Source organism: Odocoileus virginianus, chromosome 31 (genome assembly GCF_023699985.2).
Source record: "Odocoileus virginianus isolate 20LAN1187 ecotype Illinois chromosome 31, Ovbor_1.2, whole genome shotgun sequence".
Classification (NCBI taxonomy): Eukaryota; Metazoa; Chordata; class Mammalia; order Artiodactyla; family Cervidae; genus Odocoileus; species Odocoileus virginianus.
In genome coordinates, this window is record NC_069704.1 from 25308648 (window position 1) to 25428490 (window position 119843).

Here is a 119843-nt window from a genome sequence, read left to right on the forward strand (position 1 = left end):
TCTTTTTTATTATAGTCATTCTAGTGAGCGTGTAAAGGTATCTCATAGTTGTAATTTGCATTCCTCTGATGACGAATCAGACCAAATGTTTTCATGAGTTCAGATATTTGAATGTGTCTCTTGAATGTCTAGTCTTTCACCATTCTAAAATACTTTTTCATTTCTTATTTTGGAGTTGTGCTCTTTACATTCTTTATGGATACATATCTTTTCTTATATATGACTGGCAAATATTTTCTCACAGTCCGTGGCTTATCTTAAAGTCTTTCAAGCTGTCTTCTGAAGAGCAAATTAAACAAAAAAATTAATGAAGCTTAATTTACCTTTTTCTTTTATGGCTTATACTTTTGGTATTATATCTATGTTTGCCTAACCAAAGATTTGAAAGATTCCCTTCTGTGCTTTCTCTTAGAAGTTTTGTAGTTTTATCTTTATATTTAGGCCTATGGTCCATTTTTCCTAACCTGACTAAAAGTCCCACTTTTCATGAGCTGGAGTCTCCTATAGACAACAAAAAGGGAGTAGTCGTGTGTGGCTTCTTCCTCCCCTGGGGGTAAGCGCTGAGTGGGAATCTGCTCCAAAAGCTTTCCATGCTGCTCACCTAGTCACTGCCTTTCTAAACAGAGGACCACTGACAGAGCATTTCAGAACCCTCTCACTGTCTCTAAAACAGCAATTTGCATCCTGCTTTAGATTTGAGATATTGTTTCTTTTTCACTTGTTTTATATAATTTTTTTGTTTCTAATAGATATATATTTTTTTTTTTTGGTGTGTATTACTGGATTGTGGTCACTCTACAGCTTTAATTTAGACTTGTTTTTGGTTCATGTTGATGTGTTTCAAGGATTGAAATTAAATAATATGTGCTGCTCCATCATTTTTTTCCAGGAACTTCTAATCATTTTTTTAAAGAAGCAATAAAAATCTAGATATTGCAATCATCTTGACTTTGAAAGGTTACAATCTTAACCTGCTTATAAAAAGAACAGGTCTTGTATTTTTGTAGTCATAAGGGGCCAAGGCTTAAATCAGTATGAACCAATGGAACTTCTGATACTATATATTGAAGAAAGGCATTAAGGAATTAAAACACCCCCATAACACACATACACAATCACACACACAGACTACCACTCTAGGTCTGCAGAATTTAAAATTAAGAGACCATTCTGTTGAATATATTATATATGCAAATAGACTGATTATCAGGAATATAGGTTTATTTAATTAAAAAACAAAACAGAACAGATTCATCCCCAAGAGTACTGTTATCTTTTAAAGCAGCAGCAATCACAAGGCATATATGTACAAAATACCTCAAGCAAAATAGAAACTAAACATTAAAAAATATATGTTATCTAGAAAGATGTTGAGAACCATTTGTTAATATGAACATATACTATAAAAATGATATTTTCAATATAATTTTATTCCTTTCCCTTTAACAAGAGATGGAATAATAATGTAATATCTATGCACTATCTTGTGGCACATATCACAAACATTTATATCACCCAACTTGGTCTGCCAAAGAAAAAAACAGATAGCTAAAGCACGGATTAAAGATTTTACTTTCAGTGCTTTCACATCTTTTTTAGATATCTGGATTCATTAAGCTGAAAAGAAATAAAGGTCTCATTTTCTTTAGCTTAGAAAAAGCCCATGGTTATATGTCCCTAGGCAAACCCACTATACAAAAAAGAATACATTCAAGATATTCTAAAATATCAAGGACATGATTTCTATTTTGGGATAATCACAGTAACTCTCTTCAGAAAACAGATTAGAAGTCAACACAGAATAAATATAGAGGTCAATTATACTAAAATAAAATAGTATTTGATGTAAATTATTGCTCACTTAGGAAGTACAATGACTGTTCTCTGGTTAGGGATGCTAAGATTCAATGTTAGAAATGGTGCAACATCAGCATTTAGTGTATATAAAAATTCTTGGATTCAAATATATTATAATGAAAAGTTTATAATAATCACACAAAAGTGTTCCTTTATATATTAGCCACCACTGAGCTTCACATGACAAAGACTGAAAAAAATGTGGTTGGATTAGCTCTTCAGTACATTTTGTATCACATATGCTGAAGTGCCTCTAAGCTTTACCGGTGTAGACAATTTTGTCTAACTACTTAGACAAATAGTACTAAATATCACAATTTAAGTATCAGTTAGATGCTATCATTAGTTTTTCCTTTAAAAAAAAATTAGATTTTGGGTTTTTGGATGTTTTCCCTTAAAGAGTCACCAGCATCCATCTCGTAGTCACACAACACGTTGACATCCACACCGTCTAGAGACACCTTATCGGGTAACTGCAAGGCACCCTCTGCTCGCTCGGCCAGGATTCTGAGGCCTGAGTGTTGCGTGTTGAGTGGACACCAGGCCCCAGACTAAAGCAGCACAGTCTGGGCCACCTCGCTGATCGTGGACGCAGCTTTCTCCAGCTCCTCTTCTGTTTGTTCCACTGTGACCACAACCCTAATGCTGAGAAACCATAAAGGACACAAAAGACAGTCAAATCAGAGTCTACACAAAGGGTCAGTGGCCATCTGTTTTTGTGCATAAAGCTCTTCTACTGGAACAGGGCCTACTGTCCACAGCCACTTTCTCCCTGCCCTGGAAGGGCTGAGCTGTTGCAGGGACCCTGCGTCCTGCAAACGACAAGTACTGACTGCCACTTACAGGAGTGGCTGTTCCTCCTGGACTGCTAGTGATCTGGTCAAGGTAACCTTGCAGTGGGGCCCTGCTAGGGCCGACAGGAAACTCTATCTACTACTGTAGGTTCAAAGCAGGACGTCAACATTTCTCAAATTAATGAGTCTGCGGTTGTTCACAATTTTTATTCAGTAAGTCATAGAGAGTTCTACAATATTTTGATGCAAGGCAAAGGTTTTCAAGTTTTCAAGAAACTAAAGATAAGAAACATCAGCCTGATAGCTCAATGCTACCCCTGTGCCTCTTACCCCGCTCTGATATCTGCATCAGCCATTGGACACATATGTGCTGAGGTGGGCTGGGCTTGGAGTCCTGAGGGCACAAAATTAGGGTGGCCCCTGATCTCATGAAACACAGGCTCACAACTCGGGATGGTGTCATTGGAACAGAGAGGGTGGGATTTTCAGGGTGCTTTCCATTTGCTGCCGGAACAGTTTTCCACAATCCAGCCTGTGCTCCATGTCTGCACGGTGCTCTGACTCCATGTGCTCTTCTGGGTCTTTCCCAGCCTCCCCCAGGCTCCCTCTCCATGGTTCCTCTCAAACCTGTGCTGTGGGCTCCCCTGATGCACCTGTAGCTCTCCATAACCCTGCATTCCCTGCTGGAAGGCCTCATGCGCACCTCAGCTTGTCTGATACACTCAATTTTCCTGGTTTGACTTAAGCATCACCTGCTCTTGGAAGCCTGAGTCCCTCCCAGGCTAGAATTAACCACAGCCTCCTCCTCTGTGACCTGTGTCATAACCTCGAACACTCAATATTCTGTCCAACCTCCTTGGACTACCCTGGAAAGACTTAAGGGCAGAATAAGGATGTTTTGTTCAATGAACACTGATTTTATTTATTTTTTAAAATTAATTAATTTATTTTAATTGGAGGCTAATTACTTCACAATATTGTAGTGATTTTGCCATACACTGACATGAATCAGCCATGGGTGTACATGTGTTCCCCATCCTGAACCTCCCTCCCACCTCCCTATCCATTCAATGAAGACTGATTTTAAATCATGAGTCAAGGTACTCTCCATGGAGGGCTGCTCAAACCTCTCGATTTTCCCCACTGATGCTTTGTTTTTCCTTGGGAGTTTAATAAATGTTTGTCAGATTAAGTATCACACACAGTGCTTGGGCCAGAGGTGAGATGAAACCACCAACCAGACTGTGCCCTTCCCTGCAGGACTGTCCTTGTGGCAGAAACAGCTGCCACAGCATGGCGGCAGGTTGTCGCCGATGGGAACCTGGGCTGTCCCAGTTCCATCTTGGGATCACAGACGTTTCATTCACTAGGGTTCTGAGGGATTTTCAGTTAAAATAGGGAAACATCTAGTTTAAGAACAACAGGTGATACACTATTTTTTAATGATACATATTCTTCCTTATCCAATGATAATCTTTCAGAAAATTTCAAAACATAATATATTTCAAAACAGCTTGAAGTAGTAAACAAAATGATGCCTCAGGTCATATTTTAAAGTCTACTAACCTCGGAGGAGGGAGGTACTTTTCTTCTTTCTCCAAGTAGCGTGCCTGAGTTAACGCGATGCCTCTGTCCATGCACTGCATGAAAAAGGAATATACCTGTGACCTGAACTGCAGATGTGCATGGGTGCAAACTTGCTTCAGTCATGTCTGTGCGACCCTACAGATTGTAGCCCGCCAGGCTTCTCTGTCCACGGGATTCTCCAGACAAGAACCCTGAAGTGGGCTGCTGTGCCCTCCTCCAGGGGATCTTCTCTACTTAGGGATCCAAACCACATCTCTTGCCTCCTGCAGTGACAAGTGGGTTCTTTATCACTAACGCCACCTGGAAAGCCCAGACTGCAGACACTGGTCATTAAAACAGGAAGGTACACTGAAATGCCACCCTCAATAGAAGTTTTCATTCATTTTTCCAATTATAACTACCAGAAGACAAAATAACTACAAAGTCATCCTGAGGAACACCGTCTTACAGCTTCCTGCGATGACAGAGGTGTTTATCTGCACGTCCACGGCCAGCCAGGCACGTGCCTTTCAGCCACTGTGAGACACGCTAGTGCAAGTGTGGCACTCAGCTCTGAGTCTGACTTAATTCAAACAGCCATAGGTAACTAGGGATTACCGTTTTAAGGAAAGCAGACTTAGGACACGGGGAAACAGGACCAGCAAAGCCCTATAGGCTAACCAAGAGCTGGATTTAATAACGCCAGCAGAATCACTTCAGAAAGAAATTGCTCACAGGGAAATGGCAACCCATTCCAGTATTCTTGCTTGGAGAATACCATGGACAGAAGAGCCTGGTGGGCCACAGTCCACGGGGTCACAAAGAGTCGGACACACCTGAGCAACTAACACTTTCGAATGCTAGCAACACCTTTGATTCCCATGTGGTACACTTGGGCACGGTGCTACCAGGCACAGAAAAGTCTGGTAGCACCCATTTTTTGGACAGTTTTCCCATACATTAGCTATCTGTCAACAATTTTAAAAAATTAACTAATGCTATCAAAATAAGGAAAGCATAAAGTCAGACAAGGGTAATGATTTATAACTGTTTCTCTTTGGGGTGATGAAATGTTTTGGAATCAGATACTGTTTCCTGCACAACCCTGTGAAGATACTAAAAACCACTCAACAGGATATTTTAAAGGGTGACTTTTACAGGTGAATTGCATTTAAACAACAAAACCCAATCAGAGCAAGAGGTGCTATAAAGGAGAGAACAATCACAGCCAGCCTGTGGCAGCTATCAGCCTGAAGAGGAGCCACTCTATAAGCTGTGAAGGCAGGTTTTCCTCTGCGAGGACAAGATGGAAAACAACAGCAGGCAGTGACGTTTGCTAACTCTACATTCAGGAAGTGTACTTGGAAGAGTTAACTCCTTCTGCAAACATCTGGACCAGTTCTGCTTCCTGGTTAGTTAAGAAACATTATAAACCATAGCTCAGTTTGTAAAAAACAGTGTTTTGTCAAACAACTCAACAAAAACTTGGCAGAACCTCCTCTCAGTTCTACAAAGCTTAAAAAAGGGCTACGGTGTCATAATTCTCTTTTCTCTTTCAAATACGGAAAAGAAAAGGCAAAAAGGAACAAAGGCTTTTAAGACGGAAGCTGTGATGATGCAAAAACACTGTAAGAATTGCCTCTTCCTTCTTACAAATGCAGCTTTCACAGAGTACTCTGTTCCCTCCTCCAGAGCACCTGTTCTCTCCTCATTCGACTCTCAAGATGATTTCCCATAGACAGCCAGTATCGGTCGGGCCCACAGATACTACTTAGGGATCTGTGAACTGTCCACATGCTCACTTTTTCTGTTTGTTATGAAGATAAGCTACGTTAAGTAGAGTATGGAGTCAACTGATTCATGTGCCCTCTTCTGAGTCTCCCTCTGGAACAAAGTAGCAGTAAGACTAGCTGTTCCCACGAATGAGAAGAGGACAGAGGTGAGTCTGATCAGAACGGACACTCTGGCCCCTGGACAAGGCCCACATCCCATGACACAAAGTGTGTGTGGAGAAACATTACTATTACCCTGACGCCTGGCAGCATAGACTCAGGGCAGGAGGCTCAGGAAGGAACTGTCAGGACAAGCAGGACAAGGAAGCAGAGTGAGTCTGTTTTCATTCGCAAATACGTATGTATTCACCTAGTGACTGGATACTCACTTGATTTACTATTTCCTGCAGCAGTTTAACATCTCTTTCTCGACACCCAGTGGTCTCTTCCAGTTGCAGGTGCAATGCTGGAGAAATAGACTCCCCCACTACTTTTAGTCCAGGAATGCTGAAAGGGAAACACACACAGAAGCATAAATCCCCTTCCAAGCTCAGGTTGTGCTTATGCTTGTGCTGAGTTGCTCAGTCAAGTTCGACTCTTTGTGACCGCATGAACAGGTGATATACTACCAGGCTCCTCTGCCCGCCAGGCTCCTCTGCCATGGGGATTCTCCAGGCAAGAGTACTGGAGTGGGTTGCCATGTCCTCCTCAAGCTCAGGCTCCTCACATGTCAATAATCTAATGAACTCTGCATTAATGAATGTAACAGAAACTTGGAACTTTCATGGGAAACATCACGTGATGGGATTCTAGATCCGACAAAGCAAGGTAAAAATCATGCTCCGGGCAGTGCTTCCCAGTCTAGGACACCCTGCAGCGCGGTTGGGAAGACGGTTCCCTGTCTGGAGGGTCCCCCTGGGTTCACATTTCACAGAGAACACATACATCATCTCCAGCCTCCCACCAGGTGGTCTACATGCCTCACCCAGCTTGGCTGGGACCGCCCCCACCTCAGTGGGACACTCACAGGTCCCACTCGGGTCGTGGGCCTTGGTCTTGCAGCTTCCTCTCCTCATCGATTCTTCCCCGTTCTACTGCTAGTACCAGACACGCCTGGTCCTGGTCCACTGTCACTTCCCTGAGGGCCTCCCTCATCACCCACTTTAGGAAAGCACCTTCATTTTCTATTTTTTTTTTTTTCATGGACAACTTATAATAATTGATAATGTTGCTTTCTTATTTTCTACATCTTTAGTTCATAAATTACAGGAATGACTTCTGACATTGAAATTTTATATTTTGACCACCAGCAATGTTCAGGTTGTAAAGCTGCCTTCTTGTGTGCATGTTTTACTTGAATTACAATTATTTTCTTCTTTCTTAGGATTAACAGCACAGAAATCTGCTCTTTCTCAAGGAGAAAAAGACATTTCTTTAGGGGCGAAAGTCTGTATTTTCAAATGATTATTACAGATGTTATGAGAACTGCAGGCCATATTACTTAGTCAGGAATGGTATGATTTTTGAACTATCTCGAGGGACAGAAACTGTAATACACGCTATTTGAAACTGGGCTAAACATTTCAGATTGCTTTCATTGGAAAGATGTGCTTTGCTTTACTTGGAAAGATGTGCTTTGCCCTTAGACTAAAATGAACACAAAAAGCAGCTGGCAGCATACCCAACTCCTCAAATGTTTCAGGACTCACCACCTTTTCCTGAATGACTACCTGTGCCAAACAGCACCTGAGGCGGGGAGGCTGAGATCACCTGCCTTTCAAGCCACCCTTGAACATCATTGATTTATGTCTACTTTCTTTACGTGTAATACATCATGCTAGGATCTCTCAATAAACCAGGCTGCAGATTTGAATGGAACCTTAGACTCTAGGACTTCTAGAATACTGGGAAACCTTATAGATCAGTTGTTTTACTAATTACTAAGCAATATACTTTCAAAACCCATTTCCTAGGTGAATTTTGAATGTGTTAAACCTTATACAAAGAAGTATCAATTATTTTAGGTCATATACTTTCAAACAGAACTGAAAATATTACTTTTCAAATAGCATCTCCTATGAATAAAATGGCCTGGGTTTTCCTTGTTAACAACAAGGCACCTAAAAGCCCAATCAAGGTTATTATTTGATCAAATGGGCTCATTTCACATGTTGGGTGGAGCAAGCTGGTGGGAGAGGAATGAAACAAAATGCCCTCTTTCTGGCTGCCTGGATACTGATGCATTAAAGTTTAACTAAAACCAATGGATAGAGTTATAACTCGAGTTTAGAAACTTAGACTTTGTGTTTCAGAGCCTATTATACTTAAAAAATCTTTTTGGAGACCTTATTATCTACCATATTTTTTTACCAAATGGAAATCCTACACCCTGATGTTAAGTCCCAGGGACAGAACAATCAACAATTCAGACACAGTCTATCATGTGCTTATTGTGGGGAGAGCACTGGGCATGAATAACTATCTGTCAGAATTTAAGGACTTCAAGATTCCAGCAAGGACTCAAACTAGCAGAGACCGTTGACTTTCTCTACCAAATGCAGCCTCAGAGACGAGAGACGCAAATCTGTGATTAGAAGAGATTAAAAAAATTACTTAGAACTGAATGTTGGAAATACTGACTTTGAAAATGTTTATCTTTAAGATATTTACTGGAAAATAATAAAACCAATAAGCTAAATGTAAAAAGCTAAAAAAAGAATAAAATAAAAATTCAATGAAACAAGGAAGGTAGAAAAATAAGGGAAAAAAAGATCAATCAAAGAAAATAAAATCAAACTTAAAAAATGTGCTGGGCAAAAATCCTGGGAAAATATCATAAAACAAAAAATGACAGAAACAGAAAATAAAAGGAAAAAATAATACACACACAGGAAAGATAATCATAGACTACATGCCCAAACCAAAGGCCCCAACTCCAGAGAGCCTGACAGAAGAGTCTTGCTCAACTCTGAAGAAATAAATCATCAAGCCTGGTCTTATACAGTAGCTCCATAATACAAGACAGTAGAAAAACTGTCGATCATTTCAGGCTACCACAACACTGATTCCTAGGTTACATAAGGCTGTTGGAACCAAAGATTGTAGGCCCATTTAAATCACAAATATGGATGTAAAAATTCAAAATTTTAACAGTGAAGAAAAATATAATATAATCAAGTAGGGGTTTACTCAGGAATACAAGGATGTATTAACATCAAAAAATACAGTCATCCCTGTTAGTAACAGGCACATGCTGGGTAACGTGCAGGAGCAGAGGTGGGTTTCAGTAGCTCCAAGTGTGCATGAGAGGTGAGGGTGTGGAGAAGACTAAACAGTGGGGAAAAGGCTGACCACAAAGAGAGCAGAGCCACGGGCTAGTCACCAGAAGAGACTGTGGGGTCCTGGGAAGGAAAAGTTTAAGACAAGACGGGGCAGAGCTAATCAAATGACTCAGAAAATGGGAGAGACTGCAGAGAAAAGAGCGGAGACAATCAAAGGCACTCGGTTTTAAGAAAGAAGAGCTATGCTGAATGGATGAACACTTCTCTGGCTATAACACGAGAGAAGACTGGTTTGGATACCGGCACGTGTACAAGTTTGTGAGGGAAAATGAAGGAGTTCCCAAGTGAAAGCATGAGACAAGGCTGTCAGCTAAAAGTGGGTGGAGTGAGACAGAGGGTGAGGGATTTTAGAGAGAAGTGGGAAAGAGCTGGGAAAATGGAGGATTGGACTTAAACATATCAACACTGCTAGACAGAATAAAGGGCATCTGAGGCATGTGTTTATGAACTGGCAGTGACTCCAAGGTGCTGGGCTGAGCAGGTTTATTAATATTTCATAAACCAATGTAACTGGAAATAATAACAATATCTCTCTACCATAAATCATGCAAGAACTTTAGCTATGATCATAAAGTCAGATCCAGACTTTAATTATTTCTGCCCCTATATTATCTGGAACATCTGTGATCTGCTTATTTATCAACTGTCTTTTTCTTTTAGAAAAGCTTCTAGATTCCATATCTGGGAATAGGGATAGGACTTCCATGACTGAGAAGGCAGGTTTCACCTTGGAAAGGCAAAAAGAAATACCACAAGCAAGATGAGATAATTTTCTATAAGAGCCTGAGGATGTCACCAGCCTCAATTTTTCCGTCCTCAATTCTCAAGGAATTTTAAAGAACTACTCTTGTATAGTTAATATAAACAAAAACAAACAGAATACACATAAGGTTCACTTCATTTTCACTAGTTTAAGTAATTTAAAATAAAACAGTAATTTTCTAAAAAGTAACATGGACAGTATGAACCCACCATCATCTAATTATGTCCTTCTATCCCTACAGATGTGCAGAGATTCTCCAATGTTTATCAGTTATTTTGGAGGGTCATTTGTTCTGTTATTTGTTATTTTTCATCTTTATCTTTTGTACTGCTGTAATTATTTTACTAACGAGCTTGTTATCATTTTTAGAAAAACAAAGCTATGATTCTTTAAAACAATGGCAAAATGGATGTTCTGGATTCACACAAAGAGAAATTTGAATAAACTGTGTTTTTGGTTTCTTGGTTGCAATTTAGTCAAACTGATCCAGCCTATTAAATGCACTCAAAACCAAAGAGGTGACATTCAAAAATTTTCATGAGTTGTTTGAATGTGGTGAAGATAAACTTTGAGTTGGTTGAAAAGATATAAAACTCACCCTTGTAAAGCTTTATGAATTCGTTTGCACTTTTCCTTCAACACAGCAAAAATACCTGAATGAAACAAATACATTTGGTAGTACATTTGGAAAATTTGCTATTACTAATCTAAAAATGTTTTTAAAGACCCAGTTCATCAATTTATTTTAATTAATTAATTTTACTTTTGGCCATGCTGTGTGGCATGCAGGATATTAATTCCCCAACCAGGGATCGAAATCATGCCCCTGCAGTGACAGCACAGAGTCTTAACCACTGGACACCAAGGAAGTCCCCAGTTCATCAATTTCAATCGCTGCAAATCCTTCTGCCTACTAATGACACAGACAGCCGGTAACTTCTCTGAAGGTCCCCAACTTTCATCTCTGGCACATCTAGATGGCACCTTCTCACCCCACTTTCAGCAAAATCTGGGAGGTTTTCAACAACAAAACAATGGCTCTTTTCTTACCAAGGTTCTATAAATTATCTGGCTAAGAATAAAAGGGTACAAATCTGATTTCTGGACCCTAAAGAATTTGGGAAAACACAGATACTGTGTTAATGTTTATGATCTCTTTCTTGATACTTTTGCTTTCTTTTAAGGAAATTTCACAAGCTGAAATATCTGAGGAGATGAGAGTGGTGGGCTATCTGACAAGCAAGTATATGAATATGCACAGAGAAACATTCACTTTTCTGATTCTCTGAATTAAAAAATCAACGCTGAAACTTTAGAAATTTAGAAAATTTAAACTTTACAAAACCCAGGCCTGCTCTTGCATTTGTGCTTTATCCCTTAGTGAGGTGTTATCACAACCTAGAATCACATTTTAAATTGAGTCACCTGCCCATTAAGCAAGCTTTAGTGGTTGGTAAACCAGTTGGACTTTGGTACCAACTATGGTTCAAAGGCTGAAGGGGAAAACCAGACAATAGCTATAAAATTATATGTATCAAAAATTAGCATACTTCAGCAAATTTCTCAAATAAATAAGTAAGTAAGTAAATAACCTAAACAGTGACTGGCTCAGAGGTAACCCTCCTGTTTCCGGCATCTTTGCCCACCAAAGGAGCCAGCTCTGCTGTGGCTCTGGCTTTATCTCCAGAAACGAGAGACGTTCTATACCAAAACCCTGGGGCAGGGACAACTTCTTCACCACCATTCTTCCCATAGGTTGCCAGATAATCTAATTCTGAGCCAAAGCTTTGTCTAGGAAATAATTCCCTCCAACCAATTTCTCAAAAAAGCAAACCAGGAGCATGGCTAACATAACCTGTGCTATCTTTGATTTCCTGGGATTAAAGGTTATACCTGGATTCTCTTCCATGATGTTGAGAGCCTCAATCGCAGCAGCAGCTAACAGGGGAGGTAAGGAAGCTGAAAAGCAGTATCCCTGGCCAGAAAGTCGCTGAAAAGAAACAAGTTACAAAGCATACATTTGGTGGGGGGTGGGGGAGACAGAGAGGCTAAAAACTCTAAAGGCACTGAGTCTCCGTACCACCTACCAAATAGTGTGTACAACAGCTACGGTGGTACAACCCAGGCATGTGCAGACGTTATCATGCAACAAAAACAAAACTTTTTAAAAAGGGAAACAATTTCTAAATGTAAATATTTTGAGTGATTCTTTAAGAAATCTATCTCTAAATAAAAACTGTACGATAAACTAAGAATGAAATTTTGTAAAAACAGTTACATGTCTGGGTGATTCAAATGGAGCAGAAAGTTTCAGTTTTTGCTCTTTGTTTTTAAAAAGAACCCACCTGATGGTCAATCACGAAAGACCTGCCGCAGCAGAAACCCCCAATAGAAGCAAGTGAATTCTCCATGTTGGCACTGATAAGATCAATATCATCAATCTGCCAGAAAAGAGGGACAGTGGGAGTTACTTCTCAATTTAAAGAAAAGGAAAAAAAAAAAAAGGCCAATTCAAGCTTAGAGACAAAATTTCAGCAGTGATGATGTCAACATCTGGATTCAAACTACCTCTGTGAAAATAAAGGATAAGTCATACAAAATCAATTGTTAAAAGGACTTGTTGCTTCACAACCCAACTCTGAAAGTGTCTCATTTTATATATGCTTTTCTGCCATTTTGTCATGCACTGACAATTTACTCAGAGGATAAAAGATGAAATCTAAAGCTGTTTGATACTAAACGTATTCAGAGGCACAAGAAAAAATCAGTCCTTGCTAAAACAGTGGTCTCAGCTGGCCTTCTCCATAGAAGGTGCTCGACAGAAACAAAGAGGAATCTTTTGAGCATTTTTGCAATGTGTACTACATTCATCTTTTCCACCTTTCCTAAAACGAAATCAATGTATTCAAACAGGAAGACAACAGGTTCTTTGAATAAATGAACCAATTTGGGCATGGATAAACCTAATGTGCCCAGTGGACTCCTGAATACCCACCACCTGTTCAACTGCTCAGCACTCCTTGGGTCCTCATGTTCTGCTCCAGCCCCCAGCACCAAGTCCATCCTGTGTACGACAGCCATTCAGTAACTACTCACTGGTGGTCCTAACAACTGGTCAGATCACATATGGTGCTATTCTAAGTGTTCCACAGATCCAACAAGGAAACCTGCGCCCTCTTATTCTTCTTTATCCTTTCCTTATGTAAAATTTCAAACATATATGAAAGTATACAGAATTACCACCAGATTCCATAATTATCAACTTATGGACAAACCTGTTCTATGAACAGCCCCCTACTGCCCTCTTCATTTCTTTGGAGCAAATTTCGGACTTGTTTTCATCCATAAATATTTCAGTGAGCTTTTCTCAAAGATATGCACTCTTTCAGAAACATTATCAAATTAAAAAATGAAAAATTTCTTAATGTCAAACATTGAGGATTCAAGTATCTCTGTTTCACAGACCTTGTTCTCCATAGTATTTGTATGAATCAGGATCCAAATAAAGTCCATACATGCTGTCCTTTTACTCACACTCTTATAAACAGTATCTCTGAGACAATTGCTAAAGCAGTCAGAAAACCACAACAGTGAAGTTAGATGGTGCTTTCATCTTCTTTAAAACCTTCATGTCTTAAAAGCTGCTCTGGTCTAAATTTTACTTGAATGACATTTCCATTTTTCTTAAATTCTTTAGGGCATTTAGTTGCCAAATGTCAGTCTGTCTCTGAGGAACATGCTTCAGTCAACTTTCTGTGGTATTCATTCTGCTTTACATTTTTCTCTAGTTCTGTATAGGTAGAGGGATGCAAATATAATTGAAGGTGATTTTATGTTTCATAAGTTCAACTTTTTAACACAAGTTGTGAAAATTTTTATACACAAGATTTGGAGAAAAGCTTCTTTAACTGGACCACACAGTGGAGGGCAAGGACAGGCCATGGCAGTGGCGAGTGAAGACACGCTACAGCAGCGGTGAGCGAGGACAGATTACACAGCGGTGGGCAAGGGCAGGCTATGCAGTGGTGAGTGGTGACAGGTTGTGTAGATGGGCCCACGCTGCTTCTCCTTCCTGAAGATCTAGGTGCTCACACCACCAAGGGTGGGGCTACATGAAGCTTATTTTCCTTCAGCAAAAGAAAAACATGACATACTCCAGTTGTCTGGGACCTTGTGGGGCTTTTCTGTGAATCCCATGTTGGTAGTGTTTCTGATATTGTACATATAAAAACCATCCCCATACATACATATTACACAGAATATACAATTTTAAATATTAGAAAGGACATCTTTTCACTGCTATAATAAATATTTTCTAAGGACAACTTGAGGAATTCTTATTGATTTTAAGGAAAAAAGAAGGTAAATTTAACTGTTTCTAGAGAAGAGATACTGAAGGCTGGGATCAAATGCCACCTTGTAAACAGAACACCATTCTGGGATTAGCCACTCTGAGTTCACAGATTTCAAGGGAAGATGGGGCCTCTGGCGTGGCTGAGCTGTCCTCCACGGACCCAGTGAAAAAGTGCTGCACGTGCACGCTGATGAGGAGCGCTGTCTTCTATCCATGAAACCTGCCCAGCAGGATGGAACTGCATGGTTACTATGTGAGGGAATGTTCCAAAAAAGGAGAGCTTACATTGATTCCAAAGTGTTCCGTGACTCCTCGGCCATGCTCCCCCAGGACTCCAAATGAAAGGCTTTCCTCCAGAAAGATTCTTGCTTTATATTTATATTTTAACTTAACCTATGTGGTAAATAAACACAACTTTAAAATACTGATGATTAGCAGTGCACAGAACATATGGGTAAGAACAAAATTAAACCTAAAATAAAAAGGAAAGGAAAAAAACATACAGTTGATCCTCAGTACTGGTGCATTCATATTTGTGAAACTGCCAACTAGCTAAAACTTGTGACCCCAAATTAATACTTAAGGCACACTTGCAGAGTGGTGAAAACTGTGAGTCACCTGGAACACACTTTCCAGCCGAGCAAACAGGCTTCAGCTCATACGGTGAATAAGTGTCCTCTTCACGTCCTGTTAACTACCACATTTTTCACATTTTGTGCTTTTTGTTGGTGATTTTATTTAAAATGGACCCCGAGCACAGTGCTGAAGTCTTATCTAGTGTTCCTAAGTGCAAGAAGGCTATGATGTGCCTTATGAAAAAAAAAATGTGTCTTACATAAGCATCATTCAGGCCAGAGTTATAGTACTACTGGCCATGAGTTCAATGTGAATAGATCAACAATATATATTAAATAAGGTATCTTTTAACACAAACACATATAAAACAAGGTTATGTACTGAGCCATGGATGAAAACACTGTGATGAGAGGTCTGCAGAAAACTAACTTTGTATTTGTCCTAGGAGCAAAAGTTTAGTATTCGATAACTCGGTATTAGCAGCAAAGTAAACACACCCACAGGCTTCCCTGGTGGCTCAGAGAGTAAAGAATCTGCCTGTGACGCAGGAGACCCGGGTTTGATTCCTGGGTTGGGAAGATTCCCTGGAAAAGGCAATGGCAACCCACTCCAGTATTCTTGCCTAGAGTATTCCACAGACAGAGAAGCCCGGCTAGCTACAGTTCATGAGGTTGCAAATGACTGATAGACTAACACACACACGCGCTTCATAGATCAGAACTGCCATGAATAATGAAAATAACGAAATTTGGATGCTCTAAAATGATTCAATTTAACTCAAATAATACAGACAGCACAATGCCAATTTTTAAAAAAGGAACTGTTTAGACCTTATAAGTACAGACATGTAATATATCTGTCAAATATTGGTCTAATTATGCATTAAAACTTCTAGGGAAATGTTGTATACATTCTTCCCTCAGAGGCACTGTGCTTCAATTTAGATTCATTTTTTTTAATGCAGAAAAAGTTTTCATTAGTATGGTTTTTTAATCTTTTTTTTTTCTTCCCCTTTGCTTTCTGGCTTGTAGGAAAGTCCTTTCCCATCAAAGGTTTAGATGCATATTTATCTATATGTTCGTCTAATTATTTCATAAATTTTTGGGTGTATACATTGGGAAATGCACAAGTGTACAGTTTTTTTTTCTCTTTCTGATGTCTAATTGATTTACCCCTTTACAATATGTATGTGATCATTTTTACAGTTGAATTAAAATATAGTGATTATCAACCACTAGATTTTTATATATGTGACATGAGAAGTTGGGTCATAAATCCTTCCATGACTCAAGTAATCTTCCCTTGTGCCACAATCATACTTTTAATAATCAAATGTTAATTACTAAGATTTTTCCCACTGAGACTATAGAATTAATGCACAAAAATATATAAGACTCTCATATCATGAGTCTCTGATAATTTATTTTTTAACCATAATCATGCTAATCAATATCAAGTTGGGAAGGTATCCCCACAATGAATGAACCAATTGGGGGAGAATTACATTTTTTCAACACTGACTCTGTCCTATCCATTAATATGAGATATTATCAAATGAAATAGTTTCTAAAAACTATGTTTTAGAAAATGTTTAATAATATTATTATAGTACTGGTACACAAACAGACAAGTGTAACAAAACAGGAATCCCTTTGTCAAACCCTAATTTGTATCCTGTAATTTTACATACTCAATACTTACTGTTCCTACACTTTATATTTTTTCCATTGGCTGTATATCTGCCCATGAATACTGCTTTGTTAATATATTTCTGTAATATATGGTTCTAGTATTCTGTGGCCCACTCTTTCTCCCACATTATCCTATCAGTCTTTGACACAAAAGGAAGGAGAGAATAAGAAATCATCTCTTTTATTAACATTTAGGATGTATCTAGATTTCCTCAATAAATAGGGAAAAATTTAAAAATAAGATATGAAACTCTTAATTTTAAATCCTTATTCAATTGATGGACTCACAGATTCAGACTTTAATGGTCAAATGCAACAGTAGTTTACTACAGGAAAATCAGTGTAACATACTATACTAATAGATTGAAGGAAAATTACATGATTAACTTAACTGATGCAGAAAAAGCACCTGATAAAACCCAAATCCCGTATGAGAAAAGCGCTCAACAAATTAGAAAAAGGAGGAACTTCCTCAACTTGATTAAGGGCATTTATGGAAAACCCACAGCTAAAATCTACTCAATGGTGATGGCCTGAAAGCTTCCCCTTAAAGATTAGGAATGAGACAAGGATACACACTTCTGCCACTTAGAGTCAACACTGTACTGGAAGTTCTAGCCAGAGCATTAAGGCAAGAAAAGGAAGACAACCAGATTTGAAAGGAAGAAATAAAACTATCTCTGTCCACAGATGACATAATCTTAAATACAGAATGAGATCTGCAAAAATATTATTTCAGCTAATAAATAAGTTCAGCAAAAGCTGTACAAGACCAATACACAAGAGTCAGTAGTATTTCTGTAAGTAGCAATGAACAATTCAAAAAGGAAATTAAGAAAATAATCCCATCGATAACAGCATCAAAAAGAATAAAATACTTAGGGATACATTTAACCAAAGAGAGATAAGACCTTACAATAAAAACCACAAACAGTAATGAAAGAAATTGAAGAAAATAAAAATAAATGGAAACACATTCCTTGTTCATCAATGAAAAGACTTACTATCATTAAGATCTTAATACTTCCCAGAGCAATCTAAATATTCAATACAACACCTATAAAAAAATCTCAATGGCATTTTTTTACAGAAATGGAAAAGTTGATTTTAACATTTAAATGGAATCTCAAGGTACCCCAAATAACCAAAAGAATTTTGAAAAAGAACAAAAATGGAGAACTCACATGTCTTGATTTCAAAGCTTACCATAAATCTACATGTATTAAGCAATTAAGCATGGTGCTCACATAAGGCTAGATAGACAAATGGAACAGAACTGAGAGTCCAGAAAGGAACCTATATATTTATAGTCAGATGATTTTGAACAAGGGTGCCAAGACCATTCAATGGGAAAATAATAGTTTCTTCAACAAATGGTAGAGGGACAAACAGATAATCACATCCAAAAGAATGAAGTTGAACCCCTCTCTCACAGAATATACAAAGACAAGTAAGAACAGAAAGTTAGATATATTGGACTATGCCAGAATTAAAGACCTTTGTGCATTATAGGCCACCATCAAAGAAACAGAAAGACAATCTACAGAATGAGAGAAAATATTTGCAAATTACATTATCTGATAAGGGTTTAGTATCCAGAATACACAAACAACTTAACAAAAAAGACAAACCAATTGAAAACTCGGCAAAAGACTTCTATAGACATTTCTCCAAAGATCAACAAGTAGCCGACACAAGAAAAGAGGCTCAACATCATTAATCATTTAAGAAGCGATCCTGAGGGATCCTCTGGAGTGACAGAAATGTTCTATATCATGACTGCGGTGCTGGTGATACAGTAGTGTACACCTGTCAGAACACATCAAATCATACATTTGAAATAAGTGTATTTTATTACATATCCATTACACTTCAATAAAGTTGATTTTAAAAAACTCAGTCGTGATTACTCTTTAAAGGTCATGGTTGGCATTTATGTTAATCTACTTCCCTAATATGATCAGAATGTGCTTATGATACGTATTAAGCAAAGCAGTGTAGACATTATACATTAAAAGTGGTCATAAACAAAAGGTATAACTGCCAACTAGTCTGAATTCTCAAATAATTAATAAACATAGCTGCTCACCAATTCTGGAAGAGGGCAAACAGTTCCAGTATTCATATACAATCCTTCAACTATAATGAAACGTCGAGTTACACGAGCCTTGCGAGGATTCTTTAAAAGAAAAAAAAAAACGGACATTTTAAACTTTAGTAACTCCAAATACAAAAATTTGTTAGATGCTTTTTAGCACTTTCACCCTACAAGATTTATTCACCAAGATAAATAAACTGACTAAATTAATTTCAAGCTTTTTTGAGATCCTGTTACTATGAGATGAGAAACAGTGCTTTCTTCTCCCAGGTATGTTTTCAGGTCACATAGCCAATGAGGAGGCCTCACCCACAAATACAGACTGTTTAGAATCTGAGAATATTAAACAAAAATACCACCCTCCAAGCCCAGCATGACTGGAAAGGAACCCAAGGGAATCTTCTGGGGGAGAAGTGGATGTTTTATGTCATGATAGCAGGGTCAGGACACCTGGGCTACATGGGTATAACCACTGGTCAAAATTGGATCACTAGGATTTATGTATTTCAGTGTCTGTAAATTTTACCTAAAATAAGAACTATAATGATGATGACAATCATCATCATCTTCAGAGATGGGGTGGGGAGTCAGGTGAAGGTTCAGATGACACAAGAATGACAGAATTTTGAAAACAGAGCTGAGAGAAGGGCACAGGGGGCTTCACTATACTACTATTTCCTCTAAATGTGCCAGATCTTTTAATAATAAAAAGCTAAAAAACGGACAAACCTTGATCTCCCTTGTCAACCAAAAAACAAATGAAACCTCTACCTTCCTTATTCCTCAAAATTGAGTCAAGTAAAACTGACTATGGCTTCATCCAGTGATGTTCAAAGGTGGTGTAGTGGAGGGACTTTTTCAAATAACACATGCCTTTCCACACCCCACTGACATCAAGTCACTAATAAACCACTCCCACTGCTGAATCTGTTGATGTTTCAGGTATGCTGCACTGAAGGAAATGGCAACCCACTCCAGTGTTCTTGCCTGGAGAATCCCAGGGATGGGGGAGCCTGGTGGGCTGCCGTCTATGGGGTCACATAGAGTCAGACTCGACTGAAGCGACTTAGCAGCAGCACTGAAAAAATTTCATAGACAGAGTTTGCCATCACCTTTCTACTCAAAGGCTTCTTGCTTCCAAGCTTCTAATGAACAACTAGAAATTCAAATATCAGAGCTGTTCTTTAAGGTATATTGTAGAACCCACAGCTGTAATGTTCAAAAAAGTGTCTACTGAAGTACGCAAAAGTTTATATCATTCATTGAGTTTTCTTGGTCATCTTCACTCCGCCATTAACTCAAACATGAAGTCTGTGGGTCTCCTGGGAGGTCACAGGTGAGGACATGGGGGCATCCTGCTTCTCCTTGCCTTTTAAGAATGAAGTATCTTTCTTATGATCTTAAAATAATCAATGAAGGAATATTTTATTCCTGTAATATTCTTGGGAAATGGAAAAGTACAAAAAAGAATTTAACAAATGAGTTCATCACACCACACACTGATTAACTTACCTTGTTTAAGTCAGGATTTTGCTCCAATAGTCTTAGGATGTGAGTTTTAAAAATATTATTTGTGAACATTTTTACACTATTTAATACTATTTAAACCATGATTTTAATGGAGATTTACTATTTCACCTTATAGATACACCACAGATACTTAATTATTCCCACAGTGTTGGATTTACTTTGTTTCCCTCATTTGGTTTTTCCAGTTCACATTGTGAATATCGGTTGATCTTTGACACCATTTCTGATTATCTTACCTTCTAAAGACAGAACTCCAGAGGATACAGGTATTTAAGAATCCTGGAATATATGCGCCCATTTATCCTCTAGAAACGCTGTAACAACTGAAACTCTCATCAGAGCTATAGGAGAACTCTTTGTATCATCACACACATCAATGTGGCACTGATTATTACCATAAAAGTTTTCCCTAACTGGACAGGCAAAAACTTTCACCCTTATTTCTTTAATTGTTAGTGAGGTCAGACTGTTTTTTATTTGCTTAGTTGTTTGTATTTCTGTGAACTGCTGTTTTTAATCTACCTTTTTTTTTCCTTAAAGAAGGATTAATATGGGATAAGAGAACTCTAAAAGTAATGAAAAAAATGTATGAACCCCAATAGTTGGGAAATTTTTGACAAAAAAAGTTTGATCCAAATCCAGACTAAACTGCAATACTTTAACTCACTTTCAAAGTAAAAACAAGCATCTAAGTAGGAAATATATAAAAATTTAAATATGAAAATAAAACTTAAAAAGATTTCTAAAAATCAAAATGTAATTTAGAAAGCTTACTCTTGGCAGGAAAATATGGTATAAATTAACTAGTAAAAAGGTAAAAACTATAAAATGGAAATAAATTTGAAGATACTTCCTGGTTATTCATTTTTTGAAAGTTCCACAGATTGTAAATCTTATAAAATACATATACACAAAACTTGAATATGTTGTCTTCCAAATTTGTACAATGTTAACTTGGCAAAATAACTCTAGAGCAGACCAGTTCATCAGTCATACTTTCTATGGCGGTGTTCTTCAATACGGTAGCATTCTATTACTGAATCAGAATAAAGGGGAACAATGTTCCCTAACATCTATAGAGTTTTCTAAATTGTGTAATTATAAAACACAGCTTATAACACATCTATCACAGAATAGCAGAGTCTACGCATATTCATCACAAGAATGTGTATGATCATGTAGTGCTGCTCCTAGGCTATCAACTAAACAAAGACAACTGAATCCAAAAGAAATAAAACAAGTATCTAGAAAAATGGGAATTAACACAAAATTAAGAATGTGATGAGCATCTTTATCAGTTACTCTAGCAATGGATGAGTTGCAGCGGAAAAGTCCACTTGAAAGTGGTGTTTCAGACCAAGGATCTTGTGACCGGGTTACTAGTACATCTACATACAGTGGTTCCTTCTGCAGAACCACAAACCAGAACTACCTTTTCCATCCCTGTTGTCAGGGCCATAAATGCTAATTCTAACAGTGATGCTTTGAACACAGTTCCTCTATTTCTCCCTTTATCAGAACGACAAGGAGCAAGCTCCACTCCCCCAACTCCCTCCCTGCCTGAAGGAGCTAGGCAGGTGCTTGAGAACTGTAAACAGGCTGCAGGAGGGAAGGAAACCATGCTGGAGGCAGTTGCTTCCCATAGGAAGCAGTCACTCAGAGCTCTGGGATGAGGCTGGGGTCAGAAGAGTCTCACATAAATTCATAAATCAAGATACGCTGCGACTGTTTTTTCCATTGAACTGATACATGATTTATTCTGATATGAATAAGCCTATTTTAAATTCACTAGGTATACCCTGTTAACACAATAATGAATTCTGGTGTTATTTCCATAGAGTTGAGAATATATATCCCTCCATCTCCAAAAGTGCATGCAGTTTTTCTTTTTCTCTTTTTAGAAAGCTGCCTAGATACCCTTCTTCCAAATTTGCCACATATAATGATGACAATGATGAGGCAATTACTATCAGACTTGGCTTTCTAACCTGAGGTACATTTAATAAGCAAGAACACCCTTATTTAATACCCAAATGTGATCCACAGGCAAGTTTTCATGACAAATTACCATTTCATTTATAATTTAGCTGGTTAGAAAGCACTAAAGAACTGTATAATTTTCTTCAAAAGAATCATACCTTTTGATCTTCTATCTCTTGTTCTTTTAGTAGTCGCTCCAGGTCATCCATATCATTATGGTTAAATAGCTTAATGTCACTACGTGATGCCTGTAATCCCTTCTGAATAGCAAAGCAGGCAGCTTTATCTCTGCAAGAAAGACAGATCCACCAGACTGGGGTTTAAAGGGTCTTGTCAACATTCTCAGAAAAGGAATGCTTGCTTTTCCAAGTTGACCAACATCCACTTGTTAAACTGAACAGGGTAAATAGATAAAATATGTTTGAACATTAATACATCATTGTTGCACTTCACTCTGCACGTCTTTCCACCTAACTACCATACTGATTCTGTTCCAAGAAGCACACTCTTGCCATATTTTGACCTTTGAAAAATCAGCATGCATCTTACTGTATGGATGGCATATTAATTTATTCACAGTAATTTTGTCATTCTGAAAACTAAATGAAACACTGATGTATCTTATCATCAATAACATCTCTGATTTGACTGGCCATTACTCCATGAAAATGAATACTGGACTGTCGACTCTACATAACCCAGAGGAGAATGCTGAGTCATGTAGATTAAACTTCAGTACGATCTCCAAAACTGAGTTATTTGTGGTGAAAGGGTGGAATGTATTTTTTAAATTAAGTGTATCATTTAAAAGCTCAAACAAGACTTCTACTTCTGGGGAGAAAGGCATTATTAATTTTTCCTATTTTTCTCACTGGGTAAAACCAAAAATCCTGGACATTGTGCATAAAACAAATATTAGAAAATACTGAAAAATAAGAAAAAGCAGACAAGCAAGGGATGTAAGAAATGACACGAAACAAGTTCCTGGATTTTCCTGATTTGGAACTGATGCAGCAGGCAAACTGGAAATACCAACACACATAGACAAAAAAGGTCTGACAAAAGTCTGCTCTCTGTTGCCAAAAGGACAGGAAAGAGGGCAGCTCAGCAAATGATAACGTCTCTGTGTGTGTTTTTAGTCACTCAGTTATGTCCGACTCTTTGCAACCCCGTGAACTGCAGCCCGCCAAGCTCCTCTGCCTGTAGGGATTCTTCAGGCAAGAATACTGGAGTAGGTTGCCATGCCCTCCTCCAGGGGATCTTCCCAAACCAGGAATCGAACCCAGGTCACCTACACTGCAGGTGGATTCTTTACCTTCTAAGCCACCAGGGAGGCCCAGTAATGTCTCTATTGCAGCCAAATCAAGAACAACCTGGGCCTGTCCCCTCCACATCAGCAAAGGCTCAGGGGGGACCTAGACTCTAGCCCTTGCAAGGCCATAACAAGGCTCCCCAACATCCTCAAGGGAGTTGTCAGAGAAGACAACCAGGACGTGTATGTATCCCTACTGGACAGTAACGAGTGGCTCCCACTGTGAAGACCATGTGGAGAGACCCAACTTCCCACCCTCCTGCCTGAGAGGCTCTCTCCCCTCTGTGCTTAGGGTGTGTCAAGGGCGGCTCAGAGAGGAGGAGGACTCTAGTCAACAACCAGCAGAAATGAAAATAACCCATGTCAGTGTCAACGGAGGCCTGGTGGAGACCCAGTAATGAGGCAGCAGTGCCCCCTGCTCCTGTTGAAAGACTGTCAGAGAAACAATTAGAACATTTAAATAAAGCATAATATGAAACTGTTCAGGTTTTACCTGTCACACCAAGAACCAAAAAACATCAAATGGGAAAAAAAAGTCAACTAATGTAGGTACTGAGATGACAAAGCTGCCAGGATTATCTGCCAATGACTTCAGAGCAGTCACAAGGAAAATGCTTCAATGAGTAAATACCAACATGCTTGAAACAAATGAAGAAACAGGAAGTCTCATCAGAGAGAGGCAAGAAATAAAGAATCCTGTGGAGATGTTAGAATTGAAAAACAAAATAGTCAAGAGAAAAAGCATAGTGGATGAGCTCAAAATCAGAGAGCTAAAAAGAACAGTAGAAATCAAGTCAATGTAGATAGCAAAGAGAAAACAGACTAGAAAGAAAAGAACAGTGTCTCAGGGACCTGTGAGACTACAATAAAATATGCAACATTCAAATCTGTGGAGTTCCAAAGAAGAGAACCAAATAAGTACTTAAATAAATAATAGCTAAAAAAATCTCAACGTTGGCAAGAGGCTTAAACCAACAGATTAAAGAAGCTGAGTGAAATTCTTGCAGGTGAAACCAAACATATAAATGCCAATACAATTTTAGTCAAATTTCTGAAAACTAGTGACAAAGAAAAAATTCTTAAAAACAGCACGCAAAAAATGACATCTTACATATGAGGAAAAAAATTTGAATAACAGTACATTTCTCATCATAAACCATGAACACGAGAAAAAAGTGTCACAATGTATTTCAAATGCTTAAAGAAAAGACGCAACCAAGAATCCAAAACTAGCAAAAATATTCTTTAGTAATGAAGAGAAGATGATATTCTCAGTTGAAAAAAACTATGAAAATTTTTCTCAAGAGGACCTTCCGTAAATGAATGGCTAAGGAAAGCTCTCCGCACAGAAATAATAAATAAATAAAATAAAAGAATTGTACATTCTGATGAAGGAAGAAAGGACAAAGTAAAAAGTATGAACAAACACAGTAGGCTTTTCTTCTCATGAGTTTTCAAAATTATTTTTGGATGGTTAAAGTAAAAATTATAACACTATCTGTGGTTCTCAAGGTGTATACGAGAAATACTTAAAACAACCGTATTATAAAAAAAAGATATAAGTGATTGTATTATATAAACAAGATAAATAAAAATGGAACTCCCAAGGACATTCAATTAACCCTGAGGAAGGCAGGAAAAAGTAAGAAATGAAAAATAAAAATTGGCAGATCTAAGCTCTCAGATAGTTAGATAGCATTACCAATTCAATGGACATTAATCTGAGCAAACTCCATGAGACAGGGAAGGACACGGAAGCTAGGCATGCTGCAGTCCATGGGGCTGCAGAGTTGACACAACTTAGCAATCAAACAACAAGTTGTCATATACCAATGATTACATTAAGTGTAAATGGCTTAAATATACAATTTAAAGACAGAGACTGGCAGAGAGGATTAAACATACTGCCTATAAGAGAAATTGCCTTCAGATGTAATGAGATAGGTAGGTAGTAAGGGAATATGTATGTATGTTATGTACAATAATACAGGCAGTGAACGTATCTATTACATACAATAAATCTACCACACAAACATTCAAAAGGGAAAGCAGAGTGCCTGTGTTATTAACTGATAAAGATGACTCTGGAACAAAAAAAATTATCAGAGACAGAGAAAGGTATTCAGTTTAGTTCAGTTGCTTAGTCGTGTCCAATTCTCTGTGACCCCATGGACTGCAGCACACCAGGCCTCCCTCTCTATCATCAACTCCCAGAGTTTACTCAAATTCATGTTTACTGAGTCGGTGATGCCATCCAACCATTTCATCCTCTGTCCTCCCCTTCTCCTCCTGCCTTCAATCTTTCCCAGCATCAGGGTCTTAGCATCAGTTCTTCCAATGAACACCCAGGACTGATCTCCTTTAGGATGCACTGGTTGGATCTCCTTACAGTCCAAAGGACTCTCAAGAGTCTTCTCCAACACCACAGTTCAAAAGCATCAATTCTTCAGTGCTAGCTTTCTTTATAGTCCAACTCTCACATCAATACATGACCACTGAAAAAACCATAGCTTTGACTAGACGGACCTGTGTTGACAAAGCAATGTCTCTGCTTTCTAATATGCTGTCTAGGTTGGTCATAACTTTTCTTCCAAGGAGTGTCTTTTAATTTCATGGCTGCAGTCACCATCTGCAGTGAAATTTTGGAACCCCCCAAAATAAAGTCTGTCACTGTTTCTACTGTCTCCCCAACTATTTGTCATGAGGTGATGGGACCGGATGCCATGATCTTAGTTTTCTGAATGCTGAGTTTTAAACCAACTTTTCACTCTCCTCTTTCACTTTCATAAAGAGGCTCTTTAGTTCTTCACTGTCTGCCATAAGGGTGGTGTCATCTGTATATCTGAGGTTATTGATATTTCTCCTGGCAATCTTGATTCCAGCTTGGGCTTCCTCCAGCCCAGCATTTCTCATGATGTACTCTGCCTATAAGTTAAATAAGTAGGGTGACAATATACAGCCTTGACATACACCTTTCCCTATTTGGAACCAGTTTGTTGTTCCATGTCCAGTTCTAACTAACTGTTGAGCCATTATATAATAATAAAAAGGATTAATTAGTCAAGAAAACTTTTCCTAAATATGTACCAAATAACAGAGCTTACAAAAGGTTAAGAAACAAAAACTGATAAAAGTGAAAGAAGAAATAGACAAACCATAGCAACAGTTTGATAGAACTGTAGTAGTAGTAGTCTGATAGAACTTCCAAACAGAAAATCAGCAAGGATACAGAAGAACTCAATAACACCAATCAGGAAGATTTAATTGTCATTTACAGAACACTCCATTCAGCAGAATATTGTTTTCCTATTTAATGACAAAGCTTTCCTGGGAACTCAGATGGTAAAGAATCCACCTGTGATGCAGAAGACCTGGGTTCAATCCCTGGGTTGGAAAGATCCCCTGGAAGAGAGCGTGGCAACCCACTCCAGTATTCTTGCCTGGAGAACCCACATGGACAGAGGAGACTGGCAGGCTACAGTTCACGGGGTTCCAAAGAGTCAGACACGACTGAGCAGCTAAGCATAGCACAGCACATTTAATGATGACGGTCAAAAGTAATTTTCCTCAAAAGTTAAGTAAAATTTCATATGGAAATTATTTTTGTTTCACTGAAACTATGATATGTAGAAATACATCTTAAGAAGTTGACATGTAAAACTACCACTCTCTCTCTGAGTGGACTGTAAGATAGAAGTGGCAAATAAATGTTCTGTGGTTTCTTTTGGTTTTAATTTGCATATCATTGACTTTTAACAAATAATGATCAGTGTAACATTTGATCACTGCATACTATCATATGAAAAACCAAAATGCATAAGGAAGGAAATTAATCATGTGTCCTATCATGGAGTGATGTGTTCTCACTGTTGTCCTCATACAGGCTTTTCTATTTGCCAGAACATTCTTTTTTAAAGTGACTATGGAGCATATTCCAAGAGAGACCACATCACAGGCCACAAAAATAACAAATTTACACTTTCCAAAGGTTTGGAAACTAAACAACACAATAACCTATGGGTCAAAGAGAGTATTAAGGAAAATAAAATACAAGGAACTACATGAAAATGAAAATAAACACATCAAATTCATGGAACACAACTATAGCAGTGATGAGGTAAATTCATAACACTAACACATTAGGATGTGAATTAGATGTGACTGGTGATAGAAGCAAGGTCTGATGCTATAAAGAGCAATATTGCATAGGAACCTGGAATATTAGGTCCATGAATCAAGGCAAATTGGAAGTGGTTAAACAGGAGATGGCAAGAATGAATGTTGACATTCTAGGAATCAGCGAACTAAAATGGACTGGAATGTGTGAATTTAACTCAGATGACCATTATATCTACTACTGTGGGCAGGAATCCCTTAGAAGAAATGGAGTAGCCATCACGGTCACAAGAGTCTGAAACGTAGTACTTGGATGCAATCTCAAAAATGACAGAATGATCTTTGTTTGTTTCCAAGGCAAACCATTCAATATCACAGTAATCTAAGCCTATACCCCAACCAGTAACGCTGAAGAAGCTGAAGTTGAACAGTTCTATGAAGACCTACAAGACCTTTTAGAACTAACACCCAAAAAAGATGTCATTTTCATTATAGGGGACTGGAATGCAAAAGTAGGAAGTCAAGAAACACCTGGAGTAACAGGCAAATTTGGCCTTGGAGTACAGAATGAAGCAGGGCAAAGGCTAATAGAGTTCTGCCAAAAGAACGCACTGGTCCTAGCAAACACCCTCTTCCAACAACACAAAAGAAGACTCTACACATGGACATCACCAGATGGTCAACACTGAAATCAGATTGATTATATTCTTTGCACCCAAAGATGGAGAAGCTCTATACAGTCAGTAAAGACAAGACTGGGAGCTGACTGTGGCTCAGATCATGAACTCCTTACTGCCAAATTCAGACTTAAAGTGAAGAAAGTAGGGAAAACCACTAGAGCATTCATGTATGACCTAAATCAAATCCCTTATGACCACACAGTGGAAGTGAGAAATAGATTTAAGGGACTAGATCTGATAGAGTGCCTGATGAACTATGAACAGAGGTTCGTGACATTGTACAGGAGACAGGGATCAAGACCATCCCTATGGAGAAGAAATGCAAAAAGGCAAAATGGTTGTCTGAGGAGGCCTTACAGACAGCTGAGAAAAGAAGAGAAGCGAAAAGCAAAGGAGAAAAGCAAAGATACTCTTATTTGAATGCAGAGTTCCGAAGACTAGCAAAGAGATAAGAAAGCCTTCCTCAGTGATCAATGCAGAGAAACAGAGGAAAACAACAGAACGGGAAAGACTAGAGATCTCTTCAAGAAAATCAGAGATACCAAGGGACCATTTCATGCAAAGATGGGTTCGATAAAGGACAGAAATGGTATGGACCTAACAGAAGCAGAAGATATTAAGAAGAGGTGGCAATAATACACAGAAGAACTGTACAAAAAAGATCTTCACGACCCAGATAATCATGATGGTGTGATCACTCACCTAGAGCCAGATATCCTGGAATGTGAAGTCAAGTGGGCCTTAGGAAGCATCACTACGAACAAAGCTAGTGGAGGTGATGGAATTCCAGTTGAGCTATTTCAAATCCTGAAAGATGATGCTGTGAAAGTGCTGCACTCAACATGCCAGATAATTCGGAAAACTCAGCAGTGGCCACAGGACTAGAAAAGGTCAGTTTTCATTCCAATCCCAAAGAAAAACAATCCCAAAGAATGCTCAAACTACCGCATAATTGCACTCATCTCATATGCTGGTAAAGTAATGCTCAAAATTCTCCAAGCCAAGCTTCAGCAATACATGAACCGTGAACTTCCAGATGTTCAAGCTGGTTTTAGAAAAGGCAGAGGAACCAGAGATCAAAGTGCCAACATCCGCGAGATCATTGAAAAAGGAATAGAGTTCCAAAAGAACATCTATTCCTGCTTTACTGACTATGTCAAAGCCTTTGACTGTGTGGATCACAATAAACCATGGAAAATTCTGAAGTAGACGGGCATACCAGACCACCTGACCTGCCTCTTGAGAAACTTGTATGCAGGTCAGGAAGCAACAGTTAGAACTGGACATGGAACAACAGACTGGTTCCAATTAGGGAAAGGAGTATGCCAAGGCTGTATATTGTCACTCTGCTTATTTAACTTATAGGCAGAGTACATCATGAGAAATGCTGGGCTGGATGAAGCACAAGCTGGAATCAAGATTGCCAGGAGAAATATCAATAACGTCAGATATGCAGATGACACCACCCTTATGGCAGTCAGTGAAGAGGAACTAAAAAGCCTCTTGATGAAAGTGAAAGAGGAGAGTGAAAAAATTGGCTTAAAGCTCAACATTCAGAAAACTAAGATCATGGCATCTGGTCCCATCACTTCATGGGAAATAGATGGGGAAACAGTGGAAACGGTGACAGACTTTATTTTTGGGGACTTCAGAGTCACTGCAGAGAGTGATTGCAGCCATGAAATTAAGAAACGCTTACTCCTTGGAAGGAAAGTTATGACCAACCTAGATAGCATATTAAAAAGCAGAGACATTACTTTGCCAACAAAGGTCCGTCTAGTCAAGGCTATGGTTTTTCCAGTGGTCATGTATTGATATGAGAGTTGGACTGTGAAGAAAGCTGAGCCCTGAAGAATTGATGCTTTTGAACTGTGGTGTTGGAGAAGACTCTTGAGAGTCCCTTGGACTGCAAGGAGATCTAACCAGTCCACTCTTAAGGAGATCAGTCCTGGGTGTTCATTGAAAGGACTGATGCTGAAGCTGAAACTCCAATACTTTGGCCACCTCATGCGAAGAGTTTACTTATTGGAAAAGACCCTGATGCTGGGAGGGATTGGGGGCAGGAGGAGAAGGGGACGACAGAGGATGAGATGGCTGGATGGCATCACCGACTCGGTGGACATGAGTCTGAGTAAATTCCGGGAGTTGGTCAAGGACAGGGAGGCCTGGTGTGCTGCGATTCATGGGGCCGCAAAGAGTTGGACACGACTCAGCGACTGAACTGAACTGAACACATTAGAAAAAAAGAAAAGCCTCAAATTAGTAATTGCAGTTCTCTCCTCAAGAACCTAGAAAGAACAAGATAAACTGAAAATGAGGAGATAAGAAATACAACAGCAATCAGCAGAAATGAAAACAAAAATACACTGTACCAAAAATCTATGAAACAGAGTTGATTTTTAAAAAAAAAAAAAAAAAGATCAATAGAATTAACAAATCTCTAGCAAAAATGACAAAAAAGAGAATAGACAGAAATACCAATCAGGAAGGAAATGGGCTTCTAGACATTCAAAGGACAATAAAGGAATACCACATTAGAAGGTAATAAAGGAATACCACAAAGTATGCTATACATACAAATTTGATTATTCAGAAGAAATGGACCAATTACTTGAAAAACACTAACTACTTCATCTTACTTAATTTTTAAATAGCCTTATAAGTACTAAGGAAATCAAATTCATAATTAAAATACCTCTAAAACAAAACAAAACAAAAACAAAAAAACTCCAGGCTCAGCTGTTTTTACTGGAGAATTCTAACAAATGCTTACAGAATTTCTCCAGAAAATACTAGAAGAGGAGAGAACACTTTCAAATTGACCTCATAAAGTATTATTCTGATGCCAAGACTGCTGCTGCTGCTGCTAAGTCGCTTCAGTCATGTCTGACTCTGTGAGACCCCATAGACAGCAGCCCACCAAGTTCCTCCATCCCTGGGATTCTCCAGGCAAGAACACTAGAGTGGGTTGCCATTTCCTTCTCCAATGCATGCATGCATGCTAAGTTGCTTCAGTCGTGTCTGACTCTGTGCAACCCCATAGATAGCAGCCCACCAGGCTGTTCACAGGATTCTCCAGGCAAGAATACTGGAGTAGGCTGCCGTTTCCTTCTCCAACGCCAAGACTAACAAAGTCTAAAAATAGTTAAGTATGGCTAGTCATCAGGGAAATATAAACTAAAAGCACAATGTGATATCTTTATACACCTACAGAATGGCTAAAACAAAAAATAGTGACAATACCAAATGCTTCTGAGGATGCTGGAGAAACTAGATCGCTTATATACTGTTGACAGAAATGTGAAATAATACAGCCAATCTGAAAAGTTTGGCAATTTCTTAAAAAGTGAAATGTGTGACACTGCATGACCAGCAACTGTACTCTTTCGTCTATATTGCAAATAAAAACTTAAGCTCACAGAGAAACCTGTACATGAATATTTATTGCATCTTTACTTGTAATAGCCCCAAACTAAAAACAACTCTGATGTCCTTAAGAAGTGAATGATTCAACAAACTTTGGTGTATCCATACCATGGAATGTGGCTCAGCAATCAAAAGGAACTCCTGTTTTACACAATAATTGTGGAGAATCTCTGGAAAATTCATTCAAAATGAAAAAGGCAATCCTCAAATATTACCTACTATGTGATTACATATAGTAGGTGACCAGCAATTTAGCACAGCAATCTTGAAATGATGAAACTACAGAGACAGAAGAGAGTAGTGGCTGCCAGGGGCTCAAGAGAAAGCAGGGTGGAAGGGACCCAGCAGTGACACCGCCAGGGGCTATCTTGCCTTTACCAGCATCTACATTCCAGTGTGAAACTGTATTACAGTTCTGCAAGAGGTGACCTTTGGGGAAGACTAGGTAAAAGGTCCAGAAAATCTCTACATTTCTTACAGGTGTATGTAAAGCCACAATATATCAACATAAAGCATTTCATTAGAAAAGGGTACATAAAGTAACAAAGATAAAGTAACAAGGAAAGACTTAAGTATATCAACAGCCATTGCTCTGAGATCTGTAGGCAAAGCATTATCACGGTTTACTACAGAAGAAAGAAAATAAAACCTCGGGCATATTGCCTATGCCTAGTGAAATTATCAAAAACAATTCATTAAACCATTTACTAAATATCATTTTTACCTCCAGTGTTCCTACCTAGATTTCAGGTGGAATCTTTAAAATTATGTACAAGGAAATAATTAAGTTGGCTAATGATGTACTACAAATTTAAGTTCTAAGACACCAGGCATAAGACTTGAAAGTGAATTTAGACTAGGTTTCCCAACTAAATCAAAAGGACAATATAGTATTTATTATCTGACAATGGAAGCATACAAGTTCAACTGTTTAACTGTAAGCTTTTTCTGAACTTTAAACTCAAAACGGAATTTATGGGGTGGTACTTGTACAAAGCAATACTGGATGACACTGTAGTTGTAACTATGCTTTATTAAAAATCTAGCCCCTAACTGGGGACTTTCTTAACTCACAAGGACACAATGCTGTCAGGAGCTGCATAGGGAAGGCAGAGGGCTGGCCCCTTCCTGCAGAAGTTTGACCTTCTCAACGTCAAAAAAAAAAAAAAAAAATCAATATTTTAGGTAGATGATCTCTAACAGAGGCATTCTCTAGAAAGGCCAACATTATTTCCAAAGGAATTTTGATGAGAAATGTAGGTAAAGGTTACTTACACAAACACAATGTCCCCTCTCTTAGAGTAAGCAGGAATAGCACTAGCTATAGTGGCAAATCCATATGAGTATATTATGGCTTCTTCTGTCTTCATAAATTTTGCCAGGCGGTCTTCTAAATCCAAGTGCACATCTAGATCAAGAGTAAAAAGTTAAACGGTTAAAAGGTCTTTTAATTCTTTCTCTTTGACTAAAGAAGAAATAACATAGGCAGTTTAGTTATTAATAGTCACCTTGTGGTCAAATGTAATTGTTTTTAGTTGTAAGTTACACAATATCTACTAAGATAATTCCAGGCCCAAACTATTTCTATATTCTGTGAACTGAGTCAGCTACTCATTTGTCCATAAATGTATGACTGAGATGGCTCTGACTCTTGGTTTTGCTTTCGTATCACTCTAGCAGTAAGAATTCAAGTCCCTGTCACTTTGCCTGCTTTAACTTCTCTCAATCAACAATGCTGAGGTGTTATCAATGTACAATGGTAATTTATTAATGCCTTTTTGCATATTAGCAGAAGTGACCAAACCAGGCATTAAGACAACTGTCAACCAGCTTTTAAAAGGAAAAGAATGAAAAAAGCAAAGTAGTTAAAAAGAACTCCATACACTCTGCACTGACAGGGAGACTTTCTCAACTATGGAGGTCACTCTGCTGACAGTTTGTGTCAGCATTTACTGGTGGCACCTTCCATCACACTGTAGGACTGAATTTCTGTCTGAATTTTCTTTTTAAGAGCACTGGTGAATTCAAATGTAGAGTACAAAGAGAAATATGGTCCTTTTACGGAAGCAGCTTAGGAAGAATGTTGGTATAATCATAGAGATAAATTGTATTAAACTGTTTTTTTTCTTCTCTCTTACATCATGGTTCCATATAGCCTTTCACCTTCCCAGGCCCTCGGATGAAAAGACCAGCGATATCTGGAATAAACAGTATACTGACTGGCTTTGAACTGGAAAACTTTTTAAGGTGTCTTGAAGCATTACCCAAGAGCGGAAAAATTTTTTCAACTTCCTTTAGCTCTTTTAACTACAGCAGGACCCAAGCCTGGAGAACCAGATCAGCGTTTTACCCACGCCCTGTGCAAGAAGAACTCAGAAGCGCATACAGGGAACATGCAGACAGGCCCCTCTAGCCTTGTAGTTTCAAGAGGAAGAGGCGGCGCTCAGAGGAGTAAAGGCAGGCTTTCAGACAGAGCCGGGGCACCTCCACTGAGGGAACTCGGAGTGTGGGCAGTGGCAGAGGACCTAGATGTTCTCAAGCAAGGGCTGGTGAAGAAGGCTGACAGCCCAGCAGAACCCTCCCTTCAGCCTAGATGGTGAGGACCTGTAGGTGGGAGCATTGCACACCAAGAGATCCCTTCAGCATCAGCCTTCCCTGCGGTATGCTCCCCCCACCAGAGGCATTCCTAGTGAGAAAGTGGAGAGGGAAAAGACCTGAAGGACTGAGAGATACAAAAGAAACAACTTAATCCAGCTAAACAAAGCTAGACTCTGAGTGGATTAAATATTTCCACAGTAAGGGACAGGGACCTAGTTAATTATAAAGCTTCCATCACCTTCCAGGTAGGGGTAAGTTCAGCAATAGGAATAAACAACTTTTTAGAACATTTGACTAAAGTGTGTAAACTCTGTAAACCCACTTACTGATATATCAGAGGCAAGTTGATGCCTTTTAATTAATGAGACAAAATTGAGAATTATAAAAGATACAACTTCACAAAGGACTACATTTTTAAAAGGAGATGAGGGCTAACAATCTCAGTTAATTCAGTTGTAGTAAGTATCACATAAAGATACTCTGATAAGCAATGGGTCAGGGAGAAACACAGGGCTCCTGCCACTTGACAAAGTGAGACAGCTAAGAGAGGCATCTGGCAGTTCTCAATGGAGAACTCTGAGTCTACAGGGCAGACAAAAGACTAAGCTGTGCCTTCGGTCTCCTGGTCTGAAGCATTTGGGTCCCTTCTACACTCAGAACTGCAACACCTCCATAGTGACTTCTGACTAAAGGCAGAGGTCCCTCAATCATGAACTAAAGGCTGCAGGGGTGGGAGGCAGTAGTTGAGCAAGAGAGAAGACAACATAGAGGGTCCAAACTAAATCCCAATTTGATGGCAAGAGAGGTACAGTGAGGAATTAGAAAATTTAGCAGCAGTATCCGAAAAATAAAATAAATCAAAGTCTACTTCATTCGTAGGCTTCTTAAAGGATGATAGAGAATTGTGAAACTGAACTATTTATCCCATTCTAATCAAGCAATGATAAAAAAAAAAAATCTACTTAAAAAAAAAAATCTAGGCATGCTTCTGCCCATTTATAAGTTTAAAAGTATACCAATATAGCCTGAAAGTGAAAGTCACTCAGTAGATTCCGACTGTCTGCAACCCCATGGACTATACAGTCCATGGAATTCTCCAGGCCAGAATACTGGAGTGGGTAGCTTTTCCCTTCTCCAGGAGATCTTTCTAACCCACAGACAGAACCCAGGTCTCCTGCACTGCAGGCAGATTCTTTACCAGCTGAGTCACAGGGGAAGCCCAAGAATACTGGAGTGAGTAGCCTATCCCTTCTCCAGCCTATCCCTTCTTCCTGACGCATGAATTGAACCAGGGTCTCCTGCATTGCAGGTGGATTCTTTACCAACTGAGTTATCAGGGAAGCACTCCTATATAGCCTACTACATAAAAAATACATGAAATATCACTTGATTTCCATTACCAAATAGTTATTTTTATAGAACTGATACTTTAAATACATCAATATTAAATAAACATGAGATTTCACAATAACAAGGTCTAGAAGGATGCATCCTGGTTGATTGAAATGGTACCAAAGGAGTGCTTAGCTTTTCAAGCATCAAACCTGTGATAGCAACAACACCAAGTCTAAAGGCTTGATTTTGCTCCTGCCTGCCCACCCTTCTATAAGGTATGTTGCCAGGGAAAAGTTTCAGGCAGAAATCTGACAAGAACAAGGAAAGCAGAAAAGTACCAGACAACCAGTTTCCTCCATGCAGCTGAGCACAGGCATGTCTCAGGTGTGTCTTTCTTTTCTTCTGTGTTAGTGCCCTCTGAGCACCTTCCCTACAGGAAGACCCCCACCACTCCACTGCCTCCCGTTTCTGATCAGATGAGAGGGCACGCCCCATGTAGGAGGACTCCTTCAAATTACAATGCTGCCTCTAAACTGGGAATTAGCTATGGCAAATCTCAACAATTTAGCTAGCATAAATACTACCCAAGTCACAGTGAAATGCTTTCATTATCTCTATTTCAAAAAGAAAAAACATGCTGTGGATACAGACAAACTTTCTGCCAACCACAAAAAGGGATTTAAAATCATTCTGTAGATCTAGATCATTCTCTTCACTGATTAGCAATAAAACAAATAAAAATAAATAAAATAAACACATCTTGGCTCTGCTTTAGGGGTTTAGAGTTAGCAACTCAGTTGATAAAAAAATTATGTTAATACTCTCATCACACATACTCATAACCATTTTTATCTCATTACCACGAAGTGGTAAGAAGAATCTCTCTACAATAAGTCAGTGGTTTACTGGTTCTTGTCTAGTCCCGGAAGCTTAAATAAGACAGGCCTTTTCTCCTCCTAACTAAAAACACCGGGCTTTAGCTGATGACAGCCTTGCAAAGCAGGTTTTGTGACAGGTGAACAAGGATAACTGTGTAACTTCTTTTTATGTATGATACTACTCTGCAATGAAGAAATTCTCAACAAAAGGGCGGGGGAGGCAGCAACAGAAAAAACCGTCAGGGCATGTTCTTGGACTCTGGATGTCTATCTTCTGTGTGTATGATCCATTTCAACAATTAAGATTCATAGATTTGCATGCAGCATTCTTTAATTCACTGCTACGAACCAATATGGCAGGCAAGAGGCTGTGGCAGGAGGTGACCAGCACCTCCTTGTCTTCTCAGCACTTGCTGCCCTTTGTGGCACCTGCTCCCTCACCAGAACGTAACAGATGGGAGGCAAGGCTAGGGCAGGATGCCCCGCACCAAGCACAGAGCCTGACCATGGTGGTCATCACAGGGGCTCAGATCTGGGGTCCCTCACTGCCAGCTGTGAACCCCAGACAGGCCTAAAACTATTCTGTCCCTCTCAGGTCCTTCCTCTGTCAAATGGCAACAGGTGTACCTACCTGAAAGGATTGTTAGGAGAACTGCAAGAGTTAATGCTCATGAACACTCAGAATAATGCCTGGCATGGGAAAAGCAGTATGCTGTGTGTTTGTCCAACTAAATTAATATTTGTAGAAAAAAAGAAAATGCTTTCTTCTTTTAAAAGGAAATATCAGATATGTTACCTTTTAATGAAGCTATCCAAATTCTGGATATCCAAATATAAGGACTATCTTATATTAAAGCCACTTGGTTCAATTTCCTATTTATCAGAATTAAAGGAGGTATTATGGCCAAATTTGTTGTTTAGAGGAAACACCATAGAATTGCCAACTTTAAAACAATTTAAAAACAACCTACTATATTTTATCTTATATCTCCATATTTTTATGTTACATATTTTAAATACCTGAGACTCAGACAATTTTTCTTAAAAGTACAAATATCACATATATACTCATTAGAACACAAAAACAGTGCTGAATGTTTTTCAGAATGCTTTCACATGCAGTATTTTTTCACAAACAGTATCTTATGTGATTCTTACCAAAATGTTCTAAGTTGCACAAAGATCATTCCCTGCCTACACTGAGAAAACTACAATCCCATGACTGGTAGAAGGAAGTAGCAGATCTAGGAATTTTATGACCAAGTGCTTTTCCTACTAAAACATGCAGTCAGGATCCTACAACAGGGAAAAAATATTTTCAAAATAAACAAACAGTTCTTTACTATTGGCTCTAAAACACAATTAAATGTCACTATCTCTCAACATAAAACCCTGCCTGTAACTGTCTTTTGATTTAGTTTGAGACCACAGAGCCAAGTATGCAAGGCAGATCCCAGGCCTGAGGAATAAACAAATAAATGAGATCTGAATGCATACAAACAAAATAAAAAGGTTCAGTAAGAGCAATTATCAAAGGCACTGGGACCTCATCAGCCTTAGAGAAAAGGAAGGCTCCACAATTTGATAAAACCATTTGACTGATTCTAAAATACACATTAAAACAGTACGATGAGAAGGTGGAAAAACCTCTGATTCACATGTTCCTTTACTATGTAAGACAACTTGCTGGGCCTTTAGGAGGCAAGAGAACATTTAGTCTAAGAAACTAGAAGAATTTTAACTCAATTCTCAATTTTCTTTTTTCTGTGTTAATCATCTAGTATCACCTAACTTTACTATCAAACAATAAGCGGAAAATGTTTTAATAAGGACATTTACTTTTCCACTAAGTGATTCTCATTCATTATTTGAAATGTTGAGAGCTAAAACAGGCAACATTTGCTTCACTGAAAATAGATACCTGAGTGATCCTTCCGAGAAAAAGGCAAGATTAAAAGCAACCTTTTGCTGGGCCAGGGAAAGAGACCCTAGTCTCACAAATGCACAAGCTACTAAAATGAAAGGAAAGGGGTCTTCACTTCTGCTTTAATGCTCAGTGCAAAGGGTTAATGCACCCTAAATACTTAGAATAATTTAACTGTAGACAGTATTTTAGAGATTTAAAATACAGCTTTAGCAGATCTCAAGTAGCTTCCCTAAACTTACCTACACTGAAATTTCAAGGTAATGTAATATAATTACAATAATTTAAGTGATTGGTTCCAGAATAAGGAAAAACAGAAAATATCCTATTGAAAAACCAAAAAGTAAAAATACATGCAATATACATATAAAGAAAGGGGAAAAGATGATAAGCAAGCATGGGTAACTGCTGAAAAGGAACAAAGCAAGTTAACAGGAAGGACGATATACTCAGAAAACATCACATGTTACTCCAGGCTGTAGGTTTGGTGTCTTATTACAAAACCATCACACGGCAAACTAACCTTCAATCTTTGTGCCAATACCACAGTCTGACTGGACCTTGAACTACAACAGGACAAGAACAATGTGTGTGAGTGGGTATGTGCTGTCATTTAGACATGTCCAGCCCTTTGAGACCCCACGGACTGTAGCCCACCGAGCTCCTCTGTCCATGAGATATTCCAGGCAAGAATACTGGAATGGGTTGCCATTCCCAACTCCACGGGATCTTCCTGACCCAGGATCGAACCCACGTCTCTTGCATCGCCTGCACTGGCAGGCAGATTCTTTACCACTATGCCCAAGAAAGACACAGTGACAAATAAAGTAGTTCACAGAAGAGCTGATAACACAACTATGTGTTTATTACATTCAGACATGTGAGAGATTAAATTTAAAACATACTTGAACAGCATACTACATATATAGGGTATGCTATCATTTTTGTAAAACTGGGGTGAAAAAGTATGGAAGTGGTTTGCATACACTGAAAAAAAGTCTCTGGAAGAATTAACAAGAAACTACTGACAGCAGCTGTCTTTTCTGGGAGGCAGAATGACAGTGGGTAGAAGACTTCACTATCTTCTTAAACCTTTTTGAGATTTATATCATGGACTGAATTATTCAATCAAGAAAGTTAATTTAGGGTTTTATGAAAAGTGAAATAAGTCAGGCAGAGAAAGACAAACACCATATGATCTCACTTATATGTGGACGCGAAAAAACAAAACAAACAAACCATAATGAAAACAGACTCATAAAGAAGAAATATGTGGCTGCCAAAGGGAAAGGGGATGAGGAATGGGGAGAATTAGGTACAGGGGATTAAGAGGTACAAACGTCCCGTTATAAAATAAATAAGCAACAGGGATGTAATATACAGCATAGGGTATGTGGCCAATGATATTGTAATAATTTTGGGGACAGATGGTTGCTAGACTTATCATGGTGATCACTGCATAATGTATGCAAACATCAAATCACTATACACTTGAAACTAACATAATATTTTTTGTCAACTATACTGCATTTTAAAAATTAATCTAAAAATCATTAAAGACCTCCCCCCCCACACACACACACAAATCTGGAAGCCACAGCATCCTATTATGCATATTTCAGGTGATTCAAATGAAAAACTGACTGGGCGATTACAACAACATACTTCCACAGTTCTGGGAAAACTGGTCTTAAAGATTTGAAACTTTTTTTTCACTAAATTTTACAATAAATCTCTTATTGGTCTTCTCAGATAACTCTCAAACAAGAGTCAAGGCCACACGAGCAAATAAAATCTGCTAGAAAGAGAGGCTTTTAAGAAAGCAAATTCTTTACCCCAGCAAGCAGATCATGGAAAGAAAGGCTTGTTCATCAGATTACAACAAATAAACCTATAAAAACAAAAAGTGCCTTTTCTAGTTTTCTAATTCTTATCAAGGAAATAATACCCTACCAATAAAATGCAGGCAAACAACTCATGTTTGCATTAGGTTAGGAGAAAGAGGGAGGCTCTGATCTAAGCTCTTTAAAGTCTTTGATCTTCCCATTACAATTGCAAATCAGAAAACTTGTTTTCTAGTTTTAGGGTTGAAATTAATTAGCAGTGTGACCATGAGGAAGTCACTTAACCTCTCTGAGCTTTCTAGTTCTCTTCTGAATAGCTGGGATTCAAGAATACAAGATTTTAAAGATCCTGTCCAGCTGCAGGATTCTTGGACACCAACTCCCATCATCTGTTTCCAATACAAATAATTCAACCACCAAACTAGCTAAGGGATACAGAAAGGTGCTCCCTTAAATAAAAACATCTTAACTGTAGAAGTGGAAAAAAAAAAAACAAACACAGACCAAGAAATGAAAATGAGCAGAGAAGACAAAAGAGACTTCCTTCCCTGGTCCCTTTTCCCACCCTCTGACATTTCATAAACCAGAATGTTGTTTCCAGTAGTATACTCACTTGAACAATTATATAACATTTCTGAAACTTTCAGAAGCAAAGAACAATATACATTTAACAAAAGCCACCAGAAAATTCCAAGGTCTTCTTTGATGACTCTGATTTAGGGAGTTCACTGTGTTTGAAATCACACTCATCCTAACACATAGTTAATCCATCCCCAGGTCATCCACACATAAGAAAATCAATGATCCTTCATGTTCATTCCAGAAAGAAAAGGGCTATACAGTTGACCACTGCCCCCCTTACCCCCAATCTGTTCTCACCTTGCTCCTGGCATGTGGTGGCTGCCCAGCCAGGGCAACTTCCCAGTCCCTCTGCTGGAGACACGATCCGGGTTATGTTTTCACCAATGGAATGTGAGCAGAATGATAAGCAATACCACCTGCCCACCCAAATGGGCACAGCAGCCCTGCACTCCTGCCCCCCCATACTCATCATTTGGCTACAGCCACGCAGACAAGGAAGGTGCCCTTATTAGGCCAACAGCAACAATACAGGGAAGATCTGGGTTCCTGCACGACTATAAAGAGCAGAGCCATGCAAACCAGATGCTCCCTGTTACAAATGTCATGCATGGCAGACAGTCTCCTCACACCACTGTCTCTTGGGACAAATGCAACAAGAGCTCAGTCTTCGTCCTACTGAGACAGTGCGCTTTTGGTACCCATGGCCCTTTGACACAAGGGACAGTCAGCCTGAGATCAACACGTCTCCCATCAATGCTTTCAAACACAAAATCTTTTAGAAAGTTCACCTGCTTATTACCACAACTAAGGACACCTTTTCCAAGGAGTTTTGAAATCAGATTGGATCTTAATTGTTGAAAGCAGTAGTCTAAAAAATATGACAGAAAACATACCAAATGTGCCATAAAATCCTCTAGGTCCACAAGTTCCCACACCATACTTCTTTAGAGATGCCAAAGCTGCTGCCTTCGTGGAAAAAAATATATATATTGTAATAATTTAGCTTTAAGAATTCAAAAATGAAATTTCCTGTTTTTTAACCCACATAGCTCCCCAGTCACCTGGCTTTTCCTCCTTTATAAGGACTAAGACAATTCTGACAGGATATAAAGAAAGGAGGGATGGAAAGATTTAGGCATATGACTAAGGACATGGAAAAGTTGTATTAGTTTGATCATTAAAACCTGGTTGTTAGTTGCTCAGTTGTGTCCGACTCTTCGAGACCCCATGGACTGTAGACTACCAGGCTCCTCGGTCCATAGGATTTTCCAGGCAAGCGTACTGGAGTGGGTTGCCATTTCCTTCTCCAGGGGATCTGCCCAACCTAGGGATGGAACCCAGGTCTCCTGCATTGTAGGCAGACACTTTACCATCTGAAAACCTGGTTAACTCAATGCATTTGCACTTTTTGGCATTTTGGGCCTAAGTTTTACCTCAAAGTTCATGGACATGAACTTGTGCAAACTTCGGGAGATGGTGAGGGGCAGGGAGGCCTGGCATGCTACAGTCCAAGGGGTTGAAAAGAGTCGGACATAACTGGGCGACTGAACAACTTTCCTCAAAAAATGTTTACTAGCCCAAAATCCCAAAAGGAGATGAGGCAATTTCTTGGACACATCTCCAACTATTACCGGGTTTGGTTCATATAGTTCTCTGGCTGTCATCTAACACTAAACCACATGAGGACACTCCTGCCTTCCTTTGTTACAGCTCTGTCAAGAAAGAATAATGATAAGCAGTTACATAGTCCTTTTAGATAATCTGCATTTGTCTCTTATTTTATGCCCAGTTGCTTAAGTCAGTTATGTTATCTGTCCACTTCAGCATATGTGCTACCTACCTTGAGCCTAGGATTATCCAACAATCCAAGAAAATTGAATGAAGCAAAGTTTATACATTCTTTTCCATTCACCACAATGTTATGGCTTGGAGGGCTGGGGAAAGAGACAAGAGTGGTATACTTCAGCAGTCATTCCTGTTGCAGGACACACATTATTATACTTCTCGGAGAGGGAAGGGGACAGACACACAAGTGTTGTCATTCTACTCTATTTGCATACTCCTCTCTTTTTTTTCTTAAAAAGTAAAATTAGAAAATGGTATATTAAAAATCAGATACTTGGTCATTAATTCTACTCTTAATAGGCCCCTCTATACTACTTAAATAAAAAAAAGGTGAGCTAGAATTTCAAGATTTTGGATAGACGAATGGCAAACCGTTGCTTGGTTTTGAAACACACTCAAGTTGCTAAATAAAGTACCTCAGGAAAATATAGAAACATCAAGATCAAAGGCATGAAGAGGCAGAGCGAGTCACAATCTTACAGACAAGCAGTTTAAAAATACATGTTATCTACAGGAAGCCACCACAAGAATAAGTGAGGTAGGGCCCCCATTTCTAAAGTTAATGCTGAAATGCTATTTAAAAGGAATTCCCCACCCCTCCACAAAGGGGTAAAATAAGAGTGCCCAGTTGCATACAGCATGGATCTGAGTTCAGCTGAACAGGAGATGGGCTCTTACTCAGACAACCTATTGTCCTCTGCTGAAAAGTACTTGAGCTACAAGTCATACTTTAAAAATAAGGGCCAAACTATGGGACATGAGCTATTAAAGGGTGTGATTAATGGATCACAGCCAGCCTATTTCACCTAAAGGAAATCATAATATAAAGAATAGAACGGAACAGAAACACACCACACAGGGCCAGGGAAAGGACAGTGGCACAGAACTGATTCTGTTTCACAAACTCACTGCTCTGTCACTGGGCTGTTCTGTAAAATGTACTGAGGCCAGAAAAGATTAGGGAACACCATTCTCACCAGTATGTCTTAACAGAACTGGTTTTTTATGAGAAAAATAATGAAAAATGCTGGGAAACCAGGGAAGGAAAAGAGTGACTACTAGGAGTAAATTAACAAAAGCAGATGAACTCATACAAGACTCAGTGAAAAGAACAGTTGCAGAGTCAGTCAGGCAGATTCTGTCTGCATTGTGGCTACTGACAGCTTCAGAAACTCAGGGTTGTTACTTGGCCTCCATGAGCCTCAGTTTCTTCATCTATAAAGTGGGGTAAGAACCTATGGCTCAACCTGTCATTATAAAAAGTGCTCACTAACTATTTTCTTCTTTCTTATCTATGGCTTCAAGGGCTTTCTCTCTTTCAAATCATCCACTATGATTCTAAATCCACTATGTCACTTATTTTCCCAATTCCCAGGACTTCTTTAGTTTCACAAAACTGAAGTTCATAAAATTTCCTGATGTGGTGGAGCTGGCACCCACAAAAACATGAAAAAACAAAATATCCATGTAGACAAAGGCTGCACACAAAATCTCAAACATTCCAGAATGGAAGGCAGAATCAGTAATACGAAAGGACCCACTCACTGATCTTAAGAGAGCCTCCCAGAGAGGCAGAAGGCAAATGGGACTTAAATGGGGACAGATACTGGCAGCAGTCATTTGTGGGAGACCATCACGTATGGCAACACTGGTGCTGACAAGTGCCACTTTGGAATTCTCATTCTAGCTTATGAGCGCTGAAACTGAGCTCTATCAGTCAGTCAGCACTAGTATGGGAAACGCCAGGCCAAGGGGCCCAATGGGCAGAGACCCAGTCCCCCCTACTAGCAGGCAGGCTGTCACAGGACCCCGTGAGCTGCAGGAACCCCAAGACTAACCCTGCCCACCAACACTAGGTAAACACTAGCTTTGCGGCTCCTGGCCTTCAGTCAGCTACTTTGTAACCTGGGCCCACCCACAGTGGGCCGGCCCCAGGACTGGGACTCCACTAGCCATGCAGCCAGTTGTGCAGGATCTGGACCTGCCCATCAGGGGCCAACAACTTCTTCACAACTTCTGTGGCAACCAACTAGACCAAGAACCAGCCATGGCTACCAAGTATACACAGCAATCAGCCCACTGAAACAGACTCACTTAGCACACACAGGGCATGCTCAGAACATGTAGCTCTGGTGACCAGATGGAAGTATGCTGTTGCAAGTTTAAAGCAATACAAGAGTATCTCAAGAAACAAAAAATCCCTCAAATAAATGACAACTTTACACTTAAAGGAGCTAGAAGAAGAACAAGCAAACTCTGAAGTTAGTAGAAGGAATAAAATGTCACACACATAAAATCACAGAAATTTCACACAAAAAGGACATTACAGACCATTATCATTGGTGAACATAGATGCAAAAATCCTCAACAAAATATCAGCAAGCTGAATTAAACAATACAATAAAAGGATCATACACCATGATCAAGTGAAATATATCCCAAGGATGCAAGGATGGTTCAATATCCAAAAATCTATCAACATGATCTATCATATTAACAAACTGAAGAATAAAAATCATGAGCATCTCAACAAGGAGACAGTTTTGACAAAATTAAACATCCATTTATGATAAAAACTCTCAAAAAAGTGAGTACAGAGGGAACATACCTCAACATAATAAAGTTCACAAAGAGCAATCCCACAGCTAATATACTCAACTGTGAAAAACTGAGACCATTTCCTCTAAGATTAGGAACAAGACAGGATGAGCAAGGGATCTAAATAGATATTTTTCCAAAGAAAATATACAGATGGCTAACAGGCACAAAAGATACTCAACATCACTAATCATCAGGAAAATACAAAATGACGATGAAACACCACCTCACACCTGTCAGAACAGTTATCATCAAAAAGACAAATAACAAATGTTGGCAAGGATGTGAAGAAAAAGGAACCCTCATGCACTAATTGTGGGAATGTAAACTGGTGCAGCCACTATGGAAGACAGCGTGGAAACACTTCAAAAATTAAAAATGGAGCTATCATACAATATAGCAATTCTAACCCTGGGTATTTATCTAAAGAAAATAAAAACACTCATTAGCAAATATTTTTTCATGCTTATGTTTATTTCAGCATTATTTACAATAGCCCAGATATGAAAGCAATCTGAGTGCCCATCAATATGGATAAAGAACATGTAAGATATGTGTGTGTAAGTGCGTGTGTGCGCATGCGCGCACACACACACACACGAAGGAGTATTACTCAGCCAAAAAAAAAAAAGAACAAAATCTTGCCACTTGTGAGAACATGAATAGATCTACAGGGTATTATGCTGAGTGGAGTAAGTCAGAGAAAGAGAAATATGTATGATTTCACTTACATGTGGAATGTGAAAAACAAAACAAATGAACAAACATAACAAAACAGAAGCAGTCACAGAGAAGCAGAGTCACAGTCTGAGGGAAGGGAAGGTAGGTGAATGAGAAAAAATGGGTGAGGAAGAACAGGTACAAATTTTCAATTATAAAATAAATGAGTCATGGATATGAAATGTATAGTGTGGGGAATATAGTTAATGATTATTGTAGTATCTTTGTATGGTGATAAATGGCAATTAGATTCATCATTGTGATCATTCTGAAATGTATACAAATATAAAATCACCATGTTGTGTACCAGGAACTAACACAGTATTTTAAGTCAATCATACTTCCAAAAGAAACAAACTCATAGGAAAAGAGATCAGATTTGTGGTTATCAGAGGCAGGTTAGGGAGAGGGGGTACTGGATTGAGGTGATCAAAAGGTACAAACTCCCAGTTATAAGATAATGAAGTACTGGGGATGTAACAGGCTTCCCTGGTGGCTCAGATCATAAAGAACCTGCCTGTAATGCATGTACAGCATGACAAATATAGTTAACACTGCTGTTAAATTATATATGAAAATTGTTGAGAGGCAAACAAGTTTTACTCTTGTAAAGAAGGAAAAAAAATTACTATTTAATTTTGAATCTGTATGAGATGATTTTCACTAAACTTAATGTGGTAATCAGTTCATGATCTATGTAAGTCAAATCATTATGCTGTACACCTTAAACTTATACAGTGCTATATGTCAAGTATATCTTAATAAAACTAAAAAAAATTATTTTCTAATTTTTAAAAGATACTTTATTGCTAACAAATGACAACCATCATCTGACAACACAAGGTTGCCACAAACTTTTAATTTGTAAAAAATGCAGTACCTATGGGAATGCAATGGAATTCCCAGGTGGTAGAGTGGTAAAGAATCCACCTGCCAATGCAGGGGACACATGAGACGTGGGTTTGATCCCTGGGTTGGGAAGATCCCCTGGAGTAGGAAATGGCAACCTGCTCCAATATTCTTGCCTGGAAAATTCCATGGACAGAGGAGCCTGGTAGGCTACAGTCCATGGGGTCGCAAAGAGTTGGACATGACTGAGCGCGAGCGCACACACACACACACGAGTACAACAAAGCAAAGTGCAATAAAATGAGGTATGCCTATATATAAATACCTGCAAACAACAGCAGCTGCACCCACTACTAAGTTACACATATTTTGTTCTCAATGGGAAAAAATAAAATTGAATAACCACATACAAAGGTGAATTCCAGGCATTTTAAACGCCTAAAGAGTACTCTGAAAAAGATAACAGAAGAAAATTTAGAAAGTCTGTGTGGCTTGGAATAAGAAATGATTTCTAGAGCAAGTCTCCAAACACACAAACCATGAGGCTAAAATGGATGGATACGACCAAGTCAAAACTAAGAATTTTGGTTCAGTGAAGATACCACAGACAAAACTAACAGATGGGTGATAGAAATTTGTTTTATTTCATGAATCCAAGATGGCATCGACTGTATTTTATCTACCACTAAGGAAGAAAGACATGGCCAATTAAAATGTAATGATAGTTTTCTTATTATATGTGTTTCAGGTTATATTTAATGAAAAAGGCATTCCTGACACAGATTTTTGTCATTCTACTTTCACACCTATGTATGGAAAAATATAAACAAGATGAATCAGTTAAGACATTCCTAACTTTTAGTCAGCAGTTCTGACTGACTGCTCCCTGCTACATCATGGATATCACAGGTATTCACATTCCCTGCTAACCAGAGTATCCTGGTATTGCTTAGAAGGATGCTCCACTATCATCTCTGAGATTACCTGAGAAGTCAGTATCACCCATTCTCTAAATTTCATGCTGGAACTTTCCTAATTGGACTAAACTCCTAATTTAATCTTTCCTCAATTGAATCATGTGTTTCTAGAAAGTAAGCTCTCATTATCCAAAGGCAGCAGGAATTTGATAAAGGAATGCTCAAAGCCGTAATCCCAACAGCCTCTGTTGAGGAATGTTAGCATTTCTCCATCAGGTGACTTATATGACTTATGGCCACATAACTCAACTGAGGTGTTGGAAGTGAGTACAGCCATGACCAAGCTCATCAGTGCGTAAGAAATGATACCACCCCAACTGCCCCCAGGTAAGAATGACTCTCAGCAGCTGTAAGATTCATATCCATTTCAGAGATCTTAAAATAGAAAGAAAGTTTCTTAGAATCATTGTAATAAATCACTACTCAAGAACTGACCAAGAATTAAAATCTACACAATACTAGGGATTTCTGATAATTGAAAGGCAGGCTGGGAATTAGGTAGAAAAAGAAGTAGAAGACACCAGTAGGCATTTTACAGAAGGGAAAAATTCCAACAGCTAATAAGTAGATAAAATTGTACTTAATGGTTCAAATAATCAGAGAAATGCAAAATAAAACAATGCTGTCCAGGAATTGGGTACTGGTATACGCCTGTCTCATTTCCCTCTGGGACTTTCCTACATCATGATTCTCCTGCTGGGCCCACACCCCTAGAGAGATATCCACAACAGGATATCAATCAGGTTTAATCACCACACTGTTTGTGGCAGTGGGGAGTCGAGGCAGCTGAGGTATACATCACAAGGAAAATGGCTAAGTAAAACATGGTGTCCATATACCACGAATAATACCCAGCAGTCAGAAGAAATGATGAGAAGTACACTTAGCAATTCCACCTCTCTATGCTGCTTCGTATTTCTTTACACCACTCAACACCAGCTAATGCTATATTTATTTCATTTTTGGTCTGCCTGGTCTAAGAGAACTAAGATTTTGATTTACTGCACATGTTCAGCATATTCCTTGAACACAGCAGGAACTTAAAACATTTGTCAAAAAATTGTGCTGAGTAAAAAACTTGTTTAAAAAAATTCAGAATGGAGTCTAGAGCACAAAATTAAAAACACACATTCATAAAACATTAAGATTAGATAGTTTCAAGAATATATACATGCTGAAAATAAAAAAATACATGAGTTTAACATGTATAAATAAAATATTTATTTTATTTATAAAATAAATGACATAAAATAATGAAAGTAAAATACAAGCATTACAGTGGGATACATTACTGGCAGAGAACAGATGCAGGTGCTGGGGATAATGGAAACAGAAAAAAGTAAATGAGAATGCTGTCTTACATGAGTGCTGATGAGAGCAGTGCTGAAGAGAGGGTCAGTATCTGTGTCCGAAAGAAAGGCCCAAAATGAAGAAAATAAAACAGACTGAACTAAACCAGAGGACAAACCTTTAGCAAATTTGAGTGAGAAAGGAGACACAACTGACTGCAATGCAGACACAAACTCCACAGATGTCCTGTTCTACACATCTGTATATAATGCTGTATATACATACAAATAGCATATATATTACTTTACATATAATATGAAGAGGACGTCCCTATAGCTCAGATGATAAAGAATCTGCCTGCAATGCAGGAGACCTGGGTTTGACCCCTGGGTCAGGAAGATCCCCTGGAGAAGGAAATGACAATCCACTCCAGCATTCTTGCCTGGAGAATCCCATGGACAGAGGAGCCTGGCGGGCTACAGTCCATGGGATAACAAAGAGTTGGACTCAACTAAGTGACTAACACACACATATATAAATATATTTTACATATAACTGAGAAAATTGTATAAACTACTTCATGCAAAAGCATTTGAAAACACAAGAAATGAGCAATTACTAAACAATAACCAAAACTTACTCATAAAAGACATAGAAACAGCTTTACAAACTCGCTGAAGACATTAAATTCATGATTAAAAATCTATGCTCAACAGAACAAACAACAAATATGTATTACTGCCAAGAAAATTACAAGACTATTAAATTTCTGATACCAAACCTGGGCCAGCAGAGTAGGGGAAAAGAAAAGACTAAACTCACTTTCCAATACTGATATTAAAAGTACCAAATATTATTAGCAAAAAAAAACCCCAAAAACCCAACAATTAATAAAAATTAACCAAATAGTCATGCTTAAATAGGGTTTATCACTAAGTTGTATGAGTTTTCTAATATATATTTTGGATACTAGCCCCTTAACAAATATATGACTTGAAAATATTTTCTCCCATTTTGCAGGGTTTTGTATTATTTCTCTGATAGTGGACTTTGAAGCAGAAATGTTTTTAATTTTAATGAAGTGCAGTTGATCTATTTTTCCTTTGGCTGCTTGTGCTTTTTGGGTCATATCTAAAAATCTTTGCCCAACCCAAGATTACAAAGAATTACTCTTTTGTTTTCTTTCTTCTACTAAGAATTTATGATTTTTCCCCTTAAATTTAGGCCTGTGATTAATTTTGAGCTAATTTTTACCCATGTTTTGAGTTTGAGGTCTGTCATCATTCTTTTACATATGTCTATCCAGTTGTCCCATCACCATTCATTAAAAGAGACTATTCTTTCCGTACTGAATTGTCTTGGCACTTTGTTGAAAATCAGTGGACCATTAGTTTAAGGTTGTCCACCCATTTTTAAGAATAAGACACTGAAATGCTAACCGGAAAGAAAAAGGTCAAAGTGTTAGTTGCTCAGTCATGACCAACTCTTTGTAATCCCATGGACTTTAGCCTGCCAGGCACCTCTGTCCATGGAATTCTTCAGGCAAGAATAGTGGAGTGGGTAGCCATTCCCTTCTCCAAGGGCTCTTTCTGACCCAGGGATTGAACCCAAGTCTCTCTCCTTACAGGCAGATTCTTTACAATCCGAGCCACAGGGAAGCTAGTTGGAAGCACTGTGTAAACAGGCCTGGCTTCTTGACTCACAGTGGGCTTCACTCTATAATAATCAGACATGAGTTCATCTGTGGAAACCCTAAGCTCAACATTTTCTGTTTTTTCTCTTGACTTCGAGTTTCACCAAAGAGAACTCCCTTGGTCTTTGGTATATATGAGGTATAAATCTGGTTTCCAACTTTCTCTAAGGGCCGAGTTGGAGGAAATGGGATCAGCAACCTACTATTCATTATAAACATTTTACATGCATTCTGTTTTCAGAAGGGCACCCATTCCCTAACACATCTTTCAGCCTTTTCATTTATATTTAGCCTTTCCAGAGAGTACATCTCCATCTTTCTGCAAGTCTACCAAGCTAAAATCTGAGTGACCATTGCAAGCATGGTTGCTTGCAATTTTCTCAAGAAATTTTATGTATATGCTTAATTAATGTAAAAAATCAATCAGTACAATTTAAAACATAATGGATTAGGGAAGAAGAGTCACAATCACCTCAACAGATTTAATAAAATTTAATACTCTGATTTTAAAACAAAAAGTTCTCTTAGCAAATCAGGATGAGAAAGGAAGGCCTGTAACATCATACAGGTTATCCCTTAAAATTTATCAGGAACAGGACACAGAAGTCTTTGTTACCACTCTTATTCAACACTGCATGGAAAGTATCCTAGCCAGTGCAATAACACAGAAACAAGAAGAAAATGATGCTCTTCATGACAGAAATGAAAACTCTTTGGTACCTAGAAATAAAGCTATTAGAAGATATGCAACATCAATTTCCTGGCTGTGATACTGTACTACAGTTAAGCAAGATGTTACCACTTGGGGACATGATGAAGGGTATATGGAATCTATCTGTGTTATTTCTTATGACTTCATGTGAATCTATCATGTTTCAAAATAAAAAGTAGGAAAAGTTAAGCAAAATCTTTATGAAGAACGTTATCCAAATTTTCTCAGAAACAGGAAAGACCTAAATATACAAGTTATACATAAGATATATGGTGGAGATTCAGTATTAGCAATATGCCAATTCTCTCCAAATTAATTCACAAATTAAATGCATTACTAGTCAAAAATTCAAATTCATTTTCTGGTCAAATCTGATCAGCTAAACCTAAACTCTTAGTGAAGAGTCAAAAAACAGCCTAGATTATTCTGAAGAATAAGAAGGTTAAGGACCCATGCTAGTCAAGACCTATTATTAACCTAGTGGTATAAATGAAGTTCTGGCGTAAGAAGAACAAGTAACACTGTGGACGGAGGCTTGTAACACTGTACAGGAGGCACTGTCCAAAACTATCACAAAGAAAAAGAAATGCAAGAAGGCAAAGTGGTTGTCTGAGAAGGCTTCACAAATAGGTAATGAAAGATTAGCAAAAGGCAAGGGAGAAAGGAAAAGATATGCCCAACTGAAGGCAGAGTTCCAGAAAACAGCATGGAGAGATAAGGCCTTCTTAAATGAAAAACGCAAAGCAACAGAGGAAAACAGTAGAACGGGAAAGGCTAGAGATCTCTTCAAGAAAACTGAAGATATCAAGGAAACATTTCATGAAAAGATGGGCAGGATAAAGGACAGAAACGGTAAGGACCTAACATTAGCAGAAGAGATTAAGAAGAGGTAGCAAGAATATACAGAAGAACTACACAAAAAGGTCTTGACCCAGATAACCATGATGGTGTGGGTGTGGTCACTCACCGAGAACTAGACATCCTGGAGTGTAAAGTCAAGAGGGCCTTAGGAAGCATTACTACAAAGTTAGTGGAAATGATAGAATTCCAGCTGAACTATTTCAAATCCTAAAAGATCATGCTGTTAAAATGTTTCATTCATATGTCAGCAAATCTGGAAAACTCAGCAGTGGCCACAAGATGGGAAAAGGTCTGTTTTCATTCCAATCCCAAAAAAGGGCAATACCAAAGAATGTTCAAACTACCCTACCACTGAGCTCATTTCACATGCTAGCATGGTTATGCTCAAAATCCTTCAAGCTAGGCTTCAGCAGTACATGAACCTAGATACATACATAAGCTGGATTTAGAAAAGGCAAAGGAACCAGATTACCTTTGGTAATGGAATCACATTACCAATATCTGTTGGATCACAGAGAAAGCAAAAGAGTTCTAGGAAAAAAAAAACATCTGCTTGACTATGCTAAAGCCTTTGACTGTGTAGATCACAAAAAACTGTGGAAAATTCTTAAACAGATGACAGTACCAGACCACCACACCTGTCTCCTGAGAAACCTGTATGCAAGTCAAGAAGCAACAATTAGAACCAGACATGAACAATGGATTGGTTCAAAACTGGGAGAGGAATACAACAAGGCTGTATACTGTCACCCTGCCTATTTAACTTATATGTGGAATACATCATGCAAAATGCCAGGCTGGTTGAATCACAAGCAGAAATCAAGATTGCTGGGAGAAATACCAACATCTTCAAATATACAGATGATACCACTCTAATGGCAGAAAGCAAAGAGGAACTAAAGAGCCTCTTGATGAGGGTGAAAGAGGAGAATCAAAAAGCCGGCTTGAAACTCAACATTCAAAAACTAAGATCATGGAATCTGGTCCCATCACTTCATGGCAAACAGAAGGGTAAGAAGTGGAAGCACTGACAAATTTTGTTTTTCTGGGCTGCAAAATCACTGCGGACAGTGTATTCAGCTATGAAGTTAAAAGACGCTTGCCCCTTGAAGGAAAAGCTATGAGGAACCTAGACAGTGTATAAAAAGCAGAGACATAACTTTGCCAACAAAGGTCTGCACAGTCAAAGCTATGGTTTTTCCAGTAGTTGTGTATGGATCTGGAGTTGGACCATAAAGAAAGTTGAGCTCCCCAGAATTGATGCTTTTGAATTGTGGTGCTGGGTAAGACTCTTGAGAGTCTCTTGAACTGCAAGGAGACCAAACCAGTCAATCCTAAAGGAAATCAACCCTGAATATTCATTGGAAGGACTTATGCTGAAGCTGAAGCTCCAATACTTTGCCACCTGATTCGAAAAGCCAGCTCATTGGAAAAGACCCTGATGCTGGGAGAGACAGAAGGCAAAAAGAGAAAGGGGGCGGCAGAGGAGGAGGTGGTTAGACAGCATCACTGACTCAGTGGACATGAATTTAAGCAAACTCAGGGAGACAGTGAAGTACAGGGAAACCTGGCGTTCTGCAGTCCGCGGGGGGGGGCGGGGGGGGGGCGCAAAGAGCTGGATGTGACTTAGCAACTGTCAACAAAAACAAGGTCCTGGCACAGGGAGAATAAATACACCAGAAGAATAGAAATAAAGCCAGAAATAGATCCTATATAAGAGAACTTAACATATGAAGGCTTCCCTTGTAGCTCAGATGGTAACAAATCTACTTGCAATGCAGGAGACCCAGGTTCAATCCCTGGGTCAGAAAGATTCCCTGGAGAAGGATATGACAAAGGAGTTGGACACGACTGAGTGATGAACATGACATATGAAAGTAGGGAAATTTCCAATCAGTAGGTTAAAAAATGGATTATTCAACCAATTATGTTGGGACAAGTGACTGTCATACAGAAAACAGGTAAATTAGACATTTGTGATAGGAAGGATTTTATGATCATAACATTAATGATTGATAAGTTTGATTTAAGAACAAGTAAAACTTTCACAAGACCAAAGAAATTCACCAAAGTGAAGAATGCAAGCCTCTCTCCTATCAGACCAGAAGTAAAAGGAAAGCCTCAGGAAGATGTGCTCCTGACTGAGGATGTGCTCGGTGGTGTCTGACTCTTTGCAATCTAACGGACTGTAGCCTTCCATGCTCCTCTGTCCATGGGATTTCCCCAGCAAGAACACTGGAGTAGACTGCCATTTCCTTCTCCAGGGGATCTTCCAGACCCAGAGATTGAACCCACATGTCCTCCATCAGCTGCATTGGCAGGCAGATTCTTTACCACTAAGCCACCTGAGAAGCTCTCTCAAGAGAATATGCTGCATCATATTTCTAAAACGAATACTGAAAACTTTCACGGCAACAGGCAAACTGTTGTAAAAGTATAAATATGAGCAAAGGAACATCCACCAACTTCAAGATAGTAAATAGGAGTAAAACCACGTATCTGGAGGGATGTATTAAAACCATGTATCTGGAGGGCTGACTATAATTTAGATGTAGGTTTCTGACTGCATGGAGGGTCAGCACCCCTAACTCCCATAGTTTTCAAGGATCAACTGTATTTCTAATGCTCTATTTCTTTTAAAAAACAGATTTGAAGTAAACACAGCAAAATGCTAATACCTATTACTTCTTGCTGGATACTATGTGTCTAATATTTTCTCTATACTGAAACAGAAGAACTAAAAATAAACACAGATAAAACACTGGAAGCCAGAAGGGACCAGAGTGAGTTGAAGTTTCGTAATTCATACTGTAAGAGTCAAAAGGGACTGTCCATATTAATCAACCAAGAAACAGTGGTGCAAGCACACCATTACTATCTAGTTATGAAGGTCTGCAACAAATCTAAAATCAGAAACAAACCAGGTGGGGAAAAAGGAGAAATGTTGTTTTTCATTTCACTGTCTCACCATCTGAAATATTATGTCTGTATTACTTTGAAAAAATAGATATTTTGTTTGAAAGAGACAAACTCTGAAACCCAAACTGGAGACTGTTAAAGAGCATTTCCGATCTCCAGAAATTTCTGAAAGTCTTATTTCAGTTAAAAAGGGAATACTATATAAACCAACATATACTTTGCTGAATTTACTTTCAGGAAACCAAACACCAGCCCTCGACTAGCAAAACCAATTTACCCTGAAACAATGTTGTAGTTGAGAGCAGGATGGTCCTTTGAGACAGGAGGAACAAGAGGCTCTGGTTGCCACTCTTCAATCAATTCTTCTTTTTCCTACAAGAGAAAAGCTGTTAAAGTACAGCGCAGTGCTCCTTACTGGACAGCTTAACTCTAGCAGTATCTAAACTGTTTGTTGTAATGATGCCATCGTAATGAACATGCTGCTAGAAAGAGGTCCAGACGCTGTGGCTGGAAGTGACACTAAATCACTACTGAGTTTTGGACACTTAACCCCTCACCTTTTTCCTCAACTCAGGCTAAAGGCTCTTTTCCCATGAAACTTCCCAGGTGATGGAAAATTTTTTTTTAATTTTATTTTTTGTTCAGAATTTTTCACTGTAGGAAGTATAACTGCTACTGATGATAAAACAAAAAGTCTACAACACAAAGAGAAGAAGCACGACTGCAGGTTAAGTGAGCTCAGCCTCTTGCAAAATATTATAGACAGCCACACCTTAGGTTCTTATAGGCATGATAGTCATAGGAAGGGATCAACTAGACCACAAAGCACTGTTTCTACAAGCCACTGGCAAGGATTCAGAAGAAACTGAAATATACCAAAAGACTCTCTAATAATAATTATTATAAAATAGTTGTTTGGAAATTTCTCACAGAAAGCCACTTTATTCCTTTTACCTGTTATTTCTTGCATTACAGGTATTTTGATTATTTTTAGTTTCTTATCCTTTCTTGAACTAGAAAAGGAAGTGTAATTTTGAAAATGTACTCTGGATGTACTCAATGAGATGAGGCACACCTGATGAACATGATAGACACAGCAATTCTAGCCTTAGATAAGCCCACTCTTAATATTTCTATTTCCACACTTCTGTTAAATGCTTCCGTGTATGTTTCTCCTAATAGGCAACTCTAGGGCATGGCCAGGAGCATATTCTCTTAAAGCTCAGGGACTCAAAAATGCTAGCTGAACAAATCAACTGCATGGGAGAACAGTAGCCTGAACAAGCCTGGAGCACGTGTGATACACACAGTCCACTCGCTACCATGGAGACAGATTTCAGAATCAATTCAAGATTGCCTGGTATTCAAGAGACTGCACATCTGTAAAACTGAGAAGGGCATTTCTTCTTTGCTGCCATTAAGTTAAGCTTTAGAAATGCTCACACAGTTGTTTTTTTTCCTTCCACAGCTTTTAGGGTAAGATGTCAGTGATTACTGAATCTTGCTCTAGGTAAGTTTCGCTTTTAGAGGGTTATCCTAAAATTATGTTTAGGCAATATTCTTTCAAAATGCACATCTGTGTGGACTGATATGCTTAAACTTAAATTAAGACTATTAGGAATGATCAACCCCTTAAACAGCTGGGCTAGAAATCTGTTCCATGGCCACATAATTATTCACATGGAGTTCCTAAATACCAAGGGAAAAAAAGTAGACAGGATTTCTGGACTGGATAACTCAAGGAAACACTTGCCACACTGCTGTAATTCCATCCCACTTGCACCTTCTGGTGAATGCTCCAGCCAGCAAAGAAAAGAGCAGTGCCCATCTTTGTGCTACACTTAATGCTGCCTTGTGAACTTCTGAACTGAAGTTTTAGGCACTTCTGTGGGAAAACATCTCTAACTGTACCTGTCTCTAAGTATTCTGGCGTACTGCTATAGAGGCTGGACAGGGAAACAATCAAAGTCACAGAAACCATGCTGCAGTCAAAACTGCTCTTCCTTTTTCATACCTGGGGCACAGTTACTCAGTGTTCCTATCTGCAGGAGGAGGCAGGGGATTCCACAAACCCCTGGTCCTCCATATTAACAGTCCCCAGGGGGCATCACTGAAAGTCTTTTTGACACTTCTTCCCAAGGTCTGCCCAACTTGGGCTTGAGCTGGGTCCTTTACCATACAGAACACATCAAAATTCGATTTGGGGTGGCAAGGTGGAGAGTGGTGGAATGGAGAGGATTCTCTCCGATTCTGAATCTCCTTTATGAAGACCACAGGGAAAACTTTCATTCAGGCTTCAGAAACAGTGCTGCTTTTCCCAAGCAACTCATGTAACCTTATAGGTGGACACTGGCAATTCAGCAGTAGCCCATGTTTCCCTTCCAGCGTCTAGTACGTTTCCAGACTGCTGTTTACTCCTAGCAAACTATAAAGGCCTGTAACATGGTATACTTCTTTGTGTACTTACTTTATCCCTGGATTCCCTGTAATTCGTTTACCCTGATAGTTCATTCTCGTTTTCCTTACATTCCAGAAAACATTTTAACATATATAATTGAGCCACCACGAGTTCTTTTTGAAAGATGTAGCAACTATAATCATACACCAAATAATAAAAATAGGAATTTAACTTCTCACCTTGAGTGTAAGATCAGATCGTTCTTGTAATTTGTAAGTTTTAGAGAAAAGAAGTCTGATTATCCAGAGTATTAAAATTCCTTCTAAAATAAGATGATAAGCAGGAGCCTAGGAGTGAGTAAAAAACAAAAGTAAAACAAAAACAAGAAATAAACAAATATTTCCAAACCTGCATATATAATTTAATGTGCCTGCACATACTACTACCCATGACCCTTACAAAACCTATTTACTACTTCTTAAGATTTACTTCCAAAGCTCACTTTATTTCTGCTCATTCCATTTCCCATTTCTAACAGAAGGCAATTTCTCCTAACATGAAAAATCTCTAAAACTGCACCTTTAAACCATCTTCAGGAATAAAAATTAGTTTTTAAAATAAAATCTGACACAGAATTTCAATAATTAAACAATATTAACTATCAGATCCTTCAGATAATTTGTATTTTTACTGGTACGAAATGACTGTAACAAACATTTTGCAGCATCACAAGCCTTCTATCACCTTCGCATACCCGGATGAACTGAGAATTATTTGGAAACCAGTTTCCACAATTTTCAAAGAATTTTGCACATCTTATGACATTTTCTGTATCCCTGATAAGCCTCTTTAAATTCTCCTTGGAACATGGCAGAAAGACTTTACTAATGCTTAAAGAAATAGCATGTCTCTTTTCTACCATAGCTCCCCAAAAGTATGTAGTGTTTTCCATGTCAACAGGCAAAAATTTACCTTAATGAAATTATCCATGTCAGGTCTTTTCAACTGTACATTTCCAGGATAAAGGCCAAGCTAGCTGACTTTTAGGTTTTATACAACTAAACACACCAAGTGCATGTAGAAGATTCCAGATATCAACTGAATCCCCATCAGTCAGTTATGGAGTGCTGTATTCCAATAGGTTGTCATTGAAAAGCCATTTAAAAGAGGTATTTAGAAATGTAAATACAAACTACTGTAAAGCATTAGACAGAAAGTGATGATTCACAGTAGTTCAAAAAATTCTGAGGTGGTGACAGGGAACCTGCTGACAAATGCATATATAAACTTTCAGATCACTGCACAGGTACCTTTAAAACTGCATACATGTTATCTATGCACCAGTACACAACAAGACTTTAAATTCTACATCCAAGGTACACAGAAATTAGAAGCAAAACCAGAAATCTAAGATTATTTTTAAAATTTGCTGATCCCTCCTGAATATAATTCATTTAAGAATAAGGGCTCTACTAAAAAAAAAAAAAAACAAAACAAAACCCTTTTGGTTTTATCAATAATTGGATCATAGCTGACAAACAAATATCCAAGTCACCAGTTAAACATTCCACTCCGCAAAGACATCATCCTAAGAAAAGCTGAAATGTCTAGTAAATTAATAAAAATTATAAATGCAAGTTCTTTTCTTCACTAGGAAAAACATCCAGGAGGACTTCTCTCAAGTCTCACTCATGGTCAGTACTAAGGTATGAGAAGTTACATAATCAAAGGGCAGTCTTCAGAAAGGCAGCAACAATATACAGTAGAAGTTATTCATTTCTGAAACACAAATCTTAAATTTTAGTGGTTCTTCTTAGTCACTGACAGCTCAATTGGTAAAGAATCCGCCTGCAATGCAGGAGACCCCAGTTGGATTCCTGGGTTGGGAAGATCCGCTGGAGAAGGGATAGGCTACCCACTCCGGAATCCTTGGGCTTCCCTTGTGGCTCAGCAGGTAAAGAATCCACCTACAATGCAGGAGACCTCGGTTTGATCCCTGGATTGGGAAGATTCCCTGGAGAAGGGAAAGGCTACCCACTCCAACATTCTGGCCTGGAGAAGTCCAGGGAGTCTAGAAGAGTGGGACAAGACTGAGTGACTTTCACTTTCACAGTCACTATGATTAACCTATGGTTGGACATCTCCTAAGCCATACTGTCTCTCTTAACTGTTTTTTGTTTTCATGTCCAAAAAGTCCTGATGGGTCCTGACGCATCTTTCATCATCACCGCTGCCAGTACGTGCAATATTAAGTTTTAAGAAAATTATCGAAAGAAAACTGAGATTCACTTTACATGAATGTGAGTTCTATAAGCACAGCGAGTTTTACCGGTTCGCTCACTGCACTACTTCTAGTATTTACATCTGTGCTGTCCAACACTGTAGTCGCTAGCACCATTCAACTATTTAAATACATATCTAAATTAAATGAAATATTCAGTCCTTCAGCTGTACTAGCCACTTTTCAAGTGCTTAATAGCCACATGTGTTTAGTGGCTACTGAACAGCTCAGAGAACAAGCAGAAAGTTCTACTGTACAGTGCTGGGAAACTCACTAAATGTCGAATGAACATTCTACAAGAACGACATTTAAATTTTATATTATCTTACTACCTGAAATGGCTGGCCTTTCAAAAAACATCCCTTAACTAGTCTTTCTTCAGAGATTTACTAAAGTAGTTGTATCTCTGCAAGACAGAAAATGGGACGTATGCGGAAGAACGACTATTTCATATTCCTAAATCATTCGGCTTCCCTTCCAACACTTCATTCGGCTATCTCCCAACAAAAACAAACTCCTACTTATTATTTTTTCCCCTATTACCTGCTCCACAGTTCCAAGGACCCCTCCAGACTGAGATTTTCCATTTTACTTTCATCTCTCCCGTTTTAGCAGCTCTGGCTTTTGATTAGCCTCTCTCCTGTATCCGGACAGGACCTGGAGAGGGCTCTCCGCTCGATGGAGAGCAAATCGAGACCCCCAGCTCGGCTCCCACCCGCGCCTCGCAACATTCCGCCGCCCGGAAATGTGTGCCTGTGAGCCCTTCCAGGGAGCGACGCGGAGGGTCCGGGCGTGACTGGGCCAGGCCCGCCTAGGCCTCAGAACAAAAATCCACACAAAAGGTCCCACTTCCCCAGGGTTGGGTGTGGTCGTGAGCCCCTGAAGTCGCCAAGCTTACCTCGTAGAGAGCCTGTACCATCTCCACCAGTACCCACTGCTCCGCGGCCGTCGCCATAGTTAGCGGCCGGGACTCCCTTCCGGAAGGCTCTTCAGAAACTGCGCGGCGCGGCCCAGTGACGTCTAGGTGCCCGGGAGGCGGGGCTGCCGGGAGTTGGCACCGCCTTCTCGCGCCTGCGTTTTGGGTGGCTGGCAGCTGCGTTGTCCGAGGGAGGATTACCCTGGTGTGGTGAATGTTGACCTTAGGATCTCTCAAGGGTGTGGGGAGTGGTGAGAATCGGCAGGCTGGTCTCCGCATCATGTGTTCACAGCCAGGCCATTAACTGCTGGACCCTGTGCTGGGCTCTTGGGATGGAGGGGTTGTAATAGATGACCCTCACGCTTGGCAGGCAGTTGGGTTCAGGGAGTTATTATGCAATCGCAAACATATTCTTTACTTTTAAATTATGTAAGTAATGCAAGAATGCATTATAATTAAAAAAAAAAAAAAAAAACAAGACAACTAACTATACCACTTACCGTGTAAGGATTTGTACGTATTAAGCCGTATAGCAGTTAGCTGTGGAACCTTCAAGAGCGTAGGTACCCAAACGTGATGTGCGCATACTTCGGTTGGATTTCTTAAATATAACTGGGAGCATAGGGATAATACTGTTGCACAATTGTCTTCTCTTCTTTTTTCTTTCTGGGGCTGTAAATGTTGTATTTATAACCAATGAAGAAGCCTATTTATTGTAACTTGTTCTGTGTATTTCTCATCATATTTTATTTAAGACTTTCTATTTTGGGGGGCTTCCCTGGTGGCTCATTCCCCCCCGCCCCACTTTTTCACCTGTTACAAACAATGCTCAGTAACCATGGATGTGTGTATGTCTTTCTGTGCATGTTGGGGTATTTCCAACAGGTTTCCCCAAAGTCAGATTTTACTCAGTGTGCATGTTGATGTCAGTAAACACTGCCATACTGCTCTCCAGAAGGGCTTGATCAATTTTAAATATTTGAAAGTGTTGTTGTTCTGTTGGTAGTCGCCAAGTCCTGTCTTTTGAGACTCCATGGTCTGTAGCCTGCCAGGCTCCTCTGTCCATGAGATTTCCCAGTCAAGAATAGTGAAGTGGGTTGCCATTTCCTTCTGAAGAGGATCTTCCTGACCACAAGGATTGGATGTCACCTGAAGTTTTCAAAGGTGATCTAAATATAATCTGGGGGGACAAATGATTTAGATGAAAGTGAGATAAAAGTATCTTCCAAAATCATTTGGTAACTTAAAACTGTATAGCTTTTCTGTAAATAAAATTAAATGATGAAAATTCATCAAAAGTCTAAATCATTTCCAAATATGATAAAATACTGAAATATTAATTGCCTAAGTCTCTTACTTATTTTTGTCTTTTTATTATAGCAAAACTAAATATGTTTAGATTTATTAGAAACATGTCATGTACCAGATTAAGAAAATCATTATGTTATGAGGAAATGTATGTTTCTGGAAATTATGAAATATAGTCACAAGGTTGCCAACCAAAAACTATTGGTATAACAAGCAGTTCACAATCACTTACTGCTGTTTTCTTAGAAATTAAAGTTTCTAAGGGTTAAGAATTGTAATTAATATGCAATTAAAATTAGTAAGAAAAACATCTTCTTATGTATGGAAAAAATGTACAAGGAGTAGAAATGCATTTTGCTAAGGGGAACACAAGTAATTTTGTCCTAAAAAGAAGTTTAAAAAAAAAAAAAAGAGGAAGGGAAAGCATAGGACAAAATTTGAATATATAAAAGAAAGAAGTTATATAGAGGCTTATGGAAAAGAAACCCTGAGAAAAGTTTTGTGTGTGCTTAGGACTGGCTAAGGTTAAAATAAATTTAATTAAATGAATGAATTTTAATATTAAAACTAAGCTGTTGCTGGGAATTCCCTGGTAGTTCAGGGGTTAAGGCTCTGTTTCCACTGCAGAGTGCATGGGTTTGATCCTTGGTCAGGAACTAAGATCCCACAGGCCACTCAGTGTGGCAAAAACCACAAAGCTGCTGCAAAACTAGAATTTTATTTTCTCTGTCTGTTAAGAGGACAAAGTTTTCTTGCAATATCAATCTGTTTGATAGCAGACTATTGAATTTATTTACCTCTTAAGTAGTTTGTTGTAATTTTCTGTATTTGCCTTTGAAATATTTTATTGTCACTTTGGTTAAGTGAATAAATATTCATTTATAGTGACGTATGATCCTATTTGAATGAGTGTTTTAAAACCTTTTGATATATTTGACAAATTTCTCCAAATCAAATTCTGGATAAAGCCTTTTTGACCTCAAGCTAACTTTGAGATTTTTCAGAAGGCCCCTGAAAAAATCTCAAAAGAGTAATATTAAACTTATTAGGTTGCAGAGTTCCAAAGAACAGCAGTGAGAGATAAAAAGGCTTCCTGTGTGATCAATGCAAAGAAATAGAGAAAAACAATAGAATGGGAAAGACTGGAGATCTCTTCAAGAAAATTAGAGATACCAAGGGAAGATCTCATGCAAAGATGGGCTCAATAAAGGACAGAAACGGTATGGACCTAACAGATGCAGAAGAGATTAAGAAGAGATGACAAGAATACAGAGAAGAATTCACCCAAATATATAAGTATTACAGGCAAATCTGATGGCAAGTCCTTGGTGTGGCTTCATGACTTTGTGGCCTCCATAGGCAAATAAAAATTTAACTTAGAATTCCTTGTGAAAAGTTCCAGCAAAGCAAATTTTAAAAAGCTTTTATGGTCAATCATCATTTTTTCTGGACGTATTTAAGTAATCAGGCCAGGTTTAATGAAACTAAGCTTGTTTTACAATCTAGTGTTTATTCAGCTATCTGTTAGAAATAAAGGTGATATTAGAGAAAAATGTTTTTCAGTAGAAATTTAATACACAGTTATAGATACTAGATTCTAGTTCTGTTAGTTATATTCAAGGTTTTGCTTTTCCACTAGTTAGCGGAACTGGATCCTGAATTCTCCTAGTTCCCTCAAAAGTTTTACTATAAAGTTCAAACTAATGTTTTCAATGTTTCTCCCACTTTTGACTTGGAATCATTAGGAACTAAAACTTCTCTTTTCCTGAATCTCTGCAGACTGAAAATGAATAACTTGATATAAATTTAAGAGAGATGACCACAATAGCCCATGGTTAGACAATCTTTGTGCTTATTGCTATGTAAGCCAACAGAAAATTTACCTAAACACCCAAAGACATCCTCAGAGACATTCCAAACTGCAAAAGATCTTCAGATCTGACCGAGAAATCTGGGCTGGCAGCTCTTGGGACTCAAGACAGTGGGTTTACAATGTGCTCTAATCATTAAGCATTGTTTTTCTTTCATCTCCGTAGAAACGCCTCTTATTAAATACCTGACTGCCCATACCCTTAGACCTAACTTTGAGAGCCCACCTGCATCTCCACTTCCTGAAGTAAGTAACTAAACTGATCTGTTATCAGGACTAAGAGACTGGTTCAAAGAGATATAAAACAATCTATCAATTTAACTTCTGGACCGTGAAACTTAATTGAAGTTTCAAAAGTGGGACTGCAAAGGAGCAAAATTTGCCCCCTCCAAAATGTTTCTTTGGCATGCAAATTATTTTGAGCTGAAAAAAGTCAAAGCCCAAAAGACTCAGAAAGAACCTTTGACCTTCCTCCTAACTGCTCAAAGAATGTAGATAGAAAAGCTGTTTCAGGTAGGGGGCTATCACCATAGATAACTATGGTATGAACTGGGCATGTAGACAGGAACCTAGCAAAGTGCTTGTTAGAATTCCTCTCTGTTCCCCTCTGCAGACCCAACAGACATTTGTTTATCAAACATTTGCTTTTCCATATCCATGTAAATTGCTTTCCTCCTCTTTGAAGTCCCAAACCACTACCCACAACATCCTATTTTATCTCTAGCCAAAGATGATATGTAAAGTGAGAATTTCTGCCATTTTGCCGAGTTACCCAGTTTTCCTGGGTCTCTACAATGTACACATTGTTATTAAATTTTTGTGTGATTTTCTCCTGTTAATCTGTTTCATGTCAATTTGATTCTGAGACTACCCAGACGAATCTACAAGGTTGGAGGAAAAATGTCTTCTTCAACAGAGTGAACCTGCAAAACCCTAAGCTCCCCAACCTTGGACCCTAACAAAGGCAGAGCTCCAGATTCTCTCCAAGTTCTCTCTCCCTCTCCACCTCTCCCACCCCATGACTTCACAGTGTGGCCCTGAAGCATGCTGTGGACTCTCCAAAACCTGTGAGTAATAAATCTTGTTTTTTAAAGTTCTCTTATGGTTTCTGCTGAAGTGCATACTGCAGTGATAATAAGATTCACAAGGCCCAGGCCAGGTCAGGGAAATGCCTGTGGAGGCTGCCACAGTAATACAGGCCCTGGGCAAATGTCTCAGGCATTGCTAACCAACAGTATCACTTATCAGTAGGCTGAAACTAACACAACATACACATACAAGTATTATTTTTAGTAATGTTAAACATTCTTTGTTTATTTTGGGTACCAGGTGGTTTGTTTCAGGCTGAAGCATCATGTCTTTCTTCAGTTCTAGAACAATTTTTTTGACTATTTCTATTTCACTTATGTGATTTTTTTTTAAAAAATTTATTTATGGGAGAAATTATTTGAAAACTACATAACAGGTAAGAAATTAACATTCAGAATAAAGAACCTCTACAACTGAACAACAACAAAAAACAAACTACCAAGTCAAAAAATGGACAAGAGATTTGAGCTGACATTTCACCAAAGAAGATATACAATTAGTCACTTAGCACATAAAAGAATTCTTAATGGTGTTGAATTACACACTTAAAAGTGGTTAAAGTTGTAAAATTTGTTACGTGTGCATGTTGTACCACAATGAAGAACTGCTTTTTCTTTATATGTATATATTTATATTTTATATACATTAACTTTTTCTTCAAATTGCCAATGTTTGTCCTTTTAAGTTTCATTTTGGTAGACTTCCTGGTGTCAGCTTTCTAATCCTCTTTATTTTTAGTTGTTCTTATTCAGCCCATCTGATCATTGATTTAAAATCTAATTTCAGTGATCATTTTTAATTTCTAGAAAGGCTAATTGTTTAAAATTCTAGATGTGGAATTCATTCATTCATCAACATGTTGAGCACTTACTTCCTAAGGCACTGGAGCATAGAAATGCACAAAATACTCATATCCCTGCCCTCCTGGAGCTTACACTCTAACTAATAGACAGATAATAAACAGATAACATGGCTTAGTGTTATGAAATGCTATGAAGAAAAGGAAAGTATGTACAGAGATAAGGAATTATAGAGAGTGCATAGGGAAGGCCCTCTGAAGAGATGTTGTTAGAACAGAACAACGTTAAAGAAATGAAATGTATGAATCTTTGGTGAAAGAGTGATCTAGGTGGAGGAAAGACCAAGTGATGAGAAAATGTTTTGGAAATTCAAGCAACACCAAAGATGTGAGGTAACTGTAAGGTAAGGGTCAGTTCAGTTAGTTCAGTTGCTCAGTCATGTCTGTCTCTTTGCAACCCCGTGGACTGCAGTATGCCAGGCTTCCCTGTCCATCACCAACTCTCAGAGCCTACTCAAACTCATGTCTATTGCGTTGGTGATGCCATCCAACAATCTCATCCTCTGTAGTCCCCTTTTCCTCCCACCTTCAATCTTTCCCAGCATCAGGGTCTTTTCCAATGAGTCAGTTCTTCATATCAGTATTGGAGTTTCAGCTTCAGCATCAGTCCTTCCGATGATTATTCAGGACTGATTTTCTTTAGGATTGACTGGCTTGATCTCCTTGTAGTCCAAAGGACTCTCAAGAGTCTTCTCCAACACCACAGTTCAAAAGCATCAGTTCTTCAGCTCTCAGCTTTCTTTATAGTCCAACTCTCACATCCATACATAACCACCATGGCAGAAAACAAAGGAGAACTAAACAGCTTCTTGATGAAAGTGAAAGAGGAGAGTGAAAAAGTTGTCTTAAAACTCAACATTCATAAAGGTAAGGGAAGTTCCTGCAAAACTCCTGATTTAGATGCAGTTGGTAAACTTGGTTGAGGTGCGAAGTCGTCATTCCAGAGATATCATCTGAAGGTAGAGCTGATAGGATTCGCTATTGGGGGTTGGGAGAGAAAGGAGGATCAGGATGCTCTTAGGTCTTTATCCTGAATCAATGAGTAAATGGCAGTACCCTTTTATGAGATGGTAAAGATAAGGTGAGCAAGTTTTAAATATATGAAATACATATATATATGAAATATATATGTTAGACATACATGTGGAGATGTCCCAAAGACATGTGGATGTTTGGATCTGAGTTCAGAGGCGAGATCAGGAATAGAAATGAAATCAAGTGTAGATACAGAAGAAAAGAAATATAAAGGCTATGCCTTAAAGCACTCCTTTCTGGGTGTATTAACTGCATTTACTTTAAAATTGTCTTCTGTTTTCTCCGTTAATCACATTTCCTCAGATATAACTTCTATTTGATCATATTAGGTATTAGTACATTTGAAAAATATTTCTAAAGTTAAAATTTTTTTCTAAAATTTTAATTTTTTCCTACCTTGGACTGCTGCCACTCAGAGATTGAATAAAATGAATGTTAATATAGTGAGAGACTTTACCATAGCCTCTGAACAGACTTTTTAATTAAAGCCCAGTAAAACCCCATTTACTTTATGTATCAAGATTTCCCTAACTTTTCAATATGAATGGCCATCCAAGATTCACCACAAAGTTGAAAAATCCTTTAATATGAAAGAAAAACACTAAAACAAGGAATAAAAAGGACTTGACCCAAGTGACTTTTTAGCTGTGACAAATGTACCATACAAGTGTACACTGTTTAATAATAGGGGAACTAGTTGTGAGTTATGTAGGATTTTTACTACCTTCACCATTTTTTTCTGTAAATCTAAAACTATTGTAAACTCAAAAAGCTTATTTAAGAACTTGGGGAAACACAGTTAATGTGAAATGAAGAAGGAAAAAATATATTTTCAGGGAAAAAAAGAAGAATATAATGCAACCACAAGGCAAGAGCCATGTGTCATAAAAATGAACATCTAGCTAATAAGGAAGAACTCTTCAGAATTAAAAGCATGGAAGCAGAAATGAAAGAATGTACTAAAGGTCTTGAAAGATAAAGTTGAAGCAGTGTTCCAGAAAGCAAAACAAAAGCACAGAGGTTAAAAAAATTAGGGACAAAAGACATAGAGATGAGAGAATAAGTTTAGGAACTGAAAGATTAAAAAACTTGAGTTCCAGAAAGGTAGTACATGAGAAAAGGTGGAGAGGAAGCAAGCTAAGACATACTCTAAGAAAATTCCCCAAAGGACATGAGTTTCCAGATTGAAAAACTCCCTCAAGTGCCCAACCCACTGAATATTAGAAGTCCCACAACTACTTACACTTTGTAAAGATGAAGAAAAATGAGAATATAGAAAGCTCCTAAATCTTCTAAAAGAGGAGATAAAATAGTCACACAAAAAGGATCAAGTGTAAAATGGCATCAGGCTTCTCAGTATTATTAGAAACTAGACAGTAGAGCAGGGCCTTCAGACTTCTGAAGGAAATGATTTCCAACAAAGGATTCTATCATTAACTGTCCATAATTAATAGAAATAGAATGAAGATACACAGTGCATATAAATTAGGATCACCTAGGTGATGCTGCAGTAACAACCATCCCCCAAATCTTTGTGGCTTATTATAACCAGTTTATTTCTTACGTATGCTACATGGTACAACAGACTGGTTCCATATCAGGAAAGGAGTACATTAAGGCCGTATAGAGTCACCCTGCTTATTTAACTTATATGCAGAGTACAGCATGAGAAATGCTGGGCTGGATGAAGCACAAGCTGGAATCAAGATTGCCAGGAGAAATATCAATAACCTCAGATATGCAGATGATACCACCCTTATGGCAGAAAGTGGAGAAGAACTAAAGAGCCTCTTGATGAAAGAGAAAAAGGAGAATGAAAAGTTGTCTTAAAGCTCAACATTCAGTAAACTAAGATCATGGCATCCAGTCCCATCTCTTCATGACAAACAGATGGGGACACAATGTGAACAGTGAGAGACTATTTTTTGGGGCTCCAAAATCACTGCAGATGGTGACTGCAGCCATGAAATTAAAAGACGCTTGCTCCTTGAAAGAAAAGCTATGACCAACCTAGACAGCATATTAAAAAGCAGAGACATTACTTTACCAACAAAAGACCATCTAGTCAAAGCTATGGTTTTTTCAGTAGTCATGTATGGATGTAAGAGTTAGACTATAAAGAAAGCTGAACACTGAAGAATTGGTGCTTTTGAAAGGTGGTGTTGGAGAAGACTCTTGAGAGTCCCTTGGACCGCAAGGAGATCCAACCAGTCACCCCTAAAGGAAATCAGTCCTGAATATTCATTGGAAGGACTGATGCTGAAGCTGAAACTCCAATACTTCGGCCACCTGATGCAAAGAAGTAACTCATTGGAAAAGACCCTGATGCTGGGAAAGAGTGAAGGTGCGAGGAGAAGTGAACGACAGAGGATGAGATGGTTGGATGGCATCACCAACTCAATGGACATGAGTTTGAGTAGGCTACGGGAGTTAGTGATGTACAGGGAAGCCTGCAGTGCTGTAGTCCATGGGGTTTCAAAGAGTCGACACAGCTGAGTGACTGAACTGAACCGAACTGAACTGATGCTACCTCCCTTCATAAATTTGAGATTAGAGGAGCTTCTGCAATGTCTCTCTTCTTCATGTTCCGGGCCAACACAAAAGCCACCTTCCTGGACATCACCTAAAGTTGTATCGCTGCCAGGCTCGCACTAGCAATTAGTGCTCTGGCATTAGGTGACATGCCCTTTTTATTCATATGGCAAGAAGGTATGTTGCTAGCCCATGTTTGGAAAACAGAGCCAGAAATTTTGGTGAGTAGCACTAATGCCTGGCAAACAAGTTCTTAATAACTGATATACTTTGGTACTCTTTCTCAAGAAACTCCTGAGTGATATGCCACACCCAAATGAGTAAGCAGAACAAGAAAGCAGATGACATGGGGCACCTCAGGGAGAAAAAAAGGGAAGAAAATTCCAAGATGACAGCTGTGGTCAGGGCTAAGTGTAGCTAGGCCAAATTGGATTAAAATGATGAAGGGCAGAAGGAATGGACCTAAGTAGGTCCAACAGCAAGGAAAGAAAAAAAAAAAAAACAGAAGAAAAATGTTATAGAGATGAATCGCTATTTGGCTTGACAGTGAACAATGTCCAAAGTCATTTTGTAATAGAAACACTATGAATGAACTTCAATGAAAAATGGAAAGATTGGAGTTGGTGAAATGTGTATGAGAGACAATGTAAGACACCTGAATATTCATCTTCTATATTAGTGGTCCCCAGCCTTTTTTACTAGGTACTGGTTTCATGGAAGACAGTTTTTCCACAGATGAGGATAGAGGGGATTGCTTGGGGATGATTCAAGCACATTACATTTATTGTACACTTTATTTCTAATCGAATGCCACCACTCATCTGATAGAAGGTACCAGCCTGGAGGTAAGGTAAGCTCTTAACAAACAATGGCAAAATGAAAACATCATAGCAGAATAGCACGAATAAATAGCGGAACAGCATGCTGTTTAAAAACAAAAAGCAATTTTTAGAAATAACTTTGTCTTTTTCGAAATGGGAATGTGGGGTGAGGAAGGGTGAACCAGGACTGATTTTTTTAAAGAAAGTAAATCTTGTTCTTTTATCTAAATTCTCAAGATATAATATACATAAGCATGTATATATTTTGTATAGAAGATTATCTGGAGAGGGAATGGCAACCCACTCCAGTATTCTTACCTTGGAAATCCCATGGACAGAGGAACCTGGTGGGCTACAGTCCATTGGGTTGGAAAGAGCCCAGCACAACCAAACAACTGAGTGTGCACACACACACACACACACACACACACACACGTATATATATATATATGTACTAAATTGGAAAAAGCAAAATTTTTTAAAGTTGTATCCTTAACTGTCCTTTATAATATTTTACCTAACATATTTAGCATTATATGTCAGTTGCTGTTATTGGTAATTTCTGTGAATTGCACAGTGGAATAATATCTTATTTTGGGATGTAGAAAGATTGCTGTTTGTATCTAAAATCAAATAGATTTGTTGGCATAATGAAATTAACTCTGAAAATTCCTTAAATCTCAGCATTCAAATAATTTGTGAGAAATTAAAAAATTGAGGTTCAGGTCATCCCTGAATAGCTCTAGTCCTGTAACTCAACAAAGCCATTGAGGACTCTGATTTTTCTGAGATCTGTGTTCCACTGTCCAGAGCAGAAATTCTTTGTAAGACCAGTATCAAGGTAATTTTAAGACAAGTATTCCTCACTGGTTATAAGACAGCAGCTGATGGTAATCAATTCTGCATGCTTCCATGTTCATATCCAGGCAAAGAAAGACTGGTTTCCTGAGGTTTTTTTTTCTTAAGGGCAAGGAACCAACTTTTTCAGAGATCCTGAGAGCTCTGCTTGGCCGACACTGGCTTAGATCTGCCCATTCTTGAATCACCAAGTGTAAAGGAGCAAAGAGGTAATTCACTGGTACACAGTGGGAAGAATAGAATGGATAATGGAGTCAATCACAGTCCCCTTCACTGGTCTCCTCATTTTATCTTCTTTTTCACCAATCCATTCAATATAATAGCTATCTGACTATGCCACTTATCACTTATAATCCGTAAACAGTATGGAAGCTAGTCTTCAAAGATTATCTTCCCATCGAATTATACCTCCTGGTATTCGCATCTTGAATCTGAGTTGGCTTTGCAATTTGCTTTTGACCAATGATGCCATGTAACATATGAAGGTGGATCATAAAGAGCTTTACTTTTTCCACCTGAACCTCTAGGAAAAGTCTTTCTTTAGAATACTCCCTGTAGGAAACCACTCTACTGTGAGTTTTTTCAGACCAGTATTATTCCCTGGTTATAAGACAACAGCTGATGATAATCAGTTCTGCATGATTCCATGTTCATATCCGGGCAAAGAAAGACTGGTTTCCTGAGGTCTTTTTTCTTAAGAGCAAGGAAACAACTTTTTGATTCCATGATGCTAAAGCCACATGTAGAGGCCATGAATAGGCATGATGGTTGACGGCCCCAGTTGAGCTCCCAGACAACAGCACATCAGTGAGTCACTTGGGACATTTGGCCCAGCTGAACTTTCACATGACTGCAAGTCCCAGCTTCTAAATTTGCACAACCTCCTCTAAGATCGCAAGTGATAACTGCCCAGCTGAGCACAATCAACCTACAGAACAGTGAGATAATAATAAATTGGTGCTTTTTGCCATTAAGTTCTGAGGTGATTCACGACTTAACAACCGATCACTGAAACGAATACCTTCCCAAACATACCAGTTTTGGTTGCATTTGGCTGTAATTAAGAGGACTGACCAACAGTGACTTAAACAATGGCCTTAAGTGATCCTACATATCATAAAGCCTGGGGGAGACAGCTCCAGGATTTGCGCAGAGGCTCAGCACAGTCAAGGACCCAGATGCTACTTTTCCTTTCGGCCATTTCAGCCTGGTGGCTTTGTGTTGTTAGGATTGTCATGGGTTCCAGATGACCACAGTGCCACCCTGTCACATAGAGTCAGGACAAGAGGGGTAAGGCGAAAAGGATGTCTTCTCTTGACCTCTGAAGTTTTGCTTGAAAATCTGATTTTTCCCAGTGACCCTCCAGCGTTCTTCCATTTTTTCCTTTATTGATTAGAACTGGTCACTTGCCAGCTCTTTGCTAGTCACTGGGAAAGGAGGCATAGAATTAGCCAACCAATTATGACAAATATTTTGAGCCTTGGACCTGGGCCTACCTTCACTGAGATCAAGTGTTCTCTGCCCACTGCCTCAATAAAATGGGGTTCTGGTTTTAGAAAATAAGGTATAGCATTGGATGTGCCATGGTACCTGCCACATCATTACATAAAGCCCAGTCTTCAACCATCCTTTGTCTTGTGCTGTATTGCCCACTAACCTTTTCCTTCTTCTTGTCTGTGTATCTCGGCAGGATGTACCTAGAATGCTGTCTTCTCCCAGCCTCGATCTGAGACATATATCCTTCAGATCTCAGCTCAAACACTACTTTCTCAGGGAGTTCCCCCTCCCTGAGTTATGTGGTCTCTCAGGACTCTACTTTTTTTTTTTTTCTTTTTAGAACTCTGCACTTCTTGATTCCTTGTAATAAAACCTAAGTATGTAGTTGTGTATGTTTGAATTAATGCCTGCCTTCTCCATTAACTAAAGAGCTGGGAAAATATTTTTGTCCCTGTTTTCCCAAGAATTGAGTGGATACTCAACACACAATTAAGAAATATGTGAATGACTGTGTTTTACTCCCTCACCTTCACCCATACCTCCCTACACTGTTACTGTATAAACACTGGATCATTTAAAAAATTATTCTGGATCCTAAATCCTGTAAAGCTTCAACAGGGTGATCTTAGATTGTCCCAATAGTAAGCTCCATTTTACTTAAGCAAGAGTTTATTTTATGCTTACTGAAATTATTGTTTCAGTTCAGGATACTATAAATAAACGGTTCATAATGTCATAGAATCCTATTTATCTTTCAAGTCTTGGATAACTATTACACATTTTTCTAAAAGTCCAGATTAACATAATTAGGAGAGCCCTCTTAAGGAAGTTTAAATTAATTTTGTAGAAACTAATGTATTTTATCACATACTCAACCTAAGTGTCCTGATGTGACCCTGTAACTTGAGTTTCTTAGGGAACAGAGTCTTAGAGGAAGTCTTAAAGGGTAGATGATTTGGTAGTGGACAGTCTTCTGTGCCAATAGTCTACAGAGATAGATGTAAAAAAAAACAGTATTTCCATACTTTATTTTAAAGGAGAAACCCTGTATTAAGTTACTGTCTGTGCTTCTGAATTTCCCTCCTATACAAACCAACTCTTTGCCCTTGAGTTGCTTAACTTCTTTGTGTCCTAGTTTCCCCAGTTGTGAAATGGGATGAGATTGTTGTGAGGGTTAGGTGAGTTAGCATATGTAAAGTGCTTTGAACAGTGGCTGGCCTGTGGTAACTGCTATGCAACTGGGTTATTATTCCAGTGTCTAGCATAGAGGCAGGATCTCAATGCGGATCCACCAAAAGCATGCATTTTCAAAATTTGAACCCAAGCTCTACCACTTAACCAGCTCTAGGACCCTTGGTAAATCATTTATTCTCTTTAAACCTCTGTATTCTCATCTGTGTAATAGGGATAATATCTACCTTATGAAATACAGGTTAAGTTAAATTAAATCAAGTTGTGGCTGCAAGTACCTGATAGACAATACTGCTCTGTTTGATGTCTCAGCCACCAAGAAGCTGTCATACCTGCGTGACAGGCTAGAGTGCCTGGGACTGCAGGGCACAAAGGGCATTAAGAAGCCATTAAGCTCAAGTTTGATCATTTTTCAGAGGAAACAAATCCAGGCCAGAAGGAGAGGGGATAAAGTGACTTGTTCAAAGTCATCTAGGTAGTTAGAGACAGAGACCTGTTGTAAAAGAAAAACAATTGTGCACCTCTCTGTTTTATGATGACATATTTTGTTTTATTATGTTTACATTGTGTTAATTTGTAATCACCCTTCTTTTCTAGGAGTTGCAAATATCATTACTTCCTGTAGTCCAGCTGTTACCCATCAAAGTAAGAGAAGCAGAGATAAGTTAGTTGCATGAGCTGGGACCCCTTAACCCTTCACTGTCTTTTAGGAGACCTGTTACAGACAAGGTCCTCTGAATAGGAGGAGTTGATGGATTAGAGCCAGTCTGGGGAACCCTGGGGCAGAGGCTGTCCTGGTTCAGAGGCCAGTGTAAGGGCCCAGGGTCAAGAGTCAAATTCTATCTCTGTTTCCTATAATGAGCAAAACAATCATTTTTTCAAATGACTGTATTAGTTTTTAATGAGAATCAGCCTTCTCTTGGGCTTCCCAAGTGGTGTCAGTGGTAAAGAATCCTCCTGCCAAAGTAGGAGACGTACGAGGTGCCGGTTTGATCCCTGGGTCAGGAAAATCCCCTAGAGAAGGGAATGGCAATCCACTCCAGTATTCTTGCCTGGAAAATTCCATGGACAGAGGAGCCTGGTGGGCTACAGTCCATGGGATCACAAAGAGTTGGACATGACTGAGCACCCTTGTACACACACACACACACACACACACACACACACACAGGTGTGGTCTTATCTTAATGGGTGATCTTTAATACTACCGCTATGCACCTATAGAGAATATCTTTATAAAAGGCCCAAAGGTCATATCAGATAAATATCTGGAAGCAGACAGTGATCCTGTTGGTCTAACTTTCTTGAAGGTTCATTGAGCCAAATGGGAGAGCCCCGAGTGGCCACTCAGTGACTCCTGAGTGGGCTTGCTTCATCCAAACTGGAGGCAGCTCCAGCACCCACTGCAGGGCAGTGTTTGGAGCTGCAGGAGTGAACACTGGGCCCAGACATGCATCTGGGCCATCAGGGGAGACTCACCCCAGCAGCAGTTGTGGGATTTTCATCTCTCAGACTGTTGCTCAGCGTTTTATCTGCCCCTGTATCAGGCACCAAGGTTGACCCAGTGCCAACCTAGAATTAGCCCAGATCTATGCTGGCTTCTACTGATGAACTTTTGTCCACTTCCTGTGAAGAATAGAGTTTTATCCACTTAAAAATGGTGTGGGGGAGAGTGGATACATGTACATGTATGGCTGAATCCCTTCACTCTTCACCTGAAACTACCACAACATTGTTAATAGGCCATGTGCTGTGCTGTGCTTGGTCACTCAGTTCTCTCTGACTTTTTGCAACCCCATGAGCTGTAGCCCACCAGGCTCCTCTGTCCATGGGGATTCTCCAGGCCAGAATACTGGATTGGGTTGTCATGCCCTCCCCCAGGGAATCTTCCCAACCCAGGGATCGAACCCAGGTCTCCCACATTGCAGGCAGATTCTTTACCAACTGAGCCACCAGGGAAGCCCAAGAATACTGGAGTAGGTAGCCTATCCCTTCTCCAGGGGATCTTTGTGACCCAGGAATCAAACTGGGGTCTCCTGCATTGCAGCTGAATTCTTTACCAGCTGAGCTACCAGAGAAGCCCCATTAATAGGCTATATCCCAGTACAAAATAAAAAGTTTAAAGTTTGGGGAAAAAAGGAAAAAAGAAAAGAAAGCGTTTATTCTTTCACAGGAAACAAAATTTAATTGAAATCCTAGTTCCGAAACCAAACAAAATAGAACATAGCAAATCTAATTTACTCAGCTCAGTTCAGTCACTCAGTCGTGTCCGACTCTTTGCGACCCCATGAATTGCATTTACTAGGGAAGGAAAAAAGAGTGAAGAGTTCGTGTTAGGTCTGAGGAGTCAAATTTAACAAAGAAGCTGCTTGTAGGAAACTTGAAAAATGAATATAAACCGCTAAAATGAATATGCTCAAGAGAAAAAACCCTGTTGATAGTATTTGTTGCACTCTGGTGTTGTGTCTTTGTGTTGGGTGGTTGGTGGGAAGCATGTTGTTTAGAGGGAAGTCCCAGGAACACTGCACTTCTCAGCTCTGCTGCTCATAAAAACAGAACCCTGAGCTTAAAACCACCAGGGGACTTGGGCTTGGACAAAAGGAAGTTCTATTTTAGATGCAAACTATAATAACTAGGATGGATAAACAACAAGATCCTACTTTTAGCAAGGAGAACTTGGGTTGACCAGAAAAGTTCGTTTGAGTTCTCTATGTCACAGGAAAATCCGAACAAACTTTTTGGCCAACACAGTATATTTACTATCCTATGATAAACTATAATGAGAAGAATTTGAAAAAGAGTATTTATATGTATAACTGAGTCACTTTGCTGTACAGAAGAAATTAAAGTTTGGGGGAGAAAGGAAGTTTACCCAACACTGTAAAGCAACAAAATTTGCAAGAAAAATTTTAAAAAGAAGAGGCTATTTTGCAAGTGAGGCTTCTGAACTTTTAAGATCTATGCTTAGTGTTGGGGAGAGAAAGAGGGTGCAGGGTGGTTAGGAGGATGAGTTAAGCCCCACATACACCCTTCCTAGCTGTGTGCCTCATTTCCTTATCTGTCAAGCTGGGATGATGATGGTGGAAATCAATTCCATGGGTGACTGTGGAATAATAAACAAGACAGAACAAGACAGAACATGCTAAAACTGTGCCTGGCACATAACCTAAATTCACTTAGACCCTTACTGTTACTCTGCAACAGTAACAGTTTTTGAGTACCTGTCATGTTTTAGACTTAGTGCTGGGAGCTTGCCTCCAAACTCCTCATAGCAACCTCAACAGTAACAATAGAGAAGAGCTTGTATAGAGTTTCAGACAAGAAAAGAATTGTGAGCTTGTGTTGATCAGGAAAAATATTCCTGGAGTAGGAAGACTTAAGCTGGGCCACTTAAGGAGAAAGAGGATGAACTGAGGGGTTGAGTAGGGAGTTGGTGATGAGGTTTTCAGGAAATGGGAGCACCATGGGCAGCGGCATAGAGGCAGGGATAGGGCACTATCCATCCAGCACAGCTAGAGACCTTCCTTGATGACAGGAAAGAAGAGAAGTCAGAGCTACTCAGATCCCACAGGATGCACAAGCATCCTCTCTTCCAGTTCCACTGGTTGAGACAGATGACTTGCATTTGTCATTCAGGAAGCATCTTTTCACATGCATTTAGTTTCAGTGACTCACAATCATGTACAACCAATCCTTATCAGTTTTATACATTAGAGTCAAATATATACATTATCTATATATTTATGTCTGCACACTCATGCATATATACATGCATTCGTGTGTATATGTGTGTGTATGCATGTATATATCGATACACTACTTTGCATTTTTGGGTGAGTCATTCTCCCTTTCCTGACCTCAGTTTCCTGATATGTATGCAAAAGGGTTTGACAAGGTGCTTACTATAATTGCTGGGGTCAATGGAAATAATGAATAAACAGCTTTATAATAAGAATAGAGGAGAGTTTTACTCAACCCAAACTGAGGACAGTAGCTCAGAAGACATCTTCTCAAATTGCTCTGAGCAAATCCCCCAGGGAAACGTAGTTTTCATGACAGTTTTATATTTTGTCAGAACAAAACATCAGGCACGATGGGGGTATATTTCTTCAAGGTTTCAAAAAAGGCTGGCACATACACAGTGAGTCAGTATGACCTCAGCGTCTGGGAAGGGAGAGCCCATCATGAGCTGCCATTGGTCCAAGTGCTAAGGACTCAGAGAGGAGCTCACAAAGGAGGTGGTGAAATCAGGGCAGTGCCAAGTGGAGGCCAAGGGGGGCGCTAAACTCCTTAGAGTCCCTACTCTCCTCACTTCTCATCATTACTTGATTTGAAAGTCAGCTTGATTCAAATGAATTCTTTTTAATGGCTGAGTAATATTCCATGGTGTATATGTACCACAGCTTCCTTATCCATTCATCTGCTGATGGGCATCTAGGTTGCTTCCATGTCCTGGCTATTATAAACAGTGCTGCGATGAACATTGGGGTGCACGTGTCTCTTTCAGATTTGGTTTCCTCGGTGTGTATGCCCAGAAGTGGGATTGCTGGGTCAATCAGTTCTAATGAGATGGATGAAACTGGAGCCCATTATACAGAGTGAAGTAAGCCAGAAAGATAAAGACCAATACAGTATACTAACACATACGTATGGAATTTAGAAAGATGGTAACAATAACCCTATATGCAAAACAGAAAAAGAGACACAGATGTATAGAACAGACTTTTGGACTCTGTGGGGGAAGGCGAGGGTAGGATGTTTCAAGAGAACAGCATCGAAACATGTATATTATCTAGGGTGAAACAGATCACCAGCCCAGGTTGGATGCATGAGACAAGTGCTTGGACCTGGTGCACTGGGAAGACCCAGAGGGATCGGGTGGAGAGGGAGGTGGGAGGGGGGATCGGGATGGGGAATACATGTATATCCATGGCTGATTCATGTCAATGTATGACAAAAACCACTGCAATATTGTAAAGTAATTAGCCTCCAACTAATTAAAAAAAAAAGAAAGAAAGAAAAAAAACAAAAAAAAATTAAAAGAAAAAAAAAAAATTAAAAGAAAAAAAAAAAAAAGAAAGTCAGCTCGTTCTCCACCTTGTACAAAGTGCCCTCCAAATGCACGGTCCAGAACCTCCTAGGTGAAACCATGAAACCCTTCCTTCACCCAAATTCTGGACCAAGTTAGGTTTAGTTGGATTTTTAAGATGAAATCCTATTGTGCTCTTTGTCTGCAACCTCAAGCTCTCAAACTGAGTTTGTTTGTTTTTTAATGTCACAGACTGGAGATCATTAATAACCACTCTTTCTTTATTTTAAACATCTAAGAGTTTAGGTGTGTGGTAATGCTAGTCCTGAGCCCAGAGTGATATCTTGTTTTGGTGGAAAATGGTGACAGAGCCAAGGAAAGTAGGTATGTTCTGTGTCTCCTTGAAAATCTTGATTAAAATTAAGTGCCAGGTTTCTGGAGTCAAGCATTCAGGATCCACAAGAAGTAGGACAAGTTTGACAACATGTTGATATCCTTTGCTGGATTTCTCTTAGCTGGATTTCTCAATGACAGGCTTGCACAATAGCATATCAGAGGTTTACCAGGCTACCCACTTTAATGCTGCGTTCCTTTTTATTTCTGTGATTAAATGTGGATTTAAGTCCTAAAACTGTATTTTGATGAAGAGTAAGTGGATTTCCCAGTGACTTATAAAACCTTTTAGAATTCCCAAGGGAAGGAGCAGGTGGTTAGAGATTTATTAACATATCTAAAAACACATCTTCACTCTCTATCAGGAAAATCAGCAATGTAATCACCATACAGATAACAGCAGAACAGTGTTGTTCCTGTCTTTGCTACTTGTGGTTGTTTTTGTTTGTTTGTTTGTTTGTTTCTTTCTTAAAGGAATATGTTGTCTTTTAGAGTAGTTTTAGCTTCACAGCAAAACTGAACAGAAAGTACAGAAATTTCACATTTACTCTCTGTTCATACAAGGCACAGTCTACTCCACTGTAAAAATCGACTATTAATAACGTCCCCCCCCCCCCCGCCCCTGCCCCAGAGAGGTATGTTTTTGCAGTTGATGAACCTATGTGGATACATCATTATCACACAAAGCCAACAGGCTATATTAGGGTTCATTTTTGATGTTCTAGATTTTATGGGTTCTGACAAATTTATAATGTCATGTATACAGCATTACAGTATCATATAGAATAGATTTACTGTTCTAAAAGTCTTTTGTACTCGAAATTGTTCATCCTTTCCTCTCTTCTAACCTTGGGCAGTTCCAGTTCAGTCACTCAGTTGTGTCCGACTCTTTGCGACCCCATGAACCACAGCACACCAGGCCCCCCTGTTCATCACCAACTCCTGGAGTCCACCCAAACCCGTGTCCATTGAGTCGGTGATGCCATCCAACCACCTCATCCTCTGTCGTCCCCTTCTCCCCCTGCCTTTAATCTTTCCCAGCATTACAGTCTTTTCAAATGAGTCAGCTCTTCACATCAGGTAGTCAAAGTATTGGAGTTTCAGCTCCATAGTTTTGCATTTCCAGAATATCATAAAGTTGGAATCGTAGGGTTTGTAGCCTTTTCAGATTGCCTCCTTTCATTCAGTGATACGCATTTAGGGTTCCTCCACATTTCTTCATAGCCATCTGCAGTGATTTTGGAGCCCCCCAAAATAAAGTCAGCCACTGTTTCCACTGTTTCCCCATCTATTTCCCATGAAGTGATGGGACCAGATGCCATGATCTTAGTTTTCTGAATGTTGAGTTTTAAGCCAACTTTTTCACTCTCCTCTTTCACTTTCATCAAGAGGCTCTTTAGTTCTTTACTTTCTGCCATAAGGGTGGTGTCATCTGCATATCTGAGGTTATTGATACTTTGCCCAGCAATCTTGATTCCAGCTTGTGCTTCCTCCAGCCCAGCGTTTCTCATGATATATACTCTGCATATAAGTTAAATAAGCAGGGTGACAATATAAAGCCTTGATGCACTCCTTTTCCTATCTGGAACCAGTCTGCTGTTCCATGTCCAGTTCTAACTGTTGCTTCCTGACCTGCATACAGGTTTCTCAAGAGGCAGGTCAGGTGGTCTGGTATTCTCATCTCCTTCAGAATTTTCCACTGTTTATTGTGATCCACACAGTCAGAGGCTTTGGCATAGTTAGTAAAGCAGAAATAGATGTTTTCCTGGAACTCTCTTGCTTTTTTGATGTTCCAGTGGATGTTGTCAATTTGATCTCTGGTTCCTCTGCCTTTTCTAAAACCACCTTGAACATCTGGAAGCTCATGGTTCACGTATTGCTGAAGCCTGACTTGGAGAATTTTAAGCGTTACTTTACCAACACACAAACACACATAAACATACATAATTGAATACATTGTTGCTAATATCATTTTGAACAAAAGAATAAGAAAACTAAGTTTTAATTTCATCTTCAATTTATTTATTCTCTGATATCTTTATTTATGTAGATTTGAGTTTCTGACCTGCATCATTTTCCTTCTCCCTGAAGAACTTCTAATGTCTCTCATAAGGCAGGTCTACTGGCAACAAATTATCTTAATTTTTGTTTGTCTGAGAATGTACTTTTTCAGTTTTGAAGGATAATTTCTCACGGTTCAGAATTCTAGATAATCCTCTCAATACTTGACTATTTCACTACATTATTTTTTCCCTTACACAGTTTCTTAGGAGTCAAATGTAATACTTATCTTTGCTCCTCATATAGGTAGGATGTTTTCCCCTTTGTTTTTCTTTCAATATTTTTTATCTTTAATTTCCTAAGTTTGAGTATTATATGCAGGGTTTTGCTTTGTTTTGACATTTATCCTGCTTGGTGTTCTCTGAGTTTCCTTGAACTGTGCTTTAATGGCTGACACTAATGTGGGGAACTCTTGGTGATTACTGCTTCTGTTTTTTTCTCTTTTTCTTCTCCTGATAGTCCTATTCAGTTCAGCTCAGTCACTCAGTCGTGTCCGACTCTTTGCAGCCCTATGAATCACAGCACACCAGTCTTCCCTGTCCATCAACAAATCCTGGAGTTTACTCAAACTCATGTGCATCCAGTCGGTGATGCCATCCAGCCATCTCATCCTCTGTCGTCCCCCTTTCCTCCTGTCTCCAATCCCTCCCAGCATCAGGGTCTTTTCCAATGAGTCAACTCTTCGCATGAGGTGGTCAAAGTATTGGAGTTTCAGCTTCAGCATCAGTCCTTCCAATGAACACCCAGGACTGATCTCCTTTAGGGCTTTGTTATATCCTTTGCAGTTGTCCCACAGTTCTTAGATATTCCATTTCATTTTTTTAATCTTTTGTCTCTTTACTTTTTAGTTTTGGGAGATTCTGTTGATGTATCTCCAAGCTCAGAGATTCTTTCCTCAGCCATGTCCAGTATACTATTGAACCCATCAAAAGCATTCTTTATTTCTGTTAGAATGTTTTTGATCTCTGGTGTTTCCTTTTGATTCCTTGTTAGAATTTCCATCTCTCTGTTTATATTGCCTATATGTAATTGTGTGCTTTCATATTGGGTATTTTCTTCATTATAACCCTTGGCATATTAATCATAGTTATTTTAAATGCCATGATCTGATCATTTCAACATATCTGCCACATGTAGGTCTTGTTCTGAAGCTTGCTCTGTTTTTTCAGAGTGTTCTTATTTTGCTGTTTTATATGCCTTGTAATTTTTTCTTAGTAGTTAGACCTCATGTACTGGGAGCTCCCTGATAGCTCAGTTGATAAAAGAATCTGCCTGCAATGCAGGAGACCTCAGTTTGATTCCTGGGTTGGGAAGATCCACTGGAGAAGGGATTGGCTACTTCCTCCAGATTCTTGGATTTCCCTTGTGGTTCAGCTGGTAAAGAATCCACCTTCAACACAGGAGACCTGGGTTCAATCCCTGGGTTGGGATGATCCCCTGGAAAAGGGAAAGGCTACCCACTCCAGTTTTCTGGCCTGGAGAGTTCTGTGGACCTTATAGTCCATGGGGTTGCAAAGAGTTCAACATGACTGAGTGACTTTCACTTTCACTGGGTAAAAAGACTTGTTGTAAATAGGCCTTTAGTAATAGGCCTTTAGTAATAGGCCTTTAGTGAGGTGTGGGAGGAGGAGAAGACAAATGTGACAAGAGCAGAGTGCATGGGGCAAGGTGAAGGAGGATATATGTTTGTGACTTCCTTTTTAAAAGTTAAACATATCTTAGGAACATTTCTTCATCAATACTTATACAACAGAGCACTGCATTGCTTCCTTTTCAGAGACAAATCTGCATAAGGAGATCTTGCAAGATATGGGTTAGAGTGGACCATTGAATAGATACTACATGCATTAGAGGGGTGTGTATGTGTGTGTGTGTGTGTGTGTGTGAGATAAGCATGTCCTGTGGGATAATGCTGGAAGAAAGGAGAGAAGTGGGTCATTCATTCATTTATGTGGTACGCATTTATTGAGTACCTACTACATGTTGATATCTTTCATCATACAGAATAAAACTTTTTTATGTGGTCAAATTTGCCATTCTTTTCTGTTTTCAGCCTTTGGGTTTTATGTAGAAAGGCCTTCTTCAAACATTTTTTTTCCCCAGTTTTATTGGGATATACATATAACATTGGGGCTTCCCAGGGTGGTGCTAGTGGTAAAGAATCCACCTGCCAATGAAGGAGACCCAGATTTGGGTTCGATCCCTGGGTCAGAAAGATCCCCTGGAGGAGGGCATGGCAACCCACTCCAGTATTCTTGCCTGGAGAATCCCATGGACAGAGATGGCCTGGTGGGCTACAGTCCATACTGTCGCAAAGAGTTAGACACAACTAAAGTGATTGCACATACACATACACAGTCACACACACACCATTGTGTTAGTTTAATGATTTGATATATGTGTATATTGCAAAATGGTCACCATAAAAAGTTAACATCTGTCATATACATATTTTTTATTTGTGATGAAAACTTTTAAGATCTACTGTCAGCAGTTTTCAAATATAAACTTCAATTTTCAACTCACATTTTAAAAAATCTTTTTTCTTCACATTTTAACAGTTTTAATAATTTTGTTTTTAATGACATAACTGCAAGTTATTTTTTGTGTACAGCATAGAGGAAGGATTCAGCTTTTTCTTTTGTCCTGCAAAAAACCCAAACAGTTAATAAATATAAGAAATCAATATGTTATCCGAGGGAGATGATTACTTTCCAGTTCTTTGGTGCACAGGACTAGAAAGAGATTCTGTCACATGCTTGTGGTAGTGTGGGTGAGATCCCGTGAGTGGATAGGACTGGAAATAGTTTTTTTAATCCTTTGATGGTGATGGCTGGGACTTCACGCAGTGCTGGCAAGATTATCGATCAGAGCTACTCTGTGGAGAGTAGTCTGGTTGAACTGGGGAAACTTGGCGTACATGTCACTTAGACTTAGGAATTTTATTCCTGGGCATGTATCCTAGGAACCTTCCCACACAGAGCTATAAGGGATCATAGCTGAGGATATTTAATATAGCACTATATGTGGTAGGCTTGGAGAACTATGACCTTTACTTTACTAGCGTGTGAGTTGAGTGCACTTGTGTGGTAGTTTGAGCATTCTTTGGCATTGCCTTTCTTTGGGATTGGAATGAAAACCAACCTTTTCCAGTCCTATGGCCACTGCTGAGTTTTCAAAATTTGCTTCAACAGTACGTGAACTGTGAACTTCCAGGTGTTCAAGCTGGTTTTAGAAAAAGTAGAGGAACCAGAGATCAAATTGCCAACATCCTCTGGAACATCGAAAAAGCAAGAGAGTTCCAGGAAAACATCTATTTCTGCTTTACTGACTATGCCAAAGCCTTTGACTGTGTGGATCACAATAAACTGTGGAAAATTCTGAAGGAGATGAGAATACCAGACCACCTGACCTGCCTCTTGAGAAACCTGTATGCAGGTCAGGAAGCAATAGTTAGAACTGGACATGGAACAGCAGACTGGTTCCAGATAGGAAAAGGAGTGCATCAAGGCTTTATATTGTCACCCTGCTTATTTAACTTATATGCAGAGTATATATCATGAGAAACGCTGGGCTGGAGGAAGCACAAGCTGGAATCAAGATTGCTGGGCAAAGTATCAATAACCTCAGATATGCAGATGACACCACCCTTATGGCAGAAAGTAAAGAACTAAAGAGCCTCTTGATGAAAGTGAAAGAGGAGAGTGAAAAAGTTGGCTTAAAACTCAACATTCAGAAAACTAAGATCATGGCATCTGGTCCCATCACTTCATGGGAAATAGATGTGGAAACAGTGGCTAACTTTATTTTTTTGTGCTCCAAAGTCACTGCAGAGGGTGATTGCAGCCGTGAAATTAAAAGACGCTTACTCCTTGGAAGGAAAGATATGACCAACCTAGACAGCATATTAAAAAGCAGAGGCATTACTTTGCCAACAAAGGTCTGTCTTGTCAAGACTATGGTTTTCCCAGTAGTCATATATGGATGTTAGAGTTGAACTATAAAGAAAGCTGAGAGCTGAAGAATTGATGCTCTTGAACTGTGGTATTGGAGAAGACTCTTGAGGGTCCCTTGGACTGCAAGGAGATCCAACCAGTCCATCCTAAAGGAAATCAGTCCTGAATGTTCATTGGAAGGACTGATGTTGAAGCTGAAACTCCAATACTTTAGCCACTTGATGTGAAGAAGTGACTCATTGGAAAAGACCCTGATGCTGGGAAAGATTGAAGGTGCAAGGAGAAGTGGATGACAGAGGATGAGATGGTTGGATGGCATCACTGACTCAATGGACATGAGTTTGAGTAAACTCCAGGAGTTGGTGATAGACAGGGAGACCTGGCATGCTGCAGTCCATGCAATGAGTCAGACACAACTGAGTGACTGAACTGAACTGAACTGATGTGTGGTAGGAAAAGGCTAAGGTCTGTCTAAAGGGGAATGACTGTGAATGATGCTGTAGCAGAGGCTGTTTGTACCTCCTCCCCACTCCACAACACCCCCGCACTTACGTTTCTCTGCCAGCACCTGCGGTACTTCATCTGGTCTGCTTTGCCTGCATTCAGGACAGGCCAGAAGTGCCATAGAAGGAACTGATTTGGCAACGTGCCCCTCACCAACTTCTTTCTCTCCCTTCCCCACTTCCCCACTGCAATCAGGGGTTTCTAGGGGTCATCTTCTAAATGAGCCACTTGAACCCTCATTCTGAGATGCACTCACATCTCAGGGTCTCCCTTGCAGGGGTCCTCAATAAGACAGATGCATACTAGAATCTCACTTGGTTGCTAAAATATCCCTCCTCCACACACACACACACACACACACACTCAACATGGATATAACTTTAAAACTATGTACCAGATGATAAAAGTAGAACACAAAATGAACTTTTAAAGCACATGCTATTTGTATAAACAAAAAAATCTTACAGGTAAAACTAAAAAACAGGATATACATTTTGAGATTACATATATATATATATATAACCAAAGACTTATACTAAACACATTATAGAAAGAAACAGCAGTAAGCTATCAGGAATCAAATGTAAATACCATGCTGTGAACTGAAATTTACACTTATATATATATATTTATTTATATAAATATAGCTCAGACAGTAAAGCGTTTGCCTACAATGCGGGAGACCCATGTTCAATCCCTGGGTCGGGAAGATCCCCTGGAGAAGGAAATGGCAACCCACTCCAGTACTCTTGCCTGGAAAATCCCATGGACTGAGGATCCTTGTAGGCTACTGTCCATGGGGTCACAAAGAGTTGGACACAACTGAGCAACTTCACTTCACTTCATGTTTTATATAGGGCTTCCTGGTGGTGAAGTGAAGTGAAAGTGAAAGCAAATGGCAACCCACTTCAGTACTCTTGCCTGGAAATCCCATGAACAGAAGGAGCCTGGTAGGCTACAGTCCATGGGGTCACAAAGAGTCAGACACGACTGATTGACTTTACTTACTTCCTGGTGGTACAGTGGTAAAGAATCCACCTGCCAATGAGGAGACACAAGAGACACAGGTTCAATCCCTGGGTTGGAAAGATCCCCTGGAGGAGAAAATGACAATCCACTCCAATATTCTGCCTGGAAAATTCCAAGGACAGCAGAGCCTAGCGGGCTACAGCCCATGGGATCACAAAGAGTTGGACACAACAGAGCTACACACACACACACATACACACACACACACACATGTTTTATATAATACATATATTTATATTTTATATTAATATACATTTAAATACCATATTATATTTATATAATACAAAGTGTTGTACATTTATATATAGTATATAATATAAATGTATTTGTGGCTTCGTTGATAGCTCAGTCGGTAAAGAATCCACCTGCAATGCAGGAGACCCCGGTTCAATTCCTGGGTCAGGGAGATCACCTGGAGAAGGGAAAGGCTACCGTGTCTCAGACACATATTCCATACATGCAGCTTGGCACACAGCATGATTTCTTTAGTTCTGACTTAGGAGCCTGAGGGCTTCCGTGGTGGCTTGGATGGTAAAGAATCTGCCTGCAATGCAGGAGACCCGGGTTCAGTCCCTGGGTTGGGAAGACCCCCTGGAGAAGGGAATGGTTACCCACTCCAGTATTCTTGCTTTGGAGAATTCCATGGGCAGAAGAGCCTGGCGGGCTACAATTCATGGGGTTGCAAAAGAGTCGGACGCGACTCAGTGACTTGCACTTGCACTTTGGGAGCCTGCGGGCTGTGTGGTTTCACCATCCCTCCTCCTTGGCTCCTTGGCTCTGCTTTAGGTGGCAGCTCACACTAAAGTTTTAGGGCTCCAGGGATCTAGTCCTGCAGCGCATCCTGCTGTGTTATGCATGACAAAATTGGGGTTCTGGTATCCTCCGTGTTGCCAACTCTGGGCAAATGCAGGTCGGGGGAGACTATGGATGCAGTTTCCTGAGTGGCCTGTGTAAGTTCAAGTCCTAATTCCACCTCTTTCTGGTTGAACAGATGTGGTGAGCTAATTAACTCTGTGTCCCTTAGAAGAACTGGGGAGTCTGTATGTTCTCCTACCCAGGGTAGCTGTGGGGATAGAACAAAATTAGCCTTGTATAGTGTTTCCTAGCACATGATACATGCTCAATAATACTCACCTCTTAGCCCAAGGCTTCTGTGATGTTCCCACTGCTCCAGCCAATGCTTGGCCTGGGCCCTAATCTGTTCTTGTCCTAACAAAGGTTTGCCTCAGTTTCTGTTACACACACTGTGTAAGGAAAGGCTGAAAATGCTAACAGTGGCACAAACTGGTTAGGCCAGTGGGTACAGAATATTCTTTTGTCTATTTTGGCTTCAGTTTGAAAAATCACAGTGGAAGTCCTAGGTTTTCTTTTCTTTTCTTTTTTTTTTTTTTTTTTTTGAGTTCCTAATGTTTAAAATAGGGAATTAAGGATCTGCCTTCTTCACAGAGTGACTGTGAAGTCCAAGCAAAATCATCCACATGAAAGTATAGAGAAGACTACACTCCAGAGTGCATACTTCTGAGTTCTGAAGGCTTGAGCAGTCCCATCACCCACACACCTATTTTCAGGAACTCAGCTACTCCCCTGCCCCTTTTTTATTATGGTAAAATACACATTATATAATTTTTGTCATCTTAGCCATTTTTAAAGTGTACCATAGTCCAAAACTCTTTTCATCTTGCAAAATCAAAACTCTGTACCTACTAAACAATAACTCCTCATTCCTCCTTTCTCTCAGGCCCCCAGGAACCCCATTCTATGAATTTGACTGCTCTAGACACTTCATATGAGTGGAATCACACAGAATTTGTCTTTTTGTGGCTGGCTTATTTCACTTAGAATAATGTCCTCCGGTTCATCTGTGTTGTAGCCTGTGTCAATATTTTCTTTTCAAGGCTGAAGAATGTTCCATTGTATGCATACACTGTGTTTTGTTTATCCATTCATCTTTCAGTGGTCACAGTTATGTTTCTTTCTTGTTCTGTTTTCTTTGTGGTTACCGTGGTGATTACATTTAAAACCCTCACGTTAAATCACTCTAATTTGAATTTGTGTGTGTGCCTAACTCACTTCAGTTGTGTTCAACTCTTTGTGATCCTGTGGACCTCTGTCTATAGTATTCACCAAGAAGACTGGAGTGGGTTGCCATGCCCTCCTCCAGGGGATCTTCTCCACTCAGGGATCAAACCTGCATCTCTTGTATCTCCTGCATTGGCAGGTAGGTTCTTTACCATTATCACCACCTGGGAAGCCTTAATTTGAATTTATATCAGCTTTAATTCAATAGCATAAAATAACTGCTCCTTTACAGCTCTGTCCCCACTATTTTCAGTTACTGATGTGAAAAAAATGTGTTAAAATACTTGTGATGTAAAATTTACCATCTTGACTACTTTTAAGTGTACAGTGAAGTGGTATTAAATACATTCACACTGATGTGTAACCATCACATCATCCATTCCCACAAATCTTACAAATCTGAATCTCTGTGCCTATCAAATAATGGCTCCCTCTTTCCCTTCCCTCTAGCCCCTGCCAACCACTATTCTACTTTCTCTCTTTATGATTTTGATGACTTTTAAGTACTTCATGTGGGCTTCCCTGGTAGCTCAGCAGTAAAGAATCCATCTGCCAATGCAGAAGACCCAGGTTGCATCCCTAGGTCAGGAACATCCCCTGGAGAAGGCAATGGCAACCCACTCCGGTATTCTTGCATGGGAAACCCCATGGACAGAGGAGCCTGGTGTGCCACAGTCCATGGGGTTGCATAAGAGCTGGACATAACTTTAGTGACTAAATAACAAGTACCTTATACAGATGGAATCCTATGTTTATTTTTTTGTGACTAGCTTATTTCACTTGGCATAATATCCTTAAGGCTCATTCATGTTGTAGCATACTGCACAAGTCCCTTCCTTTATAAGGCTGAAAAATATTTCACTGCATGTATATACCACATTTTGCTTATCTGTTCACTGGTGATGGACATTTGAATTTCTTCCGTATTTTAGCTATTGTGAATGATGCTGCTGTGTACATGGATGTAAAAATATTCCTTTGAGACTCTGCTTTCATTCTTTTGGGTATGTACCCAAATGTGGTATTACCAGATCATATGCTAATTCTACTTTTAATTTTTTGAAGTACCTCTGTAGTGTTTTCCACAGTAACTTTACCATTTTGTCCTCCCACCAACACTGCATATGGCTGTAATTTCTCCACTTCACCACCAAAATGTTGTCATTGTTGTTTTAGATTGTAGCCATCTCAATGAGCATGCAGTGTCATCTCATTGCAGTTTTTATTTGCGTTTCCTAAATGATTATTGGAGTTGATCACCTTTTCGGGTGCTTATTGACCTTTTATATAGCTTCTTCAGAGAAATATCTGTTAAAGTTCTTTGCCCATTTTTAAATCAAGTTGTTTGTTTTTAGTTGTTGAGTTTTAGGAATTATCTATGTATTCTGGAAAATTATCGTTTATCAGATAATTTGCAAATATTTTCTCTGAATCTGTGGGCTGCCTTTTTACTCTGTGAATAGTGTCTCTTGATACACAAATAAAAATAATTTAACATTTTCATAAATCACAGTTGTGTGATATTACTTTTGCTGCGTGTGCCTTTGGTGTCATATCCAAGAAATCTTTCACAAATCTAATGTTTTGAAGCTTTTATTCTATATATTTTTTCAGAGCTTCATTGTTTTAGGTCCTATATTAAACGTTTGATCCATTTGGAGCTAATTTTTATGTATGGTGTTAAGTAAGGATCCAACTTCCCAACTTTATCGTTTTGCACGTGGATATCCAGGTTTCCCAGGACTTTTTGTTGAAAAGACTTTCGCCAGTCCAGGTTCGATGCATGATACAGGGTGCTTGGGGCTGGTGCACTGGGATGACCCAGAGGGATGGGATAAGGAAGGAACTGGGAGGGGGGTTCAGGATGGGAAACACATGTACACCTGTGGCGGATTCATGTCAATGTATGGCAAAACCAATACAATATTGTAAAGTAATTAGCCTCCAATTAAAATAAATAAATTTAAAAAAATTTTAAAAATATGTTAATCATTTGTTCTAGTTCTGTGAAAAATACCGTTGGTAGTTTGATAGGGATTGCATTGAATCTATAGATTGCTTTGGGTAGTATAGCCATTTTGACAATATTGATTCTTCCAATCCATGAACACGGTATATTTCTCCATCTGTTTGTGTCCTCTTTGATTTCTTTCATCAGTGTTTTATAGTTTTCTATGTATAGGTCTTTTGTTTCTTTAGGTAGATATACTCCTAAGTATTTTATCCTTTTTGTTGCAATGGTGAATGGTATTGTTTCCTTAATTTCTCTTTCTGTTTTCTCATTGTTAGTGTATAGGAATGCAAGAGATTTCTGTGTGTTAATTTTATATCCTGCAACTTTACTGTATTCATTGATTAGCTCTAGTAATTTTCTGATGGAGTCTTTAGGGTTTTCTATGTAGAGGATCATGTCATCTGCAAACAGAGAGAGTTTCACTTCTTCTTTTCCTATCTGGATTCCTTTAACTTCTTTTTCTGCTCTGATTGCTGTGGCCAAAACTTCCAAAACTATGTTGAATAGTAGTGGTGAGAGTGGGCACCCTTGTCTTGTTCCTGATTTCAGGGGAAATGCTTTCAATTTTTCACCATTGAGGGTGATGCTTGCTGTGGGTTTGTCATATATAGCTTTTATTATGTTGAGGTATGTTCCTTCTATTCCTGCTTTCTGGAGAGTTTTAATCATAAATGGATGTTGAATTTTGTCAAAGGCTTTTTCTGCCTCTATTGAGATAATCATATGGTTTTTATCTTTCAATTTGTTAATGTGGTGTATTACATTGATTGACTTGCGGATATTAAAAAATCCTTGCATTCCTGGGATAAAGCCCACTTGGTCATGATGTATGATTTTTTTAATATGTTGTTGGATTCTGTTTGCTAGAATTTTGTTAAGGATTTTTGCATCTATGTTCATCAGTGATATTGGCCTGTAGTTTTCTTTTTTTGTGGCATCTTTGTCTGGTTTTGGAATTAGGGTGATGGTGGCCTCATAGAATGAGTTTGGAAGTTTACCTTCTTCTGCAATTTTCTGGAAGAGTTTGAGTAAGATAGGTGTTAGCTCTTCTCTAAATTTTTGGTAGAATTCAGCTGTGAAGCCATCTGGTCCTGTGCTTTTGTTTGCTGGAAGATTTCTGATTACAGTTTCGATTTCCTTGCTTGTGATCGTTTTGTTAAGATCTTCTATTTCTTCCTGGTTCAGTTTTGGAAAGTTATACTTCTCTAAGAACTTGTCCATTTCTTCCAAGTTGTCCATTTTATTGGCATAGAGCTGCTGGTAGTAGTCTCTTATGATCCTTTGTATTTCAGTGTTGTCTGTTGTGATCTCTCCATTTTCATTTCTAATTTTGTTAATTTGGTTCTTCTCCCTTTGTTTCTTAATGAGTCTTGCTAATGGTTTGTCAATTCACAATTTGTATGGAAATACAAAAAACCTCGAATAGCCAAAGTAATCCTGAGAAAGAAGAATGGAACTGGAGGAATCAATCTGCCTGACTTCAGACTCTACTACAAAGCCACAGTCATCAAGACAGTATGGTACTGGCACAAAGACAGAAATATAGATCAATGGAACAGAATAGAAAGCCCAGAGATAAATCCACGAACCTATGGTCACCTTATCTTCGACAAAGGAGGCAAGGATATACAATGGAAAAAAGATAACCTCTTTAACAAGTGGTGCTGGGAAAACTGGTCAACCACCTGTAAAAGAATAAAACTAGAACACTCTCTAACACCATACACAAAAATAAACTCAAAATGGATTAAAGATCTAAATGTAAGACCAGAAACTATAAAACTCCTAGAGGAGAACATAGGCAAAACACTCTCTGACATAAATCACAGCAGGATCCTCTACGACCCACATCCCAGAATTTTAGAAATAAAAGCAAAAATAAACAAATGGGACCTAATGAAACTTAAAAGCTTTTGCACAACAAAGGAAACTATAAGCAAAGTGAAAAGACAGCCCTCAGATTGGGAGAAAATAATAGCAAACGAAGCAACAGACAAAGGATTAATCTCAAAAATATACAAGCAACTCCTCTAGCTCAACTCCAGAAAAATAAATGACCCAATCAAAAAATGGGCCAAAGAACTAAACAGACATTTCTCCAAGGAAGACATACAGATGGCTAACAAACACATGAAAAGATGCTCAACATCACTCATTATCAGAGAAATGCAAATCAAAACCACAATGAGGTACCATTATACGCCAGTCAGGATGGCTGCTATCCAAAAGTCTACAAGCAATAAATGCTGGAGAGGGTGTGGAGAAAAGGGAACCCTCTTACACTGTTGGTAGGAATGCAAATTAGTACAGCCACTATGGAAAACAGTGTGGAGATTTCTTAAAAAGCTGGAGATAGAACTGCCATATGACCCAGCAATCCCACTTCTGGGCATACACACCAAGGAAACCAGATCTGAAAGAGACACGTGCACCCCAATGTTCATCGCAGCACTGTTTATAATAGCCAGGACATGGAAGCAACCCAGATGCCCATCAGCAGACGAATGGATGAGGAAGCTGTGGTACATATACACCATGGAATATTACTCAGCCATTAAAAAGAATTCATCTGAATCAGTTCTAATGAGATGGATGAAACTGGAGCCCATTATACAGAGCGAAGTAAGCCAGAAAGATAAAGACCATTACAGTATACTAACACATATATATGGACTTTAGAAAGATGGTAACGATAACCCTATATGCAAAACAGAAAAAGAGACTCAGATGTATAGAACAGACTTGTGGACTCTGGGAGAAGGCGAGGGTGGGATGTTTCAAGAGAACAGCATTGAAACATGTATATTATCTAGGGTGAAACAGATCACCAGCCCAGGTTGGGTACATGAGACAAGTGCTCGGGCCTGGTGCACTGGGAAGACCCAGAGGGATCGGGTGGAGAGGGAGGTGGGAGGGGGGACTGGGATGGGGAATACATGTAAATCCATGGCTAATTCATTTCAATGTATGACAAAAACTACTGTAATGATGTAAAGTAATTAGCCTCCAACTAATAAAAATAAATGAAAAAAAAATAAAAAATAAAAAATTTTTTTAAAAAAAGCAAAAAAAAAAAAATGTTAATCCTTTTACCAAAAAAAAAAAAAAAAAAGAAAGAAAGAAAAGACTTTTCTTTATTGAATGATTGGCACCATGGTCAAAAATCATTTGGCCAAATATACAAGAGCTTATTTCTGGCTTGTTATTCTATTACATCGATCTATATGTCTGTGTTTATGCCAGTATTACACTGTTTGATTACCATAGCTTTGTCATAAATATTGAATTTAAGATGTGTGAGTTCTCTAGTTTTGTTGTTTTTTCCATTATTGTTTTTTGGTTATTTGGGCTCCATTGAAATTCAATATGAATTTTAGGGTGAGTTTATCTAATTCTACGAGCAATATCTTTGGGATTTAAATAGGGATTGCACTGAATTTGGGGGATACTGACATTTTAAAAACATTGTCTTCTAATCCATGAACATGGAATGTGTTCCTATTTATTTTGTCATCTTCATTTCTATTAGCAATATTTTGCAGTTTTTCTTGTATAAGTCTTTCACTTCCTTGGTTAAGATAGTTCCTAAGTATTTAATTCTTTTTGATGTTAGTATAAACTTGCCTTTGTAATTTCCATTTCATATTGTTCCTTATTTGTGTGTAGAAATGCAGTTAATTTTGTGTGTTGACTTTGTATCACTGTATTGAATTTGTTTATTCTAACAGCTTTTTGGGAGAGTCTAGGATTTTCTACATAAGATCATATCATCTGCAAACAAAGATAGTTTTAATTCTTCCATTCCAATTTAGATGTCTTTTCTTTCTTTTTCTTGCCTATTTGCTCTAGCTAGAACTTCTAGTACTCTGCTGAATAGAAATGGTAAAAGGGGGTGTCTTTGTCTTGTTTCTGATCTTGGAGAGAAAGCTTTCGGTCTTTAACCACATGTTTGCTGTGAGTTTTTCATATGTGGCTTTTATCATGTGGAGGTAGTTTCCTTATTTTGTTGAGGGCTTTTTTTTTATCACAAGAGAATGTTCAGTTATGTCCAAATAAATTTTCTGCATCAATTTAAATGATCATGTTTTTTCCTTCATTTTGTAATGTGGCATATTACATTGATTGATTTTCACATTTTGAGCCACCCTTGTATTCCAGGGATAAATTTTGCCTGGTTAAGGTATATAATCCATTTAATGTGCTGCTGAATTGTGTTTGGTAGTATTTTGTTGACAATTTTGCATCAAGTTTCATAAGGGATATCGGTCTATATTTTTCTCTTCATGTAGTATGTTTGTCTCGCTTTTGTGTCAAAGTTATGCTGGCCTCACAGAATGAGTTAGGAACTGGCCCCTCCTCTTTAACATTCTGATAAATTTGAGAAGGATTAGTATTAGTGCTGTCTCAAATGTTTGGCAGAATTCACAGTGGAGCCTTAAGATCCAGGGCTTTTATTTACTGGGAGATTTTTGATGCAGTCTTCTTATTAGTTACAGGTCTAATCTATTTCTATTAGATTAGTGTTTCAGTCTTAGTAGATTTTGTGTTTCTAGGGATCTTTGTGATTCAGTCTTGGTAGATTTTGTGTTTCTAGGAGTTTTTATTTTAGGTTATTCAATATTTTGGTGTACAATCATTCATAATACTATCTTTTTTATTTCTATAGAATTGGTAGTGATGTCTACACTTTCACTTCTGATTTTAGTAATTTGAGTTTTTTCTGTTTTTTAGTGGCCCATCTAGTGAGTCTTGCCAATTTTGTTGCTCTTGTCAAAGAATCAACTTTTGGTTTTATTAATTTTCTTCATTGTTTATATATACTGTATTTCATTTTTCTCACATAATCTTTATTATTTCCTTCCTTCTGTTAGCTTTAATTTTAGTTTGTTCTGTTGATCTTAGGTCTTTCTTGTTTTTAATGTAAGAACTTATAGCTATACATTTCCACCTTAACACCACTTTTATTGGGAACTGTAAGTTTAAGTATGTTATGTTTCTGTTTTCATCTACCTCTAATTACCTTTGAATATCCCCATGATTTCTTATTTTATCCATTGGTTGTTTGCTTGTTGTTTAATTTCCACAGTTTTGTGGGTTTTCCAACTTTATATTATTGATTTCTAACTTCATCCCTTTTGCATTAGTCTCTAAATGTATAGAAAACAAAAAGTAAAGTTACAAACCAATGTTACAATAATACTAGCTTTTATATTTGGTCTTGTATTTTATATTTATTCATATAGCTTTGTGTTGCGGCCTTTGTCCTTTGATTTTACCTCTCAGGACTCCCTTGACCATTTCTTGCAGGGCAGGTCCTGTGGTCACAAACTTGCTAAGCTTTACTTTCTCTGGGAAGGTCTTGATTTCCCCCTCATTTGTCAGGAACACTGTGCTTGAGAGATTTTTTGTTTTTGTTTTTTTCCCCTTTTAACCTTTCTTCTGGCCTCCAAAGTTTCTGATGGGAAATCTGCTTATAAACTTATTGAGCATCACTTGGAACTGATGTTTCATTTCTCTCTTGCTGCTTTCAAGGTTTGCTTTTTATTTTTAGCTCTTGAAAGTTTGGTTATAATATATCTTGGTGCAGGTCTCTTTGTGTTCATCTTAGTTGTAGTTTAGTATATTCTTGCATTTCTTCAAATTTGAGATCTTAGTCATTATTTCTTCAAGGTTTCTCTCTGTTCATTTCTCTCTATTCTACTTCTTCCTCTAAGACTTCCCTGATATTAATGTTTGTTATTTTGATGGTGTTACTATTTCTCCTAGGCTCTGTTTAATCTTTTTTCTTTTTCTCCTCAGTCTTGATAATTTCCATTGTCCTGTTTTTTTTTTTCCATTTATTTTTATTAGTTGGAGGCTAATTACTTCACAACACCGCAGTGGGTTTTGTCATACATTGACATGAATCAGCCATGGAGTTACATGTATTCCCTGTTTTTAAGTTTACTGATTCTTTTTTCTGCCTGCTCAAAACTGTCTTTGAATCCTTCTAGTAAATTTTTAAATTTTAATTTTTGTACTGTTCATTTCCAGAAATTCTTTTTGGTTTCTTTTAGGTTTTCTCTTTATTAATACTTTTATTTTGTTCATACATTGTTTCTTGACTTTCTCCACATTTTCCTTTAGTTCTTTAAGCATCTTTAAAACTATTATTCTGAGGTCTTTGTCTAATGTATCTTCTGTTAAATCTTTTTCAAGGACAAACTTTCTTGAACTTTTTTTTCCTTTGAAAGGGCCATATTTTCTCATTTCTTTGTATGCTTTCTGATTTTTTTTCAACACTGAACATTTTAATTTGCTCTGGAAATCAAGGTTTCCACGTTTCTCCAGAGTTTACTATTTTTGTCATTGTTTTTGTCTGTTGGTTTTGTTTTCATTGACTATTGTAGCCTCTCTGTGCTGAGCATCAGCCTATGGTGTAAACTTAATGCATTCTGTCTTTTCTATCTTTGGGCATGTACAGCTAATTTTTTCCTGTATATACACTTGTTTTCAAATGGTCTAGTCTTTAATGTCTGGCTTCTGAGTGAGGAAAAGCAAAATATGTAGGGGTAGTAAAATGGCACCTCCCTTTGAAATCTCCTGGAAATCACATTAGTCAAAGGAGAGTTTTGCAACAATGGGAAGAGGTACAACAGTGATGACTGGTGCCTATTCATCTGTGCCTGTGTGATCAGAAGCAGCAATCAATAATCAGAGCACAAATTGCATCATATTTGGAGAATACAAACCTTTTTGCACATCCCATATCCCACAAGTTGTGCTCAGGTTGCTCAAAGAATACCTGCACAGCTGCCTGCCACATGGCTGGAGTTGGGGGGATGGGTAACTGCTACTGTGTTAAGAGCTGAAATTGGCCCAAATTGACTGCAATTTACTGTCCAAGACTTTCCATGGAAGTTGCAAGCCTTCAATAGGCTCCAGATTTCTAAAATAGTTACATCAGGCAGAGTCTGTCAGTGCAATTTTTGTCTAGATAAAGAGACAGATTCCTGGCATGTCCTAATTCTCTGTATTCCCTGAAATCCTTCCTGCCAGAATTTTTTCTCCAACTGCACCGTGGCATATTCACACCAGCAATGTATGAAGGTTCCAGTTTCTTCACATCCTTGCCAACACTTATTATTATCTCTCTCAACAAATGTCTTTTGATCAATGACTAAGTGATGGGGGAAACTAGAGAAACAGAAAAGAAATGTTGAGAAGAAAAAGGGTTGAATGAAAATTTTGAAAAAAGTGATCAGAGGCAATAGGGAGAAGTGCTAGAGACTGGGTAGGAAAAAGGCTGGAGGAAACCTAGTATGAACAGTGGATTCAAACCTAGTATGAACCCACTCCCACAAATACAAAATAAGGAGAAAGACAAAAGCAAATATGTGGGCTGGGAAAAGGCCACAAAGGTGGAAATCACTGGACAGATGTGAGTGTCGGGGGTACTTGCTGGGGGACTATGAGGACCAAGACTAAGGCTGTAGCTGAATTTGACTGTAGCTACACTGGCAATGGTCTGGAAATTTATTAAGGAAACTCAAACCTGCTCTGTGTTTAGTTCCTTGGAAAATACCTCTTTGGCCATTTGTGACATAACAATTCTTTTATTATTGAAAAGATAGATCTGCTAAGCTGTCACTTGAGAATTCCATGAGGCTGGACCATTGCTTTCCCCAAAGGCAATTTACATGAGTTACAAAAGGGAATAAAACCATAAGAGGCCTGATGAAGTCTGTGTATCTGTTCTATGCTCTGTAAACTTTGATATGCTTCCTTCAGTTCAGTTCAGTTCAGTCTCTCAGTCATGTCCAACTCTTTGCGACCCAATGGACTGGAGTATGCCAGGCTTCCCTGTCAATCATCAACTCCCGGAGCCTACTCAAAATCATGTCCATCGCGTCAGTGATGCCATCCAACCATCTCATCCTCTGTCATCCACTTCTCCTCCCGCCTTCAATTTTTCCCAGCATCAGGGTCTTTTCCAATGAGTCTGTTCTTCACATCAGGTGGCCAAAGTATTGAAGTTTCAGCTTAAGCATCAGTCTTTCCAATGAATATTCAGGACTGATTTCCTTTAGGATGGACTGGTTGGATCTCCACGTAGTCCAAGAGACTCTCAAGAGTCTTTTCCAACACCGAAGTCCAAAAGCATCAATTTTTCAGTGCTCAGCTTTCTTTATAGTCCAACTCTGACATCCATACATATTCAGTTCAGTTCAGTTCAGTCACTCAGTTGTGTCAGACTCTTTGCAACCACATGGACTGCAGCACCCAGGCCTCCCTGTCCATCACCAACTCCCAGAGTTTACTCAAACTCATGTCCATCACATCAGTGATGCCATCCAACCATCTCATCCTCTGTCATCCCCTTCTGCTCTTGCCTTCAATCTTTCCCAGCATCAGGGTCTTTTCAAAAGAGTCAGCTCTTTGCATCAGGTGGCCAAAGTATTGGAGTTTCAGCTTCAACCTCAGTCCTTCCAATGAACATTCAGGACTGATTTCCTTTAGGATGGACTGGTTGGATCTCCTTGCAGTCCAAGGGACTCTCAAGAGTCTTCTCCAACATCACAGTTCAAAAGCATCAATTCTTCAGCACTCAGCTTTCTTTATAGTCCAACTCTCACATCTATACATGATGAAAGGTTGTTGCTAAACCATGAAAGATGCTGGGATTCTTGGCCTCCAGAGGAGAAGAATTCAATCCAGGGCCAGAGACGAGGCTTGATTGCTCAGAGCTTTTGTATAATAAAGTTTTAAAAGTATAAAAGAGATAGAGAAAGCTTCTGACACAGACATCAGAAGGGGGATGGAGAGTGCCCCCTTGCTAGTGTTAGCAATGGAGTTATATACCTTTTAATTATTACAATGAATCAAAAGAATGTCTCAAGTTTGTGAAAATTTTACCAGACCCACTCCCCACAATTTACATTTTAGGGTAACAAGATTAGAATTTAACGATAGAAAGATCCTACCAGACCCTCTCCCATAATATACATTCTAAGATATCAGGATTACTCAGAAGGTTTTCAGGAAGGAGAAACTATCCTCAAGCAGGATACATAGTTGTTGTATAGTCCCTGGTACTGAGTTTAAACTGTGTAATTGGCTAAGACTAAGGAATGTAGACAAAAAAGATTGTCTTTTCCTCCTCCTTGAGAATTCCAGACCCCTATCTCCACTTCGAGAGCCCCAGACCCCTCTCTCCTTAGAGACCCCCGGACTTCTTGTCAACCTGCCTAGGAATTGACTCTCTCAGTGACTACTGAAAAAACCGTACCTTTGACTAGATGGACCTTTGTTGTCAAAGTAATGTCTCTGCTTTTTAATATGCTGTCTAGGTTGGTCACAACTTTTCTTCCAAGGAGCAAGCGTCTTTTTTAATTTCACGGCTGCAGTCACCATCTGCAGTGATTTTGGAGCACAACAAAATAAACTCTCTCTCTTTTTTCACTGTTTCCCCATCTATTTGACATGAAGTGATGGGACCAGATGCCATGATCTTTGTTTTCTGAATGTTGAGTTTTAAGCCAACTTTTTCACTCTCCTCTTTCACTTTCATCAAGAGGCTCTTTAGTTCTTCACATTCTGCCATAAGGGTGGTGTCATCTGCATATCTGAGGTTATTGATGCTTCTCCTGGCAATCTTGCTTCCAGCTTGTGTTTCCTCCAGCCCAGCATTTCTCATGATGTACATATAAGTTAAATAAACAGGGCGACAGTATACAGCCTTGATGTACACCTTTTCCTATTTGGAACCAGTCTGTTGTTCCATGTCTAGTTCTAACTGTTGCTTCCTGACCTGCATACAGATTTCTAAAGAGGCAGGTCAGGTGGTCTGCTATTCCCATCTCCGTCATAATTTTCCACAGTTTATTATGATCCACACAGTCAAAGGCTTTGGCATAGTCAATAAAGCAGAAATAGATATTTTTCTGAAACTCTCTTGCTTTTCCAATAATCCAGCAGATGTTGGCAATTTGATCTCTGGCTCCTCTGCCCTTTTTAAAACCAGCTTGAACATCTGGAAGTTCATGATTCACGTATTGCTGAAGCCTGGCTTGGAGAATTTTGAGCATTACTTTACTAGCTTGTGAGATTAGTGCAATTGTGCAGTAATTTGAACATTATTTGGCATTGCCTTTCTTTGGGATTGGAATGAAAACTGACCTTTTCCAGTCCTGTGGCCACGGCTGAGTTTTCCAGATTTGCTGGCATGTTGAGTGTAGCACTTTCACAGCATCATCTTTTAGGATCTGAAATAGCTCAACTGTAATTCCATCACCTCCACTAGCTTTGTTCATAATGATGCTTCCTAAGGCACACTTGCCTTCACATTCCAGGATGTCTTGCTCTAGGTGAGTGATCACACCATCATGGTTATCTGGGTCACGAAGATCTTTTTTGTATAGTTCTTCTGTGTATTCTTGCCACCTCTTCTTAATATCTTCTGCTTTTGTTAGGTCCTTACCACTTCTGTCCTTTATTATGCTCATCTTTGCATGAAATGTACCCTTGGTATCTCTAATTTTCTTGAAGAGATCTCTAGTCTTTCCCATTCTATTGTTTTCCTCTATTTCTTTGCATTGATCACTGAGGAAGGCTTTCTTTTTTGTTGTTTGTTTTTTTTACAATGAAGAAAAGACTGTTTCTTTATTTATTTTTGTATGTGTGTGTATGTGGTTTTTTTTTCCATTTATTTTTATTAGTTGGAGGCTAATTACTTCAAAACATTTCAGTGGGTTTTGTCATACATTGAAATGAATCAGCCATGGAGTTACATGTATTCCCCATCCTGTTCCCCCCTCCCACCTCCCTCTCGACCCGATTCCTCTGGGTCTTCCCAGTGCACCAGGCCTGAGCACTTGTCTCATGCATCCCACCTGGGCTGGTGATCTGTTTCACTATAGATAATATACATGCTGTTCTTTCGAAACATCCCACCCTCACCTTCTCCCATAGAGTCCAAAAGTCTGTTCTATACATCTGTGTCTCTTTTTCTGTTTTGCATATAGGGTTATCATTACCATCTTTCTAAATTCCATATATATGTGTTAGTATGCTGTAATGGTCTTTATCTTTCTGGCTTACTTCACTCTGTATAATGGGCTACAGTTTCATCCATCTCATTAGAACTGATTCAAATGAATTCTTTTTAACAGCTGAGTAATATTCCATGGTGTATATGTACCACAGCTTCCTTATCCATTCAACTGCTGATGGGCATCTAGGTTGCTTCCATGTCCTGGCTATTATAAACAGTGCTGCGATGAACATTGGGGTGCATGTGTCTCTTTCAGATCTGGTTTCCTCAGTGTGTATGCCCAGAAGTGGTATTGCAGTTCTATCTCCAGTTTTTTAAGAAATCTCCACACTGTTTTCCATAGTGGCTGTACCAGTTTGCATTCCCACCAACAGTGTAAGAAGGTTCCCTTTTCTCCACACCCTCTCCAGCATTTATTGCTTGTAGACTTTTGGGTAGCAGCCATCCTGACTGGCGTGTAATGGTACCTCATTGTGGTTTTGATTTGCATTTCTCTGATAATGAGTGATGTTGAGCATCTTTTCATGTGTTTGTTAGCCATCTGTATGTCTTCTTTGGAGAAATGTCTGTTTAGTTCTTGGGCCCATTTTTTGATTGGGTCATTTATTTTTCTGGAGTTGAGCTGGAGGAGTTGCTTGTATATTTTTGAGATTAATCCTTTGTCTGTTGCTTCATTTGCTATTACTTTCTCCCAATCTGAGGGCTGTCTTTTCACCTTGCTTATAGTTTCCTTTGTTGTGCAAAAGCTTTTAAGTTTCATTAGGTCCCATTTGTTTATTTTTGCTTTTACTTCCAATATTCTGGGAGGTGAGTCATAGAGGATCCTGCTGTGATTTATGTCGGAGAGTGTTTTGCCTATGTTCTCCTCTAGGAGTTTTATATTTTCTGGTCTTACATTTAGATCTTTAATCCATTTTGAGTTTATTTTTGTGTATGGTGTTAGAAAGTGTTCTAGTTTCATTCTTTTACAGGTGGTTGACCAGTTTTCCCAGCACTACTTGTTAAAGAGGTTGTCTTTTTTCCATTGTATATCCTTGCCTCCTTTGTCGAAGATAAGGTGTCCATAGGTTCATGGATTTATCTCTGGGCTTTCTATTCTGTTCCATTGATCTATATTTCTGTCTTTGTGCCAGTACCATACTGTCTTGATGACTGTGGCTTTGTAGTAGAGTCTGAAGTCAGGCTGGTTGATTCCTCCAGTTCCATTCTTCTTTCTCAAGGTTACTTTGGCTATTTGAGGTTTTTTGTATTTCCATACAAATTGTGAAGTTATTTGTTCTAGTTCTGTGAAAAATACCGTTGGTAGCTTGATAGGGATTGCATTGAATCTATAGATTGCTTTGGGTAGAATAGCCATTTTGACAATATTGATTCTTCCAATCCATGAACACGGTATGTTTCTCCATCTGTTTGTGTCCTCTTTGATTTCTTTCATCAGTGTTTTATAGTTTTCTATGTATAGGTCTTTTGTTTCTTTAGGTAGATATACTTCTAAGCATTTTATTCTTTTTGTTGTAATGGTGAATGGTATTGTTTCCTTAATTTCTCTGTTTTTTCATTGTTAGTGTATAGGAATGCAAGAGGTTTCTGTGTGTTCATTTTATATCCTGCAACTTTACTGTATTCATTGATTAGCTCTAGTAATTTTCTGGTGGAGTCTTTAGGGTTTTCTATGTAGAGGATCATGTCATCTGCAAACAGTGAGAGTTTCACTTCTTCTTTTCCTATCTGGATTCCTTTTACTTCTTTTTCTGCTCTGATTGCTGTGGCCAACACTTCCAACACTATGTTGAATAGTAGTGGTGAGAGTGGGCACCCTTGTCTTGTTCCTGATTTCAGGGGAAATGCTTTCAATTTTTCACCATTGAGGGTGATGCTTGCTGTGGGTTTGTCATATATAGCTTTTATTATGTTGAGGTATGTTCCTTCTACTCCTGCTTTCTTGAGAGTTTTAATCATAAATGAGTGTTGAATTTTGTCAAAGGCTTTCTCTGCATCTATTGAGATAATCATATGGTTTTTATCTTTCAATTTGTTAATGTGGTGTATTACATTGATTGATTTGTGGATATTAAAGAATCCTTGCATTCCTGGGATAAAGCCCACTTGGTCATGGTGTATGATTTTTTTAATATGTTGTTGGATTCTGTTTGCTAGAATTTTGTTAAGGATTTTTGCATCTATGTTCATCAGTGATATTGGCCTGTAGTTTTCTTTTTTTGTGGCATCTTTGTCTGGTTTTGGAATTAGGGTGATGGTGGCCTCATAGAATGAGTTTGGAAGTTTACCTTCTTCTGCAATTTTCTGGAAGAGTTTGAGTAAGATAGGTGTTAGCTCTTCTCTAAATTTTTGGTAGAATTCAGCTGTGAAGCCATCTGGTCCTGTGCTTTTGTTTGCTGGAAGATTTCTGATTACAGTTTCGATTTCCTTGCTTGTGATGGCTCTGTTAAGATCTTCTATTTCTTCCTGATTCAGCTTTGGAAAGTTATACTTTTCTAAGAATTTGTCCATTTCATCCAAGTTGTCCATTTTATTGGCATAGAGCTGCTGGTAGTAGTCTCTTATGATCCTTTGTATTTCAGTGTTGTCTGTTGTGATCTCTCCGTTTTCATTTCTAATGTTGTTAATTTGGTTCTTCTCTCTTTGTTTCTTAATGAGTCTTGCTGATGGTTTGTCAATTTTGTTTATTTTTCAAAAAACCAGCTTTTAGCTTTGTTGATTTTTGCTATGGTCTCTTTAGTTTCTTTTGCATTTATTTCTGCCCTAATTTTTAAGATTTCTTTCCTTCTACTAACCCTGGGGTTCTTCATTTCTTCCTTCTCTAATTGCTTTAAGTGTAGAGTTAGGTTATTTATTTGGCTTTTTTCTTGTTTCTTGATGTAAGCTGGTAATGCTATGAACCTTCCCCTTAGCACTGCTTTTACAGTGTCCCATAGGTTTTGGGTTGTTGTGTTTTCATTTTCATTCATTTCTATGCATATTTTGATTTCTTCTATGATTTGTTGGTTATTCAGAAGTGTGTTATTTAGCCTCCATATGTTTGAATTTTTAACAATTTTTTTTCCTGTAATTGAGATCTAACCTTACTGCACTGTAGTCAGAAAAGATGGCTGGAATGATTTCAATTTTTTTGAATTTTCCAAGACCAGACTTATGGCCCAGGATGTGATCTATTCTGGAGAAGGTTCCATGTGCACTTGAGAAAAAGGTGAAGTTGATTGTTTTGGGGTGAACTGTCCTATAGATATCAATTAGGTCTAGCTGGTCCATTGTGTCATTTAAGGTTTGTGTTTCCTTGTTAATTTTCTGTTTATTTGATCTATCCATAGTTGTGAGTGGGGTATTAAAGTCTCCCACTATTATTGTGTTACTATTAATTTCCTCTTTCATACTCGTTAGTGTTTGCCGTACATATTGCGGTGCTCCTATGTTGGGTGCGTATATATTTATAATTGTTATATCTTCTTCTTGGATTGATCCTTTGATCATTATGTAGTATCCTTCTTTGTCTCTTTTCACATCCTGTATTTGAAAGTCTATTTTATCTGATATGAGTATTGCGACTCCTGCTTTCTTTTGGTCTCCGTTTGCATGAAATATTTTTTCCATCCCTTCACTTTTAGTCTGTATGTGTCTCTTGTTTTGAGGTGGGTCTCTTGTAGACAGCATATATAGGGGTCTTGTTTTTGTATCCATACAGCCAATCTTTGTCTTTTGGTTGGGGCATTCAACCCATTTACATTTAAGGTAATTATTGATAGGTGTGGTCCCATTGCCATTTACTTTGTTGTTTTGGGTTCACGTTTATACAACCTTTCTGCATTTCCTGTCTAGAGAAGATCCTTTAGCATTTGTTGAAGAGCTGGTTTGGTGGTGCTGAATTCTCTCAGCTTTTGCTTATCTGTAAAGCTTTTGAATTCTCCTTCATATCTGAATGAGATCCTTGCTTGGTACAGTAATCTAGGTTGTAGGTTATTTTCTTTCATTACTTTAAGTATGTCCTGCCATTCCCTTCTGGCCTGGAGGGTTTCTATTGATAGATCAGCTGTTATCCTTATGGGAATCCCTTTGTGTATTATTTGTTGTTTCTCCCTTGCTGCTTTTAATATTTGTTCTTTGTGTTTGATCTTTGTTAATTTGATTAATATGTGTCTTGGGGGTGTTTTGCCTTGGGTTTATCCTGTTTGGGACTCTCTGGGTTTCTTGGACTTGGGTGGCTATCTCCTTCCCCATTTTAGGGAAGTTGAGGAAGGCTTTCTTATCTCTCCTTCTGTTCTTTGGAACTCTGCATTCAGATGGGTGTATCTTTCCTTTTCTCCTTTGCCTTTAGCTTCTCTTCTTTTCTCAGCTATTGGTAAGGACTCCTCAGGCAACCATTAGCCTTTTTGCATTTCTTTTTCTTGGGGGTGGTCTTGATCACTGCCTCCTGTGCAATGTCATGAACCTCCGCCCATAATTCTTCAGGCACTCTGTCTATCAGATCTAATCCCTTGAGTCTATTTGTCACTTCCACTGTATAATCCCAAGGGATTTGATTTAGGTCATACCTGAATGGTCTAGTGGTTTTCCCTACTTTCTTCAATTTAAGTCTGAATTTGGTTCATGATCTGAGCCCTAGTAAGTTCCTAGTCTTGTTTTTGCTGACTGTATAGAGTTTCTTCATCTTTTGCTGGAAAGAATATAATCAATCTGATTTTGGTATTGACCATCTGGTGATGCTTCCTACTTTGTGATGTTTCTTTAATAGATGGCCCACATCCCTGAGTGCCAAATGAGAAAGCAGTTAGAATCAGATGTCATTACTGCTTGTCATCTCAGACATGAATGAGTGAGGCAGGGGCCTGGTCTCCTCATCATGCTTACAGAGTTGTGTCAATACAGTCTGGCTCTTTGCCTGTTTCAGGATGGGTGAGTGGTGACTTTTACCATAAACTGTTCAAGTAAGGAAATATCATCAATAGACTATCTGATGATTACTAATGTTGAGTTGAAAATTAAAGAAAGTTTACTGAAAAATTTTTCTGACACTGCCTGTCCTTTGCGGTACTTCATCTTTCACTCCTTGCCTTACCAGGAGAAATGAACCTCTCTTACATATAGTCAGTTGATCTCAAACCTTCTGGTGAAGTTGGGCTGCAGCAAAAGGCTCTGAGAGATCTTAGCACCTTAGCTGTGGGACTTGCACTTCTATAAGTTGATGTTAGTTGTATAAAATATGGTGAGTGCACAGGTTAGTATGTTCCTCTTTTCTCCTTTCTTGTATTTAGTATTCTTTTAGCACAGTAAAAATGTAAGATATTGGACAAGATGAAAAGGAAAGTCCAATGAGAATTTCCATTTTCTAGTGGCCGATAATGAGATTGGTTCACTGAACCAGAAATGAGCCAAAAGGAGAATGATTCCTAGTTTACTCACAAGTGTAGGGAAATTTTTTTTTAAAGAATTCAGAGAAGGACCAGGACAAAACACACATTATCAATTGAAAAGTCTTCAAAGAATCCTTGTACTTTTGGGCTACAACTGCATTTGCATTATTTGTTTTAATTTATGTTATTTAAAATTTTGCATATAGCAACTTGACTTTCTTTTGTGTACAGTTGCATGAGTTCAAATACTTGTATGGAGAACTGTAAAAATGGAATCATACAGTATGTAATTTTTGGGGGTTGGATTTTTGCACTCAGTGTAATGTCCTTAAGCTTTATCAAAGTTCTATATTTTAATAGCTTATTTTCTTATCATTATGCAATATTATATTTTATGAATGTACCAGAATTTATTGAATAACCCATTAGAGGATATTTGGCTAGTTGACAGCTTTTGATGATTTATAAAGAGTCCTGTTATAGACAGTTGTGTGTAGATTTTCTGTCAACATGAATTTATCAAGAGCAAATACATAGGAGTAGGATTATTGGGTCATATAGTGTGTGTATATTTAATTTCTTGAACTTTCCCAGCAAATTTCCACTGTGGTTGCATCATTTTTCATTCTTACTAAAATGTATGAGCGTTCCAGTTACTCAGTGTTCTTGCCAGACACGGTATTGACTATTAAAAATATTTATTTTTATAAATATATTATTATATTGTGTGAAATTGTATCTCATTATGATTTTAATTTGCATTTCCCAAATAGTAAATGGCTAATGCATTGAGCATCTTTTCATGAGCTTATTTGACAACAATACATCTTCTTTGGTGAAATGTCTGTTCAAATGTTTTGTCATTTAAAAAAGTTTCTTTGTTTTCTTACTGTTGAGATTTGGGAATTCTGGATACAAGTTCATTGTCAGATAAGTGTTTTGCAAATGTTTCTTCCAGCCTGTACCTTGTTTCTTCATTCTCGTAATAGTGTCTTTAACATGTTTTAATTGGAAATGGATGGGGAAACAGTGGAAGCAGTGTCAGACTTTATTTTTCTGGGCTCCAAAATCACTGCAGATGGTGACTGCAGCCATGAAATTAAAAGACGCTTACTCCTTGGAAAGTCATGACCAACCTAGATAGCATATTAAAAAGCAGAGACATTAGTTTGCCAACAAAGGTCCATTTAGTCAAGGCTATGGTTTTTCCAGTGGTCATGTATGGATGTGAGAGTTGGACTGTGAAGAAAGCTGAGCACCAAAAAATTGATGCTTTTGAACTGTGGTGTTGAAGAAGACTCTTGAGAGTCCCTTGGACTGCAAGGAGATCCAACCAGTCCATGCTAAAGGAGATCAGTCCTGAATGTTCATTGGAATGGCAGGACTGATGCTGAAGCTGAAACTCCAATACTTTGGCCACCTGATGCGAAGAGTTGACTCATTGGAAAAGACCCTGATGCTGGGAGGGATTGGGGGCAGGAGGAGAAGGGGACGACAGAGGATGAGATGCCTGGATGGCATCACCGACTCGATGGACATGAGTTTGAGTAAACTCCGGGAGTTGGTGATGGACGGGGAGGCCTGGCGTGCTGCGATTCATGGGGTAGCAAAGAGTTGGACACGACTGAGCAACTGAACTGAACTGAACTGAATTTTTATAAAGTGCAGTTTATTATTTTTATTTTGAAACATGCCAAGTATATTTTGCTCAGCCAAGGTAATTAAATTTTCTCTTGTTTTCTTCTGTAAGTTTTATAGTTTTATACCTTACAGTTAAACCTGTGATGCAGTTTTGAGTTAATTTTGTATAAGGTGTGAAGTTTAGTTTGAGTTTTTTTTCTTTTGCATATAGATAGGAATTGCTCTGGAATCACTTATTTATAAAGATTTATTTCTTCATTAATTATTTGATAGAATTTTCCAGTGAAATTATTGGGACCTGTAGTTTTCTTTGGGGGGATATTTTTAAAGTATACTTTTAATTTCCTTGCTAAATATAGTACTCCTTGACTTGTTTTTTTTTTTTTTTTTTCTTGTGTGATCTTTGGTATAGGTTATGGCTTTCAGGAAACTGGTCCATTTTATCTAAGTCTAATTTATGTGCCTAGAATTGTTGTAGTTCTTGCTTATTATCCTTTTAATGTCTGTGAGGTCTGGGGTGATATCTTTTTTTTTTTTTTTTTTACATTTCTGATATTGGTAAGTTATGTCTTTTTTTTCTGGCTAGAGGTTTTATGAAGTTACTAATTTGAAATTTTACTTCTTATATAAGCAGTTAAATTGATAAATTTCTCTCTGCTACTTTAGATCACAAATATTGATGAGCTTTATTTTCATCTTCATTCAGTTCAAAATATTTTCTCATTTCCCCTGAGATTTCCTTTTTGGCACATAGTTATTTGAAAGTATGGCTTCTGTTTCTAAGTATTTAGGAATTTTTTATTTATGTTTTTGTAAGTGATTTCTAGTTTAGTTTCACTATGGTCAGAGAACACATTCTGCTTGAATTTATTCTTTTTAAATTTGTCAAGGCTTGTTTTATGACTAGGATATGATCTCTCTTTGACAAATTATTCCATGTGTATTTGAAAACAGTGTGAATTCTGCTTCTCTTGGGTGAAGTGTTCTATAAATACTAGGTGAAGTTGGTAGATGATGTTGTTCAGTTCTTTTGTATTCATACTGATTTTCTTTTTCTTTTTCTTTTTTTTAAATTGAAGTATAGTTGATTTACAATGTTGAGTTAGTTTCATAGTGATTTTCTACCTGCCCGTTGTATTGATTATTAAGAACAGAATATTGAGGTTTTCAACTATAACTGTAGATCTGCCCATTCTTTCAGTTTCACTTCATGTAGTTTGAATCTCTGTTGTTTGGTGCATATACATTTAGAACTGTTATGTATCCTTATTATTTACACTTTCATCATTGTGTAATGTTCTTCTCTATCCACACTATTTTTTCTTGCTCAGAGAGCTAATTTGTCTGATGTCAGTGTAATGACTTCTGCTTTCACCAGTGTTGGCAAGGCTTATATTTTTCCATCCTTTTCCATTTAACCTGTGTGTATCATTCATTTAAAGTGCACTTCTTGCTAGCAGCATAGAGTCATTTGAAAATCCATTCTGACAATCTGTCTTTTAATATATGTGTTTATACTATTAACATTTAACATAATATTGATATGTGTGTATTTAGGCCTGCAATGCTATTACTTGTTTTCTCTTTATTCACTCTGTTTTCTATTCCTGTTTACTCTTTCTTGACTTCTTTTGGAGCATTTGAATTGTTTTTAGATTTCCATTTCAAATTATTTATTGATTTAAAAAATAATACTCCTGTAGTTTTAAATTGGTTGCTCTAGGTATTATGATGGGCTTCCTTAATGGCTCAGATAGTAAAGAATCTGCCTGCAATACAGGAGACCTGGGTTCGATCCCTGGGTTGGGAAGATCCCCTGGAGAAGGGAATGGCTACTCAGTCCACTATTATGATGTACATGTTTGCCTTTTCATATTATGCTAACACTTTAATATTTCAACACTTCAAATTGAATATAGAAACTCATTACCATCATAAAAGCCCGTTAACTCTCCCTATTTATATTATTGATATCATCAGAATCCTTTAAGACAATGTTATAATTTCTGATTTGAATTGCCACACATATTTAAATAAAACTAAAGGAGAGAAAATTTTAAAATATTTAAGTAGATACTTACTATTTCTTTTTCTCTTTTTTGTCTTCCTGAAATTATACCCTTTTGTTGGTTATTATTTCATCAGAATTTCTTTTATTCTTTTTTTTAGATCAGTTTGCTAGAATGAATTCTCTTAGTTTTCCTTCATCTCAGAATGTCTATATTGCCTTTATTCCTGAATAACATTTTAAATGCACATAGGTTTTTTTCTCCCAGTATAACATATGTTCCACTGTCTTCTGACCTCCATGGTTTTTGATGAAAAGCATGTCCGGATTCAAATCACTGTTCCTCTCCATGTAATGCCTGCTTTTTTTTTTTTTTTTTTTTTTAAGTTTTTAGCATTTTCCTCATGGTGTATCTGAGCATGGATTTATTTCACTGAGATCCTTGAATGTGGAAGTTTATGTCTTTTACCAATGTTGGGAAGGTTTTAGTATTTCTTTGAGATTTTTTCTTTACATAGTCTCCTCTATGAATTCAGTTCAGTTCAGTCCACTTCAGTCACTCAGTCATGTCTATCTCTTTGCAACTTCCATGAACCTTAGCATGCCAGGCCTCCCTGCTATCTCCAACTCCCAGAGTCCACCCAAACCCATGTCCATCGAGTTGGTAATGCCATCCAACCATCTCATCCTCTGTCATCCACCTCTCCTCCTGCCCTCAACCTTTCCCAGCATCAGGGTCTTTTCAAATGAGTCAGCTCTTCACATCAGGTGGCCAAAGTATTGGAGTTTCAGCTTCAACATCAGTCCTTCCAATGAACACCCAGGACTGATCTCCTTTAGGATGGACTGATTGAATCTCCTTGCAGTCCAAGGGACTCTCAAGAGTCTTCTCCAACACCACAGTTCAAAAGCATCAATTCTTTGGTGCTCAGCTTTCTTTTTAGTCCAATTCTCACATGAATACATGACCACTGGAAAAACCATAGCCTTGACTAAATGGACCTTCGTTGGCAAAGTAATGTCTCTGCTTTTTAATATGCTGTCTAGGTTGGTCATAACTTTCCTTCCAAGGAGTAAGCATCTTTTAATTTTGTGGATGCAGTCACCATCTGCAGTGATTTTGGAGCCCAGAAAAATAAAGTCAGCCACTGTTTCTGCTGTTTCCCCATCTATTTGGCATGAAGTGATGGGACGAGATGCCATGATGTTAGTTTTCTGAATGTTGAGCTTTAAGTCAACTTTTTCACTTTCCTCTTTCACTTTCATCAAGAGGCTCTTCAGTTCTTTTTCACTTTCTGCTATGACACAAACATTGAACATTGAAGGTTTTGATGTATCCAATAAGTCTGAAGCTCTGTGCCTTTTTTGTTGTCCAATCTATTTTTTCTCTGTTGTTCAGTGCACTTCATTCCACTATGTTCAGTTTTCTATTTCTGCATAACCAATGGCCTTAAGTTTAGGGGCTAAAATACCACGTACATTTATTATCCCAGAGGTCATGTGAGTCAGAGGAGTCCAGACACAATTTAGATGGGTCTTTGGCTTTGTGTCTTGCACATTTAATTTGTCTTGGCTTCTAGTGTTTTGGTAGGTCACAATAACACTAAATCTTTTTAAAATCCCAGTTTATTTTTATCTACCTTTCATATTTTATATACCTTCTTGAGCATGTGATGTGTACCCAAATTCCCTGTTCACTGAAAGATTTGTTGGCTCCACTTCTGGGAGTTCTGTCAGCAGACAACATTCAGCTCTCAGCAACTCCAGGGATTACCTCAGCTCCAGAAAGTCACTTTGTCAAAGTCTTGACCCTTTTAGGGTAGCCCACATCTATTGACTCTTGAAGAGCATAAAAGCCTACCCTTCTTTGCCCAAGGTGACTTAAGTTGGGAAGCTCATTCTTGCTTTAGAGTTCTTCATGTTGTCAGTTTAGACTATCATCAGGGCTTCTTGTTGACTCAACCTCTCTTCCCAGTCCTGCCCTTGTGCCCTCCCTTCCATTAGTATTGCTCACAAGTGCGTCTGAGTAAACTCTGACTCACAGTTGGCTTCTGAGTGATACAGGGCATGACAGGGTATGGTTTACCTGTGGGTTTTCGCTATTGTCTGTTTTTACTTTTGTATTTTTGATTACCTGATCATGTTTCCTGAATTCTTAGTGTACTAACTTTTCATTAAATGGCAGAAATTGTGATAAGCAATTATATAGGCTCAGAATGAAGTTGTTTTTCTTTAGATAGGTTTGTCTACTGGTAGGCAGATAGAAAGTGAGTAGTTCCCCTGAATCCAGTTCAGACAGTATGTCCAACATTGTTAAAACTGGTTTTTCTGGTTTGTTCTGAGTTCCATGGTGAAGACTTTCTGAAGTCTCAAATGAAAGCTTAGAATGTTAACCAGGATTTCTGCTCTTTGATAGGCTCTGAACTCCACCTTCTGTTACTCCAGCAATATTAGATAGCTGAAACTCTTTTGTTTTATTAATTTCTAAAATCTCTTATTAATCTCTAATTAATCTCTTCAACTGCTTTTCTGCTTGTCTTTTCATATGTGTGCATCCAGCCTGTTTTTGTTCAGTTGCCAAGTCGTGTCCAACTCTTACTGAGCCCATGGACTGCAGCATGCCAGGCTTCCCTGTCCCTCACCATCTACCAGAGCTTGCCCAAGTTCATGTCCATTGAATTGGTGATGCCATCCAATCATCTCATCCTCTGTTTCCCTATTCTGCTTCTGCCTTCAAACTTTCACAGCATCAGGGTCTTTTCTAATGAGTTGGCTTTTCACATCAGGTGGACAAAGTATTAGAGCTTCAGCATTAGACCTTCTAAAGAGTATTCAGGTTGATTTCCTTTAAGATTAACTGGTTTGATCTCCTTGCTTTCCAAGGGACTCTCAAGAGTCTTTTCCAGCCCCAGAGTCAGCTTCTGCCTTCTTTATTGTCCAGTTTTCACATCATACATGACTACTGGAGAGACAGTAGCATTGGCTATATGGACCTTTGTTGGCAAAGTGATATCTTTGCTTTTTAACACACTATTGTTGCTCAGATGGTAAAGAGTATGCCTGCCATGCAGGAGACATGGGTTCAATCCCTGGGTCAGAAAGATCTCCTGGAGAAGGAAACGGCAACCTACTCCAACATTCTTGCCTAGAGAATTCCATGGACAGAGGAGTCTGGCAGGCTACAGTCCATGGGGTCACAAAGAGTCGAACATGACTGACTGCCTTTCACTTTCAGGTTTGTTATAGCTGTCCTGCCAAGAGCAATCGTCTTCTGATTTCATTGCTGCAGTTACCATCTGCAGTGATTTTAGAGTCCAAGAAGAGGAAATCTGTCACTGGTTCTATCTTTTCCCCTTCTATTTGCCATGAAGTGATGGGACTGGATGCCATGATCTTAGTTTTATCAATATTTAGTTTTAAGCTGGCTTTTTCACTCTCCTCCTTCACCCTCATCAAGAGGCTCTTTAGTTCCTCTTCACTTTCTCCCATTAGGGTGGTATCATTCACATATCTGAAGTTGTTGATATTTCTCCTGGCAGTCTTGATTCCAGTTCATAACTCATCCAGCCTGGCATTTCACATGATGTGCTCTGCGTATAAGTTAAATAAACACAGTGACAGTAACAGCCTTGTCATTCTCCTTTCTCAATTCTGAACCAGTCAGTTGTTCCATGCAGGATTCTAACTCTTACTTCTTGACGCGCATATAGGTTTCTCTGGAGACAGGTAAGATGGTCTGGTGTTCCCCTCTCTAAGAGTTTTCCACAGTTTGTTATGATTCACACAGTCAAAGGCTTTAGCATAGTCAATGAAACAGAGGTAGATGTTATTCTGGAATTCCCTTGCTTTCTCTATGATCCAGTGAATGTTGGCAATTTGATCTCTGGTTCCTCTGACTTCCTAATTCCCAAGAAGGGCAATACTAAAGAATGTTCAAGCTACTGGACAGTTGCACTCATCTTCCATGCTAGTAAGGTTATGCTGAAAATCCTCCAAGCTAGGCTTCAGCATTACATGAACCGAGAGCTTCCAGATACTCAACCTGGGTTTAGAAAAGGCATCCAACCTCAGAATTAGCAAGTGTCCCCATTGCTCAGTTGGTAAAGAATCCACCTGCAATGCAGGAGACCTGGGTTCAATTCCTGGGTTGGGAAGATCCCCTGGAGAAGGAAATGGCAACCCACCCCAGTGTTCTAGCCTGGGAAATCCCATGGACAGAGGAGCCTGGCAGGCTACAGTCCATGGGGTCGCAAGAGTCAGACACAACTTAACTACTACTAACTAGCTAACTAACTATGAAGAAGGAAGTTGCAATGCAGAATGTCAGGTCCTTTTTGGCTCCCTTTCTTCTCAAATTTTGGCCATCATCTCCTTCAGTCCAGTGAGATTGCTATAAGCTCTGGGCTGCTTCTTTTCGTTCTGTGTGTGTCCAGCACAGCAAACTGACACATTCTCTGAAGGGAAATGTGGTGAACATAAGCCCCACTCTTTACTCTATCTCCCTTTATTTCCCTTTACTCTGGTATCTTGGTGACCTTCAAAGACCAAGGTTTTTGTTTTAGGTTATTTTAGTCTTATATTATAGTCATTCTGGGTAAACTTAGCTGAGAACTGAAGTCTTATCATTTTTCTTTTTGGTTTAAGACAGGGAAAAGCTTGAACTTGCTGGAAGAGTTTAAAGGAATTTGTACAGGATTTCTATACAGGTGCTGTTATCCAGATGTTTTAGTAATGACAGAATTCTGAAAAGAAGGATTTTTAAATTTTTTTCAATAGTATTATGTGTATGTGTGATCCCTCATTAATAACAAAAGTTCACATGGCGGTACACAATCATTTATCTTCCTTGAATTAAATTAAACTTTTATAAAACAGTTTGGTGTGTATAAAATATTTTCCAATTACACTTTTCAAACTAACTGGTCCTTATTTACCCTTGTCTTGGAAAACATTATCTGAAATATCCCTGATCATCCAGTGCCCACACTGGATGATCCCACTGATGACATCCATCATTCAGCAAGCCTTGATACAGTATTCTGCTAAACTGCCTTCTAATCTTCTCTTAGCATATTTCAGGAAGTCCAGTAAAACTCTATGAGTGTATCTATCCTGCTCTCAAAGATTACATTGTAAAAAAAGAGTTATAATGTAGAATACTTCCTATTAATTTAATATAGCTAGAATTGAATGAACTGATTTAATTCTCATATAACTGAGAATTTCTACATGGTCCAGAGTTGAGATTAAGAGACTTGCTTGTGCCCTCTGGAGCCTTGCCTTCCCTTTGCCTCCCTGCTTGCTTTTTTCTGCATTGTTCTGTGTGTTGTTTAGTCACTGTCGTGTCTGACCTTTTGCCACCCCATAAGATTGCAGCATATGCCAGGCTTCCCTGTTCTTCACTATCTCCCAGAGTTTTCTCAAACTCATGTCCATTGAGTCAGTGATTGTTCAGTATGAGCCCAACAAAATGAGAGCCTTGCAGCCTCTTTAATGAATGGTGCTTGAAAAACTGGACAGCTACATGTAAAAGAATGAAATTAGAGCACTTCTTAACATCATGCATAAAGATAACTCAAAATGGATTAAAGACCTAAATATAAGACCAGAAACTATAAAACTCCTAGAGGAAAACATAGGCAGAACACTCGATGACATAAATCAAAGCAAGATCCTCTATGACCCACCTCCTAGAGTAACAGAAATAAAAGCGAAAGTAAACAAGTGGGACCTGATTAAACTGAAAAGCTTTTGCACAGGAAAAGAAACTAAACAAAATGGAAAGACAACCCTCAGGATGGGAGAAAATAACAGCAAGTAAAACAACTGACAGAGGATTAATTTCCAAAATATACAAGCAGTTCATACAACTCAATGCCAGAAAAACAAACCAACCCAATCAAAAAGTGAGAAAAAGACCTAAACAGACATTTCTCCAAAGAAGACATACAGATAACTAACAAACACATGAAAAGACGCTCTACATTGCTCATTAGAGAAATGCAAATCAAAACTACAGTGAGATATCATTTCATACCAGTCAGAATGGCAATCATCAAAAAGTCTATAAATCCTGGAGAAGATGTGGAGAAAAGGGAACACTCTTGCACTGTTGGTGGGATGTAAATTGATACAGTCACTATGGAAGATGGTATGGAGATTCCTTTAAAAAATCAGAATAAAACCACCATATGACCCAGCTAGCCCACTCTTAGGCACATAAGCTGAGGAAACCAAAATTGAAAAAGACACATGTATCCCATTGTTCATTGCAGCACTATTTACAATAGCTAGAACGTGGAAGCAATCTAGATGTCCATCAACAGATGAATAGATAAAGAAGTTGTGGTATATATACACAATGAAATATTACTCAGCCATAAAAAGGAACACATTTGAGTCAGTTCTAATGAAGTGGATGAACCTAGAACCTATTATACAGACTGAAGTAAGTCAGAAAGAGAAAGATAAATATTGTATTCTAACACATATATACGGAATCTAGAAGAATGGTACTGAAGAACTTATTTACAGGGCAGCAATGGAGAAACAGACATAAGGAATAGACTTACAGACATGGGGAGAGGGGAGGAGAGGGTGAGATGTATGGCAAGAGTAACAGGGAAACCTACATTACCATGTTTAAAATAGATAGCCAACAGGAATTTGCTGTCTGGCTCAGGAAACTCAAACAGGGGCTCTGTATCAATGTAGAGGGTGGGGTGGGGAGGGAGATGGGAGGGAGCTTCAAAAGGGAGAGGATGTATATGTATACCTATGGCTGATTCATGTTGAAGTTTGACAGAAAACAGCAAAATTCTATAAAGCGATTATCCTTCAATTAATAAATTAAAACATAGTGAAAAAAAAAATGAGGGCCCTGAATAGCAAAGTCCTCATGGAAAGCAGGTATTCATCTCTATTTTAAAAACTAAGAATTGTTATTATATTTATTTATATTTATTCCAACATTAGAGTAAATGTGTGTGACCTTTGTGACTTTAGAAATAGAGATTTTGGACGCAGCATGTGTAGGACTCAAGATATTGCTCAGACATACAATAGCCACTATGCTTAGCATGCCTCACAGCTGTTTCTCAGGTGTGTAAAAGACTGTAACTCCCGATTCTAAAAGGTTTGTCTGCCATGTTCCTTGACTTTTATTCCATTTCGTAAGAGGTAAGGTTCTGTGGTGATATCAAGCACAAGAATCATATTAAAAATATCTATTTTGTGTTTCATTTTATTATTTTTACAAAGCTTATATACATACATATATATATATATATATATATATATATATATGTTTGTGCCTCTGTGTCTCTGGATGTATGTGTGTGTTCATGTGTAGTATGTTTATAGGCATGTGTGTGAAGCATATGTGTGTTTGTGTGGCATGTGGATCTGTGTATGTATGTGTATATGTGTGTATGTGTCTGTATGTTCATTTAGTTCTTTCTGCTGAGAGGACCTAGAAGCACTTATAAACTAGTAGCAAGGAGCACATAATAGCATGCTGTTTTCTAAATACCACTCCCCATAAAATAAAAACAAAGGTCCTTGGAAAATTCTTGACTCCATGTTTCAGACAGTGAAAGAATAAGATGACCTTGGTACATCTTATGCCAGAAAGCAATAAAATCTTCAAATAATATTGGAACTTGTGAAAAGGACTTAAGCATTGTTTTGATCTTTCCCTTTGGCAAACAGGAGATAATTGTCTAGATGGAATGAGCATTTTATCCCCTCCTGAATTCATATGTTGAAATTCTAACCACCAATGAGGTGGGTTTGGAGGTGGGGCTTTTGAGAGGTTTGATGAGACTGTGAAAGTGAAGCACTTGCAAGAGGCATCTGAACGCCCCTTCTTTTTCCAAGTGCACACCAAGAAAAGCCCATATGAGCACACAGTGAGATGGCAGCCACCTACAAGCCCAGAGAAGCAGCCCTGGGATGAAACCTGCCTTTATGATGCCTTGTTCCTAAACTTGTAACCTCCAGAATTGTGAGAAATACAGTTGTGTCGTCCAAGTCAAACAAGCCTATGATGTTTTGTTACAGTAGCCTGAGCTGACTAATAAAGGAGACAACTGAGCTTCAAAATAATTAAGGAATAAGATGATATAGGAGCCCATGAGTATATACTGATGTAGATAAATTCATGACTACATAATAAGTGAGAGAAAAGGAAAAGCTGTTTCTTACAGTGAATGCTAATTAATAATATAGAAGAAATGATGGCATTGGAAATGTGTATTCAGAGCATTGGGCTTCCCAGGCGGCACTAGTGGTAAAGAACCTGCCTGCCAGTGCAGGAGTTGTAAGAGACTAGAGTTCGATCCTTGGGTCAGAAAGATCCCCTGGAGGAGAGCATGGCAACCCACTCCAGTTTTCTTACCTGGAGAATCCCTTGGGCAAAGGAGCCTGGTGGGCTAGAGTCCATAGGGTCTCACAGAGTCAGACACAACTGAAGCGACTTAGCATGCACACTTGCTTCAGAGCATATTAAGAATGATCACTGAGTGAAAGTTTGATGAAAAACAGGATAACTGCTTAGTTTTGAAATATTTTTCCTACCAAACAGCTTATTAGTTA

The 119843-nt window shown here is 38.7% G+C and overlaps 1 protein-coding gene and 1 long non-coding RNA gene across 4 annotated transcripts; one reads left to right on the forward strand and one right to left on the reverse strand.

Moving 5' to 3' along the window:
• Positions 1–1203: 1203 nt before the first annotated feature.
• Positions 1204–61167, reverse strand: SPTLC1 (serine palmitoyltransferase long chain base subunit 1). Of its 2 annotated transcripts, XM_020893973.2 has the most exons (15): positions 61059–61167; positions 58119–58226; positions 55759–55853; positions 42858–42951; positions 41911–41983; positions 33132–33264; positions 22481–22610; positions 18804–18893; positions 14733–14840; positions 12439–12534; positions 11987–12083; positions 10692–10746; positions 6379–6496; positions 4218–4291; positions 1204–2502 (listed from the first exon to the last, which is right to left on the reverse strand). In XM_020893973.2, exons 1-15 carry the CDS (start codon positions 61113–61115, stop codon positions 2409–2411), a joined length of 1422 nt encoding a protein of 473 aa, XP_020749632.1. In that variant the 5' UTR covers positions 61116–61167; the 3' UTR covers positions 1204–2408. The 2 variants fall into 2 exon arrangements, with proteins under 2 accessions (XP_020749632.1, XP_070315521.1); XM_070459420.1 differs by lacking the exons at positions 41911–41983; positions 42858–42951; positions 58119–58226; positions 61059–61167 and having other exon boundaries at positions 55759–55778.
• Positions 61168–61223: 56 nt separating this feature from the next.
• LOC110137545 (uncharacterized) lies at positions 61224–73597 on the forward strand. Of its 2 annotated transcripts, none has more exons than XR_011484965.1 (6): positions 61224–61635; positions 62083–62240; positions 64421–64500; positions 65121–65321; positions 71517–71657; positions 73139–73597. It is a non-coding gene; the product is annotated as an uncharacterized lncRNA (long non-coding RNA). The 2 variants fall into 2 exon arrangements; XR_011484966.1 differs by having other exon boundaries at positions 71557–71657.
• The last annotated feature ends 46246 nt before the right edge of the window (positions 73598–119843 follow it).

Coding starts and splice junctions, on each gene's coding strand:
- SPTLC1 (XM_020893973.2), bottom strand. CDS start 61,115: ATGGCGACGGCCGCGGAGCAGTGGGTACTGGTGGAGATGGTACAGGCT. Junction 42,952..55,758: donor AACTACAACATTGTTTCAGG/GTAAATTGGTTT, acceptor CTCTTTCCCCAG/CCCTCCAAGCCATAACATTG. Junction 22,611..33,131: donor AGAGGGGACATTGTGTTTGT/GTAAGTAACCTT, acceptor TCTTTCTTGCAG/AGATAAAGCTGCCTGCTTTG.